Source organism: Scleropages formosus, chromosome 7 (assembly GCF_900964775.1).
Source record: "Scleropages formosus chromosome 7, fSclFor1.1, whole genome shotgun sequence".
Taxonomy (NCBI): Eukaryota; Metazoa; Chordata; class Actinopteri; order Osteoglossiformes; family Osteoglossidae; genus Scleropages; species Scleropages formosus.
Window position 1 is genome coordinate 7,454,992 of NC_041812.1, and position 143,010 is coordinate 7,598,001.

At 43.9% G+C, this 143,010-nt stretch overlaps 7 protein-coding genes across 11 annotated transcripts; 3 read left to right on the plus strand and 4 right to left on the minus strand.

Moving 5' to 3' along the window:
* Positions 1–1,522: 1,522 nt before the first annotated feature.
* Positions 1,523–24,179, minus strand: dnaaf11 (dynein axonemal assembly factor 11). The gene is made up of 12 exons (XM_029253456.1): positions 24,096–24,179; positions 23,716–23,883; positions 23,298–23,375; positions 22,951–23,123; positions 21,667–21,902; positions 20,713–20,895; positions 13,885–13,962; positions 11,864–11,929; positions 11,698–11,767; positions 9,119–9,214; positions 5,674–5,759; positions 1,523–2,020 (listed from the first exon to the last, which is right to left on the minus strand). Exons 1-12 carry the CDS (start codon positions 24,151–24,153, stop codon positions 1,831–1,833), a joined length of 1,482 nt encoding a protein of 493 aa, XP_029109289.1. The 5' UTR covers positions 24,154–24,179; the 3' UTR covers positions 1,523–1,830.
* Positions 24,180–24,895: 716 nt separating this feature from the next.
* LOC108937551 (uncharacterized) lies at positions 24,896–55,264 on the plus strand. Its single transcript, XM_029253523.1, has 23 exons — positions 24,896–25,469; positions 25,637–25,759; positions 26,691–27,677; positions 29,254–29,622; positions 29,709–29,821; positions 30,239–30,350; positions 30,890–31,973; positions 35,757–35,861; positions 37,401–37,493; positions 37,892–38,163; positions 38,927–39,021; positions 39,476–39,587; positions 39,785–40,932; positions 42,171–42,414; positions 43,238–43,323; positions 48,917–49,118; positions 49,345–49,487; positions 49,662–49,770; positions 50,365–51,318; positions 52,603–52,923; positions 53,342–53,421; positions 53,606–53,732; positions 54,231–55,264. The coding sequence occupies exons 1-23, from the start codon at positions 25,187–25,189 to the stop codon at positions 55,199–55,201; spliced, it is 8,133 nt and encodes a 2,710-aa protein (XP_029109356.1). The 5' UTR covers positions 24,896–25,186; the 3' UTR covers positions 55,202–55,264.
* LOC108937665 (zinc finger protein 771-like) lies at positions 34,794–37,431 on the minus strand. The gene is made up of 3 exons (XM_018757697.2): positions 37,111–37,431; positions 36,630–36,809; positions 34,794–36,113 (listed from the first exon to the last, which is right to left on the minus strand). Exons 1-3 carry the CDS (start codon positions 37,364–37,366, stop codon positions 35,059–35,061), a joined length of 1,491 nt encoding a protein of 496 aa, XP_018613213.1. The 5' UTR covers positions 37,367–37,431; the 3' UTR covers positions 34,794–35,058.
* On the plus strand, positions 42,038–45,367 carry LOC114910925 (zinc finger protein 484-like). The gene is made up of 4 exons (XM_029253454.1): positions 42,038–42,414; positions 43,238–43,323; positions 43,735–43,831; positions 43,964–45,367. The coding sequence occupies exons 1-4, from the start codon at positions 42,147–42,149 to the stop codon at positions 44,821–44,823; spliced, it is 1,311 nt and encodes a 436-aa protein (XP_029109287.1). The 5' UTR covers positions 42,038–42,146; the 3' UTR covers positions 44,824–45,367.
* Positions 49,277–51,677, plus strand: LOC114910926 (zinc finger protein 41-like). Its single transcript, XM_029253455.1, has 3 exons — positions 49,277–49,487; positions 49,662–49,770; positions 50,365–51,677. Exons 1-3 carry the CDS (start codon positions 49,437–49,439, stop codon positions 51,405–51,407), a joined length of 1,203 nt encoding a protein of 400 aa, XP_029109288.1. The 5' UTR covers positions 49,277–49,436; the 3' UTR covers positions 51,408–51,677.
* A 2,042-nt stretch (positions 55,265–57,306) lies between the features above and the next one.
* tmem71 (transmembrane protein 71) lies at positions 57,307–70,171 on the minus strand. 4 transcript variants are annotated; one of them, XM_018757702.2, is made up of 11 exons: positions 69,883–70,171; positions 64,377–64,470; positions 64,186–64,234; positions 63,377–63,589; positions 61,766–61,938; positions 61,466–61,627; positions 60,940–61,009; positions 60,349–60,401; positions 60,206–60,261; positions 60,082–60,121; positions 57,307–59,714 (listed from the first exon to the last, which is right to left on the minus strand). In XM_018757702.2, exons 2-10 carry the CDS (start codon positions 64,405–64,407, stop codon positions 60,098–60,100), a joined length of 831 nt encoding a protein of 276 aa, XP_018613218.1. In that variant the 5' UTR covers positions 64,408–64,470; positions 69,883–70,171; the 3' UTR covers positions 57,307–59,714; positions 60,082–60,097. The 4 variants fall into 4 exon arrangements, with proteins under 4 accessions (XP_018613218.1, XP_018613219.1, XP_018613217.1 ...); XM_018757703.2 differs by lacking the exon at positions 60,206–60,261; XM_018757701.2 differs by having other exon boundaries at positions 60,082–60,261.
* Positions 70,172–71,180: 1,009 nt separating this feature from the next.
* ift57 (intraflagellar transport 57 homolog (Chlamydomonas)) lies at positions 71,181–77,656 on the minus strand. Of its 2 annotated transcripts, XM_018757649.2 has the most exons (12): positions 77,397–77,656; positions 77,046–77,184; positions 76,416–76,590; positions 75,294–75,412; positions 74,551–74,641; positions 74,170–74,241; positions 73,911–74,033; positions 73,368–73,439; positions 72,467–72,598; positions 72,109–72,171; positions 71,739–71,805; positions 71,181–71,473 (listed from the first exon to the last, which is right to left on the minus strand). In XM_018757649.2, exons 2-12 carry the CDS (start codon positions 77,180–77,182, stop codon positions 71,295–71,297), a joined length of 1,230 nt encoding a protein of 409 aa, XP_018613165.1. In that variant the 5' UTR covers positions 77,183–77,184; positions 77,397–77,656; the 3' UTR covers positions 71,181–71,294. The 2 variants fall into 2 exon arrangements, with proteins under 2 accessions (XP_018613165.1, XP_018613167.1); XM_018757651.2 differs by having other exon boundaries at positions 77,046–77,656.
* Between the last annotated feature and the right edge of the window lie 65,354 nt (positions 77,657–143,010).

Below are 143,010 nucleotides of genomic sequence, written 5' to 3' on the forward strand. Positions count from 1 at the left end.
CGTCTCCGTCACGGGAAGCAGAGCGGAGCCCAGCGCCGGCGCCGCCGTGTGCCGTCCCATAACACGGATGATTTCAGCCTCCAAACAGCTTGCCTCTCGCACTGTTGCCAGACAAACAGCGAAAGTGTGTTTCGCCGCACACTTGGCGGGTGGATCCCAGCCGAGGTGACGGCACCGCCCGGCCCAGCATCCCGAGCATCACACGGGCGCAGCACCGTTTCAATTCGGTGCCAACGAACACTGCAGCGCACCTCCGACTGCAATTAAAACGCTGTTTCCGAAAGTAACATTAATGATTACAAAAGAGGAGGAATCAAGCTCTAATGAAGGAACCAGATCATCAGAGTGGCAATTTAACACCCCAAAAATGTGACATATCAAACTGTGCTCAGTGCTCATGCTGCATCCAGCCTGCATATACATACATGTATGAATACGTATGTATAAACATATATATAGTTAAACATATTTTTTTAGTTATAATTTATTATATATTTTTATATTATCATAAGAATTTCTATATATACAAATCCTAATGATAATGGTACAATTGGCAGTACTTTACGGCACAAGGTTACTCACTGATTAAGTTGCATACAATAATCGTTTGAAGATGTCACAATTTGGCCCTCGGAACACAACCGGTTTTTGCAACTGGGTTTAAACGCAAGTGGAAAAGAGAATGTGTAAAAATCGAGAAAATGTCCTTATCGAAGGGATTTAAACATGAACACCGCAAAAAAATGATACAATTCAGTAAAAAAAAAACCACTGAACATTTTCAAATAAACGAGTGTATTGACTTTTAAAGCAAATCTAAAAAGCCCCAGGAATTGTGCTGTTACCCACAAACAGTGGCGTTTCATAAGGGGCAGTGCGGTCCCTAGTGGCCGAGGCAAAGACTGCAGCCTAATTTGTCCACACCTGGGGGTTCAGTCTCTATTCTTAGCGCTCCTCTCCTACAAAACACACTTGAAACTGCAGGTACAAAATGAAACACTGAAAAAGAAAACAGGTGCCGTAACAGAAAACCCCACACCCTGGGTGGAAATGAAAAAACGAGTCTGTACACTAGAAAACCGGGCAAAATGCATGTTAAAATTGTGCAGGAGTTGATAGAATTCAGACAAGGGCCCATCTCGCGTGAAATAAAACACACAAGGAGAAGCGCGAGGGGGAGGACGAGTTGCTGAGGACCGTATTCCGTCACAGAAGGATGTTCTCTGGAGACGGCGCAAAGGCAGCAGATGGAAACAAGATGAGAAGACGACTGCATTTGGGAGCCATAATTTCGAAATATGAAAAGAAAGGAATGTTAAGAAATGAGAAGAAAGGAACCTGCCTTTCCTTCTACAGGCAAGGTAACGTTGCCAATTAAGTCCTCGGTCAGTTTAAATAGCACTGGGAAAGTTTCCTGACTTGTGTTTATTTGAATTAAGATCCAAACGAATAATATAGTTAAGCCTTAAGCAGTCAGTGTAGCAGTGCATCTGTGTACTGAAAATTATAATCACTCATTTACTTTAGCTGTAGAATTGTTTGTTTTTTAATCTCACCCATGGAAAAAAACACTGAGGGGCATCTATATTACTGAACTTGTGGGGGTAATGACAAACAAAGAGTTTGGAGTTACAAACAAACTGAGTTACAAACACCTGCGTTGTTAATTAAGGAGCCATAGTTTGTATTCAGTTCAGCTACTTTAACTTTTTTTTTTTTTTTTAAAAAAAATGACTGCATTTAACTATTCAGCTGACCTCTGCAAATGGGGACAGAGTGGGACACAAAAAGGACAGCGTGTCTCAGAATCACACAACAGTGTCCGTTTCATCATATCAAAGGCGGGACGTCAGGGTCGTCCTCAAACCCTTCACAGTCACAGATTCTGGCTGTTGCTGGGGTGAGAAGGGGCTTTAAAGGCCCCAGAGGGGTGGTCTTCTCTTGGGATACTATGTTGGTCACATCGACAGCGGAGCGCGCACTCGGGTCCACCTCCAGCTTCTCGACTCCTTTCGCCGGCCTGTGGAGTAAGCGGCCATGCATTTAATTCAATTTAATTTCATTACCTTGACATTGTAAGTCAGTCTGGAGGAAAGCATCAGCTAAATGAATAAATGTAAATGTAATTTTCATCTCATTTTAGCAGTACACTTAATTCGGTATACACCAGGGCCCTCTTCTCGTTCCTATGGCTATTCTGGAGGGGACATTAAACAGGCAACAAACTTCACAGAACTTATTATATATGAGTATTACAGCATATATATATACACATATATACACACATACATATAAAATCTAAACCAAATACAAATGCTTTTCTTCACTTTAGCAGAAATTTTAACGGATCACTTTGTTTCTTTTTTGTATTGTTTTCATTTATGCTACACCTGAAAGTCAAACTTAAATTTACAAAAATTTGCAAAGGGTAATTCTCCATCCTCGGATGGACTGTACACACAAATATGTACATCTTTTATAAAAAAAAAAATGCGTAATTATGTATAGTATGATAAATTATGTAGTGTGTTACAATATTATACTTACCCGGTATTGCTCCACAGTTTAAAACCGCAAATCCAGGCAAATAATTGTAAACTTGAAAAGGATGCCGTCAATATTTAACACAGACACTTTGTCAAGTAACACGGTTTCGCTTGACACTTTTGAGGAATTATGACCGGATGCGTGAAATCCTGCCGTTTCATTAACCTCCGGTGATCCCACTGCTCCACGTATCATAACTTAATTGTTCAGGATGTTTCCCGCCATGAAGCCGCTCGCGTTCTCCGCTCGGTCAATTAATGTCACCTAAATAGCTCTGCTTAATGAAGGCGATGAGCGGCCGCGCAGGGAGAAGAGGTGCGCTGGATAGCGACGGGTCGAGGTCACCAGCGGGCCATAAAAACTTTTAAATTATTCTCTGCTCTCCAGTAAAGCTTTTAAAGACCTGTCCCTCATATTCTATAGATGGTAAAAGTTCATTAAAATATGCTGCACTAGGAAATGAAATGAAATTAAGAACAGACTTGCAAAAAGAATTCCAGCAAAACAATGACGTGGAATTTAATCATTTTTTCCAGCATTATGGTTTTTAAAAAAAATGCTACTAAAAAACTGGAAATGTGATATGATGAGCTAAATTTGTCAGAGTGAAATATTTCACCAATGGCCTCTAGTCCAATGTAGGGTCACGGTGGTCTGGGTGTGTGTGGCAGGGTACACCCGGGACGGGACGCCAGTCCATCACAGGGCAATCACACACACTCATTCACTCACACTGAGGCCAATTTAGAGTCAAGCAGGCCACTTGAAACGCACTGTGGGAGGAAACCAGAGCACCTGGAGGAAACCCACGAAGTCCACACAAAGCGAGCTGGATTCAAACCCACAGCCAAACCCACAGCCCAGGAGGCCGGTGGCACTGGCGCTACCCACTGTGCCACCCTGGTGCTGCCCTTGAACTGAATCAGCCGGACGAAAACATAAAAAAAACTGGCTTCGATTTCCTCAAAGCTTTCATGTTTGCCAAATTAAAAACTAAAACGGTTAATGACACTAGCAAAGACAATAAACAATAGTCTTTTCAAGGCAGATTTACTGCGACGCCAGGTTTGCCCTACCAGGCCCAAAGGCTTAATCGCTCTCTTTACCGCAAGCCTGGCATTTCCGTGGCAGTCCCGTTTCGGAATAAATCTAAGGGCAAATTAATTAGGCGTGCCGTATCTGCGGCGGCCCGAAGCACCGCGAAGGCAACTGCAGAAACATCCAGTGACTATAACCTTTTCAGTGATACACGGCATTAAGGAACACATTCCTGGCCTTTTCACTGAAAGGTCGCGGTGCGCCGGTAGGGCGCAGTCAGCAGGACGCCCTGCAACCAAAGGCCTAATTTACTGCTGGGCCAGTAATTTACCTGTAATTATGTTTAATCTCATCCAGACGCCCCCAGCACCGGGTAAACAGCGGCTGTCTGGGCGAGGACTGGCGAGCAGAAGGAGCGCAGGGTAAAGTCACCGAAGTCATTTGAGCTCATTAGTGTGAATGAAATTAACCTTGTTTACACACCGCGACAGAGTGCAGCTCGACGCACGTTGTTCTTCTCGAGTTACCGAGACCGATTCCATCGTCCGCATCGTGACGGACGACCGCGCTGAACAGGTCTTATAAATCACAACGTCACATTGTGCGCTTTGTTTGGCTGCTTAAATGTTCTTCGTCACATTATTATTAACCTTCATTTATCTGAAACCTTTGTCCAAGGTGATTTACCAGGTTAGATGTTAAACTTCACAGTGATTTACCCATTTATATAGCAGAGTAATTTTTACTCTGTTAAGAGTAAGTACCTTGATCAAGGGTACCACAGTAGATGGTAGATTCAAAGTCGGTCCTTAACCACTACGCCCCCTGCTGGCTCATTTTATCACATGGGCAGCTGCAAATATCCCAAGTAAAGTCAAGTCTTCTTAAACTGTTTCGTCTTCTCGGGTCACTTAGATCGGGTACAAAAGTGAACAAACTGATTGAAAACCATTTGCCTCCATATGGAAAAGCAAAATTTGTCTTAATGTTCCCGTTGCTCCTGCTTTCTGTTTTGCCAAATTTGAAAAGACAGCGAAGTAGGACAGGCTATTTTGAGTCGATTAGCAGCGCTCCGCAGGATCGACGACATCCGTTATCGTGGACTAAGTTTAGCTCGGCCGCCACCTAGTAGAAAGGGGTAAAACCTGAATGTCAGCACACCACCCTGGGAGACTGATGAAGCTATTAGTCTCAGAGATCTAATAATGCGTCTCTTCTGCAAAAGTCAAAAGTAGAGCCTCGCACCTAATAACTCTTGCAGGAAAGCGAAAGCTATGAAATAATAATTCTGCTCTAATCCTCCTGTCCATTTATTAATGGGCTAACTGGTAGCACGGTGCTTACAGCTGCTGCTTTTGGACCCATCAGTTGCAGGTTCGAATCCCACCCCCAGCTATGGTACCCTTGAGCAAGGTACTTACCCTAAATTACTCCAGTAAAATTACCCAGCTGTATAAATGGGTAAATAACTATAGGTACCTTTACACTGTAACTTACTTTAGAGAAGTGTCAGCTAAATTAATACATACAGTATATGCAATACCTCCTGGTGTAAAACCTATAAGCGAGGTATTTACCCTAAACTTATACGGCATTTACCCTATAACTAAGTAGCTGAGCAATGTAGGTCGCTTTGGAGAAAAGCATCATGTAAACGAATAAATGTAAATGTAACACTCTAAAACGCTTTGGATGGCACCCCAGTGAAGGTGACCCATCCCAGAAGAAGGGTCTGAGACGACAATCTCGCTGTCATCATTACTCCCTATATCAATGTTCACCGGCGTTCAAGTTGAGAACCTTCCATTTGAATACGGCAACGGGATTAATCTGGAATTTCTATAAATGGAGGTGTTTTTTAACTGCAGACTAGAAAAGAAATCCATGACCCACACTCAGACGGCAAAAAGCAGACCCTCTACAGAAAACGAGTGACCAATAACTGGCGCCCGTGCAAAGAGACCGTTTGTGATGGTTGTTATTGAATCATCTATGATAAAAGCGAAATGGCAATTATGAAATCATGCGCTAGGGACATAAATGAGCCACTTGGGTATCTGTGGAATCTAAATGAAATAAGTCAATTACCTTGCCATCGGAGCGCCACTTTCACTGCCGCGGGACGCTTTACGATGACGGGGGGCAGCAGCTTTAGGTTTCACTTCACCTTGGGCCTGAAAGTCATTATTATCATGTTACAGGTTAGAAACAAACACCAACAATGTTGACTGTGAAGCCACTTTATTACACAGTTGAGATGCAAAAGTGATTTTCTTAGTGCAAAATTTTGATAGCAACATGCTTTAAATAGAGTAGCACGGCAGCGCAGCGAGTAGCGCTGCTGTCTCACAGTGCCTGGGTGGTGCGAGAGGATGTTGAGTTTGATCCCCGCTCAGTCTGTGTGGAGTTTGCATGTTGTGTGTGGGTTTCCTCTGGGTGCTCTGGTTTCCTCCCACAGTCCAAAGACATGCTGTTCAGGTTCCCCATAGTGTGTGAGTGACACAGAGAGTGTGTGTGTGTGTGTGTGTGTGTGTGTGTGTGTGTTCCACTGATGTACGGATGAGTGACCGCTTGTAAGTAGTGTATCTAGCAGTGTAAGTCACCACGGTGAATAAGGTGTGTGGGCTGATGATGCTACATAGAGTTCATTAGAAGTTGCTTTGGAGGAAAGTGTCTGCTAAATGAAGTAAATAACTGACACATTTTCCCCTGGAATTGTCTTCAAATATGAGCGAAAAAATAATAATTAAAAAAACAACCTGGGAAGCAGACAGTGCAGGTCACAGTGGAAATGAAGGCATTTCCAGAACACTAATTCGAACGCCTGTCCCACTGATCCGCCGCGCGCCGACACTTTATCGGCACGACCGAAACACAGGCAGGACGTGAACGCAAACTGTGTCGCAGAGAAGCCCCTTCGCGAGATGATGATTATGCCTTTATTTTTGCAGAACATGATTATTCATGAGCAGCTGCTTCCATTGTGTGACCGTTAATAATAAACTGCAGATCGGTTCCCCACCAACTGTGCATCACCCCTAAATCAAGTCACTGGATGTAAGGTCCACGGTGGTTGAACCGTGAGGGGAGTAAAGTCTCCCCCCCCCACCTTAGAATCGCCCCCTTTTTCTCTGTCTACCTCAGAAAAGGGTCTCAAACCAAGAAATCTCTCCTTTTAGGCCATGAAAATAAAATAATGTAATACTGATAAAAAACAACATGGGCCTGCAAACATGGTCAGTGTTTCATTCTTTCTTCTTACTTTATTTTTCAGAAATGCCTAGAATGTGTTACTGAACCTATATTTACTATAGCAGGTATGTAGGTAAAACCACACACACACACACACACACACACACACTGGCTGAAGCTGCTTGTCCCAGGCAGGGTCGCGGCAAGCCAGAGCCTAACCCGGCAACACAGGGTGTAAGGCTGGAGGGGGAGGGGACACATCCAGGATGAGACGCCAGTCTGCCGCAAGACACCCCAAGCGGAGCTCGAACCCAAGACCCACCAGAGAGTAGGACCCGGCCAAACCTGTTCCACCACCCCGCCCCCCGAGGTAAAACTATTATTACAGAATTTGAAATAATAGGTAACATGAGGTTGTTACAAATGGTGAACGGTTCTACCTGGACAGTAGCTAGAGAATTGGGTTGGGCTGGGATGGGTTGGGATGGGTTGGGTTGGGATGGTGGTGCAGCGGGTTTGACTGGGTCCAGCTCTCTGGTGGGTCTGGGGTTCAAGTCCTGCTTGGGGTGCCTTGCGATGGACTGGCGTCCCATCCTGGGTGTGTCCCCTCCCTCTCCAGCCCTATGCCCTGTGTTGCCGGGTTAGGCTCTGGTTCACTGTGACCCTGCTTAGGACAAGCAAATTCAGACAGTGTGTGTGTGTGTGTGTGTGTGTGTGTGTGTGTGTGTGTGTGTGTGTGTGGATGGATGAATGATAGGAGGTGCAGACTTGGCAAAATGGATATGACTAAACAAGATTTAATAAGAGAAAAACCAGCAGACCCCTTGCTTATTTACAACCTTGCGTGATGTCACCATGCAGTTGGGTCTTGCTGTTGCTCTAAATTATTGACCATATTCCCCTGAACTTGTTATGACCAAGATCTCAGCATTACCGCATTCGTCTCCATTAATCCCACGCGCACAAATCCTCACATGACCATTTCGGCCGTATCAGGCCTTCAATAAAACCCCAGGGACGAGTTCAATCAATAACATCACAGCCACGACGTAGCGGGACTGCGAGGCTGCGGAGCGTCTGAACGCGCGCAGCAACACGAGCGTTCGATCCCCAAAGCCGTGGCTGTACCGTAATCACTGCCTGGGGTCCTCAGATTAGGCTCACGTGTCCTCTCACCGAAATCACATCACAATATTCACTCGTCATATTCACATTTACATTTATTCATTTAGCAGACGCTTCTGTCCAAAGCGACGTACATCTCAGCAAAAGTACAACGTATCATTTGTACAGATTCCTGCCCTCGTGCAAGCGATTTCAGCAGAGGGTCTCCCCTGTACAGCAGGGTTCATCAGCATTGGCCCTGCTGTACCACGGTATGATGCTCCATTCATCCTGGCAAGGTGAAGACCACATGTTGTGGATCGCACAGTAACATATTGAAAAAATGGCTTTACGGGGAAATAAATGAAATACCTTGAACGATCCTCATGTTTTACATGTTTGAGCAAGCAGGCAGCACTACATGCGCACCCGCTGTGTTTAAATCCTGAGAAACAGCATCATTGGGAAGGAGAAGAACAACAGAGGAAAATGAAAATAAAAGTCATGTCATATTAAGGGCACTCTGTCGTTATCAAAAATGTCACGAGGCTTCAAAAATGGTCTTTACCAACAAGTGACATCTGCAGACATCTGGTCAATCCTGCGCACAGTTCCACAGCACCCCGGTGAAATCAGAAAGCAGACCCAGGAACCAGGGGGCGTAGTGGTTAGAGCTGCTCCCCTTTGTATCACAGGTCCCCTGTTCGAATCTCCCCACCTGCTGCTGGACCCTTGATCAAGGTACTTCCACTAAATTATACACACACATTGTCTGATCCGCTTGTTCTATCCATACAGGGTTGTGGGGAGCTGGAGCCTAACCTGGCAACACAGGGCATGGGGCTGGAGGGGGAGGGGACACACCCAGGATGGGATGCCAGTCCGTCGCAAGGCATCCCAAGCGGGACTTGAACCCCCGACCCACCGGAGAGCAGGACCCGGTCCAACCCGCTGTTTCACCACACACACAAACACACACAAAATTACCCAGCCTGTATAAACGTGTAAATAATTCTAAGTAACTTTGAAGAGAAGCATCAGCAAAATGAATAAATCCAAAACCGCTCTACCAAAAATTAACCCAGTAGCAATAAACAGCTGAACACTTTTAATTTGCTTTGGCCTGTCAGCTAGAGGAATAAATGCAAATGAACGCCGGAGGCCTCAGAGCTCTTTTACCAGACCTGTGCCGCAGTGACCCCGCAGGCGTTCGCGATCCAAGACCTTTCTCTCGTACCTTTGGCATGGTGAGCTGCAGGCGTCCGGTGGTCTGCGACCTCTTTGCCACGGAGCTGTCGGGAAGCACCTCAGTAGGAAGAACCAGCTGAAAAACCTACAGGAGAGATGACACGAGGAAGGACGCGCACGTGCCCTATCAAGCACCCCCTACCAGAACACGCGGGAAGAACAACCCAAAGACGAGACAAACTGCAGTCCAACAGTCATAAACCTTGATGGACCGCAGCACAGACAAGTCCTACTCTGTGCAAGACTTTCATGATTAATGCTGGGGCTCAAAAATGAGCTTGTATTAAAATGGAATGTCAGAGTGATCCGTCATCCAGGAGCAGCTACATTAATGTATAAATCCTGCTATTTAATCAGCGGGACATGGACATGAAACACTGATCCATAAATAACGTGACAATTGAGGCCCAGAAGACAAAACAGGCTGGATATATCTGTGCCAGACCAGCTGGGGTGCAAATTCTACATTTATTTTTAACTTGCGGGATGTTATACTTGAGGATAATAAATTTTCCAGTCGGTCCAGTTATGGGAAAACACGCAAAGCCTTGAAGATACTTATGCGCAGGACAGTGGATCTAATTAAATATAAAGGCCACCTCAATAGTTGCTTCAAAGATTTCAGAGAAACCTTTCCCTGGAATGGATGGAGTCGGTCCCACCCGTTCGCGAGGGACTTATTACTCGCATCAAAACCAAAATCAAAACCCGTCCGCTACGAATGCAACGTGCTTCTGAAATGATACTCGGAAGAAATGACCGGGCTCTTTGTTCCCTCGCTTACAGGAATAGCAGGTAAATCTGGGACTGCGGAAATGCGCAGGCGGAAAGCTGCAGGATGGAGGTGCAACGGCGTTCCGTGCAATTTGGTGTATTTTAAATACTGTATGACATATTTTTTTAAACATTTTATAATGCTGCGTTGCATACGCAGACTTCACTGCAGCAGTCACACATTGTTGTAGTGTGAAGCGTTCCTCTCCTAGAAGCACCGGCCAAAGCATTACCTTCCCCTGGGAAAGACGTGCATCTAGTTACCGTGCCTCCCGGTTGCCTATTTAAACACCGGTCACACCGAGAAGGAGCTGAGGAACGGAGGCGGGACTGATCCCGGTCACCTGACCGTGTTGCTTCTGTCTCTCTCCCGACCCCAGCAACATCACAAGGGCCCCCGGACACAATCCTCCCTTGCGTTTTCCCAATAAACCGCACACCTCAGTTCTACCAGCCAGTGTGTGAGCTGAACAAATGATCCTGTTTTAATGTTTCATGCCGATTCGAAGCTTTCACTTCTTATAGCGTAATTAATTTGACAGTCTCCCCAGACCCCTAATGGAAAATTATGGAAAATATAAATATTAGTATGAATAACTTACGCATGCTTCCCAAATCTCAATGGCGAAACGTTTTCACTTTTTTGTGCTACAAATGAGTTCAGTTTCATACCCAGACCTTACACGTTCAAGGCAGGGTCGGCTTCTGCTTCACCACCTGCAAGCACTACTCACGTAATTTAAAGTAATAAAAAGAACAACTGGCATTGGCACATTTTCTAAAATAGAATTCCATTTATATTTATGTTTACTAAAGAATCAAATACCTCTTTGATGAATATCATTGTAATATTTGTATAACGTATGTATAGCTATTGACTTATAATTCATAATTATATATCCAGTTTTGCCTCACAAGGGTCAAATACCTCTCTAAAGAATATTATTGTAATACTTGTACTACCAATGTAGCTGTTGTAATATAATTTATCATCATTAAAAAATCTAATAGCTCTTTAATGAATATAATTGTGGTTACCTGTGCAGCTATTTACATGTCCCCTGCTCTTAGAAAGATGTTGCCACACAGATGTAGAGGGAATGAGAAATTTACTGATCTGTAATGTATTCTGATACTAAATCTTTCACTCCTTGTTGTGTTGACAGGACCAACCAAACATAAAACCCCTGATGTCACCTACCAGGATAACAACTTGCAAAAATATCGCCGGCTTGCTGTAATAATTCAAAATGTAATTGCAGATCTGGGCTCTGTGCCCGAAAACTTCTTGGCCTTGAGCCCACGGTTTGTTGTCTCAACATTTAGATGGTGCTGCTGGAGATGTTACATGTAGTCTTCCAGCATTTCACAAGAGAATTTTTACTCTACGTTCCTACATTTCACTGCCGGCAAGACCCACACTGACATCTTAAAACTGATACCAATACAGCAACGTGCACAAAATATTAATGTGCAAAACAGAGAGAGAAAGGTTCTTTTCCCCCAAAACATCTCGAGAGCTGGATTGAGGAAACCATTCAAGAAACCCTTCAGTCGGAAAGTAAGAAATGCACAATGCTGTAACGTTTACTCTTACGTTGACGAATTTGCAGGAAGAAAATCAGCTCAAAATAAAATCGAGATAACTCAATAGACCTACCTTGTAAAGGAATGAGGAATTCATATATGCTACATATCGTATCTGAGGAGCGTGACTGATCGCGCCTTGTGGCGTTACCAAGGTTTGAAATACAGCGATGTGAAGTTAAAGAGCCATTTCTTAGGTTATATTACCTTCCCCTTGACCGTCACTCGAACATATGTTGGCTGGACGTCAACATCAAGCAGAGAGGTGTCCATGTGCCTGGAAGAGAGGACCCGCTGCTAACTGTCAGACTGGATTCATTCATCGTTTTGCCATGTACCAAGGAAATCCATGAACATATGATCAAGAGCGAACCTGTAAACTGCGAGCTCCAGGACAATAAGGTTATCTTCATCGTTTTCAGTCAAGGAGAAATCCAGCCTACGGACAGATCGAACACAGTCAGGACTGGAACCTCTACAAGACAGGTTACGTTTACATATTTAGTCGATGCTGTTCTCCAAAGCAACTTACAATTATTTACCCATTTATACAGCTGGGAAATTTTACTGGAGCTATTTAGGGTAAGTACCTTGCTCAAGGGTACTACAGCCAGAGGTGAGATTTGGACCTGCAATCTTTGGGTCCAAAGGTGGCAGCTCTAACCACTACGACATCAGCCATCCCTCAGCTGACTCCAAACTAAAGTCATTCATGCACACAGTAACGCAAAATATTTCTACTGTTTGTTCATATTGCTCATTCATATACCACGGATGTTTTTCTACAAAACTACAAAGCAGCTAATGATAAGGCACATTTTTTTCCCCCCACACTGAATAAACACAACTTCCATAATCCATTTCTATGATAGTGAATTAAACCAGTTACGCATGTCATATTTTAATAGTATTGAAATTGTCTTAATGACAATTCGCAACGCCAGTGCAGCATTACATGCAAACATGATTTTAAACAACATATTTTGCATACAAGTCGTTATTGTCGTTTCAATACCGTTTTTGGTTTCAGCGTGCCTCAGACATATTTGGAAAAAATATCCTGCTATTTACAGGATGACATATTTACAGCAAAAAACGCTCGCTACAGAATAACAACAGGGCAATATTAATTACACATTGCATAAACTGAAAGAACTTTATCCCAAAGTGTTTTGCTTTTGTAGCTTGTTGTTATAAATTTAGTAATAGTGATAGTTGTCCTCTATGTTCACACCATGGTCCAGGAAAAAAGCTATTTCACTCCTACGTATGCCGTAGACATATTGTGGGAATGACTATTAATAAATTTGACTTTGAAGAACGTTTGACATCCCAAGACTTGAGCTGTCAGATTTCTGAGCCACAACAAATAAGACACAGAAAGAAGGCCTACTTCAACGTAATGGGGGGTAAGAGGAGTCACTTGATTAAAAAGAAAAAAAAAGGAGGGAAAACGAGGCGCACTGGGGGAATCGCTCATTGCCCCCTTACACCGAATCTAAAGGGCAAAAATTTATTTCACATAAAGACCAACGAACCAACGTCAACAACCGCCTGTCCCGAGCAGGGTCGAGGCAAGCCGGAGCATAGGGTGCAAGGCCGAGGGGACACACCCTGGCCAGGACGTCAGGCCACTGGAAAGCGCCTCAAGCGGGGCTCGAACCCCGGACCCGTCACGTAGGGCACCGGCCAAACCTGCCGCAGCACCGTGCCACATAACGCTCGGTGATCCGAACAGGCCAATATGCTAATTCCTGTGTGCGTGTGTAGTTAAAACAGCCCCTTCCGCCTCATCCGATCCTGTAACACGGTGCAAGTCGACCGCGCTGAGGTCAAGGACCTCTATGCAACCATCCTTCACCGGCAGCGTTTCAAGCACCGGGAACCTGCCTCATATTCAGTCCAGCGGTACGTTAAACGGAGCGCGGGGAAAAGAAGCATCCAGAATCCAGCGAGGCACGGCATCGGTAAGTACAACGGCGTCACTCCTCGCTGCCGTGCCGCCCACAAAACGTGCCTCCAACTTGGCCAAGGGGAGCGGTTAGCCAGCTGTGAGGATTTCATTTGGCGACTGTGGCTTTCATTTCGATTAGAGACCTTCTGGTGCACCGCTCCTCGGCATCAACGTATCGGACCTCGTTTACTCCGCTGGAACGAACCAAACTCGGGACGCTGTGCTCTAACACATGACCGTCCTTCCAGGGAAAGTGATGCCAAACGACACGTAAAGTCTCTTTACAATAAAAGCCACCTGCGGCTTCTATTAGTAGTCCACAGCGCGCTGACCCGACTCGTAAGGGATAATCACTGATTTTTAACAAAACGCTTCATGTTGGTCATTGTTTCAGCCATCATGACATCCTCCCGCTCACTTTCCCCCTTTCCCCCACGTACTTGGGCTCGTTGACATTAAGGATCCTTCCCTCCTTCGAGACGAGAGTCTTCGCAGCTCTGGGCTTCTCGTCCTTCTCCCTGGAACAGAATCGCCGATTGATTTATGTAGAATATTTTCAATCCGAGCCATCTCAACGCAGAATGAAATTAAATAAATTATTCAATTAAAATAATTACACTTGGAAACGGCGCACATCTCACAGACATTTCTGCCTTTTTGTAAATATCAGAAACATTTTCCCTCCAAACATCATAACAGTTCTGTATTTAGACTATTCATATTTCGCCCCCTTTTAGGCAGTCAAGTTCATTTGCATCACCAGAGCACAAAAGAAAGGAAAACGCACAAATGCTCTCTCCGGTGCCGTAACACAAAAACAAATATATTAAGGGACGATGTTGCAATGAGGGGGGGGAAGTGGATCAAAGGAAAGCAGCACTTAGGCACGAAGCCATGCTCTTTAGGGCCCAGCTGGGAGACGGCCATTAAAGGTATTACTCCGGTAAATCACAGCGGGATTCTGAAGGTGCCGGGCCTCAACTGCAAATATTCCTTCGCTCATCAGCCTTTGCCCTTTTACAATTACGGATTCATCTCTTCTTTAACGCGGCCAGTCCCGAGCCCACCTGGGGTCGCCGCTCGTAAGGGGCTCGGCCCTGCCCTGCACTGCACCGCACTATAAATAGGTTCACCTTGAGACTTAGTCACATTTAAAATATATCACATGATCATCTACCTTGCTTCTTCATTTCCCATGATTCGACGGGTGTCAAGGAGGGTTCTCAGGGTTACGGCCCCCGGGGTTTGGCCTCGCGGTTCAGCCGGACGGTGAAAGGGAGGAACATCGACAGTTTTGGATCTCACTCACACACTCACACGCACGCTCAAGCTGCTTGTCCCGAGCGGGGTTGCGGCGAACCGGAGCCTAACCCGGCAGCGCAGGGCGGAAGGCCGGAGGGGAAGGGGACACCCCCAGGATGGGACGCCACTCTGTCGCAAGGCACCCCAAGCAGGGCTCGAACCTCAGACCCGCCACAGCGTAGGCACAGGCAAAAATCCTCGGCGCCACCGTGCCCCCGCCCCGCTACAGTTTTGGATAATAAACATAAATGGTAATATCCAGGCGGCTCACAGAGTCCTCGGGTACCATCAGAATGCTTCGCTGATACAATGCGGGAACCGCACAATACGGTAAGTGCAAAGGTTTATTTCCCGCGTCGGACTCAAGGTTAAAACTTTACCATATCTGGTAATGGCACAGATACAGCAGGACAGGACTGGACAGGACAGTATAGGACAGGACTTTCGTAATCCCTGCAAGGAAATTCATGCACACGGCAGCATGACACGTGACGCGTAACATGAAAGTATGTAGCGATACCCAACAAACCAAATAAATCACATAACAAACAACAAAACAGAGTGACAAATTACCATCACAGTAGACAATTAAGCAACTGAGCGAATGCAACAATGTAAGGAACTTAAGGCACTTCCCTGCTTCTCCGCGTTGACGGTCTAACAGGCCCTTCAGTGGCATTATGGAGCGGAGGCAAGAAAGTTTTTGAGAAGAAAACATGAAAGTGTGTGTGTGTATGTAGAAGCCAGCTTTTGATATATTGTATATAGAAAAAAGCATGCGTGTATCTATGTATATGCCTCATAAAATTATTTGTAATAAAAAACACAATAAAAGTAAACTACAATAATAAATAAAATTATTTAAAACATGAATATGAACATCGAGACACAAGGCTGGTAGCGTAGAGGTTAGAGCTGCTGGCTTTAGACCTAAAAGTTGCAGGTTTGATTCCCAGCTCCAACGGTGGTGTGCATGAGCAAGGTATTTACCTTAAATTACTGCAGCAAGACTACTTGGCTCTACAAATAAGAAAATAATCGTAAGTTGATGGGGAAGAAAAAAGCATCCCCTAAATGCAAGCATGTATAAACACACACTTGCAGTTTTTTTTGTTCCTCTATTATGAAATGACTTCATATTCATTTTTTTAAGAATTTTTTTCCTTTGAGCAGCAAAACGACTACAGTAATAGAGAAAATAATAACTGAAAGTGCAAAGCCAGAGCCACCCCAGGTGAGCAGACAAGGGCAATGGCAGCGCACAGGTACGAGTCTGGGCTCACTCAAACAGCACTGGACGCTCCTATTTGCACCCAAACAGCCTTTTCCGGAAGGCCAGCAGTGCACTGACCTCAGCATCCTCCGCTTTCTCCTGCTGCCTTGGAAAGAAACGGTGCCGCTGTGTCCTGGAAAAGCACTTTTCCTCAGAACAATTAAATTGTAAAAGAGAAGCACATATTAGTGTTTCTCTCTTTCCTCAGAGAAAGCAAGTATCACTGTCCCTGAGCTCAATTATATATTTTGCGGTGGCGTTGGGTTGGACCGGGTCCTGCTCTCCGGTGGGTCTGGGGTTCGAGTCCCGCTTGGGGTGCCTTGCGATAGACTGGCGTCCCATCCTGGGTGTGTCCCCTCCCCCTCCAGCCTTACGCCGTGTGTTGCCGGGTTAGGCTCCGGCTCCCCGCGACCCCGTATGGGACAAGCGGTTTCAGATGGTGTGTGTGTGTATATATTTTTTAATTACATATAAAATGCATCCTGACCTGTTTTGGAACAAAGCAAAAGTTTTCCCGGTGCCAACTGCCTTATAGCTAAGAATCTTAGAGGAAAACCCATCTATTCCTGGGAATCATCTCCCTACTGCTTACAATGAACTTAATGCATTTAGTTTTTGCTTGTTTGCATTTTCAAAAGCCTGTGGTATTATTTTTATCATTAATATTTATTTTACTGATGCTTCTGTCCAAGGCAATTTACAGTGTTAGGAATTTTTTTTGTATTTTAAGGTAATTAAAATTATTTACCCATTTACACGGCTAAGTAATTTTTACTGTATCAATTATCAAATCGAGGCAATTGCCTTCGTCAAGAGTACTGCAGCGGGAGCAGGTATTCGAACCTCGGTCCTTGTAATGGACAAACAGCGGTGCCCTGAGCAGGTCGGGGGGGCATGAGGGGTGTGGTTAAGGACGAGGGGGGCACTTGTAAGAAGGTGCACAAGCAGGTGGCTCAGGGTCATAACCCACAGAGGGTTAATGAGTTACCTGTCAGGTGGACAGACTCATTATTTAAAGGCACAGTCACGTTAATTAGAGATTTTTAAAAGTGACACGGCAAAGTGATACCAGTTCGACAGCTCAAGGTCTCCAGCCTTTGATTGTTTTAAGAAACAGATCATACATCAGTTGCAGCATCGCGCTGAAGTGGACCACACCCTTGCTGTAACCCGAGGAAGTGGACCGGGCACCTGGGACGTGCAAAGGTTGCCCGGAACTACCCGCTGGAGTGTCCGAAAGGTTGTCGGATCACGACTTTAAAAGCTCGAGCGCTGAAGCATCGGAACATTTTCAAAGAGGCAGTTAAAGGTCAGACAGAAAGACGCAGTTTGTGAGGGACGGATGTGTCACCGATACTGGGCTCAGAACTCTTTTCACAGGGTGCATATCTGCCGCGGGGTTGGTCCACAGCAACAAGAGCCTGTCCGGGACTCAGTGCTATGGTGCCAACTGGTGGTAACATGGTGACACTGAGCTCCTCGGTTGTCCAGGCGCCGATTCTCATCGATATTCACATCTAGAGAAGAACTTTTACTACTTACATTCATTCACATTTCAGCAGGACCTCTTAATTATACTTACATTCAAAATACCCTGTTAGGAAATTAATAATGCACATGAAGCCCAGGCTGCTATGAATTATTATTCCTTTATTCGTTTTACTTCTCTCCAGAGCAACTTACTACTGTTTTAGGGGATGCACGACTTAAATTTTTTGAAGTCGACAGTTATGCGATGAAAGTCGAGTCGACGAATCGCTGATGACGTCACGAACAGAAACACAGGAGAAGGGACATCGTAGCCGGGTTAAAAAAAAAAATGCTGTTTTTTTCATAGTTTGTTTTAAAAATGAAAAACAAATTATGAATGAACTATTTTTAAAAAACATTTTTTGCTCAAAATGTTAAATATTTTAAATATGCCTCATTTACAGTTTCTTGCTGTCTTGTTTTTTGACTTCGAGTTATTTCGTTTTGTGGTATTCTTGAAGAACCCGCATGGAAAGGAATTGAAACTGCGCATAATCCATCAGTGGCTTCATCGAACATGCTGCCTTCGCTCCGAGTTATTGATCATAAATTAATGTGGATTACTAGGTGCTTTTCAAAAGCAGCAAGAGAGCGTCCTCTTCTTACAATGCTGTGCTGCGCGTAAAATCTTCGGACACTCATTGTAGAAGAGCCCCACGCAGCATCACGTTGTACTAGATTGTCTGCGATCTCTGAATATTTTGCTCTAGTTTGTATCATATTATTTATCATTCGCACAAATGGCTCCAGAGTGGACATTTTTTCAGAAGAAAAGACCACCGATGTAGCTCTCCTTTACGTCCAGGTTAGGCTACTTGTTAGACGTTTGTTTATTTTTCAGCAGACACTTTTCCAATGAACTCTATGTAGCGTTATCAACCCCACACACCTTATTCACCATGGTGACTTACACTGTTAGATACACTACTTACAAGCGGTCACTCATCCGTACATCAGTGGAACACACACTCTCTCTCTGTCACTCACACACTATGGGGGAACCTGAACAGCATGTATTTGAACTGTGGGAGGAAACCAGAGCACCCAGAGGAAACCCACACAGATACGGAGAGAACATGTAAACTCCACACAGACTGAGCAGAGATCGAACCCACATCCTCTCACCCCACCCAGCCGCTATAAGACAGCAGGGCTACTCGCTGTGCCACCATGCTGTTATATCGGAAACATTGCGCATTTTAGGCCATTCATTATATTTGGTACTCTGAGAGTTTTGATTTCTACACGTTGATGAAAAAAGAGAATTAATAAACAAGCCCTTGTTTTCTTTTTGTGTGTGCTCAGAAACAATAAAAAGCCGTTTTTCTCATTTTTCCGCTCGCTCATTCATAAGATGTTTTTTGATTTTTAAAACGAAAAACGAATGAAGGCGTCGTAATCCGAATTTTGTTTTTCAATTCCGAATCAAAAAACGAATGAGCGCAACATACGCGGACCGATCAGATTTGGATCGTTCCTCTGCTAGTGTTAGCGGATGCCTTTTCTTTCAGATTTGTGCGCACTGCACTTGTACTTTTGTTGTACTTCAGGACGGACTTGCATATTTTGCAAGTGACGGTAACACAGGCTTCATCTTTAGTGAAGCATTTCCACACACTGCTGCTTTGCTACAGCAGTGTCCCATCAGGCTCCTCAAGTGTTGTCTTCTCGGAGGCGTCCATGTGGGCAGTGTCAGAGTCACGCGATCGGCGACTAGTCGACGTCGAGCTTAAAGTGCCATCGCAGAGCAGTAAAGTCGACAAATCGACTAGTCGACTACGCAACCCCTATACCGCTTACAATTACAGTGTTCATCATTTATACAGCAGGGTAATTTTACTGACTCGATTCAGGGTAAGTACCTTGATCAGGGGTCCCGCAGCAGGATGTGGCGTTCAAATTCGGGATTTCGAGTCTAGTTACACCCACGATGCCATCATATTGGAGTTGGGCGCCAATTTTTCTGTTTTTCACTTGATGCCAGTATTTTAGCATGAAAGTCCATCATAGGAAAGAACCAGTTCGCTCGTCTTCAAGACAAAGATCAAATCTCTTGCTGGGGACGAGGAGTGGAATTAAATCGTCACCTAAATCGCCCGATCGAAAAAGACGCCCGTTAAAAATGCATGAGACGTCAACCCAGAAAAGATCGTGCCCTCATTCCAGCAAGAAACGGACAGCGATCTGACATGAGGCTCCTATAAACCGATTACGCGCAAGGAACAAAAAAGTCAAATCTGATTATGTCGAATTTTGTAATTGGCATGAGGGGATAATCACATTCTGTCATCCATTTGGAACTGCGGCACGAAGTCGGTCGTCTAGAAATTGAATTCCAATAATTGTAATAAATTCTCGGTGGAATATGTTGGAAATTAATTGCTGAAACTTTGGGTTTTCAGTGATCTGCACCACGATTTAAGGACACGGAGTAAATATGGATTAGGAGAGCTCACAACTTGTGACCTCACCCTCCGTGATTCCGAAAGGGCATTGACCACACACACACTTTCTGAACCGCTTGTCCCATACGGGGTCGCGGGGAACCGGAGCCTAACCCGGCAACTCAGGGCATAAGGCCGGAGGGGGAGGGGACACACCCAGGATGGGACGCCAGTCCGTCGCAAGGCACCCCAAGTGGGACTCGAACCCCAGACCTACTGGAGAGCAGGACCCGGTCCAATCCAACTGCACCACCGTGCCCCCGGACATTGATCATTTACGCCAAATCATCTATAATAAAACAAAACTGCGGTCCGGTCCCCACAATGTCCTTACTACAAAAATTGCCTATTCCTAAATGTTTCGTGACTTTTTTCTGCCTTTAAAAAAAAAAATTCTCCACAGTTTCTAAATGGCCCATGAACTGCAAACACATCCATAAGCCTCTTCTGCCATGAAGACAAATTGCTTAAGGGCTAAAGCTGTACAGATAAATTGAGCACCAATTCATAATACTGGACATGGCGGGGGAACAAGTTGCTATAAAGAAAAGCTGCTCAACGAACGAGACGTATGAAACGCAAGGTCTGATCGGGGGGCCGCCTGCGATGTGTCAATGTCGCTCTGCACTTGGGCCCAGCAAAGCACCTTGATGTTGACACACAGCCTCATTCGCTCACGAAGAGTTATTCTCATGCACCGTGTCAGGACACAAGGGTACCTGTCTCTGTCTCTTAACCGCCGCTTCTCCTCCACGTAACGGTGGGCTTCAAGCCGAGACTCGGGGGTGAAGTCGCACGGCGTTTCCCAGAATTCCTTGTCCGGGTCATCTGTGCGCGGTCCCGTTCCCGTCTCCTCGGCGCCACCCTTCTCCTCGTTCTCCTTGTTTTCATCAGCACCTGGACTAGGATGAACACAAAGCCCAAGAAAAACACGTCTGAACGTTGAAACCGCTGAAGTTTTTGTTGATTTACGAAAAAAGACCACCACCTATTCATTTCTTTAGATGATGTTTTCCTCCCAAGTCACTAATAATGCCAAGGTTACAACTATTAACCCATTTACACAGCTGCGTCATTTTACTGGAGTGATTTCAGGGTCAGTACCTTGCTCAAGGGTACTAGAGCCAGAGGTGGGATCTGAACCTGCAACCTTTGGATCCAAAGGCAGTAACTCCAAGCACTACGCTACCAGCTGCCCCACATCCCTTTACAACTTGAACATATTATCTGACCAATATAAATTTTTAATTGACGCTAACAAAATGTTTCGATTAACATTTTATGTCGCCAACACGAGACCAGACGAACAGTTATCAAAAGACACTTTTTGGATGTTTCGCTACTGAACTTCTTAATCACGGATTGGAAATGACGGCCACCGCAATTCACCATAGTTTTACCTTTCCTTGATCCTATCACATTGCCTTACTGAAATTCCCTTTATAATATTAGACTTTGAAACGGGAAAGAAACTTCAGATTTTGCAGTATGTGTGAATCGCAGCCAAGCATCAGAAAACTTGTGCTGCCATCTTCAACAGAGAATAATTATTACACTAAACAAGAGGAACATAAACAACATGGCTGTGAATGAAAACAACATAAATATGCATGACCAGAGACACTCATTTTAATATGCTGTAAATATCTGCCGCCCCCTGCGATTCTGCCTACATTGTGTTCTCGATATCTGTGTAACAGCGGCCATCAAAGCCTGGCTCGTTTCCTTTCGCATCTGTTGTGCTCCTCTTCTGTCCCTGCTTCTCCAGACTCCTCTGGGCTTCCAGCTTCTGTCGTTCCCTCTTTTCCAGGTACTTCCTCTCCTGCTCTCGGATCTGCCTCCTCACAGCCTCCAGACTTTGCCCGGCTCGGATCCTTTCCGACCGCCCGATTTCCCGCCCGTCCAACCACTACTGGCCAATAATAAAAAAAAAAAGCACACGCACCCAAGACTTTATTAACCATTATTAACAATAACTTTAATTGTTCATACATATAAACATGAGCGCACCATCTTTGTGCATTTTCCAAGGGAAAGAATTACCAGTATCTAACTGTCACACATCCTGTCTGACTGGCACATGTACAGCTGGACTCAGTATTTTATACACAACTACTTGAGGAATGTGTGCAGGCAAAAACCTGTGGTATCATACAAAAAAGCCACGCTTTAATAATCATGCCTTTATATGTATCTGTGCTGTTTACCTTGAGCTTTCGAGAAATGAATTCGCTGAATAAAAACACACACTTTCTGAACCGCTTGTCCCATACGGGAGCGCGGGAGCTTAACCCAGCAACGCAGGGCGTAAGGCCGGAGGGGGAGGGGACACACCCAGGACGGGACGCCAGTCCATCGCAAGGCACCCCAAGCGGGACTCGAACTGCAGACCCACCGGAGAGCAGCACCCGGTCCAACCCACTGCGCCACCACGCCCCCGTCTGGATAAATACACTTAAATGTAAATGTATACAGCACCGGGGGTGCGGTGGCGCAGTGGGTTGGACCGCAGTCCTCCTCTCCGGTGGGTCTGGGGTTCGAGTCCCACTTGGGGTGCCTTGCGACGGACTGGCGTCCCGTCCTGGGTGTGTCCCCTCCCCCTCTGGCCTTACGCCCTGTGTTACCGGGTAGGCTCCGGTTCCCCGCGACCCCATCTGGGACAAGCGGTTCTGAAAATGTGTGTGTGTGTGTATACAGCACCTTATCTCTAGCAAAATCTCTCTCATTGGCCAACAGCAGTTTTTCACGCAAGAGAGCATAACTCCACACGACTTTCGTACTGAAATGAAACAGCTGGGTTTAATTTAGCAGTTAGTCTCCAAACTGGTATAGTCATTTCACCTCTGATAAACGGTGCCCAAAAAATATATTGGAAACTATTCGTTTACATTATTCAATAAGGAAAGATATATGCAAGTCATGTAAATTTTGTTTCTCATTTTAAATACCAGCAGTACCTTCAGTTGCGGCAAAGAGGTTATCACATATTCCCTGTAGCCTTCAAAGTCCGTGCAAGGGTTTCCCACCAGAAACAACTCCTTCAAGTGGATGTTGTGCTTCAGAGACTCCACACAGCTCAGCTGTCCAATGAAGTTCACTGTGAGATCCAGCTTCTGCAAGCTTTCACATCCTGGGAGACCATGAATGAATGAATGAATGGATGGATGAATGAATTAATGGATGAATGGATGGATGGATGGATGGACCATCAACCGAATATTTAATGGAGGAGAAATAGCAGCTAAAGACAAATAAATATAGGAAAATTACAGGTAAAATTACACAAAAATATCAAAAGGCCTACCTTCCAAATTTTCTATGACTTCAATGTTGTTTAAGGCAAGATTTAAATACTCCAGCTTCTTTAGCCTGTTCACATTTTCTTTGTTCAAATGGGAAGGGAAATAACTAAGTTAAAATGTAAATTCTGCATTGCACTTAAAGAAGATACGTCACATGCGAACCAGTGAGTTTGCATCTTAGTTCTAAAGTTATAGTGCCGAAAATCCAGTAATCTATCCAAACAACTTCTGTGACATTGATATTAATACAGGGGCATAACAGAATGTCAGATATTGGGCAACCAAAAAAAAAAAAGGGTGCAAAAATATTTGTTGCAGTTGTACACAAGTACAGGGGAACTTATTAGGCATCATTCGGCAATGGACGCATTAAGAATTAATAAAAAGTAGGAAAACTAGAGAAACATATGAAGGTGACACCGATTCTGGAGATGAGGTTGTTCTGGAGGTAAAGTATCTTCAGGTCTCTGCACCACTTGTCAATGTACTCGATTTTCTCAATGTCCTGCTGGTGGAGGGACACTTCTTCCAGGGAGAAGATCTCACAGTTGTTGTGCTCTGCACGGCGTCGTATAAGCTCCTCGGTGACTACAGACACAGAGAGACAGAAACACACGCATTACATGATCAGGAGCCCCTCTGCCCACCAACAACAGACTCAGTCAGTGAGCGAATACACCAGTTTTGTTGGTCCGAGACGCACGGACACCAGTGAATGTGCTGCAAAGTATAATATTATTCATTCACGTTTGGCCCCAATCACAAAACATAGAAGGTTAATGTTGTTTTCCAGCGCTTACTTCGCACCATGTTCCTCGGCGTTGCAAATGAAGAAGGAATGTTTGGAAGGGTTACCATGGCAACATGGTTTTTTTTTTTTTAAATTACGGTGTCCTGGAAAGACCAAAAAGAGTAAAGGAATGAAACGCCTTGTCTGGTTAACGCAATAAAGCCTTAAAATATAAATAATATGTTATAAATATTTATATTATATAGTCTGATATATTAAATTTCATAAGATATAATTATATTATTAAATATTATAATTTCGTTATAGTGTTTTACATTATAAGAAATATTTTATGAATATAAAACAGCCCATAAAAACTGATTAAAAAAGAAGAGGTAAATAAAAATCACGATGCAGTAGAAAGTCGTGACAGGCGGTGGCACAGCGAGCAGCGCTGCTATCTTCCAGCGCCTGGGTGAGAGAGGACGTGGGTTCGATCCCCACTCAGTCTGTGTGGAGTTTGCATGTTCTCCCTACGTCTGCTTGCGTTTCCTTCTAGAAACATGTTGTTCAGGTTTACTGTGTGACAGCGAGAGTGGACGGATAGGAGTTTATTGGAAATCACTTGAAAAGCGTCTGATAGATGAATATAAACTTCAAAATATCTCCAAGGGTTTTATACAATTAACACCGTACGGTAGTATTTTAGAAATCGCGTTTTTTGGACGGTGTCCTGGAAAGACCATAAAGGATATGCAGCTATGACAGATTGTAAAATCAACGCTGCAGAAAACAACAAGTTTAGGAAACGCGTTGTTTCGACAGTGTCCTGTTGCGACCAAAAAGTCTTCGACAACGCTTTCCGTACAATTAACGCCGCGGACGAATATAAGACTCGCGCTTTACCTACGGCGTCCTTTGACGGCCAAAAAGCCTAAACAAAGGCTGCTGTATAGCTCGCTCAGCTTCTGAACACCACAGAAGAAGAGTGCTCGTTTTGCCTCGTGTAGCAGGACTATGCCCATTTAAAGCCCCGTCTCGTGTTCGAGCGCGACAGTCGTGCCACTTGGTCGTTAACGAGGCCCGTCGTCCCGGCGATCCGCGAACCGACCGTCCGAAGCCCTTATTAATCCGGAATTTTGCGCGAACGAGAGCCAGACGATGCTGAACTGCGCGCTGCTGCACTCCCAGCTCGCCTCCGTCGTCGAGGTTCTGGCCAAGGCGGCTGTGGCCGAGATCTGCGAGCTGGTGGACAACGGCTACGCGGCGCTGCACATGGAGCTCTCGCAGAGCCAGAAGGAGAACCGGGCCCTGCGGAGGAAGCTGCAGGCGTACCGGCTCCGTCTGGCCCAGGCGTGCGGCGGGGAGGGACAGGGAGGGAGAGCCGGTGGCGGCGGCGAAAGAAGCTCGGCTGGTGGTGGTGGTGTCGAGAAAGCTGCGGGAAGTGGGTTGTTCCTCCTCCTTTTCAATTATCAATGATCGTCATGTGATGTGACTGGCCGGGTCTCTTTTTTTTTTTTTTTTTTTTTTTTTTTTTTTTTTAGAACTATGATGAGGTCCTGCTCAGTCCTCCTCGCTCATGTCATGATGATCCTGCGCTCTCTCTTTCAGAGGAGGCCCACGGCTTCGACAGCCCGCTCAACGTGAGCGACTGGGAGGATCCCGAGGTGCCCATCATCAAGGAGGAGAAACGCGACGAGCACGTGGGCGGACACGCGGACACCCCCGCTGAGAGTAAGTCGGAAGGGTAAGAGCTGCAACAAGGAGTCGCTCTTTACTGCAGTCGGCCTCGCGATGCTGAGCTCTGCATGTGAAGAAGTACAGAAGTACAGCTATAGAGCTGCTGCCTTTTGGACCCGAGGAGGATCGCAGGTTCGAATCCCACCGCTGGCTGTCCTAGTAGTAGTACTGCCCTTGAGCAGGATACTTACCCTCAATTGCTCCAGTAAAATTACCCGGGTAAATAAATGGTATAAACACCAGGACAGCTGGTGTTGACGTATAGGTTAGAGCTGCTGACTTTGGACCTGAGGGTCGCAGGTTCGAATTCCACCTCTAGCTGTAGGACCATTGAGAAAGGTACTTGCCCTAAATTACTCCAATAAAATGACTCAGCTGTATAAATGAGTAAATAACTGCAAGTAGCGAGTAGCGCTGCTGCGGTGAGAGAGGACGTGGTTTGATCCCCACTCAGTCTGTTTGGAGTTTGCATGTTCTCCCTGTGTCTGGGTGGGTTTCCTTCGGGTGCTCTGGTTTCCTCCCACACTCCAAAGACATGCTGTTCAGGTTCATCCTAGTGTGTGAGTGACACAGGGAGAGTGTGTTCCACTGATGTATGGATGAGTGAGTGACCCAGTGTAACTAGTGTATCTAGCAGTGTAAGTCACCGTGGTGAATAAGGTGTGTGGGCTGATAACACTACATAGAGTTCGTTAGTCGCTTTGGAGAAAAGCGTCAGATAAACAAGTGAAAGTAAATAGGACAAGTTTCTTCAATATCCAGACCCCCTATTTACTGGTGGATTTCTAGGAACTAATTAGATCGGGACCCCAGGCAGGGCAGCGGTGTGTTGAGTTGGTGGATGTAGGAGGTCTGGTTTTAAACGGTGCTAATTTTTAATGGGAGTCTTTGCTGAATAACTGCTCCTTGTAATCTTACTTTGTAGGACTTGTTGGGGCGGGAGGCTCTGGGGATGAGGACAAGGCTTCTGTTGAAACGCAGAATCCCCCTATAGAGGATACAGGGATGTCCAATGAGACGCACAAAGCCAAAACGTTGCACCTGGAGAGCTGTCACCCAGAAAGTCTCCTCAAGTCCGAGTCGGACTCCGACGTCGTAAGCCGAAAAGTGCAGCGCAAGGGATCCGATCGCAGGACTGCAAAGAGGGACGGCTTGAGCTACGATTATGTCATGAACGAAGGTGTTAATGACCTGGAGACTCTCTTTACGCACGGGAGCGCTGAAAGAGGGCTGGAGGAGCCCACTTGCTCCTACGCCACAGAAACCAGCTCGGAAAGGATGCCTGCTCACCCAGAGCTGCTTCTCGGACCCTTCTCGGAGGAAAGTGCTGGAAATAGTCTCTCTTCCCCTGGGAATTTTGAGGAGAAACCCGACGTGATAATGGTGGACTCGGAAACGGGCGAAGAACCGCTGCACACGATGTGGATCGAGGAGCAGGGCAATTACGCGAAAATGTGTCCGTCGCACGCGCAGGCGTCCGAGAGTCAGAACGCGGCGAACTACGACGTCCAGAACGCGTCGGGAAACTTGCTGGGCGAAGGAAGTTTCGCCGCCCCCGAAAGCGCCGACGCTTACCACAAACTGGACGCTCTAGGGCGCCGGTTCTCGGCAGAGAGACCGTTCGGCTGCATTCAGTGCGGAAAGATGTTTGCGCAGTCGGATCAGCTGAAAAAGCATCAGAACACACACTCGCAGCAGAAGCAGTTCAAATGCCCCAAGTGCGGCAAGTGCTTCGCCAATTCCAGTAACCTGAAACGCCACCAGACTGTGCACACGGGGGAACGGCCCTTTTGCTGCACGCAGTGCGGGAAACGCTTCTCTTTCATCGGAAACCTGAAAAGGCACCAGAGCGTCCACATCGGAAGGAAGCAACCCAGCTCTTCGGCTGGATCCTGGGAGGAGTTTAGGTTTTAGATGCATCGTGAAAGCACAAGCTTATATTCATTGAAATCATTGTACATTTATTTTCAGTCTTTCTTCACTGAGGCATGAGCAGTTATATATACTTATTACATTTATATATATATATATATATATTTTTTTTTTTTTTTTCTTTTTTCCCTCGCCAAGGAAGGGTGTTTTATTCAGTGAAGAAAGTCTTGAACATGTTGTTTTATCCATGTTCTCTCAATTTTTGAAAATTTTATGATGGGCAGAATTTGTAAAGCAGTGTCTACCATCGTCTGCTCGGACTTCATTGCTGGTGTGACTTGTGCGTTGTATCGAACGGAATTAGAATATGCAACTATTGAACCGTGTACTGTACTTCGTTATGTTACCTTTTCAAACTAAAGTGTTTTGTTTGAGAAAATTGGGTTGTCCAAATAAACTACAAACAATTGAAAGGTTTGCTTCATGAGGCCTTAACTTAAAATTTGAATTTAATAAAATTTGTTTTTATTCATTTATCTGATAAATAAAAACAGAAAACTGAACGCCTTCATTTTTGTACCTTTTTTTCCCCCCAACAGTTTTTTTTTTTTTTTTTAAAAAAAAAAAAAAAAAAAAACCCATGTAACCACCTGCTGCAGTAATTCTGGCGTTAAACTTGAGCCATGAGAAATTGCACTATGCACATAAGCAGCACTGCAATGGTGGGCACTGATGTTTTTAAACAAATGAAATTGAACAGGGTGGTGTCACAACACAGGTGCTCCACCAAGGAAATGCAACACAAGGGCAAAATCGTACAGCGTTTTACAGGGTTGTACTGCAGTGTGGTACAGTAAATGTAAAGTTGTAAACAATTATACAATTCAAACAGTAATTTTTATAGTGACAGTAAAGATAGCTGAGTCAAACACCTCTGTGGAGCAAATGTGTTTGTACAGCTTGAGTGATGGAGCACCTGTTGTACCATGAAACAAGGTATTTAACTGAGAACGGCAACAATGATGAAAGTCAGTCCATCGGACTGCACAAACGTCAGCCGATGTGTTTGTAAGCAATGGAAGTATTCCGACACCCAGAAGAACAAGTAGGTTTAAAAATAACCAAACATCCAATAATTAAATTTTAGATGTGTAGTCGGTCATGTAGAGGTTTAGACTTGTTTCAAATCTCAAGGTTCCTGGTTTTTGAATTCTGCTCCTGCTGATGATAGGCGTTTGAGAGCAAGGCAATTACTTTGGATCAATACAGTAAAATACCATTGAGTGTAAATAAGTTTGACGTTGTAAAGCTGATTATCACATTGATATGATGATGTAAACCGCCTTCGCAAGAGGAATATGATTTTTCCTTTGATCACGACTACCGTACTGCGTATTAAAATCTTGTTTTCCTGAAATCGCGTGGAGGTTATATTCCAGCAGTTACGGTAAATTTTTCCTCACCCGGATTCCGGAAGTGACGCATCTATTGGGCTCTCGCTTGACGGATCCGCTAGGGAAGGGAGGTAGTCTGAGCAGCAGGACTCGGAATCTTTGTCTTGTTTTTGGCATTTCGCACTTAAGTGGCGTTTTCTGTTAACGGCATGTTTTAAAGAGACAAAAACTACCCTCACGCGTCCCCCCCCCCCCCCCCCACCACCATGTCGAGTCCCGCGTCGTTTCACTCACAGCTTACCTCCATCATGGAGGTGTTCACGAAGGCGGCCGTGGCCGAGATCTGCAAGCTGGTGGACGACGGCTACGCAGTGCTGAGGCTGGAAGTGACTCGAAGCCAGAAGGAGAACGAAGCTTTGAAGAGGAAGCTGATGAACTCGATCCTGGACGTGGGCTCTTCTACTTCTTCGGGGAAAGGTGTGAGAAGAGCAGCACATCATCATGATGGTCATGGTGGTGGTCGTCCTGCTGCTGCTGCTGCTGCTGGAGCTCAGTCCTGCGGTGGGACAAGACAGACAGAGTTGGAGAAAGGTGACATGTTCATGTGCACCGTTAATCTGGATGGTAATAATAAAAATCATGTGGACTTCTAACCTTGAGCATGACTTGACTTCCAGCTCCAGAGGCGATGGTCTTTAACAAGAAGACGGTGGACCTCCATCAGAGAGGTGAACTTGCAGCTTTGGATAAGATGGGTACTGGCAAGCAGTGTGCTCCTGATCGAAGTACAGTGAGTCCATCTATGATCTGTAATAATAATAATAAAAATATGTGATAAATAGTGATACTGTCATTATTGAGGAGGATCAGTGTCCCTGTGAGAATCACTGTGACTGCTCAATACTGAGGGTGACACCATGACCCTGCGTTGGACAAATGCTTATTAATAATGAATGGATACTGGGTACAGAGATGCTGTTGTTGAGGGAAAAACTAAAGTTTAACGTGTTGGTTGATGATTGCTCTCATTTTGAGGTAACTTACATCTTTGACACTGCTGTGTCAGAGAAACGGAAAGGGAAAAAGTAAACCCTGAGGAGAAAAGCAAGTCTGCCATGTCACATGTGTTTACTGAGATGCTTTGCTATTCCAAGCTCTGATCAGAGACTTGTAATATGCTTGGAGAACAATTATTTCATTGTTAAAGTGCACAGAAGCAGTGGTGGAACAGATCGAATCCATAATCATCAAAGAGGAGGGATTTGAAGAGGGTGTGGAAAAACATGCACCAAAGAGCGGACCAAGGATACACACTGGGCGTAAGTACAATTGGAAAGAACTGACACCTCTTAGTACAAGGTGTGTGAGTGACAGTGTGTCCCACTGCTGTATGGATGGGTGACCCAGTGTAAGTAGCGTATCTAGCAGTGTAAGTCACCTTGGTGAATAAAGTGTGTGGGCTGATAACACTACATAGAGTTCATTGGAGAAAAGCGCCTGCTAAATAAATAAATGTAAACGTCTTAGCGGAGTGGGTTTTAAGTTTTGGCCCGCTTCTGGTCAGACACAGGTTTCCAGCTTGATGGTGCAGGACCACGGTTCCTCTAATGCCGTCAAGATTTCAACGTCTTGTAGATGAGACTTGCCATAGAGTAATATTATTATACTGGTCACATTGTACCTTGGAGCACATGACCTAACATAGCTGTTCTGTAGTTAGTTGGATCTGTGCACATAGGATTTTTCTAGTTTTATAACAGTACTTTTGGGTGCAGAATCTTATGTACTTTGATTCACTGCAAAATAAAAACTGAAGGCAGTGTTATTGCAGTAATGTTGTTTGTAAAATTCTCCCTAGGAGTTGTGGCATCCAAGGCAAATGAGGGAGAAAGTCTCTCCATTGTGGATGCAGAAACCGCACCTGTGCAAGACCCAGAGGGAGTCCTCGAGCAACAGAGGCTAAGCCGCAGCTCTTGGACCAGCAGTGAACTGTACTCCACCTTCAAGGCGGATCAGGAGACTCAGACTTCTGTTCAAAAGCAGAATCTTCCAGGAGGTGGACTTGGTTCGGTTCATCTGAACAATCTAGGCTATGATTACGTTGTCTATGATGGACCCTGTCAGCTGGAGACTTTTTTCACACAAGCGAGCATGGCACCCAAGAGCACAGATGCTGCTTGCTTTTACTCCAAAGCAACTGATGCTGAAAGGATGCCTGTTAACTCAGAGCTGCTGTTTGGACCTTTTGCAGAGAAAAGTTTAGGGAACAGTCCATCGTCCCCAGGGTCGCAGGATGAGAAACCAGATGTCATAATGGTAGATTTGGTAGACAACGATGTACAACCATGCTCTCCATGGAGCCCGACGACCCTGGCAGGGACTGTTCAAGAGCACCAAAGATATCAAAAAGAATATGGAGAAAAAGAAACAGTTGAGCAAGGCAGTTACAGTGAAAGCATACTGAAGCCCTTAGATGCCCCAGGTATGAGTGGATGTTCTCCAGGTGAGGAAGAGCATCTCTTCTTGGCAAAGAGCATGTCTACCTACCATAAAGCTCATGCAAGAGAGAAACGATTTACTTGTCCACGTTGTAGAAAGAGCTTCACCTGCCTGAAAAATCTCGAAACGCATCAAAGGGTGCACACGGGAGAAAGACCCTTCAGCTGCACGCAATGTGGAAAGAGGTTTTCGCAGTCAGCTCACCTGAAGAAACACCTTAGTGTTCATACGGGAGAGAAGCCGTTCAGCTGTGCAAAGTGTGGGAAATGCTTTGCGGACTCGAGTAACCTTAAACGACACCAAAATGTGCATACGGGAGAGAGACCTTACCGCTGTGCTCAGTGTGGGAAAAGGTTCTCCTTAATTGGCAATCTGAAGAGACACCAAAGCATTCACCTTGGCAAAAAACATGTAATAGGCCAACAGGCAAGGACTCTGCTTTAAAAGTGACACCTCACCCAGAAAAAATTCAAGATTCACAGGACAAGATGTTACACCCCATTACTGACATGTTTGACTTATTTTGAGGGGAAATAATTTTGCATTTTGAATAAAGGAATTGGTTAGTTGTTATAGGAATCTGCACTATATCCCCAAAACCAAAAAGTAAAGAGTGAGAAGTTAACAAACCAATTTGCTATATCTGTGTAGAGGTTTGGAAATTAATTCCAAGGTATACAAATATTGATGCTGAGAAGAGACTCATGGGTCTTTTTTTTTCCTTTTTTTTTTTTTTTTTTAAAGACAAAATGTACATCTGAATTTGGTGTATACTATATCCTTGTGAGACTTTGCCATTTCATTGTCGACTGTAGAGAATGCATGTTTTAGTGTGTATCCCAATCTGTACAGGTTACACTTGTGTCTTAATGCACATAGTGCTTTTAAATAATGCCATGTTTTGGAGTGGGGTTTGGACAACATTTTTCTGGGTCTCATCAGGATATACTTTTATGTACAGACTTGTAACAGTTTTCACAGTATAGAACTTTGTAACTGGTGGTGGATTTATGAGTGACTAGCATTCCTGTGTTGCTCACACAGCAAAATACACCCAACAGGCTGCCTCCAAACTTGTTACCGTGTCTTAAATACTTGTATAAATTCCAAACATAAAAAATGTTAAATTGAAATGACTTGAGACTGCAACGAGAGCTGATGTTTGAGTGAAAATATTTAATTCAACTAATAGTGTTTAAGACTTTAATGCTACAAGGTTATCTAACTGTGCTCAGATTTAATGTGATGGGGCTACTGCAGTGTTTGAAATGACCTGATTTTGCTTTAGAATTGTAATATATTGTTCAATATGCAGTCATAACTTCTCATTGCATTGACACACCTGCTGCTGTGTTTCCATACTGTTCAGTATAGTGTAGCACTAGAATAATCTTTTGAACAGACATCAGAAGTTTATGTGTAATTCTGGGTAGTAAATGTCACATGACAAAACATTTTGACTACAAAATTTTTGATCCGGGGTGTTGACTCTGCTTTTACGAGGTATAAACAGCTTTAATGGCAGCAGTTTTGAAACATGTTTCTTAAATGCCCCTTGTCAGAAGCAAGGGTTTTAATTTTATATACTTATATTTGGAGTCTTATGTTTATATATTTAGCCAAAGGAGAGAATTACAATGATTTACCCATGTACACAGCTGGATATTTTTTTCCTAGTAGAACAACTTGGAGCACGTACTTAGCTGAAGGGTACTTCAGCAGGTGGTAGGATTCAAACTTGCAACCTCTAGTAGTTTAGCACAGGTGGTCCCCGACTTACGATGGGGTTACGTTCCGCGAAACCAATCATAAGTCTCAAATACACCTAATCTACTGAACATCATGGCCTAGCATACATGCAATGGCCATTACGGGCTTGCCGCCTTCATGTTGGGCAATTATGTTCAGTTTATCGTCAAGAGTAATTGCCCTCTTCTTCCCACCAGTAGCAGGAGACACAGATAGACGTTTCTGCGACATTGTGAATGCACGAAAGACAACCACGTGGCAGACTGGGAGATGTGGATCACTTCCCAGCATCGCGAAAGAGTATTGCACAACATACCGCCTTCCTGGGAAAAAAAATCTAAATTCAAAATACGGTTTCTACCGCATGTCTATTGCTAGCTCACCACCATTAAGTCAAGGAGCATCTGTATATTAAAAGCACATTTAAATTTCTGGATCCAGAGTTTTAAGCTTTCCAGTTTTCTTAACATTGGGGACCAAAAAGATGATCAGCAGGTTCTTTGGGACATTGTTCTGGTAGATGGGTGGAACTTGGAGGCGGAGAAAATAATTTCCGTAATGAACGCTATGATTAATTTGCACACAGTCAACTATAATTTTCACATCCCTTATTTTTAGTTACTAGGACAGTGGAGTAAACTTTGACGAAAAAATCTACTTTATTATTCGTCCCACTCTGGTGATAGTAAACAGCCATACTGCCAGAGAGACAACTGAATTTTTCACCTCAAGTGGGACTTGCTGAGATGATCAGAAACTAGGGAAACTTTTATATCCAACCATCATCAACAACTGCTTATCCCGAGCAGGGTTACGGCGAGTCGTAGCCTTACATGGCAGCGCAGTGTCAAAGGAGGAGGGGCCATACCCAGGACAGGATGCCAGTCCACTGCAAGGCACCCTAAGCAGGGCTTGAACCCCAGATCTGCCACACAGCAGGCACTGGCTAAACCCACTATGCCATCACACCCCACTACAAACTCTTAAAAAAAAAATATATATTTTTTTTTTTTTTTTTTGTACATAAACATAATTTTCATATTCTACATAATATTCTCCCACACAAGCTAGAGAAATGTTTCACAGCGCTTTAACGGTTTTTGGGACCATTTCCAAACAATCATGTTATGATGATCTTACACGTACTGAGTTTCCAGTGAGTCCTGATAGTTTCAATGCTTTTGGGAAATAGACCATATATTCCTGTTATTATTACCATGCATACATATTAAAAACCCTTTCATTAAGACAGTATATTGTTTGTAATAAAATACCAAAAATACTCTATTTTGTATAAAAAACCAACTATCAAAAACATTTATATAGATTACAAGTTATAATATTGTATTTCACATTATTGTTCTTATAATTAACCTTTATTTAGCTGACACCTGTGTCCAAAGAGACTTGCAATGTAATCAACTTTACAATTGTTTACCCATGTATATGACTGGGTATTTTTACTAGAGCAATTCAGGGTAAGTACCTTGATCAAGGGTGCTACAGCAGGGTTTGGGATTTAAAGCAGGGACCTTCAGATTACAAGACAAGCCCTAAGCACTACATCACCTGCTGGCCCTCGCCTATAGAAAGAACACTGATATTTTAGATGTTAAAAGACATTCTTATTCATACAAGTTTACAAGGTGTCGTCTGGTGGAAATGCGTGGGTACTTATCCACTGAACAGGCAACGCAGTAAATACCAGGTAAATGAAGTACCACGAGGGCTACTTTGAGAAGCTGACGGGCTTTTCTTCCAGGTGCACAAAGGAAACTCCTAGTCCAAGCAGGTGCAGGGCTTCTTCCCGATGTGAGTGTTCTGGTGTCTCTTCATGTTGCTCGAATCGGAGAAGCGCTTCCCGCACTGCGTGCAGCTGAACGGCTTCTCTCCCGTGTGAACCCTCTGGTGCGTCACAAGGCAACCCGACTGGCTGAAGCCCCGGCCGCACAGCGTGCAGATGAAGGGCTTGTTTCCGGTGTGAGTGTTCTGGTGTCTCTTAACGTTGCTGGAATCGGAGAAGCGCTTCCCACACTGGTTGCAGCTGAAGGGCTTCTCCCCGGTGTGAATCCTCCGATGCGTTTTCAGATGGTTCGGACAGCTAAAACTTTTTCCGCAGTACGTGCAGATGAAGCGCTTCTCTTTCACGCCAGCTTTACAACTGCTTTTACGGGTTTTTGGGGAGAGACGACTTTCTGCAGCTGCAGCAGCGCCACATTCCATAATATCTATGACATCTATGGTCCGCGGCTCTGCTGTCGTTTTCCTTTGGCTCTCGTACGTGCTTCCCAACACCAATTCGCCTTTGCTTACGCGGCCTCTGCGATGTCTCTGCTGTGCATGCACGCTTCCTATTATAGCGTCTTTCTTCCACGCCGAGCAGATCTCAACCTCAACTTCGAGTGGCATGGATGTCATCATTAGACCAGCTGGCTTCACGCTGAAAAACCCTAAACTGCTCCCAACGCTTCTGGCAGCAGTCGGACGTGCCGGGTGCTCCGAACAAACCGGGAGGCCATGCAAGTCAGCTCCCGCAGCCACTTCAACCACCTCTTGAGTATGAAAGGCCTCTGCCAGGCTGGGTCTCTCATACAAAACATAGTCATAGTCCACATTTCTCAACTTCTCTTCGCTGCGTTCCGACCCCATGCGCGGGGGTCTGTGGTTTACCATCTCAGTCGGCGGTTCCACCTTGACCAGAAGGTTTGCTCCAGCTTCTTCCCAAATATTGGTCCTCATCTGCCCAGAGATTTCAGCTGTTTCTTCTGGAGATGTAGTCCTTGAGTCAGCAGCAGGAGCTCTTCCAGCATCATCACCAACCAGCCCGGTAACTTCTGCAGGAATGTTGAACAATAACGTGTTCATCATTCATTCATCAAAAACCGCTTGTCCAAGTTCAGAGTTGCAGTGATGCAGAGCATCTCCTAAAAGCAGAGTGTGTGTGGTAGGGTGCAACTTGGACACGATGCCAGTCCATCACGGTGCCATCACACACACAAAGGGCAATTTACAGTCACCAATTCATCTGAAACACATGTCTTTGAACTATGGGAGGAAAAGGGAGCACCCACAGAAACGCACACAAACGCAGGGGAGAACATGCAAACCCCACACAGGAGCTCTCCACTCAAACACATGTCTGAAACCACAGCCCGGGAACTGCGAGGCAACGAGGACACCTGCCGTGCTACCGAACCCCACCAACATACAGTATCTATTCGCTATTTAATAGCCGTCGGCCGCGTACATGAAGACGCTTTAAAAGAAGTGACGCGCTATTGTTCCGAACAGCGTTTTGAAGACCGCTGCAGTCCGGGGCCGTGGCCTCCGCTCGCTTTCCCCATTCGTACCCGGAGCGTTCGGAACGTCGGCACGGCCCAGGTCCGCCTCCAGGCGCTCCTCCTTGATGAACTGCGTGTCGGAGCCCCGCTCCTCGTCTCCGGGCTGCTCCGCGCACTTTGGATGCGTCCAGGTGCCGCTCCGCGCTGGACTCTCAGGGGGTCGCCGAGGGAGGGACAAGCGGTCACCCTCTGCACAAAAAACACAATTCAGAAGGGAAAGGAGGGTGATGACAGGTTCCAATCAGCATCCCAGCTGTGCCCCAGATGTTTCCATCTGCATTTACTCATTAGCTGACACTGTTCTCCAAGGCGACGTTCATGATCTACCTACACTTATTTACTCATTTTATACACCTGGGTGATTTTACCAGGACATTTTGGGGTAGGTACCTGCTCAGGAGTGCTACAGCTGGAGGTGGGAATCGAACCTGCAACCTTGTTGTTTGGGTCCAACCCCCCCCCAACCCCTAATCTGGGCGGATCATCTCACCCCCTGCTGCGGCTCGAGGGTCTTCGAGGCACGCGGGAGGGCCCTCGCGCCCGCCGTCTCGCGCTACCCCCACCATCTCCATCATGACTCGCAGCCTCTTCTTCAGCATCTGGTTCTCCTGCTGGCTCCGAGACACCTCCAGCCGCAGGAGCGCGTAGCCGTCCTCCACGAGCCTGCAAATGTCCGCAACTGCTGCTTTGGCCAACACGTCCATGATGGAGGCGAGCTGAGCAGGAAAGTCCCCACAGGCGGTCATTTTACAGCTCGGCACCTCACACGCCGTCTTCCAGGATCCGCGTCAACACTGGCGAGCTGCGCGCAGCCCCCATTGGCACACTTCCGGACCACTGTGGAAGTGGGACCCACGTGACATTGAAAGTACCGTAAGTATTCAAAACTCACGCGAAAAGTGGTGATGGACTGAGCTACGTTTTCAGACAATCTTATTGGTTATGTGGCTTTCGTGTTAATTAAACAACCCAGAACACTTAGAATGGAAGAATGGAAAACCGACCGAGGTGCTATTATGATAACAGCTCTACTGTAATATTTAAACTGTACTGAAAGGTGCACACGCAGAGTACGCAAATTTGTTAACAGACATGTGCGCTTTGTTTTCCGTACTTACGGCCGCAGCCACCCTTTTCCGGAAGTGTTTTCCTCAGCTGTCTGACAGGCGGGAGTAACGCTACCTGACTGTGTGCGCCAGTGTTTACTTTTACATGTCAGGCGGCTCTTTAACGCTGTATTACATATCGTAAACTAAAAGCTGTTTTCGTAGGGTCTGGCGCGCTAAAACAATGAGCAGCTGTGGCGCCTTTCGCTCTCAGCTGCTCTCTGTCATGGACGTGCTGGTCCAGGCGGCGGTGTCTGAAATCTGCAAGCTTGTGGACGACGGATACGCGCTTCTGCGTTTGGAAGTGTCCCAAAGCCAGGAGGAGAACGAGCTACTGAGGCGAAAGCTACACTTAATGGAGCTCATGATGGCGCAGGGATCATGTGCGGAGGCTGACGCTCTTCTAGTTGGTGCTGGACAGCAGGTAACGCCGGGAGGTGAGCCGAAGCCGGACATGATTATGATTAATAAAATAAAATAAAACAAAGTCTGCGTAGTTTGCGTCAATGGTCCCTTTTCCTTGAGCTCCTAGTTTCATTTCCAAGTTCAAGTTTATTGTATTACAAGTACGATGTACATGTATTATGAAAATCATCCATCCATCCATCCATCTCGTGGGGGTGGATAGGCTTTCGGTTCGAGGACCGCATTTCTTCTACAACTTGCTTAACACCCCCTGGTTCTCCCTCCCAACTCTGGGAAACACGGTCACCCCATCATTTTCCCCCTAAGTGCCCCCAGCGGTTACACACGCTCACTTCACATTATCCCCCATAATGCAGCTTATTTACACAAAACATCTTCCCCTCTAAATACCAGTAATGTGGGTCGTTAGAATACGCCGTCTTGCGGCATTATTATTAACTCTTAATTTATCTGAAACTAGTGTTGGATCATCAACTTTTCGCTGATTTACTCATTCATACCTCAGTATATGTTCTTACTGTATCTGTTCAGGCTAAGTATCTTGACCAAGGGTGCTACAGCAGTACCGCGTTTTGAAGCAAGGCCCTTTGGATTGCAAGGTGACAGCACTAACATTACGCCACGTGCTGCCTCAAATACGACAAGTGTTATTTGTCTAAACTGTATAATGTGTTGTCTTAACTGTGTAATCGATGATCTGTGTTTGTGAACCCCCCCCCCACACACACACAAAGCTGTCAGATGATGATTTTAGTTGTTCTTATTACCTTTCAGAAAATATCCAGTTCCCAGTAACTTCTGTGCCACTAGATGGTCATCTGAGTCTGGTGGAAGATGGAGGTGCAAACGCTGTGGAAAAGGTAGACACTGTGAGTTCATTTGCAATAAGGTCAGTTAGGATTAGGACACTGTGTTGACTACTTGTTATAAATAAAATAGCTATAGGATACTTAATATTAATCTTCAGCCTCTGAGACATGTGTACAGTATTACTGCTGTTGTGTTTAATAGGTCATTGGTTTTGTCCTTTTTAACAATTTGTTTTTGTTCTGAAGTTTTGCTGGTCTAGTATTGTTACCTAGTACACTATTACATCTGTACAGCAACACTGGTATAAGAAGCACATTTTTTTCTCACCAGGCACCTTTAATAATTTTTGCTGAAAAAGACAGTGTGGTAGAATTAATAGTTTTAGAACAGCATCAACAGAGAAATAGATGGCTTTGTAAATGGTGTGACTGTTGTGATGCTTGCAAGATTTACTGGTTTATGGCTGAAAAAGTGGTGTTCTTTCCCTGTAATCAGACCTTTTCTCTGTCCTAGTCTGCAAACCAAGGTGGCAATTTTGAGTTCCACTTTATCAAACAAGAAAATGAAATAGAAGAGGACTTGGAGCACAGTGATTGTCAAGAAATGCTGAAGATTACAGGAGAAAGTGAGGAACAACAGTTCTTTGATTATGTTAACCATCAAGCTTTAACCTTAATAGGTTTGGGTTTAAACAAATTGAGATAATACTAATTATTTCCTTTTAACATGGTGCTTATAAAAATGTTAAATGTTTAATATAACAACCTTTTCTTATTTACATATATAATTACATATACTGGCTTGAACTTTTACCCACACAAGCTTCCGAGTTGCCTGCAGAAGACGGTACAACATGTACACCTGCAGAAGGCAAAGCCTGCACAAAGGCCACACCTGACCAGGAGAGGACAGGACACAGTGTTTGGGAGGACCGTGGACTGGACAGCACTCTCAAGGCAGAACCAGAGAATGAGACTCTAAACCAGAGGTTCCAGTGTGAAGAATCTGAGGAGAGAGCAGCAGAACCAAGCAGTCTGGGCTGTGAGTTTATATGCGAGGATTCCAGTCACCTCAACGCTCTCCTTACCCAGCAAAGTACAGAAAACAAAAGTGAGGAAGGAGCTTGCCGTTGTGCATCAGAACCCACTTTGAAGAAACCGCCAGTTTCATCCGACCTACAGTCAGTTGCTGAAGAATGGAAGGTATCTGAAGGCTGCGTATCCTCTCCAGCATCCCTAGCTATGAAATCAGCAGCTTTAATGATGGATCCCGAACCATTTAAAGTGGAGGTGGACTTAAATTTTGAATGGGACTATTCGGCCATATCAAGGACAATTCACACACAACATGAACATTACAAAGAGCAAAGGCAGGGGGAGTCATCGAACCCTAACACGTACACCCCACCTTCCCAGATTGTAAGAGACTTCCCCCTCTCTAAATCCAGCGCTCCCAGCACAAATAAATGGGATCTGTACAATAGCAGTTTAGCCACAACAGCTAAGATGAACCACGAGGGGTGCACAAAAGGGGATGGTCTCATTTGTTTGTGTTCTGGGAAGAGTTTCACTTGCCAAAATGTTTTTGAAGCACATCAGAGAACACATACAGGAGAGAAACCATTCAGCTGCTCACACTGTGACAAGAGGTTTGCTCAGTTAAGTAATCTTGTAACACACAAGAGAGTGCACACAGGAGAGAAACCGTACTGTTGCTCACACTGCGGAAAGCAGTTTGCCCAATCGCGTTACCTTGTCACCCACCAGAGAGTCCACACAGGAGAGAAACCCTTCAAGTGCATGCAGTGTGGAAAGAAGTTTGCACAGTCGAGTAATCTCATAAGGCATCAAAGCGTTCATACGGGGAGAAAGCCCTTCCGGTGTTCGCAGTGTGGGAAGTGCTTCACAACTTCAAGTCACCGTAAACGACACGAAAGTGTTCACTATGGACGGAGACTGTTCACCTCACCGGTGCAGTGAGATGTCCTTTATACTCTTATTTACCTGCATGCATCAACAAGTGGAAAAAAACAAAACAATGGCTGTATATTTTTGTAAATGTTTCATCGAATGTAGTCCAACTGAAAAGAACTTTCCATTAAAATTATTTTACTGTTTTGTACTGACATTAAAGTTGCTATATTTTAACCCTGCAGACAGATGGGAAAAGTTACCACATTAGATCAGTAGGAATATTTTTGTAGCGTTTTATGCAGAAGCAGTGCAATTGAAAGAAAAATTACAATTTTGTACAGTCTGAGCCTTACTTATCTCTCCAAATTGTACAAACGGAACCTTTTTATCAAACGTGAGAACAAAGTTTTGAAGTTACATGCAAATGAGTTACAGTTTGATTAACCATTGGTCAATACCTAGTTGTTAACATTGCATTTATGTAGCTGGTACATGTTATGGTCCTAAATGGAATCGAAATGAAGACATTTAGAAATGTAAATATTAAAACCTGTGAAAACTGGATTAAAATGCGTGTCAAAAGCTGCCCTTTCACAATATTAATCTTGGATCATCTTCAAAGTTTCTACTAATTTTGAGAAGTGATGTCTTCAGCCAGTTAGGCCAACTCGCAGTGTACCGCAGTCGAGGTAAAATACCTGATCAGCAAATAAAAGCATACAGCCATCACCCACCGAAGAGTGAAATTCTTACATGCAGTGTGTTGTTATACATTTCATAACGGAAAACTGAGAATGAGTCTTTATCTCACACCTTTGTCCAGGCCAGCACCTTACACTTTTTTTTTACATTACAAATGTAGCAAGTTACAAAAACTGCAGTCAGGTAATGACAACCCAGGATGAAATACTATACTGTATCAGAGTCTCATAGAAATTAACACTTTAAATGAAAGCGGGACGTTCTGTCGCCCATACGTCTGTTACTAATAAAGTAAAGTTATATATTCACTTGACTTGTACCGTATTGGCGAATAGTATTTTCGAATCCCGCCGCTCCAATGCGGAAAATTTCTTACGCGTTTATTTTGTATTCTTTACGGTAACTCGTGACGTATACAAGAGCATCCCGGAAGTGCTCTCTAATTTGGCTCTCAAAGCAAAACACCAGAATAAACTCGTTTTGCGTTAGTCTTATGCAATAGGTTTGTCATCGATTTCGTGACTTTCTCTTGACATACGCACCAATAAGCGTGTTTTCGCAACTTCATCATGTCGAACTGCATCGGTTTTCAGACACAAATAACCTCGATCATGGAGATTGTGACGAAAACGGCCGTGGCAGAGATCTGCAAGCTGGTGGAGGAGGGATACGCGGTGCTGCGCTTGGAAATTTCCCGAAGCCAGAGAGAAATCGAGTTACTCAGAGAGAAACTGTCGATACAGACGGTGGAGAGCGCCGTCCTGAGAGAGAGTCCCGCGGATGGTCCCTCAGGGCTCAGTCCCTGGTCCAGTGATGATCTGCACCCGGGAGCAGCGGGTAATCAGAGCATCAGTCAGTCAGTGCTGAGTAACAAGGAAGGAATTATCCACCTTTATTGCCCTATTTATTATTTTACACAACCCTTAAGTTGAGTTAGGGAACTAGTTTTGGTCTCGCACCTCCGGAGACATGATGATACCACCTTGTGAAATAAGGGGCCAACAGGTGGCGTAGTGGTTATAGTTGCCACTGTGCAGCGTAAATGACCAAGGGACGGGTGAAATCCCCGCACTCCCGCTCTAGCAGTAGCACAGCGGCACGGCGGTACAGCGAGTAGCGCTGCTGTCTCTCACAGCGCCTGGGTGGTGCGAGAGAACGACGTGGGTTCGATCCCTGCTCTGTCTGTGTGGAGTTCGCATGCGCTCCCCATGTCTGCGTGGGATTCCTCTGGGTGCTCTGGTTTCCTCCCACAGTCCAAAGAAATGCTCGTCAGGTTCCCCCATAGTGTGTGAGTGACACAGAGAGTGTGTTCCACTGATGTATGGATGAGTGACCCGGTGTAAGTAGTGTATCTAGCAGTGAATAAGGTGTGTGGGCTGATAACGCTACATAGAGTTCATTAGAAGTGGTTTTGGAGAAAAGTGTCTGCTAAATAAATAAAAGTAAATGTAAATATAGTAGTACCCTTGATCAAGATAGGAACACTGAATTGCTCCAGTAGACATTAACCAGCTGTGTAAATAGGTAAATCATTGTAAAGAATGTAACATTGCTAGTCGCAGAGGAGAAAAGGGTCAGCAAATGCATAAATACCGTTGATCATATTGATAATAGGACGTGTGATGAACTTCAATGTTTCACAAACTTTTTGTTAACTCAGCGGTTTTTGAGAAGCACTGGGTGGCACCTTGGAGAGAGGAAGAGCTCCCGGATGGGGTTAGGGATGTCGAGCAAGACAAGGTGCAGGTTAGAAGAACATCGCAATAATTCTGCTTATAATGATAAAATAATGGTTGGGTTACAGTTACCTTTGAGTAACATGCAATCTCCCTGATTTCTGTCTTTTAAGAGGATCTAACAAATGTCAACAAAGTGCTACAGTCACCATATTTTTTCCTTTATTTCTCACTTTGTTTAGCAATCTTTACAAACGATTTTGTATGTATTGCATGTATTTTTCCTGTATATTATTTATACTATTTCAAAGCCATTTCCAGTAAGATTCCTGTTAATTTTTCTTTTGGTCAAGACTTTTAATGGTTAATTAATAATAATTAATTATAATAATTAATATATAATAATTTAATCATAACGAATTATATAATAATAATAATAATATTAATAATACAGTATTATTAATCACGGTTTTTCTTAAAGTCCACAGTGGCTGACAGAAAGTCCGAGCTCGTGATTATCAAAGAAGAGGATTTGGATATCAGGGATTCAAAAGGAGAGCTGGAGGCCTTTGAAGAGAGTAAGTGAAGGGTGTGAAAATATGTATATTTTTACATTCTCTCCCAGTGTCCTTTGTCTAGACCATTTGAGAGGGAAGTTATATTACTGTCATGAGCAATTTCTCAGCGGCGATGCTGTCTGGTGTTTTTAGGAATTGCAGAGCTTGAGATGGCAGATGGCAGAAATGGTGAAAGTTGTCTCACCGGAGACACGCAGATGGGACCGGCGATAAAAGGAAAAGAGGACACTGAGCAGCACTGCAGCACGCACGGTGTTTGGGAGGACAGCAGACTGGACACTGCTCTCGAAGCAGTGGTGGAAAAGGAGACGGAAGAAATGGAAAATCCAAGATGTCATCTTACCAAACTGAAAGAGAGTAAAGGAGAAGCAGACTATCGGGAATCGGACTGTACCACATTTCCCAAGTCTGTTCAGATACACATTTACAGCAGTAATAGTGCTGCAACAGAAAATGAAAACCCACCTACCTGTCACAAATCAGGAGATTACACTGAAAATATTCCAGTTACCTCTAAGCCACATATTAACAGTAATCTTCCGCCCGAAAGATCTATTAAGAAGCCAGTTGTCACGAGAGAAAAGCATTTGAACTGCTTGTACTGTGGGAAGAGTTTCGGTTCATCCCGCAATCTCGAAGTGCACAACAGAATTCATACAGGAGAGAAACCATTTAGCTGCACTCATTGCGGGAAGCACTTTGCGCAGTTAGGCCATCTTATAACGCATCAGCGAGTTCACACGGGAGAGAAGCCGTTTAAATGTACCGTGTGCGGAAAGCAGTTTGCACAGTCGAATAACCTCGTAAGGCATAAAAGCGTTCACTCAGGGAAAAAGCCCTTCAGGTGCCCACAGTGCGGGAAGAGCTTCAAAACCTCGACGCACTGCAGAAGACACGAAATTATTCACTGTGGGCCGACACCCGAATCCGTTTGCCTCAGTAGCGCTGTAAATTTGTACCCCGATGTGCCAACAAGAAAAGAAAATAGTTAGTTGGGAACTTGCGTAAATGTGTGTCTAATGTAGCCTTACTGTTAACTGAACAGAGGAGATACCGCTGCATTTTTCATGCATAGTATTCAAATCTGAGTTATCATCTGTCTGCACTGCTGAAAAGGGTGAGAATTATGGAAAACTAACCGTACTTTGTTTGCAGATATATTTCTGTGGTCAAGGGGTGCATAAGTAATCCTGTCTTTGAAAGAAAATGTGCATATTATTAATTTGTACTGAGCAAACTCCTTTGTCTAACGTGACTCACAAAGCTTTACTCCTAAGCTACTTATTGGTGTCTTCCTGTCCACACAACAGAGCAATTTAACACACACACAGTCTACGGGTAATTCACTCGAAATGCATAACTTTGGACTGCGATAGGAAACCAGAGCACCTGATGAAACCCCCTCCCCAACACAGAGAGAACCAGATTCCCACCTACATCTGATCCCAGTGCCCAGGACTGTGAGGCACCAGCACTACCCACTGTGCCACTTATTAATGGCAGTTAACACTGTTGGATTAACATCTTGTATCATTAAAGAGGAAAACTTGTACAATTTATGCAAATGGCTTTGACTGATTTACTAAAAATGTAATTTAATGTTAAAGGCTGGGGCAATGCACTTTTATGTTTTCTGTAACTTGCTGCTTTTCATTTAATGATCCTTCATTTAAGCTTTTTAGTGAACTTGGGAATTAATTAACCAGCTGAACCACAATCCATGAAACTGGCACCAAGTTCAAATTACAAGTGAGGCTTCATTCATTCAGAGGGGTGTGGTGGGTTTGGTTGGGTCCTAGTCCTGCTTAGAGTGCTTTTTGATGGACTTGCATCTTATTCTGGCTGTGTCCCCTCCCCCTCCAGCCTTGTGCCCCGTGCTGCTGGGTTAGGCTCCCGTTTGCCATGACCCCCACTGGGATGAGCAGCTTCAGACAGTGTGTGCTTCATTCATTTATTGTATTTTAAGTAGTTCAAAGAGACAGAAAATACTATTTAAGAAGGCAGAGGTGGTGATAAAGAACAGAATAGCACCAGGTACATACAAAAAAAAAAAGTGTTTATCCTTTTTTACTGAGAAAAGCTTAGCTGTTATGCCAAATTTTTGAAAATATGTAGTGCACATTATGTATGCAGAATAAAAAAACAATCAGTTGAAAATTTAGTTTCCCCACATCACAGGAGAAGTGGAAATTCAACATGTTTTTAATGTCAGTTCTAGAAATAGTATTTACAGGCACCAGAGTACAGAAACAATTGCAATGTTCTTCAGATACAATGCTGTAGAATAGCCCTTATATTGACTTAAACTCATTTTATTAACAGGATCCCTGAGGCAGACCATTTTTCTAGCAGACATTCACTACACAAAAGTTGGAAAAAAAACTGCCTTTTCACTTCACAAGAAACGCAAGCTTTTAGTAGAACTGAAAAGGAAACGTCATCAGTCAACACAAATTCATTCCACATTCTAGCAAATGCAACTACTCACACAAATCCCTCACTCTTCACATGGGCTTCCTATAGTCCATTCTTCAGTGCAGACCCTTCCATTGGACGGTTGGCCTCACCTGGTGCTCATTGCCTCTTTAATGAGCCATCCCCAGGCTGCCACACTGACATTTGCCAACAGGTCATCAAAACCCTCAAACACAGTGAGCGTAAAATAAATGCAGTGTTTCAAAACATAGGAAATCATTAGAAAAACTAAACATTCTGACAGGTGAAGTGTGGTAATGAACTAACATGACACCAACAGAATTAAGTCAGAAGAATAAAATCTTCAATCAGTGCACATACTATCTCTCTCTCTCTCTCTCTCTCTCTCTCTCTCTCTCTCTCTCTCTCTCTCTCTCTCTCTCCAGCTGTTTCCAACACAGCAACAAAAATCACTCAACCTAATTCCTTCATTTACAATATAATGTACAACTTTAGTGTGTCTATGTAATATATATCCCATCTCTAACAAAATAAGAACAATGCTTAATTAATACATTAATCACAAAAGTTATTTTTCCCCATTTTAGCCCTCCCCTGCAATTATTTTAACAATCCAACAGTCTCTTCTTGATGTTATAAAAGACTTTGTTACCCATAGTTTGTTTAACCTTGTTGGCTCCAGGTAAGTGAACTGAAACAGTCTGTTGGCTGAGTTGGCTGGTGCCCTTATGAATATGAGTTATGGAAGCAGCTATTAGCCATATTCATTTTAGTTTTACTTTATTACAATGAAGGGTGTATTTATTTACTCTTCACTAAGAGTTTTTGTAGCAGTTAAGACCTGCAGATAGATGTGGTTGTTCTTTGCAATAAAATGTATAGTAAAAATTTCTGTATACTAGGTATCATACTGGCCCATGAGTATTTTAAATATTTGATAGTCTAATTATGGATGAGTGACCCAATGTAAGTAGTGTAATTCACCTTGGTGAATAAGGTGTGTGGGGTGGTAACACTACATAGTATCCATTGTAAATTGCTTTGGTGGAAAGTGTCCACTAAATAAATAACTGTAACTGAATCAAGGGGAAAAAAAGTATCAAGAAAGTTGCTCAGCTGAAATTGACTTCTATGTCTTATGAGTGGCTACAAAATGCCTGCTGCCTTTATTAACATTTTTGTGCAATTGAAGAGAAAATGTTTTTACCCCCCCCTCATCGGTTATGTTCTCCCAAGTTCCCTTTTGCCATGTTTTAGTTAAGCAAGTAATAAATCTCTGAGTCCAACCGGTCTACTGACCCCTTGTGTTTGAAACTCCCAAACAGGTAAGTTTTTATTAATATGGACCCTAACTAGGGAGGGCTTTTCTCCCCCCCCCCGCTGCATGATTCCAGACCATATTCAACTAATTGACCAAACACAAATGTTAGCCCTTCTAATACAAATGAATTGCTGTAGTATTTTTACCGTAATTTTGTTTTTTTTTTTTTTTTTTCTTCCCCTGCCGAAACCACAGGATGATTCCAGTTTTTAATCGATTATCATGTTTTGCGGTCTCAAATCTTTAGGTACAGGTTCCGCGTACAGCTGTACTGTAACCGTAGACCTTTGCTGGTCCTTTGAATCAATTTTTGTTTATTATCAGATTGAACGAGGTGTTTTAATGAGGAATTTTAAAACTGTCAAATGTTGTACTTAAGCTGAAATGCACTGTGAACTCATTGTAAATAAATGCATAAACCAGTGCCACTGAGCCTGTTGTGGTTTAAACATTGATTTAAAGATCTATTGCATCTAAAGCTTCATTAGACAGCCAGGGATCATCACATGTGGTTGTTGTTTGGTAGTTAATGAGTGGAAAAGGTGGGGGAAGGGTTTCCTTAAGGAATCAACTGGTAAACTATCCAAAGCTGTAGTTTTTCCTTCAGAAAAAAGTACCAGTTCAACATATTTACAGTGACACTCAATGTACACTTATTTAGCAGACAATTTTCTCCAAAGGGACTTCCAATGAACTCTGTGTAGTGTTATCAGCCCCCACACCTTATTCACCAAGGTGACTTACACTGCTAGATACACTACTTATACTGGGTCACTCATCCATATATCAGCGGAACACACTATGGGTGAACCTGAACAGCATATCTTTGGACGGCGGGAGGAAACCGGAGCAAACCCACTCACGTGGGCTTGAACCCATGTCCTGCATCACCCAGGCGCTGTGAGACAGCAGCGCTACTCAATTACTTCTGATAGAGTTAATAAGTAAGCTACCCAGAGCTTTATCTTTAACAGTAGCAACAGCCTGTTAAGTATATTTATGGCATCAATTAGCAGTTCGAAAGAAAAACTATTCAGAGGGAGCACTGAGTTGCAGTGATTTCAGAGCGAAGCCAATCATTTAGCATATTTACGGTAATTTCAGATACTTCCTATGGAACCCGGAAGTAAACTATCCGGTTCGATGTGGTTTGTTTTGCATCATAGTGGCAGCTAGGATTTGGTTATAGAAAGTATACATCAACAGCTTGTTCAACTGTGCAGAAACTGCCCACTTCCGAAAAATCGATATTACAAAAGTTAAACCCAAAGGTGCATGACTGTGTGCTAAAAGCAGCAATGTCCAACAGTGTTTCTTTTCACGCGCAGTTAGTCTCTATAATGGAGGCGCTCGCCAAGGCGGCGGTGGCAGAAATCTGCGAGCTCGTGGAGGACGGGTACGCCGTTCTGCACCTGGAAATCTCCCGGAGTCAGAAAGAGAACGAGTCGTTGAGGAAGAGGCTGCGGCTGATGGAGCTGCGCGCGGGGGAGAGGAGCGCGCGAGGTGGTGGCGCGGCGCGCGGGCGCCCCGGTGAGGGCTCTCGCCGGCTCGCGACACACGGGACCCGTCGGTGCGGAGGGCTGCAGCAGATGAGGAATGCAGCCTCGCCGCTTTGTGTGTGTGTGTGTGTGTGTGTGTGTGTGTGTGTGTGTGTGTGTGTGTGTGTGTGTGTGTGTGTGTGTGTGTGTTTTAATGTTCTTAATCCTCTGCAGCAACGTGTAGTTTTACCTCAGTTGCGTGTTGTTGTGCAACGCAGATCATGAGAAAGTGCGGGAAAAGCCAGCGGTCGCCGCCGGCACGTGCACGTGCACGTGGACGGACGTCGATCATGCATCCAGTGCCGCAGGGATGGTGGTGGAAGATGCCCCTCGCGACTCTGCCTCTGGGAAGGCAGCGAAGGTCAGTCGTCTGGCCAGCAGACACGGGCGCCCTAGGGGTCCGAGGAGTGATTTATGGTTGTTGTCTGCTCTCACAGCCCTCCTGTGAATTCGATCGTGGCATTTCTCCCTTCTGTACGACTTGGAAACTTCCACAGCATCATAACAAAGTCATCGCTTTACCCCCTCTGGGCAGGGCTGCGAGCAGGAAGGAAAGCCCGAGGTGATCATTGTTAAAGAGGAGCGGCTGGAGGAGCAGTGTGAGGACAGTGACCTGGAAGAAAGCATTCAGACCCCTGTGGAGAGTAAGTGAAGGGTGGAGGAACCGTGGGGATACAATGTGAAGATCGGTGGAGTATGGTGAAGAACAGACACACACGCACACACTGCCTGAAACCGCTTGTCCTGAGCGGGGTCGCGGTGAGCCGGAGGCTGGTGGGGGATGGGACTCCAGTCCATGGCAAGGCACCCCAAGCAGGACTTGAACCCCAGACCCACCGTAGAGCAGGATGCTGCCAAACCCGCCGTGCCACCGCCCCCCCCTGCAGCAATGGATCTACAGATTTGTTGCTTCTGTTGACAGGTTATTCATACCAATAAAAGGTCTTTGGATGCATTTCTAGGGTTTCTAGGAAGTTGTCCAAGCCTCACCTTTAGACATGTGCTATCATGTAAACGCATAAAATATCCTCTATAATGTGCGTTAGAACTCAGCATTGCAGCATTTGCAGTTTGGGAGGCATACTTTTAAATGTTATGTCCTCTAGAATAGACAAACATGAATGTGTGAGTCTCAGGAAAATGTACAGTGTACTACAATCTTGTAGTAACATGACTAATTATAAATTACAGAAATTACAGAAAGTTAATGTTAACGTTTGTTCTGTCCCTCGCCGTAGGAGTTCCAGAGCTGAGCCCCGACAATGATCATGGAAGCGCTCCAGCAGTGGATGCGCAGATCACCCGTACGGAGGACATCAAACATTTAAGTGAGCAAAAGAGATCGAGACCCAGTGACTGGGAGGACAGTGGACTGGATGCTGTGTTCAAGACGGATCCAGAAAGTGCGCTCCAACATAGAGTATCGCGTAGTCCAGGAGCACTGAACAGATTGGGCTATGAATACGTCATACAGAGGCCCAGTCAGCTGCAGGCGTTATTTGAACAAGGCAGCAGCGACACGGACGCTGAGGGTCCAGCATGCTCATATTCTAAAGAAACGAGTTCAGACCTAAGAGCTCACGCAGAGCTGGAGAATGCGGGTGCAGCTACTGCAAAATGTGACCCTGGCGGTCTTTCCTCTTTTGAATCCCCTGAGAAACCGCAGATGATCATGAAAGATATGATCGTGTCTGTGCCCGTTATAGAAGGAGCTGACGTGCACTCTCCTTGGAGTAACAATACCATTTTGGGCTGCATTTATACACAACAGAGACATTATAAGGAGTTTGAAGAAAGACAGGGATCCCCTGCCGATGTTTTAGCCAACTTGCGCCTCCCGCTTCCTCAGGTGACGCAGAAAGAGTCGCACTCGGAAATAAATAATTTCCTGCCACACTGCGGGGTTAAGAATCAACGATCAAGAGAGAAACGGTTCATTTGCGGGTACTGCGGGAAGTGTTTCACGTGTCCAAAGTACCTCCAGACGCACCAGAGGGTTCACACGGGAGAGAAACCGTACAGCTGCTCTCAGTGCGGGAAGCGCTTCGCTCAGTCGGGGTACCTCAAGAAGCACCAGAACGTTCACACGGGAGCCAAGCCGTTTGGCTGCAAGCAGTGTGGGAAACGCTTTGCTGACTCCAGCAACCTCATCCGACACAGGAGCGTTCACACGGGAGAGAGACCTTTCGTCTGTACTCACTGCGGGGAACGGTTCGCAGGAAAACACAACCTGAAAATACACCAGCAGAGAAACCATCCCGCTCTTTGGACTGGCAGATGATATGTTTACATGTTAGAACCGACGCCGGTTAATGTATTGTTAACATATGTTTTAGTACTTACAGCATCAAGGTTTTATTTCCTGAGGGTAGAATTGTGTGCTGTGACCACTTATGTTCTCACTGGTTCATATTGTACTGTTTTGTGGGACCTGAAGGTTAGAAATCCACTCGAGCAGAGGTTCTGACATGGTCCGTGGATGGGCTTCAGAGGGTCTGTGAAGTACAGGCTTGCTTTGAAAATAACACTAACTAAATAAAATGAAAATATTACTAAGCAATTACTATTTATGGAGTAATTGTGCAGATGTGGTTTGTTTTTTGTGCAATAAATGAAGTGCAATATTTTTTTCTGAATTTATCAACAAACTTTTTTTTTTTTTTTTTTGCTTTCATTGAATTATTAAAATGATTTATGGTGTACAAATGGTGAAGAATCTCTGGTGTAAAGTAGCTAATAGTAGTAGATAACTCTCTGGCCTTAGTAGCTTTATGGTAAAAAGAATATATTTAGGGAAAGAAGATATTTAATCTAGGTCACAAATACAAACATTAATATTTACATTCCACTAAAGCTGTGATGTTTCATGTAGAACTTTTTTTTTTTTTAAAATACTGGAAGTTTTTTTTTTTTTCTTGTGGAACACAACACAGTACAAGTTGAAAATTAAAGATACTCAATGTATACAATTATTCAGGTAAAAATTTATGCAGTTTGATTATACTTGTATGCAGCAAAATTAAATTCGAAAGGTAATATAATACTGCACATGATACAATTACAGGTGTCACTTAACTGATAAATAAAAGTAAAAAAAAAAACTGCTTGCCCTATAACTGTTTTTTCAAAGGGTGGGTAGAACATTCATTAAAAAATTTTGTTAGGTATGCAAACGATCAGCCTGAGTATCACAATAAAATACTAAGGCCTTTTAAAGAAATACTAAAACGATGCAATTGTAATACAGCTTTACTGTCAGCGCTCTGTTTATTTTAAGGGGAAACGCCGTTTTTTTTCACTCGCCAATAGGAGGCGGGATCAGCGCGCACCGTGTAAACGTCATACCGGAAGTAGTAATGTTCAAGCTAACGTTAGCTTCATTGTCAGTCCGTAGCGGTAGTGTTGCGGTTGGACGAGTTTCGCGCTGTAATAATAATAACAACAACAGTAGAATAGCTAATAATACCTGGTAGCAGTAACCGACACGACAGGTGAGGGAGGAATCATCGTCATGTCCAGCTGTTTGTCGTTCAACACCCAGCTCGCCTCCATCATGGAGGTTCTGGCCAACGCGGCTGTGGCCGAGATCTGCAAGCTCGTGGAGGAGGGCTACGCCGTGCTGCGCCTCGAGATCTCCCGCAGCCGCGAGGAGAACGACGCGCTGCGGAGGAGGCTCGAGGCCGCGGAGGCGCGTGAGCGGAGCGCGGCCCGGCGGGGAGCGCGCGGACCGGCAGCGGGCGAACTTCTTGTTGCTGGAAGCGGCCGCACGGAGGCGCCCTGCCGCGGGGACAGCGCCGGTCGGTGCAGCGCTCTTCTTCTTCTATTCTTCTTGTTGTTGTTGTTGTTGGGGGCCCGCGGTGCTGTGCCACACACACTCTTCTACTCGGCAGCGTAATTTTACTGTGGTAATTCAGAGTACGTACACTCTGGACCAAACTGAATGCTGCAGTGGTCTTTGAACACACCCCCCCCCGGCTTACTGCTTATGTTTATTTGAGTGAATCCTCAGTCCTGGATGATGACGTACTATCTATATAATAATATTAGTCAGTTTACAGTGATTTACACATTCATACAGTATGGTGTTCTTACTCACTTGATACAATTGCGGATCATGCTACGGTTTTACTGGCAGGGGATTCGAACCAGGAGCCCTCAGATTATGAGGCAGTGCGTCTAACCACTACGCCCCCTGCTGTGTTGTTTATTGTCCAGAGGAGAGGACGTTTGGCAGCGACGTGGATGTCGGTCAGTGGAGGGATGGCGATGGGGCACCTGCCAAGAACGATGATCGGGTGAGTTCCGGGACGACGAGGGCGCTTCGCGTTACGTCCTGGTCGCGTCCACGCTGAAAATCTCCGGTGGGGAAATAATATTTTTCAGCGTCTTCGTTGTGGACCTTAACAAGCTGGTGCTGCGTGCGTTTTCCAGCGGATCAATCGCAGCGATGTTCATATTCACGTATTTTCAATTCCCCAGACGCAGACTCCGAACTTGAAAAGGGAAAAGCCAGAATCGGCGTGTGTGAAAGAGGAGCGGCGCGAAGATGACCTGGAAAGTGGAGACCCCGAGGGAGAGCTCAGGATCACAAGGGACAGTAAGTGCGGTAGGTGACAGCCCCTCCCACAAACAATTAATAAATAAAATCCTAGATGGATGAGCTTTTGCAAGGGAGCCCAAAGAATTCTGAATGCTGTCGAAATCAAAAAACGTTTGTGTTCGGTTCTCTCCGGCGACATCTGAGATTTCTTTCTCGTTTGAACGGGTTTTGAGTTAAATTTTTGTAGGAAAGACTGTGGCTCATCCTCTTTAATGACTGCTATAGGTCATGATCCTGTTTACTGTATTGCTAATGTGTTAATACAGTATATACAGTGACAATACTATACAATATATGAATGGTCTGCAGCCGTACAGTATATGATAATGATAAATCCTGTAAGGAGTCGGACATGTTATCCGACAGATACGCCATCCGGCTTGGTCTCGGGAACGAATGATTTTCAGATAAATAGCATTTCTAGCTATATGCACAGACGGCCTTTTGGTGTGTTTTTCTAACTCAGGAATTAACTGCATGTACATCGGCTCCATCTGCTTACAGGATTGGTTGAGCCATGTGCTGACAGCAAAGATGACGATCCCGATTTAGAAATCAAAGCCACGTCAACGAGAGGCAGAGAACTGTCTAAGAACAGGACCAGAAATGCTGTCTGGGAGGCAGATAACCTGGGCGCCGTCCCCAAGGATGAGCCCGAGAGCGATGGTGCGGAGCAGTGGACGGGAACGAGGCGCAGCGCAGGAGCTCTGAACAGTCTTGGTTATGAATATCTCATGTATGACAGAATCAATCTGGACACCTTTTCTTCTCACGGTATCGCAGAGGAGCAGACAGACAATTCGGCTCGTGGTTTTGCTGCAGATTCGGAGAACCTGCCTGAGGTTCCAGCGCCTTCTGATGGGAACAGAGAGGGGTTTTCCTCTTGGGATAAAGCGCCCATGTTTGGAGCGGTTCGCCCGCAACGCAGCTGTTACGGCGACGAGGAGCCGCAGGGTCAGTTCCCGCTAGAAAAAATCCAGATGTTTCCCTCAAACCCCGAGGCGGCTGCAGGAGAGGACAGCGCGTCAGAATCTTGTCCCCCTCATGTCAATGGCTGGACCTCCTGTGATGACGAGTTTGTCAGATCAAAGACGGTTAAAAGCCACCGCAGAACTGGTACGAGAGGAAAGTTGTTCATCTGCACGTACTGTGGCAAAGGTCTCGCCTGCCTGAAAAATCTGAAAACTCACCAGAGGGTACACACGGGAGAGAAACCGTTCAGCTGTGCCCAGTGCGGCAAGCGCTTCGCCGATTCGAGCAATTTCAAACGCCATCAGAGCGTCCACACGGGCGAGAGGAGGTACTCCTGCACGTACTGCGGGAAACGCTTCGGTCAGTCCGGCTCCCTGAAGGTCCATCTGCGGGTCCACACCGGGCACAAGCAGTTCATTTGCTCGCAGTGTGGAAAGAGTTTCATTTCGTCAAGTCACCTTAAGAGACATCTCAGCGTTCACGTTGGGGCCGCGGTTCTCTAGACTGACTTCGGGTATTTTAGAGTTACGCTCTGTTGTCCAACAGTAGAAAGGAGGCATTGCGTTGCGTTGCCACTGCAACAAAAGTACGCCGCTGCCCTTCGTCGCTGTCGAAAGCAGAATTGGGATCAGTACTCGTCATTCCAGTGAGAGGCTGGATGGAAAGGGTTCATTAAATAAAAAAATCATTTTTTTTTTTTATATTCTGTTTTATAATTCAAAAAGGCTTAAGAGTGTCTTGAGATTTCACACGTTTTCAGGAGGAATTGTTAAACATTGATGTGCTGTTTCAGTGTTCGACGTTTGCTTCTGGGCAGATGTGCTAATATACAGGTGTGTGTGTGTGTGTGTGTGTGTGTGTGTGTGTGTGTGTGTGTGTACTGTATATAATGTATCACTAAAAGACTCCAGTGGAGCCTATGACATTTTCAGTGTCATCACATGTTCTCTGCTACAACTTCTCACCCAGAGTTGTGAATTTCCCAGGAATGTAAGAACAGGGCGTGTTGCCTGTCTCAGTTCTTTCTGACGGTGGTCCGTAGGTCGATCCGATCTGCTAATATCGCAGCGTTTCTATCTGTACGTCAGAAATTCTCTGGCATGTGTTTTCATCCTTCGTAGCTGCTTTGTTAAATATTAAAATCATTCTTTCACAAGGTAAAGGGAAGCAGATGGTCTTGTACTTTAACCACATCAGGCTTCTGATGAAAATATTTTTAGTGCAAAGCCCAGTACTTGGCTGAAGATGTTTGAGTTAAACATGTAAGGTACGTAACTGACATTTCAAACCTGAAAAAGTGGTAGCGTGCGTTTTCAGAATGCTTCTCTCAGGTCTTGCAGATTAAAAAGATTTCAGCTGCTTCCCCGGTTAGAAATAAAAACCATAGTAACAACTGTAATGCACTGAAGCAGTGATACTAATAACTAGGTACTTTTTATTACAGTAAGTAGGTATCACCCCCACGGTCAGTTTGGAGCTTGTCTTCTGATTATCACTTTCTATTGTTGTTTTAATTAAATCTTTTTAAATTACTTTTTCTTATACACATGGTATGGGACTCACCGTGAGCAGTACTGTACCAGATACAGGGGTATCGGCACCATGCTGTTTTAGTTTAAGTGGAAATATTAAAATGGGTTTTTATATACATCAATATTTTCTGTCCATTTATGATGCTAAACACAAACTGGTACAGGAAACATTTAAATCAAATAAGTGGTGTGTGTGTGTGTGTGTGTGTGTGTGTGTGTGATGCTTTCTGCTAAATCTTCACTGAATAGCTACTCTGCTTTTTGTAACTTTGTGGGTTTGAATCCAGCCCAGTCTGTGTGGAGTTTGTGTGTTCTCCCCGTGTTTGCGTGGGTTTCCTCCCACAGTCTGAATTGGTGACTAAATTGTCCTTTGTGTGTGTGTGTGTGTGTGTGTGTGTGTGTGTGTGTGTGTGTGTGTGTGTGTGTGTGTGATTGTCTTGTGATGAACAGGAGTCCAGAGTGTACCCTGCCTCACTCTTTCTAGGCTATACTTCAGACCACCGTGACCCTGTGCTGGACAAGCAGTTTCTGCTGATGAATGGGTTGATGGATTTCCAAAATATGTTCTCGTCTTCCCTGACATTACTCTCCTCTTCAGGCTAGCATGCAGCTACGGCACAGACTTTGCATGAGTTTATCTTAGCTGCTTTCAGCAATAGGAGAGCTGAAAATGGATCACGGCAAGACACTCGGGAAATGAAACAAGGTCCATGTACTCATAGAGTAAGTGCTCCCCTATTACTGTACATGAGCAGGAAGAAGGCATGAAATGCCCATCCTGGAGAAATGCTGGCAGACTGTAAACTGTGTACTGAAAGACCCCCTGGCTAACACCCGTTTCTTCACGTTAGTTCTTCAGGTAAACAAATACACAGATTACACCACCACCCCAAAGGTGCGTTAAAAATACATTTATTTAAAGAAATGCAACATTCACATTTGTGCCATTTACATATTAAAAATGCATCAACCGACCTACGGTATGAAAAAATATTCTTCAGATTTGAAAATGAAGAATTTGATTGAGTCAATTTTATTGTATCAAATATTAGAATTAATTTCTTGACAAAATATTTTCCAGTTAGAATCTACATTTTCCACTTCATTTTCAAGGCAGAGTTTCTTTAAATCACGGACAGAAAATGCACAATGTAAATGTCTGTACTATTGAAATTAACATAAAAAGCACATGCAATACATTGTGACTAACATGATACGGAACTCCAGTGATGTGATATTATACTGCTATAAATGTGCAATACAGAAACTGCTGTACGTCTGCAGTCCTGTACTGAAGGGCCACTGTGTGTGTGTGTGTGTGTGTGTGTGTGTCCATTGTACCTGAACACACAAGTGCTTCACTGAACTCATCATTTCTCTAACCAAACTCATTTATCAGTATTTCAAAGGTCTCTCCAGGTCAGGATTTGTCATCATGAAATGTGTACAGTTCTGATTTCAAATATAATGATATAAAAACCAGCATTACAGCATTTTTTTTTGCCAAAGTAAAAAAGTTCTATGTATGTTATATATATATATAAAAAAACTTTAATGATGCCTAAAATGTATAAAAATGTAGTCTCAGTAGCAACAATGCCAATAATAGAAGGTACATTCTGATTTTCTTCGGTGTGATTTGAAAAGTTTTGAATTCAAACAAAAAAGTCAACTTCTCTCCCTTTTACTGCGGTACCTTTACTGTATGACCACAACACGGCAAAATAAATCTGTGCTGCAAGAATCACCAAACCTGGTCCTGGAAAGCACCCGTTCTGCTGGCTTTATAAAACAAACAGGTTATGACGGCGGGAGATGTTACCAGAACACGCTCCAGGTGTCGAAGGTTACATACCTATAACTTCACGTTATGTTACTTATCACGTGTACGTACAGTAAACGTGGTCCACGTTGACTTCAACGAGCGGTACCTGGTAAAATGTCATGAAATGATCATAATTCCCCAATTCCAAATGGAAAGGGTTAGGAGAGAAGGGGTTCGAGGACCAAGGTTTGCGTTCACAACACATTCAGTACTTCGGCTTATTTATGCGGGTAATTTGCATATCGAACAAACCAACAGCAAACAGCTTGGAAAAACGCACGTCGTACCAGAGTAAGGTTAAATGTAACATTTAAAAGAAGCGGTGAGGCTGTGCAAAGTCAACAGCGTTACTTTGTATTCGAGACAGAATTAGCCACACGCTTATTGAAATTGTATTAAACTGAAAAAAAAAATGAATTAATCACATTAGTAGCTTATAAAGAGTAGCAGTAATCATTCTCTACTTTGGTATCGTTATATTTTCTAAAAGCTTGGCAACATGGGAGGCCCAGACATGTTTGTTTCAATCACTAAATACAGCAAATGGCCTTTACTATTATTACCGTTATTAATATTACATAAATAGTTCCTTCTAACTCCTTTAAGGTGCCTGTGTGCCTTGTGCGCGTTCTGTTAGGAACGCACACCTTCTGCTTTTAGGTTAATAACAACCGTAAAATTGTCTGCGGCGAGTAAAGAAATTCTTGCGAGCGCTCAGTGCCAATAAAACGATCGTGTCCCGAAAGCACTGATTTACTCCAAAGTTTGTTCATTGCATAATTGAGGCCGTAAGTCACATTCAGAGCAATCAGGTCCCGTTAATAATATGCGAACCTTGTATTACGCTGTATTATGTACACTTGTATTTACACTCATATACAGTGTGTATATATATATATATAATTTTTCATCGTATTTTGGTCCCTAGTGACAGTCGAATTGGAGAGCTGCTTGTCCTTATAGACTCTGCACTTCGTTTCGTCGACAGGCACAACGGCTCACGTGGCAAACAGTTCCTACACGTAACGACAATAAAGAAGGCACCCGCCTGCAGCTATTTTTTGGTTTTTCCGACATGAAGACAATGGCACGTTCATCATTTTTAAATGATTTTTGGAAGCCCTGACACCAGTTAGTGCTCACAGAGCTTGTGCAGCTGTTTGACCAAAATTAATTGGTTGAAATACATGTATAAATGTTAAAATAGCGGACTTTTCGGTCGACTGGCCCTGTGTCTTTCAACTTATGTTTCTAAAAAATATCACAGTAAACTGGACCATGTTGGAGAGCCCAAAACAGCCAAGGTATTCTACCGACTAAGTGAACTTTTTCCAAATATTTCCATTTTATTTGTTTAGCTAAATAATTATGTCTAATACTTCTTACAAATATCAGCTGAGTATTTTAACTGCTACGGTTTCTTTTGGTTTTCAAGATACTATAAAACATAAAAAGATGAATAAAAGTGTTAAGAAACACACGGTTGTGCTCCGTTCATAGCAGAAGCTACACTGTGAGACCAGACAAGTCCAGCCACACACTCCATTGACGCACTGAAAGAGCGAAGAGCTGACAAACGTTTTTTCAATTTCACGTCCCATCTTCTTCGTTCTCGTTTTACGCTCGTCTCTCCTGCGAGCAGCAATCCAGCCTCCGGTCCTAATCGGCCAGTAAATGAAAAATAAATAAATAAAGAGTCATTAATAAGTGCCTGTGTGTGTGTGTGTGTTGCTACCTTGCAATGGACTGGCATCCTGTCCAGGGTGTAACCCCCTCTGCCTTGGGCCAAATGACTCCAGGATAGGCTCCGGTTCACCGTGACCCTGCTCAGGACGAGGGGTTACTAAAATTGGATGTATGGATGGATGGACGGACAGATGGACGGATGGACAGATGGATGGATGGACGGACGGACGGAGTTAATAATGATGCAATGACCTGTTTATGTAATTGTGGTTCAGGTGGGTTGAACTTTATAGGAATGACCTTTATATTTTGCTTTTATAGAAAGAAAATAAAATATTACCCTTTCTCTCTCCTCTCTACTCATTTCTTGACCTGATAACCTATAAGAGAGACATCAGAGTAAACGGCAGCAGTAAACGGCTGATCGCTTGGCGGCGTTCCGAGAAGAGGAGAAACGGTCCCACCTCGGTTTTGGCTCGGCGCCGCTGAGCCTTGCTCCCGAATTCGGACTTTGCGAGGACTGCGAAAAGAAGGCGCGGCGATACGCTCAAAGCAGCGTTACGGCTAACGTTCCGGAATATTCCTGGAGGCCGGTCTCAGCACTTACCGAAAGACACCAAAAGCAGGACGGACGCCGCAGCAACGCCTCCCAGGAGCCACCTGGGAAATAGAAACATCATCAGGTCATTCGAGGTCAATTACACACAGGAAGCGACGAATGGTTCTCGTTACGGTCGTCTGAGATACTTAACAAAAACATGCCATTATATGTCTATTATGTAAATGGGTAGCTGGTAGTAGAGTAGTTACAGCTGCTGCCTTTGGACCCAAAGGTCGCAGGTTTGATTCCCTTCTCTGGCTGTAGGACCTTTAAGCAAAGTACTTACTCAAAAATCACTTCAATAAAATTACCCACCTGTCTAGATGGGTAAGTAATGTAAATACATTAACATTTTAAGTTGCTTTGGAAAAAAAAAGCATCAGCTAAATAAATGGAAATCTGTTAAAACAATGTTTTCATACATAATTGTATTAATACATTAAGGTTATTAATACAGCTGTCAGATTCTATTACATGTTAGAGGCTGTTTGAAAAACATATTAAAGCTGCATAATGTATTAATTTATGGATTTATTATGCCATGAAAATATATGGAAACATTATTGCCAAACAACACTTTAAAAAGAGACAAGATACCTCGAGAACACGCCTATGAAGAGGCAAACGGCAAGGAAAATGAGGACGAATCCTTTCACAACGGCGCGATCTGGAAAACAGGGAGACAAAATCCATCAATAGTTCATTAATTTAGGAAAAACTTGTCTGAAATGACTTAATATGATTAATACAACTATCAAACCCAGCATCAAATGCTGACAAATATAACAATAATTAACATAGATGTGAAACCCAGCATCAAATATTAATACAATGATGATTAATATATGTATTAAACAGTGTAAAATGTTACTAGAATGATGATTTATACATGTATCAAGCCCAGCATTAAATTCAGATTAATTTAATGATGATTAATACATGTGTTAAACCATATTTGAAATGCTGATTAAAACGATAATGATTAATACAAGTTTCAGACCCAGTGAAACAGAGACTGCTGTATGGGTTCGTGCCGAATAAGAGTTGATGAGTCTAGGTATGATGATCGGCCCCCTCATATTGTGCCGCGGACCCCGGTATCGAGGCCCTTCCCGCGTTTTACCTGCCGGCTTTGGCTTCCGGTGGCAGCAGCTCCGGAACTCGAAGGCGGAGGGCGGCGGGACGTCCAGGAAGCCCTCCGGGTTCTGACCGAGCCGATCCTGGGCTTCGTCCGGCGCCGAGAGCAGCTCCTCCTTGCCCAGAGGAGGCGAGTCCACGCCGTGGTCTGTTCGGGTGAGTCCGAGTTACGGCGAGTAACGTCGCAGCAAACCGCCCGGTCGAGAACAACGTCACGCTCCTATTTTGCACACGTATTTCTAGTAGAAAAGGTGGGGTACAGCTACCCCCCCCACCGCCAACTTGCCATAAACGAAGCTGTATCCGCCGCCGAGCTCGGTGGGTCTCTCCTCTAGCCAGGAGGACTCGGCCAGGGGCGAGCCGTAGACGCCCCCGAACACTCTCTCCTCCAGCCAGGACTGGCTCATCCCGAACAGGCTGGCCAGCGACCTGCGGGGCCTTCGCCGACGCCGGAATATTCTGTACAGGGGAGGGGAAGAGAGACAAGCGCCTCATGCCGCTGCACGATATCTGAGAGAGGAGTGGACTGCTTCCAAGCAACAGGAAGCAATCGCCGATGCCTACGCGCGCACATCCATTCGTCCAAATCAGGGTCACGGTGGTCCAGAGTCTATCCTGGAAGCATAGGGCACGAGGCAGGGATACTAGTCCGTCGCGGGGAAGTCACACACTCGTTCACTCGCACGCACGCTACGGGCAGCGCAGAGTCGCTGATCCATCCGAAATACATCTTCGGAGTGTGGGAGGAAACCAGAGCACCCAGAGGAAAGACATTCAGACTCCACGCAGATTTGAGGCCACGAGGCACCAGCGCTACCCGCTGTGCCGCCGTTGCTGTAGCCATCCACATACATCTGAACTTGAGAATAACCCGAGCAGGACCATTTTAACTAGCTCCTCAGCTGTCGTCACAAAGCCATCTTTGTTCTCAGAGGGTTCGACGCCCCCGGAAACCGATGCCGACGATCACTGCTGGTGCCCCACTAACTACGCTGCCAACTGACTCCGCGACAGGGAATGCATAGGGCCCGGCTGCGTCTGGTCACCCGGCGTCGGGCGCTTGTCACTGTGGGCTGGACTTTTCCTCAGAGGACAAGAGGACGTGCGGAAGCACAGTCCCGCCAAGCAAGCGGGTGTCGAGAACCCAGAGGGAGCAACCGGCAGCGCGTCCAGACGCTGGGAGGGAGGGCGGGACAGGAGGAGCGAGTCTGTCGAAATCCAGAGCAAATGGCTCTGTGTCCCTTTTACTGTGATTTTCCTCAGAATTCACCCTGCACCAGATCTGAGACTTTTACCATTGTGGATGTTTCATTATTGTGAAGTAAGAAAATTATTATTACTATTGTTATTAGTTTACATTCAAAAGAATCCTCAAGTAAAGCACTGTTACTTAATAATGCTACAATATGGCTCAAACAAAAGCTCTTACGAAAAAAGCGAAAAATTGTAAGATAAAAAGTGACTCAGGGACAGTTACTGATTCACTTTTAATGTTCCGAATGTTCATAGTTTAAATCCAGATTTAGCTCATGAGAAAAATAAATCTGTACCTTTGCCATACATTAAATGTGCTCCGCTATTATTACATGTTGTCAGCCGGACTAAATGAATTACAGCAAAACGAGTAAAATACCACAGTATAGTAAGTATTATTATTAACCATTTATTTAACTGGCACATTTGTCCAAAGGACTTGAGCGCTAAACGAGTTACAGCGATTTGCCCGTTCATACAGCAGGGTCATTTTTACTCTTCATCACTTCACGGCGGAGCGTCTCCGTGAAGGGCACCACGGCAGGGGCGGGGATTCGAACCCGGGCCCACGGACCGCAACCGTAAGGCAACGGCTCTCGCGCTCGAACGGACGCTCCGCGCGGCCGACCTGCCCGAGCCTCACCGGACCGGGTTCTCCTTGTAGGACACGTTGGTCTTGGACGGGGTGAGGGAGACGTTGCCGTCGCCGTCGCACGCGTAGCTGTCCTCCGTCAGCACGTAGTAGCCGTTGGAGAGGAGGCGCGGGCTGCGGCGGCACGAGCACAGGGACCCCGTCAGGGGGTTCAGGGAGTAGCACTGGTAGGTGAGCTCCGGGGACAGCGGGGAGAGGCCCAGGCTGCGAGAACCGCAGACACACGTCACGGCACACGTCCGACTCTTGCTAGGGTAAAGAAGATGTTAAGAAGAAATAAAGAAAAAAAAAAATCATCTGATCTGCACGATAACTCATGTGGACAATGGACCTTTGGTACTATGGTACTGAACCCTTACTTTACTCTAAATTGCTCCAGTAAAAATTACTCAGCTGTATGAATGGGTAAATAATTACAAAGTAGCTTGACAGTTTAAGTCCTTTTGGAGAAAAGTGTCAGTTAAGGGGGGGAAGTAGTGGTGCAGTGGGCTTGACTGGGTCCTGCTCTCCGGTGGGTCTGGGGTTCGAGTCCCGCTTGGGGTGCCCTGCAATGGACTGGCGTCCCGTCCTGGGTGTGTCCCCTCCCCCTCCAGCTCTACAGCCTGCGATGCCGGGTTAGGCTCCGGCTCCCTGCGACCCTGCTTGGGATAAGCGGCTTCAGACAGTGTGTGTGAGATAAATGGAAGATGAAGTAACTCCACAGACTGATATTGCTCCCTATATTTCATTCATCTGTAATTCCATTAAATAAGACTGTGGAAACACCCTGCTCGGTGTATGAGACAGGTAAAATACCTCACCTGTGACACGACTGCTCAGCCAGCGAATGTCCCTCTTTTATAGGAGAGCCTGTAAAATGACAAGAACAATACCCGTGACCTTGACTCACCCTTGACCCGCGACCCGGACAAGGAAACCGGAAAAGGCGCGCGACACGTTAAACGCTCCACTAAACGTTAACGTACGACACGGTCGCCGATCACCCACGCACTTGTGACTGCTCCAGAAAACAGCAGCGCCATGGCGGAGGGAGGGCCGCCCGGCGCCTTCTGGGGGAGTTGGGACGTCACCGCCGGACCCTCCTGCTACATGACACAATTGAGATAGAAACCTCTTAAAGTCAAGAGAAATAAAACATCAGCAAATTGTTGTCGTCGGTATCACAACTGCGGGAGAGGAAATCGTACCTGATTATAATATACATATATATGATATTCAGTTGTGTTTCGTTTCCAAGGAGACCCAGATGAGCAGAGGATATTTCATAATACGTGTATTTAAAGACACGGTGCTGCTTAAAAGTATGTGAACCCTACGGGGATGGTCATTATTCTTGTATAGAATATTAAAATAAATCTAACTGTTAAATCTTAAAATAAACATAGACAACGAATAAATTACTATGATTTACACCCCCGATTCTATTTACCTACTTGGTTTAACCAATGCAACTCGGGCTTCGCTTATTTTTACACCTGCGCTACATGATTTCCTCTAAAGCAACACGTGGAATTGATCTTCACACACTATTAAGTTACAAGGGAAACAGTGATTCTCATTAAATGCTCATTTCGTGGTAAAACCAAGGGACACGAGGGGGTTCACGTACTTTAAAGAACCCCTGCATATATTATGCATATTTTGCTGTGTCCAGAAATGGAGTAGACAATTATTAATAACCAGATTTCTGAGTCCCGAGGCTCCAGCAATGTGGTTGTCACCCCTCCCACAAAATTATTTTTGCACTTTATAATCATAAGTGCTCTATTTAGAGTCGCTTGAGGTGGACGTTAAAATAGATGCGGAATTCCGTCCTGCATTACGCCACTTGCGAGTGGTAAAGAAGGACTTCTGAACATGTGATTCAAATTTTCCATCATTCATTTATTATAAAAATGTAATGAATTGTGTGCCTTTAATTTTAAATTATTAGTTGTATTATTCTTAACCTTTATCTGACACTTCTGTCTAAAGTGACGTACAATGCTAGATGATCAACTTTGCAATGATTTACCCATTTATAGAATATGGTATTTTAGTGTATAAACAGCAGGTAAGTACCTTGATCAAGGGTACTAGAGCAGGAGGGGGATTCAAATTAGGGATCTTCAGACAGGCTTAACCGCTACGCCACCTGCTGGCTTCCCAAAACTGAAGACATCTTTGGGTCCACTTGAGCAATATGGTACACGCTGTACTAGTATTTCTAATTTTTTATACATTTAATAATCATATGATAACAATTTCAGCATTTCTATGCATTGCCTAAGAAAATTTTTTCAGCTTCTTTTTACACATTTCAGGATGAAAGTGAACAGGAGCTGCAAACCCCACCATCTGTCCCTGTTTTTCCCATGAGGTGAAAAATGCTAATCCTACCAAAGGCCACTGCAGTTTGTGAAAAGTAATGTTGTTTCTGTTAAAATACAGATGTTCTTTATGCCTCAGTAGAGATCTAGTTCAACGGACTAAGTGCCCATCATCCCCCCCCCCGGGGTTCCGAGCTCAAAAGGACGACGCTCAGCCCGTCGGTCCAGATCTCTACTGACCCATGAAATCTCAGCGCTCCTTTCAAAAACACGGTAACTTGAGAGCAGCTGTTGAAAAATGCAGGGATGAGGTCACTCTTCCTGTTAACTGGTCCTGGGCTGGAGGACTCGACACTCTCTCACACACACACACACACACACACACACACACACACACACACTCTGCTTGAAAGATAATCACACTTTAAAGTCCAGCTTCTCAGCAAGAGAGCTAAAAGTGGGCCAGTAAAAATGAATATTAAAAATGAAAAATGTTCTGAAGTATACAGTATGTAACTGTTCAGTCTCAGTACATTTGACCATTAAAAGACAGAATAAGAAAGAAAAACAAACCGGAAAAAGTTAAAAAAAAAAAAAAAAAACATTGTGTGAAGCAGACAAAACTGGTCAAAAACAAAATGATATTAAAAATTATTTTTAAATAAATGTATTTTTTTTTAAGAAACAATATTTCTCAGTGAGAGACAGAATTGATAAGGACATTGAAGACCTATCATATAGAATATTTTTAACAAAGCCAAAATGCAACAGCCAGCTGATCTCAACAGCAGAGTACTTATGGGTACTGGTACTGGTAGTTACTGACACTGGTAATGGTGTAGGGGCTCAGCTTCTCTGAACACACTGTACTGTGCAAAAGTCTTAGGCACTTAAACATTTCACAAAAATATTTATTTTCGACAGTTATTTAATGCCTTCTGCATTAGTGTCAATGGGAAAGAGCATATTTTAGATTTCAAAGTGTTCCTTTTGCAAAAAGTTACAGTATTACAGTATGGGTTTTCTATTTCATTAAGGAAAGAAAGTACACACACACACACACACACACACACACACACACACACACACACACACACTGAAACCGCTCATCCCAAGCAGGGTCATTGCAAACCTAACCCGGCAACAGAGGGTGCAAGGCTGGGGGGGGGGACACCCAGGACGGGACGCCAGTCCATCACAAGGCACCCCAAGTGAGACTCGAACCCCAGACCCACCGGAGAGCGAGACCCGGCCAAGCCGACCACAACCCCGCTCGGGACAAGCGGTTGTTGACGACGGATGGTTACTAAGCTTTGTAGGAAGTTAATTAATTAATTAAGAGCATTATTTTTTGAAAGCATTTTCACTTTACATCTTTTTCCCCAAGTGCCTAAAACTTTTTCAAAGTACTGTAGAAGAAAAGCAAGAACCGGTCTTGAGTTGGACTTTCCGAAAAGTCACTAATCGGACTCCCTAGATGATCTCCTCGAGAGCTCCCCTTTGGTCCAAATATACTTTTCCTAATTATTGCTGCCAGAAACAGTCCTAATCCAGATTAGAGAACAATCTCACAAATATCATAAGTGACCCGTAAAGGATCAGATGAGCCAACAGGGTCCTTTGTGATGACGACGACCGCCATGGGACCGCCTTACTCCGCGGTCACGTGATCGGGATTCTGTTTATTTTCAAAGAGCGCAGAGAGGATGTCGGATCCCAACCCATAGCATCTGCAGACACTTCCTGAGGACAAGAGGATTCTGCTGCTTCTTTGGGCCCTTTGCTCTAAAGCTGAATGTGTTACGACTTATTCTATAGTCATAGCCAATGAAAAGCAATAAAATCTTTAGCAATGAAAATAACAGCAAGTGGAATAACGGTTACTGCTGCTGCTTCTTCACCTAGAGGTTGCAGGTTTGAATCCCCCATCCTGATTTAGTACCTTTTATCCTGGTTCTGGGCTGAATGGCTACAGTGAAAATGACTCATCTATATAAATGGATACAAAGTGGATAAAATAGATACAAACAAACTTACAGACTGTAAACATGTAAGCTGCTAGAACACTGGTTAGAGCTGCTGCTTTTGGAGCCAAAGGTTGCAGGTTTGAACCTCACCTCACCTCCAGCTGTGGTACCCTTGAGCAAGGTATTTACCCTAAATTTCTCCAGTGGAGAAAAAAAGAAAATACCCAGCTGTATAAATAGGTACATAATTGTAAGAACCTTAACAGATGTTTTGGAAAAAAACATCAACTAAATTAATAAATAAAAACAGCTTAACAGTATTAAATCACTCAACAAAAATGTTAGGGAAATGAGTACACGCAATAATCCAAACTAAACTTCTTATGATCCATAACTGAAAGCAAGTGTATGATGTGTGTGCATTATATGCACATCTGGCAGATTTATTATAATGAAATATACAGTACAGTGTGAGTACACTGCTGGAAAAGTATCTCTTTTTTTTCCCCCATTTTTAAAATAATTTTCATAAGAAAATGAGCTGATGTCTCTCTGCAGCTCTTCCGCAGCAGATCCCAAAGACGTTGGACACCTGCGCGTTGCTTTGCTTTCATTCTCCTGTCCAGTTTGAGCCTTACAGGTGATGTCCAGGTTACCCAGGTGACAGGCGTACATCGTTTCCCTGGTCCCGCATCATAAGTTTCTATGAGTTACCTGTGATTATATTACTATTAAAGTAAGAAAGCAAAGTGGAAGGTAGAAAGTGATAGAGCACATGATATTACACCTTATATTGCATTATTATATTAAAATTAAAAAAAAATTGCACATGATATTGGATGGTTATATTGCTAGTAAGGGAGGCGCGGTGGCGCAGTGGGTTGGACCGGGTCCTGCTCTTCTGTGGGTCTGCGGTTCGAGTCCCGCTTGGGGTGCTTTGCGACGGACTGGCGTCCCGTCCTGGGTGTGTCCCCTCTCCCTCTGGCCTTACGCCCTGTGTTACCGGGTAGGCTCCGGTTCCCCGTGACCCCGTACGGGACAAGCGGTTCTGAAAATGTGTGTGTGTGTGTGTATTCTAAATAACGCATTAGAAACCTGTCAGCTGGAGTCTGATTAGACGATTGCATCTTGTATTTGTTTTTCGACAGTCAGCGAGAGGAGGAACGGAGAGCTGTGATGACACCAGGGCTGCTATGTATGAACAGCAAGTAGCACAGGGCACCACGTCCGAGTAACGAAAGCGCTTCTGGAAAAGTCCATTATATACATGAAATATATTGCTGCGGCATTAATATGATTGAATGTGCTGTAACATCAATGACAACAAGGAAAGTAAACAACGCAGAGAATCAGAATGTTGATACAATTCCAGTTAATTATATTTGTCACACAGCAGCAAGGAAAGTCCCCATCTTTCCAAAGAGGACTAGAGCACCGACCCCTCGGATCAGCGCAGGGTGGATGCTCTGATCACAGGACCTACAGCTGGAGTGGGTTCGAAGCAGGGAGCTGTGGATTACAGGGTGACGCCCCTAACCGCTACGCCACCTGCTGGTTCATTTCTTAGGTTTATATGACAAACATTGTCATGTCGCATCGCATGTCATGTCATGCTCATGTTATGTCCACGTGTTCCAGGTGTCCACGTGTGTGTACACGCCCCCCCTCCCCACACACGGTGGGCTCCTGTTGTCCACGAGCGCGGCTGATGCAACATCACTGGTCACATTGTAACAAGCAGAGCTGCTGCAATTCCGTAATTAACTTAGTCTTGGTGCTGAACTCACCGCTGCGTGTTTCGCACAAAAGAAATAAGAATAAATTATTATAAGCATGATAAAAAAAACAAAAGGGAATAGGAGGCTTATTCTTTTAAACAGAAACATTCACCTAACACTTTTCTTCAAATCACCCAGCTAGATAATTTTAGTAATTCCGAGTAAGTACCTTCTATCTTACGACGGAGGAGGTGGGACTCAGACCGTAACGTTTAACTCTAACCTGCAGCAGCGTAAACGCTACGCTACCAGCAGCTGTGCCAGACACGAGAAAATACATATGGATTACGCATAAGCAAATAATTTTACTGCGTCATTTGTTTCTTACAGTAGTAGAATTGATGATGCAGATAAATCAGTGGAACCGGGTGGTAAAGAAAAGAGCGGAAACAAAAGAGGCCCCAAGGACTCAAGGAGCGGTGCCGAGCGCGCGCTGTACTTACTGCGAAATCGCTCGTGACGATCGTTATACCGAGAAAGGAGGTAAACGCCGCGATTGAAGTGCGGGTCCGCGAGCCAATCGATCACCCCAGCAGAACCTTCTCAGCAGCTTTGATGGGAAGGCGTGTGTTTGGTCTTCATACAGGACGAACAGCTGTCCGCGGAGAGCGTCCGAGGGGTCCTAGTGCCCTTGGATACAGGCGAGACCCACAGGAGTACAGGACGGAAAGCTGTAACTCAGAGGAAAGGGTCCGACTGGTCCTAGTGCCCTTGGATGCAGGCGAGATCAGGAGTGCGTTTACCGTTTGTACAGGACGGATAGCTGTTCGAGGAAAAGATCCGAGGGGTCCTAGTGCCCTTGGATAGAGGCGAGACCAACCACACACACTTCTGATCTGTGTTGGGACAAACGCTCATAAATATCCCTGTAGTTTCTAGCATGATGGTAAGGCTGGAAGGACTGATCATTTTGAGCATCTTCCTCCACCTTTAGACAAGTGATACTAAAAATAACTCGGGTGACATGCTTGATGTGGGCCAAGACTGACGTTGGTCTTTTGAATCCGGCGTTATTTTTCATTGTCTCAGCTCCTCTAGAAATTAAGTCTATTGAAATAAAACTTATGTTACCATCGAAGTTACAATTAATATTTGGATTAAAGGATTTCAATTAAAATAATATTTCGTCTTTCTGAAAATGTAACTACGACGCAGTTCTTGGCATCGCTGTACTGGCGGCCCGACGAACGGGGTCCCACAGCGCCCCCTGCTGAGCAGCCTCGAGAAAAACACTACTTGGGTGAATTAGTGTTTCCCTGAAATATGATTTTGTGCTGTACTTTTTCTGATGTCATCAAGATCCTAAATATGCTAATACGCTCCGAAACATTAAATGTCGAGACTAATACTTCAAAATTGTATGAAATGTTCTGTCAAAGTAAAATTTTTACTTAACTCTCCTCTTGAACTGTTTAATAATGTTTATGAAAGGCAATTAAATTTCTGGGTTTTATAGATGAACTTAGAATATTTGCCTTAAGTAAATTTCATGTCTAAAAAATATTTGAATGACACTGAAAAAGCTGTGTATTAACCACAATATTTCTATCATCACATTTGCAATAGCACCCATATTGATACCTTCATTTTAATCCATAATTTTCCTACTGTGTAATGTAAAAACAGTATTTTTGCCAACACTGTAGTGCAGAAATTTATTAGAAAATGCACACACTACTTTTGCTTTAGATTTTTAAAAAATACAAAATGGTAACTATTAAATAATTATAATAAATAGGACTACTGCCAAAACATACAAAAGAGATTAAACATATAGGACAGAGGAGTACAGCGACATCATGACTTTAACCAGACTGCACGTCCTGGTGCCACGTGTGGGGCCTGGCACGTGAAGTCAGTATCCCCCAATGGCAGGCTCGGGAATGTTGGTGGCGTGCATGTCCCTCGTCATGTTGGACTTCTCCTTTAGCTTCGCCTGCAGCAGGGTGTGTTCCACCACGCCGATGCGGATGTCCATCTGAACAATCTCCTGCTTCAGTTTCGTCAGGCTTTGCTTGATCTTCACCACTGGTGCTGTGAAGCAATGAAGAAAACAAGATATGTTCCAGATACTGAAGTGAAGAAGGAAATAAATATTTGTGGATGTAGAAGGTGCAAGCATATTTTATTTGAATTTTCCAACTGTAAATTTCCAATGTAAATTCTGTGATGTGGCTAAATGAAAGATGCCCTAAAATTAAGATTATTTACAAAATAGACAAGGTTTCAACCAAGAAAGCTGGGTAGCACTGTACATGAAAAGGTCAAGGGTGAAACTTATTCCTTCATGCTGCCTTACCTCCATCCGACATCCTGCTTCCCTTTTCCTCCATCTCCTGCTTTACTTTCTCCAGCTCCTCAGTGATCTAGAAAAAGAGGAGCAATTAAATCCACAGACCAAATTCATGAAATATGGAGATGTGATAAAGTGTTTAAAGTGATATAATGTTCGTAAAGCAGTTTAAATGAAAGAAAAACAAACTATTTTTATTTGCTTTCAACAATATTAGTCTTCAGCCTTCATTAATAAAAAGTCTTCAATGAGAACAGCCATGTAAACATCTCGAAAACAAAGTATGGAGAAAATGCCATCGAAGCCTTTTCCCGAGGTCTTACACTGCACTGGCGTTATCTGGGTGTCAGTGTGATACTGAGAACGCAGCGCCCACCTCAGACAAAATTCTGGTCCTCTCTGTCACTCCGCCGCTGCCTTGTTGATAGTGCTCCTTAGCCTACGGTGGCACACAAAGCACCGACAAATAAATAAACTGTGGAAAACAAAGCTAAAAGAAACTGAAGTTAAATAAAGAGATCAATCTGACATCTGTGCAAATTTACATATACAGCTGTTTCTAAAGTGTCCCTTAATGATTTTCTCAATTATTACATATCCTATACACCAAGACAACAACTCATAAATGAACAATTTATGTAGCCACTTGCCGCTGCAGCAGTGTTGTCTACACTGATATTCTTGCTCTGTGAACCGGCCCCTTCCCAGCATTCCCTTTCCTCGGAGTGGGTTACCTCACTGAGCTTTGACTGAGCGCTGCGGTACTCCTGGACCAGGTGCTCCAGCTGATTATTGATGTACTTCTCCCGACTGCCCACTTTCTCCAGGGTCCTGTTGATCTCTTCCTGGAGCTTGTCGAGGAGGCCCTGGATCGAGGTCACCAGTCAACACACAGTCAGTGTGGAGCTTTAAGCACACAGTGCATCTTCACATCGCAGGAAAAAAGCCATTGGTAAACAAGAAGTCACAGTGGTCCGGGGTCTATCCTGGAAGTGTACCGTGTGATGCAGGTACAACCTGCATGGGACTTTACACACACGCACACACACAGAGTCTGAAACCGCTTGTCCTGAGCGGGGGTGCGGTGACCCAGCAACACAGGGCGCAAGGCCGGAGGGGGAGGGGACACACCCAGAACAGGATGCCAGTCCATCACAGGGCACCCCAAGCAGAACTTGAACCCCAGACCCACCAGAGAGTGGGTACAGGCCAAACCCACCACATCACCACGCTGTCAAACCCAAGTTGACAGCTGGTAGCATAATGATTTGAGTTACTGCCTTTGAACCCAAAGGTTGCAGGTTCAATCTCCAGCTATAGTATCCTTGAGCAAGGTACTTACCCTAAGTTGCTCCAGTAAAATCACCCAGCTGTGTAAATTATTGTACTCTTGTAACTGTAACATTGCAAATTGCTTTGGAGAAAGATGTCGGCTAATAATAAGTGGAAGTCTGAACACAGTGCAGATGCTATGAGACGCCACCTACTGCTATATTTTTGCAACTGCAATAATATTTGCACAAAACACAAACAATGAATAAAGATCTAAAATGCAGATGAGAGGCTTACTGTAAGATAGAAGATAATAAAATTTGTAATTGTGTAGCAAATGATGGCGCATTTAGGGTCTGGTACCTTGGCTTCCTTCAGAGACGACTCGATGCCGTCTTTGTGCTGGTGCATTTGGTCCACATGGATCCTCCAGTCCTGGAAAAATGCAGAGCGGGACTCTTCAAAAGTTTTGGGGAAATATTCTAGAAATCCTCTCTGTATTTTTAACATTTTTGGCAAAACCCTATTTATAAGGACAGGATATATTTTTAAAATATTTCATGGATGGATACAACTAGCACCCTGCCTTGTGCCAAATGCTTCTGGGATAGGATTCAGATCACCGCCACCCTACAGCAAACTAGCAGGCCCCGATAATGGATGGACGGAGTTATGCATACAACTAATAATTCTACTCAAAACAGTGGGAGGATAAACACGGGCGGGAGGATAAGCACGGGCTTTGCTCAGGCTATGAAGAGTCGCAGGACTTCCGTAACCAATATTTATTAAACAGCTCAGAACAAATATACAATTTCGGAAACAGACAGCACTTCTGTACACGTCAGTCGTAAAGCAGGAACTGCACCTTTCCTCGTTATTTGTGCAAGGAAGCTCAGTGCTCACCTTGTTGTCTGATCTCACTGTCACCTTGAGCTGCGGAAGTACTCTCTCCACCTCCAGGTTCCATTCAGCTGCATCTACGTTGGACTCCAAAATGTCATCCGGCTTTGAAGAAGTGTCCGTCTCCTGTAAAAGAAAGACGTGCGGAGACTCCCATTCTGCTCACAATTCCGAGGAGCTCCTTGTCAGAAAACAATGAATGTCCAGGACGCAGGAGCCGAGTCCACTGTCTATACAACTCAAATAATAAAACCAAACTCACGTTCTGATTGGTCCTTGCCTTCAACGCTTCAAGATCAATGAGATGTTCCTCTTCATTGTCATCAGGTTCCTCCTATAACGAAAATTCACATTAACTAAAGATGTTCTGTGCCTTTCAAATATTTGTGCATTGCAATAAAGAAAAGGAATTTATAATTTAATCAATGTATACAACAGGGTGTATTATTATACTGTTTTTATTGTAGTTTCTTTATTGTAGCATCCTCCTCGGCATCCTACCTCTCCAATGAGAGGAGCCAACAACAGCTTTCAGGATGCAAATTCTATGTCCTCAGTTACTATATTTAGGAATAACACAGATAACCCTACAAAGATTGAGAATGCCAGTTATATTGAGGACCGTATTCTGTATAAAACCTACAATCATGCCTTCCTCCACTTTGCTCAGTGTGAGTTCAGCATCGTCCTCCACAAGGGACTCCTCCTCCATCTCCTCTGTGGGGTAGTTGGGTCTAAGCAAAGAAAAGAAAGTGAAAATATATTAATCGTAAGACTTAGTGGTGTTCTTTTGTTTCCTTTTTGTATTTTTTATTAGTTTTCCATTTTCCCCTCAGACAGGCTGAAATGGCTTTTTAAGTAAAGGAGCCAGATGGTAGCATGGTAATTAGAGCTGCTTTCTTCTGACGCAAAGGTTGCAGGTTTGAGCCTCACCTCCAGCTACAATTCCCTAGAGCAAGACATTTACCCTAAAATTGTTCTAGTTTTTTTTTTTTTTTTTTAATAAAAAAACCCATCCATCTGTATAAATAGGTATATAATTCTGTTTCTTAACATCAAGTTGCTTTGGAGAAAAGTGTCAGCGATATGAATTAATGTAAAGCTAAATGCCACTGCACATATTAGCATCCATCAATCATTTACAACCGCTGGTCCCGAGCAGGGTTGTGGTCAGCCACAGCCTCACCCGGCAACACAGGGCACAAGGCTGAAGGGAACACACCCAGCACAGGATGCCTGTCGCAAGGCACCCCAAGCAAGGCTTGAACCCCAGACCTGCCACACAGCAGGCATCGGCTGAACCCAACACGCCATCAAACCCACCCGTACATATTGCAGCAGATACAATTATTATTATTTTTTTAAAAACAAAATTCAGAAACTCACTTCTTCCATGTAAATCCTCTCTTCTTCAAGGCCTCTTCAGCGAGACGGTCCAGCACATAGCACACGTGTTCCCCTGATCCAGTTTTCAGTTTGGAGGGAGGGAAGTCAACTTGTCCTCCCTGAAATCATCACAAAATCTCTTCCTTCATATTTCCTTTAGAGACAAATTTATTCAGAGCAACAAGACATTTTATTAACTGTTCCACACATCTCAAAGTCATTTAAAGACATCTGAAATTACCACACAATTCAATTAATGATGCTTCAACATTTGTGCAGTACAAGTTGCAGTGGGTGGCACAGGAATGAGAGCTATTTGGACCCAAAGGCTGCAGGTTCCAGCCTTACCTCCAACTGTAGTACCCTTGAGCAAGATACTTATCCTAAATTGCTTCAATAAAAATTACACAGCTGTATAAATGGGTAAATAGTCAGTACCTTAACATTGTATGTCACTTTGAAGAAAAGCATCACCTAAATTAATAAATGTAAATGTAACCAGAGGACCTGGATTCAAACCCCTGCTCCTGGCTCTTCATCAAGGTACTTATCCTGACCCGATATGGCAAAAAATTTTCAGCTTAATAAATGGGTAAATAATTATATGTAACTCAACACTATAAGCTGTTTTGGAGAAAAGAATCTGCTGAATTAATAATCAATATTAATATGTCCTTGTATGAAGAGTGGTAATAACTGCATGTTAAAATAACTGCATAGAAACAAAGGCCCATGTTAATAAGTCCCATGGAAGCAGTTGGTAGAGTAGTGGTTAGAGCTGCTGCTTTTAGACTCAAAGGTTGCAGGTTTGAACTTCACCTCCAGCTGGAGAACCTTTGAGTAAGGTACTTACCCTAAATTGCTCCAGTAAAATTACCCAGCTGTATAAATGGTTAAATAATTGTAACCTTAACACTGTAAGCTGCTTTGAAGAAAAGTGTCAGCTAAATGAATAAATGTAAATGGGTAAATAATTCTAAATAGACAAACACTGTAAGTTGCTTTGGAGGACAGCACCAGGTAAATCAATAAATATATGAACTGTAAATGTTCATTCCATAGTATGAAGTTGGCATTTATTATTAATACGAGTGACTTCATCTGTGGACCCCAGGTGCTAACCAGGGTGCGAAGCTCTGCCAGGATCCTGGACACGGTGGCGTTGGGATCATCGTACTCTTGCGGCTGCTCAAAGGGTCGACCTGCCTCGTTGATGAGCCACCAAGCCAAGATGCTGAAGGTGTAAAACTGCTCGCCCGGGTTCGAGGGCATGTAGGGGCTGGATGCAAAGTAATGCCTGGGGACACAGAGAAACAGCGGGTTTTGAACGAATGAACGAACAAACAAACAAACTTATTTGACTCCTGTGTCCAACACAATTTACAGTGTTACATATACAGCTGGTAGTGTAGTGGTAGAGCTGCTGCCTTTGGACCTAAAGGTTGCAGGTTTGATTCCCACCTCCAGCTGTAGTACCCTTGAGCAAGGTACTTACCCTAAATCACTCTGGTAAAAATAACCCAGCTGCATAAAAGGGTAGGTAATAGTAAAGTAGCTTAACCTGATAAGTTGCTTTGGAGAAAAGTGTCAGCTAAACAAAGTAATGTAACCATACATTGATTTACCAATTTGTAGCAGGAAGGTATTTTTGGTGTATTAGTAGGCAGGTTCTACAGCTGGAGTGTGGATTTCAAGCAGGAACTTTCAGACCGGAAGGGTTCGAACCACTATGCCCCGCCCCCACCCACACACCTGGACAAGGCCTTCATGTTGTGTTTCTCCAGCACTTCACTCTCATAGTCCAACAGTTTGAGTTTATCCAGCAAATCCTCCATGAGCACAAACATGTGATAAAGGGCCCCGGGGCCGCGCTCCTCCTCCTCCATCATGTCTAAGTGTGAAGAACAAGAAGAAAGAGGAGCCCCTGCAGCTGTGTCACTAACTACTACTACTACTAGTAGTACTAGCACTGCAAACTACTATTATCTAGCATTACCCACTAGCTATTACCACTTACTAAGCTATAAATATACCAGTACTATCTAGCGAACTACCTATTACCAATACTACCTACCTACCACCTATTTTACCAGTACTACCTACCTATTAGCTACTAGCTTAGCCTAAGTCCGACTGCCTGAGGCGAACACACAGCTGCAGTGCACGTGTCACGTGACGTGCGGAACCGCGGAGGGCTCCTGCTGCGCCCTGAGCTCGCGCCAAACTAAGCGTCAAAAACGCGGCACAAGGCGCCGCCACGCTCTACAGCGGAGCACATCTCTCCTAGGAAAGTCCGCGTCTGAACGCAGCCGCATATCACGCACACCGAACAGAGTCTTGCGTCTGCTCCGGGAGAAACCCACTCCCGGAAGTGTCCCAGGCGGTCTATGTGTACTCCGGAAATGGCGTTTGCCATGGCAACCGCGTCACGTGCCCGGAGAGCGCCTGCTCGCGGAGACGAAAGCTGCCCCTCCCTCCCTTTCCACGAACGGGTTGCCATGGGAAACAGAGGGAAACGGTGTGTACGGCCAAACGCCGTAATGACCTCGCTGACAAAACGGACTAATGAAACAGTATCTGGTTGGATTTGATCATATCTGTGAAACCGAACACGTCGAACACCGACTGGCACATTTTGCTGGCATTTCGTGCCTGATGTTGTTTGTGCCGCCGCCGCTCCACCGCAAGGGGGCAGCAGAGCTCAACACGTGGCGACCGCTGCGCTGCCGCCGAATCGCCGAGCGGGGAAAGAGGAGTCGGAGCTGCAGGAGCGGCGCGGGCTTTTCGTACGAAACGGGCCATTAAAATCTTAACAAGTGCAGCTAAAGCCCACAATAAGCCACCTAACACGTCTAAACATTCTGTGTTAAATATAAAATGAGGGATTTCAGCTGTTACAGGAGTAGGCAGATGTAGCTGACAGTAGCAGTTGAGGTTGAGACCTCATCCCGAAGGTTTCTTGTTTTCCTCTCCCTGCCTCCACTAAGCAAGATCCTATCCTTGAATAGCTCCAGTGAAATGCACAGCTTTAAAACTGTGTTTATTTGCATTAAAGCAACATAATAGGAGACACAGCACCACTGCAGCACGTGCGTCGTGTGTGTGTATGTGCTTTTTTTACATAGGAAAGTAACTGAATAGAAAATGACTTCCAATGTTCAAAAGGGTGTTTATATTTGTGGATAAAATCTCAAAATTAAAATAAGTTTTTTTTTTTCTTTCTAAAATGACCGTGCTGGGTGTTTCGGGCACACTGTCGCACAGCTCCATTCTAGGGCCGAGACTCGGAAGAGCCGTAGGCCGTTTCACCCCGGTCCGCTAGTGATTCCTTCATTGTTTCTCTGACAAAAACTTGAAAATAACTGCACAAGCAGACCAAATAAACCGGATGTGAAATAGCGTTGCATCAATACCTTAAAGCGGCTCCTTCAGGGCAGCGTCACGCAACACGGGAAGTGGCTGGGTTGCTTGCTGTGGCCACAAGTCGATATCTTTAGGGTCTTTCATTGTGCCCCCGCGGTGCTGCTATCGAAGGAGGAAGAATGGACGAATGGACCATCCAACAGAAGATGATTTTCTGCGTTCGCGCGCATTTACGTGCATTTAGTTTAGCTCGATGAAAATACAGTACATAAAAATATAATGACCACATATTTCATATGTGCCACCAGCACATATGATGTACGCACCTAAATTCCCATCATGTTTGCAAATCTTGCTGAATGGCAGTTTGCTTCAGGGTATGTTCATTAAATATTAACATACCTTAAGAGTTCAATATGCATTTTTGCCTTCTGGTAGGAAATCTGGGATTGGCCCTCAACTGGCTTTTTTTTTCATTTTTAGTGCCAATTTAGATTTATTGACCGGGAGCCAAACAGTGCGATAGCAGCACTTGGAATACAATAAATCAGGCTTGTGCTCACAGAGGAAATGGTATTGGTAGTGGCTGTCTATTTAAATCAACGGAACATTCGCCACTAATAACAGTCAGTCAGGGCCCGACAGTCACATTAAAGCCTGGCCCGCCGATGAATGTCACGGGTTAAGAAATACTGCGCAGAGCTGCTCCTTGCATCGAGCGCGAGACGCGAGAGGCAGGACGGCCCCCTTGGGCAGAGTGCAGCCGGTCAAAGAGCTCTAGTCCAGTTTATCTGTGGTCGTATAACTGTTTGTTCTGTTAGATCCACGCTCCGTGAGCCGTGAGCCGCTCCTTGATCCGCCCGCTGCAGCTCGCGTGGTCCTGTTACCGCAGCCGATGCCTTCGTACAACAGGCGTCCTCATGGCGCAGATGCATTTTTGCTGACACACATGCTGCACGCAACAGGCTTTAATTCTAACTTTGTAAAATTCACACAAAATCCCTCCTCTGTCATTTCATTCCTTTTATTTATTTATGTGTTTCCTTGTGTCGGTACCTGAAAGCTGATGCCATCACACACCTTGGTGCACCGGAGATGTCGTTTCTCACTGTGCCGCATTTCTTAAAAAATAAGAAACCCAGCTGCACCAGCGATTTGACAGCATTTCAGTTCTGGACACTATGCAGCGCAGAAGGGGGTCGAGGCCGAATCTTGGAAGAGGTGGTGCTTGGAAGGCTGGCAGCATATATATAATAAGGAACCGCAGGGTATAACACGTTTCATATGTATTCATGTCAATGTAAACATTGTTTTCTCAATGAAATGCTGAAGAGAGCTGAAGGTTGTACTTGGATGTGGTTAAGGCATTGGTATAAAGGTCAAATGGACATGTGTCCATGCGGGTTCGAACCCCACTTGCATCCGTTGATAATGAATGTTTAGCTCCGTTGCTATTCTGCATCCTCTGTTGTATCACTCACATGTTCTTGTCTTGCAACAACAATAATTTAATTATGGGTTTTATGATTATTATCTTGTAGCCTTATAACACCCACACATGCACATTTCCTGAAGCTGCTTGATCCAAGAAACGCAGGACACAAGGCTGGAGGGGGAGGGGACACACCCGGGATGGGACACCAGTCCATCGCAAGACACTCCAAGCAGGACTTAAATCCCAGACTCACCAGAGAGCAGGACTTGGTTAAACCCACTGTGCCACCACACCCCTAGTAGCCTTATAAGCACTTTTCTATTTTACAACCCTAATACTGTAAGTTGTCTTGGACTAAGGTATGAACTAAATAATACACACATGTTGACTGAAACCGCTTGTCCCAGGCGGGATCACAGCAAGCCGGAGCCTAACCCAGCAACACAGGGTGCAAGGTGACACACCCAGGATGGGATGCCAGTCCATTGCAAGGCACCCCAAGCGGGACTCAAACCCCAGACCCACCAGAGAGCAGGCACAGACCAAACCCGCTGGGCCACCGCACTCCCCAGCTAAATAATAATAATAATAATAATAATAATAATAATAATAGGGTACGTAAATCAGGCATATTTTTTTATTACAGAAATTATTTCAATAATATCCCCTTGCTTACCATGCAATGCTCCAACATTTCACATCACATGGAAACCTACTTCATATGAGATGTGGTGCTGGCAGAAGTACTTGGAATTTAAGGTTTTTAATGAAAAATATGACCAGTAATTTTGGTATGCGTTTTTCATCAAAGTATAAAGCCCACAGGTCATTTATCTGAGAAGACTGTCACTCACTCGTGAGGCGGCAGCTGGCAGCGGTCAGCAGGGTTTTCTGAAATCAAAGACTCCCTTAAAACGAAGCAGTGCACGTTCTTCTCCCGACCGCTTCTAGAACTTTTCTTTCTTCCATTTTCTCCCAGGGGGCAGTCAGAGCGGCTCGGAATCAGGACGTGGTTAAATCACAGAGTGCGAGAAGGTCAGGGGTCAGTGATCACTGCTCCCGTGTCCTGGAGACAACGTTATGATGCAGACAGACTTCTGGCGTATGGGAAAGATACGGTCATGGCTTGTGAAGCGTGAGGTGCCGTGAGATTTTGCAAAGGCCTCCGTTCGATGTTCATGAGCGAGACCGAAAAGACAGAGAAGACCGAGAACGTGGAGGGGCTAGCAGAAGATGCCCTTGTACTTCCTTTGAGTTTCCTTCTCCTTCCATGCATTCATACTGCAAAAGGTGAAATCTAAGCTCACCAAGCGGCACTGCAGTATATAAGAAAGGTCTATCTGGGTTCACGTACAACCAGCAGGCCGTGACAGGGGTCAGACTTCAGTGAAGATCATACATTTATGGAGACACGGAGGTCTTCTGGGGCAAATCCCAGAGCAGGTCTCCATCTCCTCTCGCTCACGCCGAGATGCCGCCCAGCCTTCTCCTGGCTCTTCCAGAAAGCCACAAACAGCTCATGCGAGTGCAGCTTCATACACACAGCATAATGTAGTAGTTGTGTAATAACCGGAGAGGTTTCATTAAAGGTCTACTAAAACAGAGCGGTTTCACAGCAATAAAGAGAATTTTAAACAACCCCAGTGTCACCCTCCTGAACTGGTGGCACGGAGAAGCACTTAGCATTGTACCGGCTTGGAAATAATAGGCTGTCCATCATATTAACTGCCTTTAATGATTTTTATCCTCCGTCCAAAGATCCACTTTATGTTCTTTCTTACCGGTTGAACTGTGGTGCAGAGTGGCTGTTAGAGGAGAACAGATTCGGATATGATTCATAAAAACATTCAGGCTGCTTTGGCTGGCAGTGATTTGAGCTTAAGGAGTATAGATTTCAGCCTTCATGATGTGCTCAATAAATTAACTAATAATAAACAAATACTGCTGAATATGAGTAGAACGGCTACTGCATCTGTCTCTGACACCATCTGCACATTCATTCATTCATTCATTCATTGTTAGGAAATGCTTGCCCAGTGCAGGGTCATGGTGGTTCGGAGCCTGTCCCAGAAGCACAGGGTGTGAGACAGGGTACCATGTTCAAAGGATGCAATACTCTTCATATTTTACTGTTAAATTAACGAGTCAGTTTTCCAAGGATCAGAATTATCAAACATGGAAAAAGACTTTAAAAGCAACAACATCATACATGTCTAATGTAACAAGTATTTCAGAAAATGCATCAGTGCCATATTTTCTTATGAGCAGTAAAATAGTACACATATTTTTGTTTCTCGCAAGAGGCACAGTGAAATGATTTTTGCCATTTTTTTAAATACACACCCAGGAGTATTCAAGTGTGTATGAACTGCACGTTTGGGTGCAGGCAGTCTTAAGTGTTGCAAGGCAAAAGAGTTCAGATAAATTAAAAATGTCACGTATTTTTAGACCAGGTTGAGCGCATGAACACATACCCACTGCCAGAATACAAAGATATAAAAACATGAAATATAAAAACTGAATACCACTGTAGAGATATAAAGGATACCAGTACAAGGAAAAACCAATATGAAGATATAAAATATAAAAACTGAAATGTTACTTTTTCTTGTGAATGTGTTTGTCACAAACAATTGCAGTGCATATGTTTTGCAGATGAGCTAAGGCTCAAAACTGAGATTTGACACTGAAAATAAAGAATTGGTGACAGAGCGAGCTCTGTGTTTCTTTCTTACATTTACATCATATTTATTGACTTATGTGATGCTCTTCTGAAAAGAAACTGACAGCATTAAGCTACTTGAGTCATTTTTCTCACCATGGTCAAGGGTACTACAGCAGGAGCAAGGCTTCAAACCCAGGAGTTGGGATGCAGGTGTAGAGGCAGAAACTCTAACCATTACATTTATTCATCAAGTTGACACTTTTCTTCAAGCACCTTACAGCAATTTACCCATTTCTACAGCTGGGTAATTTTACCAAAATGATTTTTGGGGAAGCACCTTGGTGAAGGGTACTACAGAACAAGGTGAGACTCAAACCTGCAATCTTTGGGTGTAAAGGCAGCTGTTCTATCCACTATACTATCTACTGCCAAACTGTACTTGTTCACTCCAATGCAGTCCAGTATTAACGGTCTTGTGACGTTAGCGCTGACCCTCACGCTCTGGTCTTCTCTGATCAACCACCCTTGGTCCAACTGATTTGCACATACTCCACATGTGGTATAAACAGAGCATTGGAATCATCTCAAAATACACTTGGATCCAATGACAAGCTCTTGTATGACCAACAAGACATCTGACCAAGGATACCCAAGACTTGCTTTGGCCTCGTTGCAGATCGGACTCAACGTTTTCGGATGGGACGGGAAATAAGAGCGATGACCCCAAACCGACCTCGGCGTTTTAAGCCTCCCAGGTGGTTCTGAGCGCTGACCTCACGGAGGTGTTTATGGGAGACTTGGTCCAGGGCCATACCTGTGAAAGCAGAACAGCCGGAGAGAGCAGCGAAGAGACCGGGAGGAGCGTCGGACCCCCGTTTCGACAATACGAGAGGGAGCAGGAGTTTCTCGAAAGGCACTGCATCTCCCAAGGAGATATCTGGATTAACAATGCGATTATTTTAAAAGGCCATGGAGTGCGTTATTGACAGACTTTTCAATACGTGCCCGGAATCTGCAGCAAAATGGAAAACCGTTCACAATAAGTGGTTGCAAATTGCTTACATAAATCATTTTTAAGCACGATTATAACATGCAATATTGATGAAATTTCAGGAACATGTGTTGACTGACAACTAGCATTGATTTATTCCACTGTGCATACAAATTGCGAGAAACGCGGCGCTCCGATGCCAAAAGTCGGAGCGGTGCATCGGCTCACTTCTCTAGTAAACCTCGGTAAAGTTACAGCGAAACGCTGGCATGTACAAAAGTCTAAAATATGCCTTTTAACAGTTTCACACACAAAAAAACACAACATACCAACAAAGGAATAGTGTTTAACTGCAATAATGCCAGAAGAGGTTCCTTTCTACTACCCATCCATCCAGACGTCCGTTTCCCCGAACTGTTTGTTTCTTACAGCTTTGACTTTTTTACCCTGCAGCTTAAGCGAGCTCTTTAACTCACCATTGATTTGACCATTGATTCCACACACTAACTAAGGAAAGACACACGAGTTAATGATGGGCCGTGAACGCGTCCCTCTGTTTGCACAATGCGGCCGATCAATAGATCCCTCCCCGGCCTTCCTGGAACGGAGGCGCTCTGCGAACTCCTTTTCGGTTCCGTTTACCAACTTCCTAATGCGTCCCGCCTTTGTGATGTCTTTGCGACGTCTGCAAGTTCTTCTGGGGACAAATATGCGGTACGCTGATATTTTTTACATTGACATTTGGTTATTGTTGCTCCACCGGACAGCAGCTGGCGTCCTTGTTGAAGTCTTTACGTTGTCAATGAAGGACTCGGGTTCGAATAAGTAGCTTTGAGCAAACTACTGCTAGATATACTGTAGTGGTATAGAGGTTAAAGGTGTCACCTGAAGGTGTCAATGTGAAGGTGTCAATCTGAAGGTTGCAGGTTTAAATGTCACCTATTGCTGTTGTGCCCTTGATCCTAAATTGCCCTGCTAAGAATTACCCAGCTGTACAAATGAGTAAAACACTGTAAGCTGTTTTGGAAGAATGCATCGGCGAAATGAATAAATAATTTAAACTTCTGAGATGCTGGTTCTGTTTTCTGGTTGTTTGTTGGTCTTGTTTTGAATCCACACGGGCCTCGAGAGCCATGAATGGGGATGATCCAGACCTAGAGCACCAGCACAGCTCTGAATGGAGACCAATTTCCATAATCCTCTGGATTTCAGGGTGGCCTCCAGGTGGGTCGAAAATGCGAATTCCTGCTGCCAGGGGCTCAAGTGTCTCTCTTCAGAGATGCCCCTCGATCCCCGCCCCCAGAGAGCTGATTCAGAGAGCCTGTCTGGACCTCCTTGACCCGCGGCTGGTGTGTGTTATGGACTGCCAAGCTCTGCTCACTAACACCACCATCGATCGCTCAGCAAGGACCCCCTCCCCCACCCCAGCGGGCTGGCATACATACATCGAGCTTACTGCCGGGGGGGGGCGGGTGCGAGGCTGCCTCCTCTTCTCCTTCCACCTCTCAGGGTGCTTGCACGATTTCATTAGATGCCACCTTCTTTGCCGAAAAATGCCGTGCGGAGCGAACGGCAGGAGCTGGGACACTTTGCTCTGAGGAACAGCCTCTGTTGGGAAGGAGACGTATACCGAAAATGATTAAAGCCCATTTCAGGCCAGGGCTGCGGGGAGGATTTTTGAATCGCAGGGGGTAGGGTGGGGGGGTGCATTTCATTTGAGCCCGTCAATAAGGCTTTTGATAGGGCCAGGGGTGAAATCATAGTGTGGGGGCTGGGGTTGTCCACACTGGACTGGAGCGCAGAGCTCCGGAGACGAGGCGCGATGAGATGTTCGGTAGGTGTCAAATAGCGTTCCCAAGGACGGGCTTAAAGAAGGGAACCTCGGTTATCATTACACCAGCGGGTGGTGTAGCAGTTAGAGCTGCTGCCTTTGGACTTGGACGTTAAGATTTCAGATTCCCCCTCCTGCTGTCGTACCATTGACCGAGGTACTTACCCTGAATGAGCAAGTAAAAAAGACCCACCTATGTAAATGGGTAAATCAAGCCACTTAACACTGGAAGTTACTTTGGAGAAAAATACCACACACACACTTTCAGAACCACTTGTCCCATACAGGGTCGCAGAGCCTACCCGGTAATACAGGGCATAAGGCCGGAAGGGGAGGGGACACACCCAGGACAGGACACCAGTCTGTCACAAGGCACCCCAAGCGGGACTCGAACCCCAGACCCACCGGAGAGCAGGACTGTGGTCCAACCCACTGCGCCACCGCACCCCCTATATAGAAAAATACCAGATTAATTGAAACATTCCTTTTAGCACGTAATGCAACCGTTACATTTATCTGGCACTTTTCTCCGAAAAAACTCACACACACACACAGAAACCGTTTATCCCAAGCAGGGTCATGGCAAGCCGGAGCCTAACCCAGCAACACAGGGCATAAGGCTGGAGGGGAAGGAGACACACCCAGGATGGGATGCCAGTCCATCGCAAGGCACCCCAAGCAGGACTCGAACCTCAGACCCACCAGAAAGCAGCACCTGGCCAAACCCGCTGCACCACCGCACCCCCTCTAAAGCAACTTACAAGGTTAATCTACGTACGGTCACTTCCTTTATACAGCTGGGTAATTTTTACAGGAGCAATTTTAGGATAAGGGCCTCTGGGTATTACAACCAGAGGTGAGATTCAAACCCGGAACCTTTGCGTCCAAAGGCAGTAGGTTTAATCACGATGCGTCCATTTGCATGTAAGGTTGATGCCATCAAGCTGAGGTCGAGTTGAAGCAACCAGTGTTGTGGTTTCCATGGTAAGGGAGAGTGATTTACCACTGCTTTTTCTGGCACATCCTTGGACAACACACAAAATCTGCACACCTTGAGCTGAGTTCGAACCTACACCCACATGTGCGGCTAAGGCACCATCTCCATCAAGGTACTTACCCTGAAGTGTTACAGTAAAAATTACCCTGCCCTGTAAATGAGTAAATCACTGCGAGTTTGGAGGGAGAAACGCGCCAAATAAAACCATGTAAAATACAACAGTCGTACCTGCGGAGTTTCTTCCTCCACTTCAAAATGACTAACATCCCCTACATATTACATGGGCACAGCACGATCTCAAACACTGTTTACAAACACAAAGTATAGAATGCAGCGCGGAAGTTTCCGGGCTATCTAGTGGTCTCATCTGTTTTCCCTCTTAGATAGACTCAGCACTCGACGGCTGACCATGAAAATGAGCCGAGAGCCAAATCCGACTTCAAAGCTCGCGTCGCGAAGACCATAAATGTTAATCATTTCGCAGGGTCCCCCGAGATAAACAGACAAGTGGAGGCATGGGGGAGGGGGGATGCAGAACCAAGAGGGATGCCTTGGAACCTGCGTCGCTTTGTTCCTCGTGCCCTGGAAACATCTGAAGGTGGAAATTTGCGTCGGAGGGGGCCGAAGAGCCTCTCTCTCGCTAAGGACGGGAGACTCAAACGGAAGCCAGCGTACGTCGGTCTGGGTTCGAGGGAAGGGCGAGACGCTCGCTATTATTTCAGCCCCATTTCCAGGAGCACGGTCCGACTGTAAATTAGCAGCTTTTTGCATCCTTTCTAAGCCAAAATGATTTTCTGCTTTCGCCAGCTGTGGCCTGTGGAGTTGGAGGTCATAGGTTCGAATCCCACCTCTGCGACAGTACCGCTGAGTTGCTCCGGCAAAAATGACCCAGCTGTATCAATGGCTGTAGGTAGCTTAACACTGAAAGTCACTGAGATGAGGGAATAAACGCAAATCTGCTTATTGACTATCGATGATTCCTCACTCTTTCTAGTTCTTTCCCTCGGTCAAATAATGCTCGACGCAAAACTGCAGAGCACAGTTAAAGTCATTTTCCCAGGTTTCCAGTTTAAGTCCCATTTCTTACTCGACCTGAACTGCTCCAGTAAATGGTTAAGCATTAAAGTGTATAATTTTTTCTGATATTGTTCAAGAATGTGACAATTATTCTGACATATTTAGCAAGAAAATGTATTTTTTTCCGTACTTAAATGTGCTTCACTCAAGGGTCTAACTTTGTTCCTTTCAAAAAGTTAACATTTGACCTGCATTGTAGTTATGACTAATTCTGGATGGTTTAGTCATCTTTGGAAAACCTAGGTGTTACACGAACACTCTTGTGAAATACTGTAACCATTTGTCCTTGTGCTGTTTATACCTGCATCTGTGTGTTTTTGCATTTTCTCAATATATTGATCAGGCCTTTATGATATTGCAGCCCAATTCTGCTGTGTTCTATTCTGCTGTTTATTGAAAAAATGTATTTTGGATTAAATCATCAGCTTAGTGATGAAACACGAAAGGGAAATGCACGTTTTGTTTGGCTTAAAATTGTTTAAGTAAAAAAAAAAGAACAATTGCTTATTTCGTCAATTTCGAACTAAACATCAATATTTCATTCAGAAGGTTACCAAGAAATGTTTCGGCCCGTGACAAAGCCACAGAAATTATATTAAAAACGACACCTGCAATCGAGAAGTTGTCCAAGCTCCCCTCTCTGCGTTCACCAATTTGAAGGATTGATTAAATATGAAGAATCACATTTGACAGCCGTCAGCCTCTCCCCTCTTTAGCCTGTGTATCTGTGTACTGTAAGTGACAGCTTTAACACAAGCACCGCACCTTCTCCTCAGCTGACAGCAATGGAAACACCCGAAAATGCCACAATTAGAAATCAATTTTCATTTTCATTATTATTTTTTTCTTTTACATTTTATTGCGATGCGAAAGCCAGCAGGTGGTGTAATAATTAGAGCTCTTGCATTGCAATTGAGAGACCCAGGCTTAAATCCCATCTCCTCCTGCAGTACAGTTGAGCGAGGTATCCTGAGCTGGTGCAGTAAAAATTACCCAGCTGAAAAAAATGGGTAAATCATTGTGAGCAGCTTAGTGTACAAAAGTTATAGTGTAAGTCACATCAGCTAAATGGATAAATAAGTAATAATATCATTTTGTGGTGCAATTTGTGTTTCCTCAAATTTTCGTTTATTCTTTATTTTTTTTCTTTATTTGTAGACTCCTTAAACTAGACCATTTTACCTGTGTCTTTATGGATGTGCCAGAACAAAATTCTATTTGAGGAACCTAATTATGTTTGCGCACTTATTTCAAAGCTAATAAGCCAAGGAGACTTTGACTGATATGTAGATGGACCAAAATAATGAAACGCATGATCCAGCTAAACTGGTCAGAAAAAATAAGCTCATCTCCAGTCTCTCTTTTTTCATCTCAGTGTCATGTCCCAAAGGTTTCATGTTGCTCCTTAAAGGAATACATTTCTGTGCATAAATAGGCAGAGAGTTTAGGATATATGAGAAATACTTTGGTCATCATCAGAATTCTTCCAGTAGAAAGTATGACGTTCTTCTTAGGTCATACCTATGTTTGATACGGACATGTACGCGTTTGGCAGAGGCTTTTCTCCAAAGTGTATTTCACATAAGAAAGGGCTTGAGATAAAATAAGTCTGATATCACCATTTTGCTGGCACTCATTACCAAGAAAGCTGACTGTAGAATTAAAAGTCAGCTAGGAAATGCTAAGATGATCGTGACAGATGGTGCGATGTAAGTTTATACAAATTTATGTAGTTGTTTGGGAGATCAGGACCACAATGCATCTGGAAAAGATGGGTTTTGACACCCTTCCTGAATGTTGCTAGGGATTCAGCACTTCTGAGGGACAGAGGGAGTTGGTTCCACCACTCTGAAACTACAATGGAGAACATAAGGACTTCTGGACCTCTACTGACTGGGACCACCAAGCAGCCAGATGTGAAAGAAACCAACAGTCTTGATCAAGTAAAGACACCTCAGATGAAGAAAGTATTCGAAATTCCCATCTAGATCCATTCTTCTTCGCTGTGTTATTGCTTAGTTATTATCTAAATCCTTCTGTAGGATAACAAGGTGTGAAAATCGTACAACGTGAGCCATGTTTCATGGTCACACACTCTTGTACACAAGTGCACATTTCCAAAAAAGTCTCATGATGATACACCAATAACGCAGTCCTACGGAATTATGCATAACTGCATTTGAAAAGCGGACAAATTATAATAGGTCCAGAAATCTGTGAAAATACAGAATGAGCCGCTCTAAATTTTGCATTAACTCTTAATGTTGGAATGAAACATCAGAGTCATCATGATAATATGATGATTGCTTAATAAGTGCATCAGAAGCAGTGGGTCTTTTGGCGACTATTGCGACAAAGAAAATTATTTTTATAGGCTCCAGCCTGCATTGCATCATGGGAACATCATGGACCGTATGCACGATGGTATTAATACAACTGGTGTCAATTGTATCTGGGTGACAGAGCAACAGATGGCAGTCCCTTTGTGCAATTACATTTACATTTAAATAAAAAAATAATTGAAACAACACTGCTTCTGTTGACGGGATGGTACATTTGTGCTGGTCAGCTGTTTGAAAGAATGTAGATTTCATTTGTGGCCCGGCAGGCACTTTTACTCTGCTAATGTATTTATTTGCTTACCAAGCGTTTCAGTTTATCTGCTTTTGTTTCCTCTGCTTTCTTCTCATTTCTTATCTGGGTCCGAGGGCAGATTATTTGACCGTAATGCATTTCAACACATTTAAAAAAATGCGAGGGGGTGAAAAAAAAACATCACATTCATAGATTGCATTAGATGTCTGGGCAGAGTAATTCTCTGGACTGTGCCGAACCCCTTAATTGAAACTTACCGAAAATTTGGTGGAAACTGTCGCACAGCCGTGTAATTAAAAATACACGCGTACTTTGTCATTGTCATCGTGAATGCTGTTTAATTGATATTTCAGCCTTTAAATAACTACATTCATTGAAGCAGCAGCGTAGGTCCAAAATGATATTTTTTGCTATTTATTTTACATCATTTCCTTTGGTAAAATTCTGTTCCCATAATTAATTATCCAGCTTAATTAGCTGGAATGCCATCTTTTCTTAATTTATCAGGATGGAAAAAGCACTGAAAGAAGCGGCTGAATTTATTCTATCTAACGCTAAGTGAAGTTGTATGTTTTGTTGTTGCCTTTTGTTTTTGTATCATGAACTGATTATTTTATTAAAATTTCTTTGCTGCGCTACCGTAAAGTGTTATCTGTTCATACAGCTGGATCTTTTACTGCGCACCAAATACCCTGCTCGAAGGTAATAGAGTAGGGTACTTCTGGAACTTAAACCAGCAACCCTCAGGGTTAAAAATCAGTGTTTCGCACCGAATCTATTTTTCGCCGAAGACACATTGTGCTCATCATGTTTGTTAAATGATGAAATATGAAAACATTTTAGAAAGTGCTTCACAGATCAGAGCTCGTCAGGATGATAATGAAGTGGTTCGTTATAGATCCAGCAAAAAGTTGTTAATGTTTCTGACTGAGATGAAATACATCGCTTAGCTCACGCACATCCAGACAGGTGCGATGAGGGAGCCGTGTCGTCCGTTCGCCGCTCAAAATATGCGCGCTCATAATTAATATCCCACGGCCTCGTGTTCACCGAGAAGCTGACACATTTCATACAGCGCATGAATTCAGCAGGAAACTAGTAAACACAATATGCAAATGAACATGCAAAGCGGGCCTCGGCGCACAGCAGCCGGGAGACTCATTTGACTGCGAAGTGCTTATGCAGATGTGCTGCTGTGTCTACAAAGGAAAAGAAAGCGGAGCATGTCAGCTCTGACGCCTCCAAGCAGAATCCTTAATCGCTGCGAGCCACTCGCAACCGGCCCGGAGTCGTCTCCAGGAAAGACGCGAGTCCCTCGCTCTAATCCACCGCACCACGGCTCAATTTGTGGGAGGATGAGGTCCGGGGGTTTGAGGGAGGTTCCAGCTCCAGCGAGACGGACGGTACCGTCGCTCTCTTGCCTCGGGTAACCCCGATGGCCGACCTGCGTTACACCACACCGCTGTGATGCGTCCTGCAGTCTTGAAGCACACAGAAACACACGGTCTCTGCAGAGGAGACTGTCACCGCTGCACGACAGTTTGGGGTGAACCGATTGCGGCTGCTGCGGCGGAAGTTCAGATAATTCTCTTTGTAATTCTCTGTGCATCTGCTGGAGCTGACTGTGTAAAAGGGGGCAAGTCATGGTTTATTTTTATTTATAATCTGGAGCAAGTCAGGGACAGGTGAAGGTACGGGGAAGAGATCTGCTCTGCGTGTCTGTATGAGGCATAGGCCACCTTCACCCACCTCTGAATTCCACCCGATTTGACAAAAATGAGTGAATAAAATGCTGCATGCAGAGAGCTGGCTAGTGAGGCTGATGACTTTTTACAGCCGGTGATACCTGTTGACTACAGGGAGGACAGCATGTGCACTTGACTAAACCCTGTAAAGATATTTACATTTATTCATTTATTCATTTTCGCCAAAGCGACTTATAGTGTAAAGCTACTTACAATTATTTACCCATTTATACAGGTGGGTAAATCATCTCCAGAGCAATTTTAGGGTAAATGCCTCGCTGAGAGATTCTACAGCATGATGTGTGATTCGAACCCGGTGTCAAAGACAGCGATAGAGGGAGATGACCAAGAAGGTGGATGGCATGTGCATTTAACTGTTCTGATTGGCTGTGCTCTATGAATACAGGTTGCTATTAAGGTGAATACCTTGTTTAGCTTTCTCTACCAGCTGGTTATGTCCAACAGACAGAGCTGACCATTTCACTGTCAATTTCCTATACAGAGGACTCACATGGGGGACGGCATGTCCAGCTGGATACACCAATGACCTTATATAGGTTCCAAGGCATCCCTCTTGGTTCTCTTTTCTAGGGGACCATAGGAAATGCTGACTATTTTGATAGACAGCACCTTGTGCTGCATGTACCTTTTGGCTATACCCTACATGGAGATGCTGAGCGTTAAGGTGGATGGCATGTTCATCTGGTCAAAGGTATCGAAAGGCTCGTGACCTATTTGTTTCACCTTTCTTTCTGAATTACATCAATGAAGTCTCTGATCACACAGTTAATTAGATCCCCAGTGTTTTTGCTACTGCTCTGGTGGTTTGACTTTGGTTAGCAGCAGAATCAGGTCTATAATTTCATATTTTATAGCCGAAACTCAGGTGGAGAAAGAAAAATCACATCAGAAATAAAACTGAACGTCACAGCTTGGTGGCTTTCTAGTGCTGGAACATGTGCCGAAGAAGCGTGCTTTGTCGAAGCAAGAAGTGCTGTGGAAATGTGAAGACACCCCTGTGAGAACTGAAGGACAGAGAATGTTCATGGCACTCATCGAGGAGCACGGGCATAAAGTCTGTGGCCTAATGATGGAGCAGCGGAGAAATGTTACACATCCGTCAGTGTCAAACAGCGGGACGAGCACATAACGACATTTCCCCCCGCTCTGACCTTGGACGGCGACTGTGGTGCTCGGGCGAGTGATGGTGCGCCCACGCCACTCCTGCTCTTCTCGCTTCAAGCAAAGGTGATGCTTGCTTGAAAAATCTCCAGCGGCTCAGCTTTTGAAACAAAGGAAGACACATCATCAGAATTGGTGGTTTTTGGTTTCGGATGCTGAGGTCTGTGTTTGTCTGTGACGTGACGTTTGATGATGAAACTTTGGGTTTCGGCCAGCGCTGCTTTAGGGACCGAACTTGACCTGCAGATCGACACAAGCACACACTCGTAGGATGAGTGTTGTGACCGTTGAAACCCTACCGATATGCCAGTGGTAATTGAACCTTGGTGGAGAAGAGAGATGAGTGTGCCGGTGTGCTGTGACTCCAGAGAAATATCCTGATTGCATCAGTTATGCATTAACAGCTGATTTCGGCCGCATGGAAAGTTTGAAACTCAAGATTGGTTCGGCACACTGCCAACGCATAGAACATGGAAACTTCTCATCTATAGAGGAGACAAACCTGTTAAATGATAAATCTGTTCTACATTACATATTAAATGAGGCCTAAAACATGAAAAGGCAGCCGTAAGAGTCATTATATACACATATTCACTGGCTGTGATTATCTACAAGGGTCAGAGGTCATTGCATTCTTATGTTCCTTTACATTTAGCTGATGTTTTCCTCCAAAGGAACCTACAACTATTTATAGTTATCGGGATTTTTTTTGTACAGCAATTTAGAGTAAGTAACTTGCTCAAGGGTACTACAGCCAGAGTTGGGATCCAAACCTGTACTCTTTGGGTGCAAAGGAAGCAGCACTAACGACTAGGCTACCAGCTACTTGATGTATGTGACTAATGAGCTCCATAAAACCTTCAAAAAGTGTTGTGTTGACATTACGCTCCTTAACTCGCACAATGAGTTCCAACAACATATTGGAAACTAAAACTGACCTACTTCAGTGCAGCTGCATTTCACCTTTCGGCGGCTGTGAATGGGAAATCAGTTCACCGGCTTTGTGAGGTCGGTGAGAAATAAGCGAGATGATGCAGCGTTCGGCCGGTGTGTTCCACTCGTCGGGTGCGCGCTGCTCGAGCAGGAGACGACGGCTGCGCTTTCCTTGTTGCGTCGCGCTTCGAACACACGTGTGCCGTATTACGCATTACGGCACGGCCTTTGGAAGCGGCAGCCAGGCAACTTCTGAGCTTTTCCGAAATAAACGCGTCGGATGACAAGAATGATAACCACGCGAGTAATACGTTTCATGCTCATGTCTTTCTTTTTTCTCAACATATAAGTGTTGAATATGAGCATGGCAGTAGAGGTACACTTCCAGAACTGATGGAAGGAAGGATTTCATCAGTACTTGATGATAAAAAATGAAACACAGAAAGTGAAATATTATTATATTACGAGCTCTTGTGAAATATCCAGGGGTCTAAATAAGTAACAAAATTGTAAGGTGTTGTACATATAAAACAAGAGCAAAATAACAACATTTTAAAAACAAAAACAAGAATGAGCAATAGGAAACAGTAACTTAAAATCATTGGATTCCTTCCGGTATAGTTTTATGAAATATTATATATCTTCCTCATTTGCCCCCGCACCCCCCAATCTAGAGATGATGCTCCATACTTTTCCAAAAAACTGAGAAAAATATTTGACTTGGCAATTTTTAAATTCAACAAAAGAGACTGTAAACAGACCGTGAAATGCTGTCTGCGTTTCTGTCAGCTCATCCGAAAAAAAAAAAAACAACCTTCCATTAAAGGCCCACGTGTCAATTCAAATCAACCCCCCGCAGGGCCAGAGGTTGCTCGACCGCTGGCCTTGGATCACATCGTGCCGCGGATCTATTTCTTCTCAGGAATGGATTTGCCGTGCTAACAAATTGCTCGATGGCTTTAGAACAATGTGAGTCCCTCAGACGTGACTGTGATGAGAGGTGACAGCTAGGAGCGCTGGGATTCCTCCTCGAGTTATGCGGTGAGTTGAGATGCCTTGTGATGGGCAAAGACGGTTTTGAGGAATGAGCTCTGCTGTTTAGAAAGGGCGGCAAGCACGGTGTCCTGTACCATAACCCTTAGGTATCAGCTGTAGGGGAGGGACTGGTCTTCTTGGCAGAACCTGCCACTCAAAGGCATCACTTAGACACCCAGCAGTCTACCATGGTTTACGGGGACAGCTGGTAGCATAGTGATTAGCGTTACTACCTTCAGACCCAAAGGTTCCAGGTTTGAATCCCACCTCCAGCAGTAGTACCCTTGAGCAACGTACTTCCAGTGAATTCCTCCAGTAATGTTACCCAGCTGTAGAACTGGACAAGTAATTGTAGGTAGACTAAGATTGTAAGTTACCTTGGAGAAAAGTGTCAGATAAATATACAAGGCTGCATTTTTTTGACATCTGGGTTGTTTGCTGCTGCACCCCGTGGTGACTGAAAACATTCCCATTGGTACAGAAGAAAACATGATTTTTAAGTCTCATATTTGTCGGTTTGGCGCATATCAGGTCTGACGTCCACAGTGGCCGGCGGCAACCAAACAAACACGGGGGCCTGCGGTCCTAATGCTGCCAATGCATCCGCAGCCAGACAATTAGCTTTTCCCAGAGATCACTCCTTTGTTCACGTTCCAGCCTGACTCCACATGTGCCAGTGCCGTATCCACACTGGGAATGCCATACTAATTACCAGTTACAAGTGTGTTAATGCCCAACACTAACCAAAGCCTGGTGGCTATAATAAAAAACTTAAAAAAAAAAAAAAACCGAATAATTCCTCTGGTCGTTAATTTTGGTGCCCTATGTGAAATAAATCATGATTTTAAAGCGTGAATTGATTAATGCCCTCGCAAGCCCATTAAAAGAAAGTTTGAGATATTTAGTGCTATTTTTCCTGTATTTTACAGACCACTGATGACAATATGGGCAAAAATGCAGACGAAATTCTCCAGAAAAGAAGACAAAACACACACACACACACACACATTTTCAGAACCGCTTGTCCCATACGGGGTCACGGGGAACCGGAGCCTAACCCGGCAACTCAGGGCGTAAGGCTGGATGGGGAGGGGACACACCCAGGACGGGACGCCAGTCCGTCGCAAGGAACCCCAAGCGGGACTCGAACCCCAGACCCACCGGAGAGCAGGACTGTGGTCCAACCCGCTGCGCCACCGCACCCCCTCAGAAGACAAAACAAGTTACAGAAAAAAAAAGGCAAATTTTAATTTTGTTCCAAATTAAAGAGACATCATTCCAAAGTCCTGCTCGAAATTTTTATGAAAACTAAAGAAAAATAATGTTCATACTAAAAGCATCACTTAAAAATGAGATGTACAAAGTCCTCATACATTTTTTGTAGAATGATTCTATTACTTCAGCGAACACATCACCGATTTCAGTCGGGTTCCCGCTGCTGGTTGATGCCATTTATTATGATTTACTGTGGGATTCCAGAACAGCGGGAACACGGTCTTGGTAAATATGCGCCGAAGACCCAAAGAAATACGTTACCTTAGAGATGGTACAAATAGTCCAGCTAAATCCTAACCCTCGAGTGCTTTAGAGTCACAGCCGACAGAATGTTTACAGAGACACCTGCAAGGTACACTCAATCCCTTATATAACAGGGTCCCATACAAAAGAAATTATTAACGCAACAGGTATTTTATTCTGGACAACAATATCACTGCATGTGTTGGGCATTCCGGGAGAGAAAGACACACTTGGTATCTCAAACCCGGTTCATTTTTAGTCCCTCAGATTTGGAAATCTGCTCATTTTCTGGCCAACTATAGTGTATTAACTGCTACATTAGTGCCAGCTAGCATAAATAAAGTGTTAATTTGCTATTTTAATAAAATGAAAATGATCCAGAGCAGGGCATTCTTTGGCCATGCTACACAGTTCCTCAAATAGAACATTATTGTGTGTTTTGTGCCATTTCCTTCCGGATTAGTAACATTCTCATCTAATCTCATGGACAGTGATCTTGTGAGGTTTATTTCTTCATATCATAAACACAAATGTTGAAAAGAACACAAAAAGGCACAGATAAAGGATGTTGTGGATACAAATTTCCATTTACTTTGGTATTTCAATGAATTTTGAGGTGACGTGTTTTTTTTGTATGGGAACAATTTTTTTGTAAGAAAAAAGCAGTTGTCATTTGACTGCCTTATTGTACGAATTAGCCGAACAGCATCTTTTTAGGGAAGGAATCAACCCCATTATGTGAGGAAAGGAGTATAAACACTCAGGGGTTACAACTGACACTAGGGGTGACATTCCAGGCCCTCTGGCCTCCACTTGACTGATTTGCAGGTCATCCCCAAAATTCAGTGTCCTTGACCTCCATGTCCAAATGGTAACTTCTTGGCGACAGCTCCTTTCGACCCAGCATGTGGGAATACAAAGCATCCCTGTCCGGATTGTCAGAAAACCACCTTTGCTTGTCACTGATTACAAGAGCGGAAAGGCATTCTCCGGCAGTATTGACGTCCAAAGGCACAGGAGCTGGAAGGAGAAGGACAGAAAAAGAAACCGATTTCTGGGAACATTTTCTACCCCCCTGCAAAAGAACCAGGGCGCCGCACTGCAGAGTTTCCAGAAAATTACTTTTAAACTATCCATGGATGTTAGATGTCCCAGAACACCCACACTGATATGACTGACATATTGCAGAGAGAAAGAAAATAATTAAGAGTCTGAAAGTGGAATGCAAGAATGGCAAGACAGCCAGAGCTCATAACCCAGGGAGGGTTGACAGTCTCACTGTGGAAGCACAGATTGCCACACCTCGGCAGAGTTCTGGGCTGTAAGTGTTTTGCCTGAGGGAATCTGCACTGGGAATCTGATGCACCCCCACCGTGCTGAATAAGCCCCGTCAGGTGGCCGAGCATACAAAACCAAATCCCGGCTCACTGTGCTGAATGGTCACCATCATCTTCTCCTGCCTTGAGCTCTCGTGCTGTGATGCATCCGTCAGGACCGCTGGAACAGAAAGGAGGCGGAGACTTAAAGAGCCAAACATCTTCTCAGCATCCCCGTCCAAGTCTTGGAGACAACCGAATGCAACATCATGAAATGTCCATTACCTTATTCATGTCCAAGTGAATGTATGTTTCGAGTGTATTATTTTGCTATTCACCATCTAAAGTGAAGAGAGAGTTTGTGTATTTTATGGTCACCTTGGGCACACTTTTCAAGTTCCAGTCAACCTCTACTGCATGTTAAAGGGCAGAATCGGTCACATTGGCAGGACAGGGACCAAGAACAGCAGGTTTTCCACACCGAAACAATTTTTATTGTCAAAAACAAAATGCAGTAAATCGGGGTTATGGGTCCTTAAAGTCAGAACACAGTAGCGAAACATTAAATCTGCCAAAATCATTGAATAGAAAATTTACATCATTATGCAAGAAACACTCACCAAACTACGGGAATCCATCCTATTCCCTGTCTACTCTTTACCCAAGTCTCTCTTGCCATCTCTCAGGCCAGCTACTTATTATATCCTTGTTGACTGGTCCTCAATGTCCTGCAGCCAGTCATCATTTATCTTGGTAGGTACAGGAAGTAGAGAGCTGTCCATGGTCCTTACCATCTCCTGCTGGGCTTCATGACCCACAATCTCACACATGTATAGTGCGAAGCTCATAAGTGAAAGGGGGGAAAATGACCTACGAAACATGGCCTGGTGTTTTTCTTTAGTCAAAATTTGACCATATAAAGTCTGATGTTAACTTATGTGGATATGATAATATGGCCCCTATTTTAGAGTGAATGAGGATTATGGTATACAGATCTACACATCGCTCTGCACAAGTTGGCATCCCTAGGTCTGTTATTACCAGTAATTTGCTGTCTTTGCAGAAGCTCCTGCTGCATGATCAAAGATCAAATTTAAAGTTTGTGACAACATTTGCCTTAAACTAGAATTTTTTTAATGAGGCATTTGGTCAGGACGGCTCAGCAGGAATTCACCTGAAAAGTCTGCCCAGCTCTTCACATGCGCAACGTTTTCCTGAGATGTAGGACACTTGAGGGATGCTTTGCTTTCACTGTTCTGTCCATCTCATCCATTCCAAGTTTTGCCCAGGTTTCACACATGTACTTTGAGTTTTTTCTGGTACTGTATGTCCTGGATCCTACAAGAAAACAATTGAGTTAAAGAAAACACGAAATGTCATTCCAGGAAAACTCAGCAAAAGACAAGAATTGAGTGAAGAAGACAGGCTTGATGGACAGGCAGAAACATTGTTTAAGATTTCCTATCTTAAGAGAGTGGAAGAACAGGAGAAGAAGTCAATGAGATCATTAAAAAAGGTAAGTATGTATCATTGATTAATGTACCTCTTAACAACAGACTTCAGAATTAAGTCAATATTTCACTGTAAAACAGGTTAATAAGTTAATTCGCTTTTTCCAGATTTGATGGTTGACAACGTTAATGTTAAGGTGGAGAAGTTGGGCCAAGGTGTGTTTTTAAATCTTTAAATCAAGTTTTACTTGCTCGGGGCGATGTGTGACCTACTTCTTAAGTAGGATGATTATGTAAATAAAGGTGTCTCAGTCAAATTATGTCTAACAAGCAGTCGGCTGTATCGCTAAAATGTACTGCTGACTGAGTGTCATTTTGTTCTGGTTTCATGGCAGGAAAAAAATTCTTTAGGACTGGAAGTAATTTATAACTCAAAAGACAACTACAGAATCCCACTGTCGGCAAAAATCCTGAGCTATTTTATTAGATAAATTAATTGCTGGGACCCGTCAAAAATTTCTCTATTAAACGCTATTTTTAGCTCATTCCTTTTCCTACATCTTTTTACGTGAAGCTTTGATATGCAGCTGCACCTTGGGATTAAAGGATAAATAGGATTTCTGTATTATATGAGTATCTTGAAAACACCTACAAGCTGTCCATTAATGTCTTAAATATGAATATTGATCTGGCGGTTCTGCCTCCCACTTGCAGTGACTGCATCCACTTTAAGTGTCATTGCATATTTCATAAAGTTATTTTATGACAATTTTCAGTAACGGAGCAATAAAAACTCTTTATGTTTTATGCAGCTCGCACTCTAGATGTTTCGAAAGAATATCTGGCCGTAGTTGAGAGTTATGCAGTGTTGTAAAGTGAAGACTATAATTTACGGCAGAGTGTAACTTTCCCCTCTGCAGGACCCAATTAACTTTGCTCCTCTCTAAACTCTTCCTGGAGTGCCTGTAGATCAGGGAGGCTATTACCCTTTGCACGGGCAGATTAAATATATCTGGGAGAGAGGGCAGAGAGAAGGATTTGCGGGTTGGGATTTTCTGCATGGCTGAAAATGCTGTGCCTACAAGGGCGACACGGAAATGGAGACGACATGCGGGGGGACACAATATCCGCTCTTCACAGCTGTCCAGTTCCTTCAACCACACCAACCTTAGGGTCTCCTGGTTTCCAACTGCTTTTTATTAATTGCAGCTTCATTCTGTGATACTGAGTTTGATAGTCTTCTAGCGCTTTGACCACGCTAGCATGCATAGTGCACAATTAAATCAACTGTCAGTGTAGAACTGGGCCTTTCACTGAGTAGACAACTTAAAAAGACCTTGATTGACATTTCAATGGCAGAGGGACCAAGCGGGGACCGGACTAAATGTCCACGTGTTTATACTCTCACTGTCATGGTTTAAAAATGTTGTCACTCTTGGGCTAAGTCATGTAAGTGAACTGCCAGAACGGACATATACACTAACACTGGGCTTCCACTCTAAGACATAGCTTATTTATTGGTGGAAATGCAACTGTGGTGTCTTGCTTGTGATTGTTGCACTTTCCAAGTAGTTGCAGGTTGTCATGGTGTAGTGTTGGTGCCTCACAGTGCCTGGGCTTTACGTTGGGACATGGGCTTGAATTTGGTTTAGTCTGTGTGATGTCTGCAGGTTCTTTCCGTGTTGGTGCTTGTTTCTTCGCATAGTCCAAAGACGTGTGTTTCCTGGGGTGGGTGACCTACCTCACACCCTATCGGTAGTGAGTCTGCTACAGGCTCAACATTCACATTTATCCAACACTATATTCTAAAGCTACTTACAATTATTCACAGAGCTGGCTAATTTTACTGGAGCAATTCAGGGTAAGTACCTTATTCAAGGGTATTAGAGGAAGAGATGGGAATCAAACCTGCAACCTTTGGGTCCACAGACAGCAGATTTAACCATTATATTACCAACTGTCCCTACATCACTCTAACCCTTCACTGGAGAAACAGTTATTAATAGTGGATGGGTAGTAATTCCAGAAATCTCATTATTACTATGAAAATAATATAATAATATAAGCTTCAAAATCAAAGGGCAGGACCACAATCAATTCACACTTTTTCTTTGGGAAATGCGGCAAACAGACATATAAGCAGAGACCAGTGGTGCAAGAATCTTCTAATATCCATAAATGTAGCATACAAATGCAGATTTTTTACCATCATAAAATACATTGTACTGACTTTGGAACTTATACCTGTTTCAGAGGAATCATGGGAGCTGAAGAGACTATACCCTGCATCCAAGGGAGATGGAGAGTCCCAGCTCCTGCATCCTGTGATTTCTCGTGAAAGAGCACATTAGACCTCTTGTGTTATTGAAAATTGTCGTCTCTCACTTAGAGGTTTCACCGGAGGGAAAGGCGACATCGCAAATTTATGACCGTTTTTCCCTCACTAAACTTCACCGTGTTCGAAATAAATAACAATCAGAGAAAGTAATGTCGGGCTCGGAACGACATTACGCTTTATTGGCTGCAACACCGCTGGGAGAAAAATTAATAAATAACATAAATAAATAAATAAAATGTGATGAGATGAAACTTGCAGTTAAATTACAAAATGTACCTTTTTATACAGTGAATGAGGCCCACAAAGGAAATGAGAAATATCAGCTTTAACATGGCGACTGGCGGAAATAAATCAGTTTAACATCAAGTAATGAAGCAATAAAAAGGCAGTTTAATATGTAATAATACCAAGCAGTTCGCGATATCTCATGTGAGGGACGCCGATGGGATTGTACTGTTCTAAACTGCTAACATTACAGTTTTTTGTGTTGGTTTCCAACTGTCAACCTCTCGAGTTTTTCTGAGGAAAAAAATAACTTCAGAGGAGTGTGATGTTAAGGCTGGTGCAGGGCAAATAGAGGCTAATATGGGACGGAGGAGGGTTCTTGCGGGGAGAGCAGGGACTGCCGTCCAGGAAACGGGACTGGTGCAAGGAAAACAGGCCCTAGTACATCATAAACTCTATTGCAGTGACAATGGATGCTATATACTGTTATTACATTTACATTTATTCGTTTAGCAGATGCTTTTCTCCAAATCAACATACTCCTCAGCAAAAATACAATTTGTGCGTTACGTTAGGAGAAAGAGACATAGCTGCAGACATGTGATTCTTAAGTAAACCTAGTTTGTTACTTTCCACTTGATGCACCGATGTTCATCAATCGAGTAGGTGCATAAAACACAGGAGAGATGAATCCTGATAACCTCCTACAGCTTTTTTTTTTTTTTTTTAAGTAATAAGGTACACAAACAAACATTCACATACAATGCTGGAGTAGCAGCTGTGTAAAGGCTTATCTGGGGATGACCATAAAGTTACGGTGCATGAACATTCACCATACGTGAACTGGAGAGATCACGGGCGAAGTGAGTCCGGAAAAGGTGAGTTTTAAGACCCTTCTTGAATGTAGACAGAGTTTCAGCAGTTCTGAGTGAGAGGGAGGTCGTTCCGCCACAAGGGAGCCAGAACCGAGAACCTCCCGCTTTACTTTTCATGCGCGGGGACCAACAAGCGAGCAGAAGTAGACGAGCAAAGGGGTCTGGCTGGGGTATAGCGGTTGATCAAGTCTTGTAAATAGCTTGGAGCAGTATATTGATGCATATTGATGCAAATACTGATGCATTTGTAGACAATAACCAGGGTCTTAAATTTGATCCGGGCAGCTATAGGAAGCCAGTGCAGAGAAACGAGTAGAGGAGATACATGCGAACGCTTTGGCAAATCAATTAAATTATTAAATGCTGTTGTGTGAGCGTAGACTCTTGGCACCTATACAGACTGCTTCTAGAAAGTTCTCTCTTCTGTTTGTGTCCTTAGTGTCACTGTTATTCAGTCCATCCATCTGATTGCTGGTTGTCTTTTTTTTTTTTTAGTTTCTCCAATCATTTCCATCTGTTAAACACAATCCAATCTTTGCTTGGCATGTCCAAAATATATATTTAATCTCGTCATTTGTGCTTCTGGTAAAAACACTATATACCGTATGTGGTCACCAAAAATAGCATTGACCCAATGACTCTTAAAACAGGAAGTGGCACAGGAAGTGGTGCAGGAAGTGCAGGAACTGGCACAGGATCATGCATTTTTGTCCATATGGATGAGTCACATGAGAAAAATGAATTAAGATGAGCAGCAGGTACCTTTGAGGGTGTGACAGCATCCCTGTGCCACCACCCAAGGATCCTAAATACCTTTCCCAACCATTCTGTCCATTCCGGCTTCGTGTTCGGCCAAGCCTGCTCTCCTGCTGATCAAATGCACTGGCGCACTGCAGTACCTTCAGCGACAACCTTTGCTTAGCGTTCCAAGCTGGAGATGAGTGCTCAGAGGAGGAGCTTCTTGAACGCGCTCCAAAGCCAATAAGCGCAGCTGCGCCTGGGGGTGGGGTGGTGGCTATGGAGCCAAACCAAAAGTACTCTTCCTCTCACCAGCTGAGACATCCCTCGGGGGTCACATTTCAACACTGCAGACCCCCAAGACACCTTTGTGCTGTCTGCAGCTTGTCTCCATACAAACACGTCAACAAAACTTTAAGCTATGAGCTGTGCATTATTTAGGCATAAGCACCTACAAGGAGCACAAAGACAGATACATGCCCCAGTTTACAGTGTTTGTAGGTATCTAGATACAGTACATTGATTTCTGTCACAGCACCTGCCCTTGTTTGTCAGCTTTACCTGAAATGACTGAAGTTATTTCTACATTATTTATGTACTTAGAAAACACTTTTATCAGTAGCAATTGGCATAGTTTACATTGTCACCCATTTATACAGGCAGATGTTTTCAAATGCAGTTCAGGTTAAGGATTCTGCAATTCAGCAGTTCCTTTTCTGGGACTTGCACCTGGTGTCTAGGACTTGGCCTCTTCTCAGAAATATATAGTGCATGGTTTTTCTCTGTATTTTACGGCTAAATCCCTTAAGGCTTCTCTCAGGAGACGAAAATGCGACAAGCTTCAAAGTTCCTCATAGACTCACCTTATCTCTGTGATCCAACTGTTACTCTCTCACATCATAGTGATACGAGAGACCTGCACAGGTCTCCAGACGTTCACGTCCATATCCACTTTGACAGTCCACTGGCCTCCTGGGACATTGTGGTTAGAGGGAAGACAGCTGTTAATAGGTCCTTCCAGGTTGAACTGCACAATCATAGACCCACAAAGTTAACTTTGGGACAGGATGGCTGTGAAATTAATTCATTGAGTTAACTTGGTGTGGGGTGCGGTGGCGCAGTGGGTTGGACTGCAGTCCTACTCTCCGGTGGGTCTGGGGTTCGAGTCCCGCTTGGGGTGCCTTGTGACAGACTGGCGTCCCGTCCTGGGTGTGTCCCCTTCCCCCTCTGGCCTTACGCCCTGTGTTGCCGGGTAGGCTCCGGTTCCCCGTGACCCCGTAAGGGACAAGCGGTTCTGAAAATGTGTGTGTGTGTGTGTGTGTGTGTGTGAGTTAACTTGGTTGGAAATGTGGTGATTGTGACAGCTTCAGGAACTTGAGCACACTGTCCATATATATAGACTGTATCTTCTCTGTCTGCCACGATGTTCAGCAGAGATGTTTGAATATACAAGTGCTGCTTAGGAAGCATGGCCATCAGAGCTTGGATACCACCACTAAAATCCTGATGACTTATTATATTCATGCATGTTTTTTAATGAAATAATGATGAATACTCTGCTATTACCTGCATCTGACTGTCCTTCTGTGCTCAACATATTGGACATGGTGGGTGGGGTACAGGGGGCAGCTCAGGATTGTCCAAGTGTGGCGCTGAGCTTCTGTTTAGGACTCAGTTTCCTTTTTCACTGCAGTTGTTCCATTTAAAAATGATACATCCAGGATCCCAGAGATATATTGGCATTTTCGCGGAAGGTCTGTGAGAAATGTTAATACAGCCCATTGAATTGTTCATGAAGAAAGGCACTCTTTAACCCTAACCCCAAGACTAAGTCTAAACCTGAGCCTAACCCTAACCCTAACCAAGCCATATGAAGACCTGTTCGGTAATGGGATAAATGACTGTGTACCTGGCATCCCCTTCCTCTCTCTCCCCCTCAGTCCCCCAACATCACACGTATTTGGCCTTTGGTACATGGTTCATAAATATGGACATCAAAAGATAGATAACATGTAATTTCTAGATGTCAAACTTTTTTGCACTGAAGGCACATTAATTAAACAGTTACTCATTTTCCTTGATTAAAAATGTCATTAAGACATTACACCTGTCATTCTTTATAAACCATATCAGAAAAAAATTATATCGATCCCTAGCAGTGTGTTCTGTTTTCCCTGCTGCCCGTTTCTCATATTATGGGGCACAAGTCACGTTAGGAAAATCCGAGAAACAAGTGATTTTTCATTCATGGATGTTTGGAAACATTTCTAGCTGAGACCAAAGATGTTCTGCCTTGAAAACTTTCTGCTGAACAACTGTCGAATACATCAGCTTTTGAGATGCTGAGAAAGAGAGGTGTCAGGTTCAATACAGAAGAATACGTCTTCAGCGCCACAGAGAGGTGGGCACTGCAAGATGAGAAACAAGTGTCACAGAATAGACTGGTGCAAAAATAGGTTGCAATAGACTTTTTTTTACAAAAAAATACATTGCACTGTTCTGTACAGTACCGTTGTTTTTGGAACAGAATATTACATGCTGTATACACTGTATATAGCAAGATGGAACCGTGGCATATGGGGAGAGGCAGATCTGTAAGGGCAACGCTCTAGTGTTCTCCCCAGGCCACATCTTCTGCATAATGAAGCCCAGCTGCTGGCTTTTAGGGGAACCATCAAAGCTTAGGCATCAGGCAAATGGTTTGAAGACTTGGAGAGACATTTTGGATAGTGATAAAACACTAGAATAAATGGGAAATTATCCCTTTTTTGTGAATTTATTTTTTATTAATTAATTTACCCAGATAGATATCTTTTTTATTATTGTAACCCATGATATTCAGTTCTTCCCTTTTTATTTTTTGTTTTTCATTTTTTATTTAACTGAATGTGCATATTGATGTGATACTGCAGTACTGTACAAAGTTCCAGAATCTTCAGGACAAAGTACCCCAGTAAATGGTTACTTTCTATAAAAACATTAAACGTTCATTGATGGCTTTTGATTTGGGAACTCATGGATATGAGGTGTATCTCAGGGTGCATTAAAAGGCAAGAACAGAGACAAGCGGCGATGTACGTCCATATATCTCTTTAAAGTGTTCTGCGTTGCAGCTGCTGATAGGAAAACAGCTGGAGGAAAAAAATGCTGAAAATAAAATATCTTTAGTTTTTTTTGATCCTCGTCACTGAATCTCCAAAGAACAAAGAATTGTCTGAAAAAAGATAAATTCCAACAGAGACAGTTTGCTTGACATAGCCTTTATTTTCTGGTTTATGATCTGCTTCAAAGGGTCCACGTAGCCTCTTTCTATTTGAGTTTTTCCTAAATAAAAGTCTTATTTTGCTGAAAAGCCTGCTGCCCTGACCCTGACCCTCTGTGCTGCCCATGTGCTGACTTCCACTCTACAACTGGTCACACAATGTATACTGACATTGATAATAAACAGCAAACTTTGTAACAGTGCTTCTTTGTGTGTATGGGCTGGGTAATGACAACTGCAAGCCCGTGTGTAAGCGGTGGCATCAAGTGTTTAGGCAGGAAAGTCAAAATCGATGGAAGTGACTCAACACGTCCAGGGGCTAGCACTGCTAATGAGGTTGAGGCGGGGCGGGCCTGCTGGGGTGGCGATGGGGATGGGGGCGGGGGAGGGCATGGCATAATGAGATTTCAGTTCACGCCTCATCAAAGCAGCAATGGGCATGCTGTAGTATGACAGCCCTGCTGGTGTATTCCAGAGCGGCGTGTCCCCGGAAACGCTCCTAGTATTGGGAACCATTTTCCAGAACCCAAGAGAGGTGCTCCGATGCAAATAATTGCCATCCCCACCTCTGAGTATCTGATTACGTATTTTTTTTTCTCTAAGGTTGGACACCTTGTATGTTGATTTGTATTCCTCTGGACCGAAGTGGGTGGCAATGCAGTGACAGTAATCGCAATCTGATTGCTTAGCTGAAGGGGCAAAATATCTGTCATAATCCATTAACCGTCGCAGAGATGCTAACCACTGAAGACCAACGCCATTTAACGGTGCTGTAATCCAGGTTCTTACTGAAATTTTGGGCTATTTTGCACCAAAACCTTGTTTTAATTATTATGCAATACGAATTACACATCTGTAATAATGCAAATGTACAAAAGTGTTCATACCATGACAAGGACACAATGACTTTCACACTGTTTTGTACCCAGGACACACACACACACACAAACACACACATTGGCTGAAGCTGCCTGTCCCAAGCAGGAGTTGCAGAGAGCCAGAGCCCAGCTTGGCAACATAGGGCATGGGGCTGGAGGGGACACACCCGGGACGGGACGCCTGTCCGTCACAAGGCATCCCAAGCAGGACTCGAACCCCAGACCCACCGGAGAGCAAGACCCGTCCAAACCTGCTGCACCACTGCACCCCCCCTGCCCAGGGTGTAGTGTCATTTTATTTAAAGCAATGTTAGGTAATGGCCACGAATCAATGTACCTTCCCCACTGTGGCCAATTAAAATGTCAGTTCACGCTGGGTTACAATTTGCAGAGAGATGAGAGCACTAAGATTCTACTGCGGGCTGAACTTTCGCATTTGGATTGTACAGCGCAAAGCGAACGCATCGGATGAGCTGATACGTGAGCTCCTCGGGAGTCTGTCTATTCCACCGTGATGAACCTGCAACATGAGCCAAGCGTGGAATTCAAGAACACTGACTGAGAATGGCTGGGAAATCTGGCTCGATCATATCTGGCTCTTACACTACGGGTTGGAACAGATTCATGAAAAGATATAAAAATAAATTTACAAAAATACAACATATTGCGGTGGCTAATGCAACACTTTTCTCACTGAATATAGAGATCGTAGAAGTGCTGTGCTACATCGTGAGCTTTGAAATTCCTACAAGGGCACATCTGGGGAATGTGGCACGCAGTGGCCATCACTGCCTCTCCCTCTCTTGGATTCACGTATATTTGCCTATTTATCAATTTCTCAACTAATTTATTTTTCCATATATTTATATGTTACTTTAAATGAATAAAAGTAAATGTGCTTTAAGTGCACATGCATGTACCTACATGTGAGCTGTATGTGTGTATGTATCCTGTACATTGTGTGCCACTACAACCAAAGTGAATTTCTTTATGGGATAAATAACATTTTGTTTGTTTGTTTGTTTGTCTGTCTCTCACTGACAGACCAAACTAGGAGGACTCTGCCTCGAGTGGTCAAAGGTCAAGTAGGTAAACTCTGTATAGTGTTCTCCCGAAAGGCTGGAAAGTCGATTCGGATAGAGTGCCCCACCCCCCACTTTTTTTCTAGACCGTTCCAAATCCATGTAATGACGAGAAAAATAAATTTGAAGACTTTGCAACTATATTGGGAGAGCGAGCTCAGTAGCCTGCTGGCAGAAAAGATCTGTTTGAATTGTCTGAAAAGAGCACACCTCCTCATTCGTTTGCTGAGGAAGAACAAGAAGAGGGAAGTTCACCAAAGGGTTATTTTAGCAGAAGTACATCTGGTACCTTATTTATCTGGTATCTCACTTACCTGCCACTATATTTCTTCATTGTCTACCTGCATCCATTACAGCTGAGCAGTGGATTATACATGTTCAGTGCTCTTAGTGGCTGTTGACCATCAATCTCATTATTCTCACAGAAGGAGAAAGGAGATTAAAAAACACAAGAATATATAAAATGAGCATTAATATTAGTTAAGCAAAGCTTTTTTTGCCTTTTTCAGCAGAGAACCTGATTTTGAACCCATACGTTCCTAATTTGTGGAAAAGATGGAAGGCAGTGTCAAAAAAAAAAAAGAAAAAAAAAAACAGAAGATCATCAGAGGATATAAGCAGCCCCAGAGCAAATCAAATCCACCTCCACAGTTGTCAAACTGCTCTGCCCAGCAACATCCTCATCTTTTAGTTGCCAAATACTCTCTGATAACAAACACTTTATGTAATTATGCAAAAGAAAGACAAGAAAATCCGCATTGGTTATTCTTAATCCGAAATTTAAAATATGATTCGTAATAAAACCTGAATATGCTGGCATTCATATAAATATTGTCTTTAGCACTGAAAATTACCGTCATTCATTAATTCAGATAATTGCTAATTATAGATCAACTAGGCCTACATAATGTGTTCTAAATGTAATAATGGTATGGTGTTTCTGTCATAATTACCGGATTATTTCAGCATTTGTGCTGATCGATGCAGTAAGCACTAGCTGAGTGAATAAACAATGTTATTAAAAAATAATACATCCCTCGTCAGCTAACAAAATAATCAAGCTTCTTAACTGGAACACCTTGTTATCATCCATCAAAAGGCCACTGTTGAGCATGTGGGGGAAAATATTTAATTTCTTTTCTTATGAAATTTCCTCAAACCCTCTCATTGGATCACATCTAAATTGCTCCTCACATTTGGCTTGTTAAGAATATTTTCATAGCGTTTTTCATTGCACATTATTCATAGTTATTTACAGGAAAAGTCAAGAAGACCTTAATTTTCAGGTGTGCATATTAAACAGGCCTAAACTGGCATGAAAAGTTCAAATTTATAAATATAACGCTTTTTCAGCTTCGGATGATGCACGACACTTACTTTCAGGTGTATTTGAATTATTTAGTTAGCGGACACTTTTCTTGACTTTATAAGGTTTGTTCAAGGAGCTACTTAGCAAAATTTACCCATTTAAACAGCTGGGCAATTTTTACTGGATCACTTCAGAGTAAGTATCTTGATGAAGGGTACTAGGGCAGTAATAGGGATTGGAACCCAGGTCCTTTGGTTACAAAAGGGTCTAGAACAAGAGGTGGTCTTTCCAGTTCACTGCAATGTCTAACTGTTACGCCAGCTGCTGCACCCTCTGTTCACTCACAATTTCTTGAGACAGAGCTGCACATGCTTCTGCATATCATATATCTCGTTGATGCAAAGCACTCATGCCATTCTACACTGAGGACACACTTGATCTGGCTTACATTTACAGTTACAGTTATATTTACAGCGACGTACAGCGATTATTACTAATATTTAGCTGACACTTTTTCCCCAAGGCTGCTTACAACGCTAGATACACTACACTAAACTCGCTAGAGTTGTTCGCGGAACAGCGCTACACAATCATACACAGGGACAATAACGGCAATTCAGAATCACCAGTTCTCGTGAAGCACATGTCAGTGTGATGGGGGGATCAGAGGGGGTGTGGCTCTGGCCACATCCAATCAAAATGCAGCGCTGGCTCCTGGCTGCAGCTGATTGGCCGGGCTGCTCGAGCTCCGACCAATCCAACAGGGAAGACTGCTTTCCAGTGACCTATAATGGCCTGGGTAGAACACTAGCTTCCTGAAACAACAGAAAGTGACAGAGCCGATTAAACCCACTCGGGTGTTGCTTTTGGGTAAAATAGTGCTATTCACTAGAGTGATTGGAAGTCAGCTATACCCATTGTCAGATGACAGGAGCAAGGGGGGGGGAGGGGGGCAGCTGTCAGAGCAGCACTGATGGATTTCATCCTGATTGTTCAGCTGTGACATGTCATTTATTCTACAAACAATGTAGACAGCCTCATGGCCAAAATGAGGTTTAAAGGGTTTAAAGGTTGAATAATCAGAACCGGGAGCATCGCATCAATGGCTGCAAAGCAGTACGCCTTTCGAATGGAAACTTGGATGCAACGGAGCAGTATTAAACATAGTATCCCTACATTAGTAACATTCAAGTAAAGCACGCTGTAATTTTGAAAACAAATCAGAAAGCGGACCTTCTTGTTATGAAAGGTTACTACTCCAGTCTTAAGATAAACTGATCTTATTACACTGGCTTGACTGGTTATCGATCACACTAATAAGTTATTGCATTTCGATAGCTCGGCCTGTCCGGGAAGGGACTTAGAACTGCTACACAGCAGCAGCAAAGCTGGAAGACACAGGGTGCCATTAAAGTCGATGATCCAGTTTATTGGTTTTGACCAGATGCCAAAGTAAAACATGCTTTAATTAAAAAAATAAGCATGTCCATTCAAGGTAATGTCAAAGTACCAAGGGACCAGTGCTGGAAGTCATTGCTAGCAGCTGGCTACCAGCAGGATGTGCTTAGGTGCTGTCAGTAGCGAGATTCACATTTGTTCTCTTAGTAGAGTGCAGAGGATGTGCCAAGGGTACCTCGATCGAGTGTGGAGGAGAGAATAGCTCAGCAGCCAGCTGGTAATGAGCTTGAACAGGCGTGGCCACCCACCCCAGGCCTACTTCCATCAACGTGCCTGGGTTTCGTACTTGGCAGGTTGGCCGCGCAGCCTAGCGGTCCCTTTGTATCCTTCGGAATTAGAGGCCTCTTAAAAGCCTCCGCAGCCAGATAATGTAATAAAATCTCAAAGCATTCTTTGCAAAGTTTTGCCAGAAAGCTCGAGGAGACATTCATGCATTCATGCATCAGCCCTTTACAGGATTATGGATTTGGTGCATTTTGAAAGGCGGTATACTTCATAGGTCGGGAAGAATGGCTGTGGCAAGTGACGGAGAAGGAGGTCCCTGCTGGAAAGGGATCTTGCTGGTGCCAGGCATCAGAACCCTAAACCCTGTGTGTCTGTTGCAATCTGGTCAATTACTCTTACTCTAATCATGCAGAATTAAGTCCAGTTCTGGGAATTTCTAGGAATTAGGTGGTGGATTGCTTTCAGATGGTCAAAAAACAAAAGGCGCTAATCCAAAGAAGTCTGATGAGGGTCTCATTTGGACTTCTGAGAGCAATCCCTGGAATAATAAGAAAGGGACTACTGACAAAAAGTAGTTACATAACCAACACCAAAAGTTTTTTAATCCCCGAGAGGGCCTTTTTCTGACACCTTTTTATAGCTCCTTTTTATTTTGGGTAACTGGATGCAGAATTGGATTAAATTGGATTACTGGATGCAGCATTCGGTCTCTGTCTACAGATAAGTTTTGATGAACTGCACTTAGGAGGTAAAGGACAGGGTATCTGAAGGGATGACCGATGAAGAGGGGTGAGGAGATGATTGAGGTGCGACTTACATAACATCAATGACTAGTTTTGTGTTGCCTTGCTAATTCCCGGATGGTCGATTGCTGGGAATAAGCCCAACAGTTTCTCTTTTGGTTCCTTTCACGTTTTCAGCTTCTGAAACTTCCTCCCCACCAGTCTGTCCTCGTCTCACATTTTTATTTTTTTCGCAGTCATTTGTTATTTCTCCATCATAGCTTTCCTCCATGGCCTCACGTAGCCATGATTCCGTTTAACATGCTAACTTGCTTGTTAGTTGTTTCTCTGACAACAGGGGGAAAAAAGGAGTCACGCAGAACAACAATGACTGTAGACAATTCCATAAAGTGTCCCCTGCAGAGAAGCTATCAAGCAGGCAGCCAGTGTGGAGCAGATAAAGGAGGAGCGGGGAGGAACGATGCTGGAAATTGATGAGAAACCAACTACTCCATGAGTAGCTCTCTCCACAAGCATTGATTCATTGACCCCCAAAGGCCAACCGAGCTTGTCCTACCATGGTGGCGGAGCCTGAAAATAACCGCTCGGATGTCCCGGGCGAGTTTGTTTACCACGCATTTATTTATTTATTTAGCAGCAAGGATGGTAATGTGCAATGAAAGTGCTCTTTATTCTTCCTTGAGTGTTCTCAGCATGGATGCTGTCAACTCGGAGATAAAAGACTCATTGTTTAAACGGCTGTGATGAGTGCGCTTGCTGGGTATCCTTTCAAATAGCCCAGAAATGCATTTTTTGTCATCCTATTAGTTGCGGCAGCGATATCTGGCATTTTTAATACACAAAGATCTTATTCTTCGGAATGATGTACGGTACGGATGTACAGTTGCGCTTGCGGAGAACAAGAAAGGGATAAGAAAGAATCTTGCGATGCATTTAATTTAATTTTTTTTTTTTTTTTGCACACAGTGTGAAATGTATAACAGGATAGGCATGAATGAGCGTGACTGAAGGGACACTGAGATAGCAGTGCAGCTGGAAAACTTCCAGTATCAATGGGCTCCACCTGTTCAAGCTTTGAGAGTCTATTTGGATGGTCTCCCTGCTTGCTGTAGTGAGTCCGTTTTTGCAAAGTGGATGTTATTGAGTTTTGAAGAGGGGAGACTCTGATGATGCTCTCTTTGGTGTGTGGTGTTTGACCTCAGACTGCTTCATTGTGATAAATGTAAGTGGTTCCCAGGGATGAGGGAAGACCCTCCGGCAGAGTCAGCTGGAACATGAGAAGGAGTTTCGGATCTTGGGAGAGATGGGAGCGAATCGCGGTAAACGGAAACTTCCTGGCCCAGAATCAGTCCTAACCCAGTCTTTGACGTCTTGAGGCTGCTGGGAACGATCCGCCGCTTCGTTTCTTGCCTTCCACCCTTGACTCCCGCTTTTGCCCTCTCTTCTTGGAGGTTGCGGTGAAACTTGCAGAAGGCAGCGCGCTTCGCCTCAGGGTTACAACATGAAATGTGCAGCTCCTCTCTCGGGAAGCACACAGTGGTCTGTGTTGGCCTGTTAGCTGAACACACATTCTGTACCCATGTCAGGACTCGTTTATTATTTTAACTCATGTTCTAGGAACTGAAAAAAACTGTCTGAGCTGAGGATTGTCGTAACAGCGCAACAGCAACCGGTACCCTCCAACCCCATCGCTCCTCTCAGATGCTGCTCTTCTCCCACTGCTACAGTTATTACAGCCACAACAATTATAATTACACAATTATATTTAGAAGTAATGACATCAATCTGATTTTAATAACAGAAATGCACCTTTTTTTACCTTTTTACTAATCTGTTTTACTAGCGGGGGTGCGGTGGCGCAGTGGGTTGGACCACAGTCCTGCTCTCCAGTGGGTCTGGGGTTCAAGTCCTGCTTGGGGTGCCTTGCGACGGACTGGCGTCCCGTCCTGGGTGTGTCCCCTCCCCCTCCAGCCTTACGCCCTGTGTTGCCGGGTAGGCTCCGGTTCCCCGTGACCCCGTATGGGACAAGCGGTTCTGAAAATGTGTGTGTGTGTGTGTGTGTGTTTTACTAGCCTACTTCATCTGTGTTGTTTAATAAAAACATGCGGCATATAAATTATATAAAACCTAATATAAAAATTGATTTTCCTGTTGATATGAATAATATATTAATTTTGATGACTCTTCCTTCCAAAGTGACTTAATTCAGTAGAATTATTTACTCATCTGTGAGGGGGGCGCATGGTGGCACAGTGGGTTGGACCAGGTCCTGCTCTCCAGTGGGTCTGGGGTTCAAGTCCTGCTTGGGGTGCCTTGCAATGGACTGGTGTCCTGTCCTGGGTGTGTCCCCTCCCCCTCCAGCCTTATGCTCTGTGTTGCCAGGTTAGGCTCCGGTCCCCTGCGACCCTGTATGGGACAAGTGGTTCAGAAAGTGTGTGTGTGTGTATTTACTCATCTATACAGCTCAGTAAATTTTAGTGCATCAGTTCAGGGTTAACACCCTGCATGAGGGTCCAACAGCAGGAGCAGGGATTTGAACCCATGTCCTTAAAGTGCAAGGCAACAACTTGAACCACAGGGCCACGTACTGCTTTTAAACTGGTACGATTGTCTTAAGCAACAGTATAGTACGGGACAGTTTTCTTATTTTATGACGCAATGCATAACGGAGAAGGACTCTCACTATCTGAGATCTCTCTTCGAAGCAGAATTTCTCCTCATTGCTTTCCTCGTGACACCACTTCTGCTGCAAACAACCACATACATTTTACTCAGTGACACAATCCAAGATATCGGAAGTTTCTCGGAATCCATCACACTTGAATCGGGGCCCTTTTTTCTTTGTTTTGTTTTGTAATATCAATATGAATTATCGACTGTGTATCACCCTTCAGAATCCTATGCATCAAAAGCAGGCAGAGACATCAAACTCCCGCACATTATTACAGCAAACAAACATCACTTCCAGGCCTTGGGTGACTTTTGAAATGGATTTATGTATTTATTCATTCTCTCCTGTATGTATCTGGCATACTGCTGTGTCCTGCGTTTTCTAGCCTCATCTCCAGAACTAACACCAGAGCTTTCGCAAGATCTGCTTGGGGCTGCTGCTCGAGGAGGGGAGCGGCGCATCCGCTCCATATCAAATTATACTTCCGCACGCTGGGGGGGGTTGCAGCTGGGTCAACAGCAACTGACTCCTCGTGCTTCACTTTCCAGGCAAGTGTGTGTTCCATGGTTGACAGAAAAGTCCACAGACACGTTCCTTTAACTGGAAGCGTTGAAGTCAATTCGGACCACCATGTAAGGGAATTTGTCTGTACTGCGCATCTTCTTGTTCACTTTCAAAGCTACTTGTAATATTCTTCCCGCTTCATTGAACATTTGTATTTATTTTGCCAATGACCATATGGTTATTTACAATCTGTTTCTACTGATAATGGACAATGTGCCTTTTTTCTTTACAATGATGTATCTTCTTCTCATATTTACCCATCTGAGGTTGGCTTTCATAGCTGATTAGGCCTCATCCACATAACATGCTGAATTTTGCGGACTGTGGCATCCAAGCATCTTCCCCCCTTTATTCAGATCCATCAGCTTCGGTCTTGTTCGTGACTTTAGATACAGAACTGCAAGTTTGCATTTACAGCTATAAAGATTTTCACCGTCCCCAAGGGGACATTTATCATAGCATTATGGACAAAACCACAGGACACTAGAGCCATATAAACCGGGAAATCAAGCTGTCATCTAGACATGCATCAAATGATATCAGAATAATGAATATGTAAAGATGACATTGGCAAAGTTCTGCCCATCTGTTTTGTCCACCATGTTTCACTTGGCCACTGAGAGGGTATAATATAACCCAGAGACATGTCAACTTGCATTTCTGCGACAGCAGCAAAGAATGGGGCTGTTTTGTTCCTTTCGCTTTCTATTTATGAAATCTGAATGCCACATGCCAAACTCTTGCTAAGATGTTGTCGGAAGGTGATCATTCATGCCTGACATGATGGAAATCAGAGAGATGCTTTACTGTTGGTCAGCATTACCGATTCCCTCCATGGAGTTTTCACTATTACTTATGTATCTGCTTACACGATGCTTTTACACTAATGTACATAGCTCTCCACTTTAACCTTGAACTACTGATGCAAAGTGGTACATTACTGTAGCAGAAATCACTATGCTAAACGCTTTGATGGGGAATTTTACGGCACAGCTTCACAGACAGGTTGAACCTGGCGCCTGAGTTCCTCTCCAGTGACTCCACTCGCTCTCTTGTGTGGAGGCCCTGATGATGATCCTCTTACCCTGGTAACATTTAAGGTGTCTGGTCTTCTTACTGAGTGCTTCACCTGGCAAAAGTGAAGGTGTCATGGTCCCCAGGTTCAAGCAGGGTGCAGAGTGCTGCATACTGGAGGTCACGGTGCTTTCCAGAGCTGATGGATGGTAAGGTGTTGGTTCCATCTGGCTTGGTTGGGAGCTGCCATTTTTAGCAGCTCTATGCAAATGTTTTTCTGAAGACTGATTTTTTCTGGTCCGTGTTTCTCTTTTTAATCCCATGGTTGCTTTTTAGTTTGAGTCATGGGGAGAGAAGGGCAATCATACTTAACAACAAATCTGGCTGGAAGGGAAAGGTTGTGACCAACTTGAGTTTCCTCACTACTGTATTCTGCTACGTGGCAGATGCTGAATGCAGGTCCTTTTTATTTTTAGGAACATTAAAGGAAAATCAGCAGTTTTACCGTATTACCAAGGACAAAGTGAAAAAGACAGTACATATATATATATTTACTGTCTTCTATAGTGTTCCTTACCATGTACCAATTTAGCGTAGTGCAGTATTCCAATAGTGTCTCATATATATCATGAGTAACAATAAGATTGTTTGACAAGACAAAGTTGCTCATAACATTCATAATACAAATGAGAAATGAAAGACACAATATAAATAGAGCTTATATAAAGTACCTCCCAGACGCTTGATTGCAGCCTGAGAACTGAGCCGGGTCTGACCAGGAAGATGGAGTGTGAAATTAATATTCATAAGCATTGCTGACATTTATCTAAATACAAGCAGAATCCAGGACAGTAACTGTTTGTGAGGAATGAAACAGTCAGGATCTGTCTTTAATGGATTCAAAGGGAATCAAAAGCGCTCGAGATTCAGTTAGCGCAGCGTTTTGAAGCCTCTGTTTAAAAAAGGCGGGGAGCGCACACCTAATGAAGCATAAATTAATAGGTCAGTGGATGAAAGCTCTGATGCCACACTTTTCTGCTCCATTAAACTGTATGCCGTGCAACAGACACAACCTGGTTATCAAAATTACAGTCAGGCTCCGAACACATTCATCTGAAACTCCCAACAGATATTACATTTTTGCACACTGCTCGTTTAATGTCTTTGTTAAGGAGATTGCAGCCGCCCCGTGTGCACGCGCCACCCCGAGCTGGGACAGGGGGAAGGGGTCTTAGCGTAAGCAGCTATGTGTGCGCTGGAGAAGAAGTGAATGATTTATACTTGTCCCAGTGCGGTGGAAATGTTTCAACAGTAATCCAATCCCTGCCTGATCCGGACTCATGACTCACCCAGGGCATATCTTCTGAAACTCCAGTTAAAGGTCAAAGGTCAACACGCCCACCATCACTCCCCCAATAGAGGGGACTCTTTCAAATGTTTTCTGCAGGTTACAGTGGGTGGAAACTCATGCTTTTTCATTGACTCTTTATCTCTCTATTATTATTACTGTCATCATCAACAACAACAACAACAACAATAATAATAATAATAATAATAATAATGTCATTTTAGATTACACTGGTCTCCAAAGCAATTTGAATTAAGGTGCCTGCAGTGATTTACGAATTTATACTGTTTAATTTTTTTTTTTTACTTTTGCAAATCAGGGTAAGTACCTTGCTGAAGGGTATTACAGCAGGAGGCTGGATGTGAAACTGGCTCCTTTGATTAAAAAGTGACAGCGCTACCTAGTAGGCTACCTATGAATGATATGTCATAATTTGCCTACATCTGAAGAAATGTGAATGCAGCACTTTGTAGAATCTTACACTGGAACTCACATAGACTCACCGACATGAAGACTGGACTAATTCCCGTTTTTGTGTTCGTTGTGATGATGACACATAAAACTTGATTGTTTGTCATCACGTCTTGTCCTGGGGAAATCTCCAATTCTGATTTAAGAGGACTTCATTTCTGCAGTCGTGAGTCACAGTTCACTTGGGTATACGGCGTCTGAGCGCCTCATTATGCTGAGCAGCGCAGTAATAATTTGGAATTGTTCTGTAGTCTAACAGAGGCTTCTCAGGCACAGCTTATATGAGCAGCAGACAACAGCACATGAAACGAAAGCGAAGAAAAAGGAGCATTAAACGCCTTTATTTTGCAGCATGAGTGAAATGCAGCCCACCTGTCACCAACTACTGTCAAGCTTTTATATTAAGATCAGCCGGTTTGTTTTCTCTGCATGACATTTCCCGGAGTCTGCGTGAGGCTCGCCCCCTCGGGACCCCCCCGGTCGGGAAACGAAACATCACTAATCAGACATAAAGGAAAGACTCTTTTTGGCACCGTTGGGAGGTGGGAGATACCAATGGCTGAGATGCAAAACAATGTTCATTTCTGCACTTTTGTTTCCGGTGCCCTCCTTAATTCCATGAATGCACTGCGTGGACAGAAACTCACAACATCCCAGCAAACAACCTCCTGTGGCCATCAGGTTGCCTTCTGAGTGTGATGCGCAAGGAATGGCTGCAGATTTGTGGTTGGCGGTAGGAAAAATACCCATGGTGCAAAGCGAGGGGTGGAAATGAGGACACTCCTCATTTGATTCATTTTGCATGCATGAGGAATGCATATCAGCACCGTGACAGTGAACAAACAGCCAAGGTTGTTGTGCTGCGATGTGATGAGGTCAAACTGAGATCCTGACAGTTTAACGTGCCATTCTACTCTCTTGGTATCATCACTGTCCACAACCTTCATGGGGAGACTTAGCTTCAAGGGAAAAGGAAAACAGTCTTGTAACTTGAAAAAAGTGAATTTTTGACAGCTGATTCTCAGTTAGAGACTTTACTCCAGACTGGTGGGTTTGATAAAATAAATTACATTTTTTCCCTACACACATTAGTATTCAAAGGATTATGCATTTAGATTCATTCATTTGGCAGAGGCTTTTCTCCACAGCAACGCACAACTGAGAATAAACAAAGTGCATCAAAAACAGACAAAGAGCTTTAGATACAGATACAGGATTATCAGAGAACGACTCGTTTTGTTTCATAACACCATTTTATCGGCACACATCATTCAAGTAGCTCTTCAGTGAAATGAGAGTTAACCAATACAGATGATAGATTTTAACATATTTTTAGACAGATGACCATTTTTGTGGCCATGAACAACTTTAAAGTTTAAGTATATTGCTTTAGGCTTCAGGCCTTTTTGAATCTGAACCTGCAACGTTTCATATCCTCAGAGACAATAATGATGTATCATTTGGTTCTAATGGAAGCTGATTCATTCCCTCAGAAACACAAAACTAATGGTCAGATTTTCTTTTCATATCTATGGATAAACACATACAGTTGAAATCTATCATTGCTGAACGCTCTTCTGGTTGCCAAGCTCTGCAGCCGGAGGCAGGAGTCGTTCCCCCAGCTCAGTGTCCTACAGTTTTCCCTCCACGCCATCTCCGTTTTCACACTCTACCCATCTCTATTTACTGTCACCCACTGCGAGTGCTGCAGTCCTCACCAGGGTGGGCGTTGGGAGGAAAGTAGCTGACGGGGGTCTCCCCCCCCACCACGAATGGGTAGCCAGCGGGAAAGACCGCGATGCAGAGGCATGACCTAACACCTCTTCCATTTGACTCTGGTATGTCATTTTTTTAAAGCCGCCCCCTCAGTGAGTCATCTGGGTTCTGCCAGGAAATAAACCCATAGAGAAGTATGTAAAGATGCACTACTCTCTCCCACCTGTCACCCAGCTAGTCACTTACACATGCAATTATTAATTTATTCATCTAGCAGGATATCTTCTCCAAAGGGAATTAGAATGTTATTCCATTTACACCTTTAACCACTCATACAGCTTGATAATTTTCATTATATCAGCTGAGGCTAAGTATCTTGATCTAGGGTACTAGAGGTGGAGGTGGAGGTGGCAACTTCGACCATCATGCTACCTACTGCCCTAGGTATTACAGAAATGAGCATCTGGCACTCCAATGGCTTCCATCACATGGCATGCTGCTGCAACCCAAAGCAATTGGTCTAGCGGGTGAAGAGGAAGATGATTCACATGGGTGGAACAAATAATTGGCTGCAGGCTTCGGTAATAACAGACCACAGCACTGCGAGTATTGCTAAAGAGCAGCAATCACAATTTTTGTGACTAATGGTAAATCCCATCTTTAACCTGACTGACCTGGGTTGCGTTTCGATTAAAAGCCATGGAATGATAGGACAACGACACAATTTCCAATCCATGATGAATTCATTTCAAGCACCAAAATTCAACCAAAGCACAATATATTTTCCTAAAGTGAAAATGGGACTGGGATTCCTTGGTAAATATTGATGAAAGCATTAACAGTGAGCACATGCGGACATTCTCACTTTCTCCATGTGCTAGATGCTACCGTAACTGAGACCTGCTCCATTTCTTTGACTTGTATTCTTTGACACGCTTTGGTTCAGTTCGACAAAACTGGATTACTGACTTTTAGATTAATGACAAGAAGCCCAGGCCAGCATGAGGGCTCTAATACAGAGATGACCTTGCGTATTGGAATAATGACTCCGAGCTGACCGAGAGGGGGGCGGAGGGGCGCCTTGGAGGTTTCTGTGTAATTATCTACTTCTGATTGTAGGACGGAGAAGAGCTATTGAGAAAAGACCCTCATTACAGATAAGCAGGGATAGGCTGGAGATTACATCTGCATCTAGCCTGAGACCTGTGCGGTCAAAGGAACCAGCTGGCAACCCAATCTCTGGCTCCCCTCATCTTCACTGGGCATCGCAGCAAGAGGACGTTTATCAGCCAACTAAATATTACCATGGGGATCAACTGAGACATCTTCTGTTTGTTCTTCTTGTAAAAATTGCACTAGCAAATGTGCCCATATCACTAACTTAGGCAATGATATGGCTTTTGTCTTTTTTCCTATTGATTACAAACAGAAGAGAACTGGGTCACAGCAGCGCAGAGGCCGAAACAGTACACTGAGAAAATGAAAATGCCTTCAGATGCATAATACATTAAAAGGGCAAAAGGCTACAGTATTAAGCAGGGCTGGTCATGTCTCATTATCCTCGAAGTTCCAAGAGGTTGAACAAATCTTCCGGAACTCATTAGAATTATCATGCAATTGAAATGTTAACTTTTATAGTGGAAGAAAGTCAGACACTTGAGTCTTACAAACCACATATTTGTAAAAGGAGCTTCTGGAGTGTACCAAATCAGTTCTTTTCCAAATGTGTAAGAGTAAGGAACTTATGTTTCATAACAATCGAAAACAGAGTTCGGGTGTTGTTTTACACGAATATAAAGAATTAACATTATTGCAGTAAACTTGTTTCCTATCACAGTTCTGGAATAAATGCATCAAAGTGCCCAGAGTGACCTTAAATTGTGTTTTTCTTGTAAAAATTAAATACTGTATGTTGTTCTGCTCTCTGTTGTACCAGCTGTAGCGCATATTGGAGACTCATTCATATATCATCGCAACAACCAGTGCTTCTTAAGGAGCTTCACACAGGGATGCTCAAGGCTTCACACTGGCCTGTCTTGGCCATCTATTTCAAAGACACTGCTTCCTGATGCCACCAAATGCCTGTGATCAATCAGAGCAATAATCCACACACTGTAAAATATACATGCTGGGCCAGAATATTGAAATTTGATGGAGAGGAGAATAATTGACCAGACAGCTAATTCATATGACCACATGAGGCCCAATTTGGAGACTATTCCACTTCTGCCACAGTCTGTTATACTGCAGTTGACAGTTTCCCAGTTTCCTCTGTCTTTAGCATACAAAAATGTGAGCAAACCTAGTTTCCCGGAAATTTCTATGGATTCGGGGTAATACGTTTATATCTCAGGCCACAGGACTGTAGATTATAAATAGTATCCTGGTCAGAAATTAAATGGGGGGAAGAGGAGCACAGATATACTCTGGTTACTGGAATCGACGTCGCTTTGATTCCTTAGATTAAAGCACGAACGAGATCTGACTGATCTCAATATTTCGGATTCGGGTCGAACTGTTCATTTCCCTGGGCCCAGTTTTTGCATCCCTGTCCATTATCTCAGATCAAACCAAAGTGGTGCATTGCACTGGTTGTTTCTGGCTGGCAGAGGTTGTTGGAGTTCACTGAAACTCCAACCCCACCACCTCCTTTGCACCTCTACCTTCTTCTATTGACCCTTGGGTCTTGCCTCTGCTATAAACCTACACACACACCCTTTCATGGATAATTTCCATTTGACATGTCTCTGGGATTCTTCATATTGCTTATTCAGCCTTGTTTCCAGTTCCAAAATGACTTTTCAGTCAGAACACAGGAGCTATTATATCTCCTCCTTCCTTCACCGTTGTGCCTGGTGATATTTTGCTCCTTCAGAGGGTAAGATTGCTAAATAATGAATCAAAATATTTTTATTCAAAACGATGAAAACTGTAGTCCTTTTGAAATCAGAACTGTGCCGCTAATATTATTTTTTTAAACTTTAAACTGCTGGCATTAATTCCCCAAGGAGCAGCATGTTTCCCCTTTGAACAAAAAGCATTAAGGCATTTAAAGATCTGCAAGCTTCGTTTTAACGCTCAGGTGGGCAGAACAAATGGCTGAGATTCTCTGTTTTCAGTTTAGCAGAGGAGGCAAATAGACTCTCAGTGATACTCACTCACCAGTGTTTTCAAATATGGTTAAAACAGTGCATTATCCTTGATTGGAAAGTCCTTCACATTTCATTACATAAACAGACACCAAATGGCTGTAACAGACATACTGATTACAGGCAATGAAAAGACAGTTAAAAAGAAGGAAACTTTCATTAGAAAGTGGGGTTAATAATTACATGTGCGATATCTCCTGCAAGTATGACATCAGAATGTAATATTAAATTGGAAACCTTTCATTTTTCCAGCAGTCATCCTTGATGTTGGCAGAGAAAAAGGCAAACATACTAGACAATCTAACTAAATGTATTACTGTTATGTTTTATTATTATTACTATGATTAATAAGAATTTAGTAATTAGTAATCAGTAATCAGTAATAGATTACTTTATCCAAAGATATGCTCTGACAGAAAGTAAGTTTTATAACTAGAAAAAGTCACAGGCTGGTAGTTTTCAGTACGAGTTAGAGTTATTGTTATGGAGTTATTGTAAAAGGCAGTAACTGTGTCATTTATTGGCAGAGATGGATTCTGTTCACTTCCAATATGTGTGCATACCTTACGGTCTACCCTCATGCACCATACCTTCAGCTCAACACCTGTCCTGCAAGTTGTTCTCCTTCTTTGGGTTTTTCACAGGCTCAAAGTCAACATTTTTGGGAAGTTTGGGAACAAGGACTCCATATCTCACCGTGCTGGCCAACTATGAGTGGATACAAGTAGCTTGCTGTCTCTAGAAGAAAAGGCTTGTGGCCACACAGAGCTATGAAAACAAATGCACGATGGCACAGCGAGTAGCACTGCTGTCTCACGGTGCCTGGATGGTGCAAGAGGACATGGGTTTGATCTCCACTCAGTCTGTGTGGAGTTTGCATGTCCTCCTCGTGTCTGCGTGGGTTTCCTCCCACAGTCAAAAGACATGCTGTTCAGGTTCACCCATAATGTGTGTGAGTGACACAGAGAGTGACCCATTGCAAATAGTGTATCTAGCAGTGTAAGTCACCTTGGTGAATAAGGTGTGTGGACTGATAACACTGCATGGAGTTCATTGGAAGTTGCTTTGGAGAAAAGCATCTGCTAAATAAATAAATGCAATGTAAATGTCTAAACCTTTTTTAGACTCTTTTTTCTCTGTAGCAATACGGTATATGTAAATTAGAAAAAAAAAACAATTTTCATCTCTGAATTGACTTTGTTGTGTTTCACCATCAATTTTTCACTCATCCACAGTGGATTCATACTAAAGCCAGATTTTGCAACAACAGAAAACTTTTAATTCAAAGCTAAGTGTAGTCTTCTTTTCTGAATACCTACAGAAGATGCTGGAGAATATTTTTAAAAAAAATTTATTTGTGTGGATGTGCTGCATGTCCGTGTGCTTGTCTTTCTACTGGGGTGACAGGGGCACTCGCTGTTATGAATGTAGTATCATTAGTTACACTTATTTTGCATGTGTGTGTGTGTGTGAGAGGCAGAGAGGATATGTGGACTGTAGTGGGAGGAGCTGTCATTCAAACCTAAAATATGATACATTGGAATAATAAATTTAAAAATATACAGGCACTCCAAATGAGACATGCTGCATGATGTGATTAGAAAACCCTTTTGGGAGATTATTATATACATAATGTTTTCTCTGTGTCTTGAATAAAAGTTTTTCTTATTACTAACTGTACATGAGTCCTAATGAAGTCTTTTGAATAATTTCATATATCTGCAGGTATTATTTATGGATCTTGCTACAGATCTGCCTTTGAATGCAAAACAAACATCTTGAGCTGAAGCAGAACATTGGGTTGAAATGCAATTCCTCATTCATAGCCAGACTCGTCAATGCCATTAATATAAACAATAAACAGCACACATATACATATATATACCGGGGGGCTGTAAATTTTTCTTCCAGTTTTTGAGAAACTAATTAATTGCAGCCTCTGTAACTGTAGCCTGAAGCTGCATGAATTATTCAGCATAGTGCAATAGTTGGGCTAACATCTGAGCATTCCTAAACTGAGTCAGATATGTGTACATATTTCATTTCATATTTTTAAATACCCTTAAAATTGGTGCTTTGAATAACAGACCATCCAATTTTTCATAATTCAGTGAAAGTGGAAACCTACCTTTTACAGACAAGGATACATGCATAGGTGGATCACTCACACTACTATGAATTAAGAAATGTTATATCCAGCAGAATAATATTAAGGTTACATTGAAACATGGCACCTGGCATTCTTCAAAATTAAAATATTCAAAAATACTCATAAGATATACATAGAAGTCTTGACACTGAAATTTTTAAAAAAATTGTAATGCTCTTGCTATCAAAATGAAATACACATTTAATAAAATAGCAATAAAATTTACTGAAGCTGAATTACTAAGTTGACCATGAGCATGACTGTTCATTAATATAGCAACTGGGAAAAAAAATATGCATGTTATTATGCACTTTTTTTGTATGCGGAAAAATATAAGTGCAAAACTGAGGTTGCCTTGTGACTTGACTGATCTTAAAAATAAACTGAAATTTCAAACAGCAGCCTTCACATAAAACCTTAGCACTCTGAAGTACCATAAAAAACTATGTGTCCTAAAAAGCAACAACCTCCCCCAGCCAAAATGTCTTGGTAGTCATTTATTTGGTGAAAGGCTAAAAACCCGTCCCCTCGGATCCTACCTGGGAGGCCGCGGTGCTGGCTGTTATTTAGCTGCTTTGACAAATCCTTGGGCTCTCATGCTTGTTCCTTTCCATGTCAATCTTTATCGTGTCACCCATGGTTCAATAAGATTAAATGACTATCGTGCTCTGGTCAACATACTGTCGGTTCTTTTTTGCAAACCATCACAATTTGATATACTGAGAGTGCCTTTCAAAGCAGTGCTGTTCATATTGGGTTTATTTCTCTTTGTTTTTTGCTTCTGTTTAGCTGATCTGCTTGTCAACTCTGTATTTCCTTAAAAATACCTGTCACCTTATTCATTATTTCATGTTGTCTGATTTTTTTTTCCCAGTGAGATACATAGGATTTATTTTTAGACATTAAGCTATATTTCTAGTTTATATTACATCCATTGTCAGTAGCTACTTGTCCAGTGCAGGGTCCCAGTGGTAAGTAACCTATCCTATGAGCAGAGGGCACAACCTAGACAGGACAAAAGTCAACTGCAGGGCACTTATTCAATCACATGCACGCACACACACACACACACAAAGGGCAATTTGATGTCAGCAATGAAATGAAAGCAGAGAACCTGGGGAAACAACAAAAACAGAGAGAACGAACACCCAAACCCCACTTAACAGATCTAAATTCGAACCCACATTCACACCCACAGCCCAGAAGCTGTGACGCACCACTGCTACCTGCTGCTCTACTGTGCCACCCTATAGTGTGTATTACATACTGCATATTACATTCCCAATGCACAGTTAGAACGGAATAGCAAATACTGCCTTATAGGGGTTTATTTGTATAGGAATGGCAGACGGCAGTTTCCAGGATTCACCGTCACTGAAACTCATTTAGATCCAATAAAGCTGATAATGGAGCCTGAAAAACACATCAGCAGGGGAAGACATGTGTCTCCTAAGCCTCTGATGTTGCTACTATACTGCAGTCAAGAGATCCAAAGAACACAGTTTGTATATTAAGCAATAAAACTGTGTTAACCGAGCCCTGGATTATAAATGATGTCTCACCTCGTGCTCGTGCTACATGAATCACAGAAAACTGTACGAGTTGTCGTAAATAAATACTGTGTGCTGTGATCTCAGTATTCATCTCTGCAGGATCTCCCCCAACTGGGACAGACACATGATGCGCTGTGAATAATGGCTGCATGCATGGCTAGAGCTTTGGTGCAAAGCAAAGTCACGGGAAACAAATCCGCAGCGCTTACCGCCACTAAAGGTGAGATTTTCTTCTGCGGTCCAGATGCAACGTATAAAAAAGTTAAGGCTATCACATTCAGTGTCCCATCATAATAAGATAATAAATCCAGGTCCTTCAAATGCAAGACGCTGACTCAAAACACTACGCCACCTGCTGGCCCGTGATGAATTAATCTGCCCCATTAATCTTGCAGCTGATTAATGGGGAAGATTAATTCATCACGGTGGCCCAACTCGCCGCTGTGTGGCGTGGGTAGTGGGGGGCTGGGCAGTGACTGGGGAGTGCTGGGAATTTGACTGCTTCATTGGGGACTCTCACCACTAACCAGCATGAGACGCTGACTCAAAGTAGACGTGATCTGGCAGCTTTTGGTATTTCGCACCACGAAAGTGGCAGACCCCCTCGGGTGAGCGGTGCAATCTGAGTCCTTGCGGCTCAGCATGGGAGGGGGGAGACCGTGCATTTCGAATGACTTCTACCGACTTCACGCCGTCTGAACACGACGTGTGCGGGATGTCACAAATGAAGTGCGACGCCAGTCCAGATGTATGACAAACAACGTAGTTACAGGTGAAGAAAAACAGGCGCATTCGAGATTATCATCTCCACCTGATTAAGTGATGAGAGTCAGGTGCGGTCATGGTTCCCCCCCACCACAAAAAAAATAAAACCAAGAACTAAACACAGCAAACAGGAAATAAATAATTAATAAATAATTCCTTTTACATATAATGACCTCAATAAAATCATAATAAGAAACCAAATAATACGTCGGAAAAAGAGCAAAGCTATTGCAGTATATGATACAACGGGATATGAAAGGAGCTCCTGAGCCCGAAACAGACATTGAAATAAACACAACACTGTGAGCTTCATCTGGAGACACGGGAAAGCCGAGCTGGGTTCTGCTACAGGATCCCATAACAGGTCGCTGGTGCGATAAAACAACTTGACAGCATCACCTGAAAGGTGTTGTAACAAGCGAGACGCACAGTGTCATGCTGGTTTCACGCCAAGACAGACATGTGGAGTGGGGGCGTCATGTTGACATTCTTCTGCATGGTACAAACATGTGCACGTTTAATTCCTTTGTAGCCCTGGGCCCAAAGATGATGCAAATAGACTGAAATGCATGCAGCGGCAGAATGGTGCATCAAAGGACGGCAGGTAGCGGAACAGTGGAAGACTCTGGCATGTAACCTGAAGGTGGTTGGTCTAAATCCCAGAAGGGGTGTGGAGGTTATAAACACGCACATCATATTTATCCTAAATTAGCTGCATACATAGGGGTAAAACACTCTTTATGAATAAGAGCGTCAGCAAAAAATAAAAGGTAAAAATAAAGAATTCGCACGCTGACTCCTTGTGTTATCTGTTGAGTGTTGAATTTTCAAAGATAGCAACAATTTTCCTGCTCACAATTACAGTTTCTTCAGCCGTCTTCTGTGTAAAATTTCATTTTGCACCAGATTGAACGCGATCCGCGTTTTCGAGTCAGGCCCATAAGTGTCAGTAAAATCAATCCAACTATCCATCCAGAAGAGGAGTGTGGAACCGCCTTGATTCAACTCACTTCCACAGTGTTTACAGTGCTCGCGAATGCTAGAGACCAGTAGCAAAATGAGTAAAGTTAGATACATTTATGGGTCGAATTGGTCAAACATCGGTACAGATCTGGAAGTCAAGGGAACAATGAATTTTCATTTTAACTGATTTCACTTTTAATTTTAATACAGCTTCAAGCTTGTTTTTTTAAGTCTTACAGTTTTTTTTTTTTTTTCACATATCACTATGTTGAAGACTTCTAATAGAATGTAACAAGCAAACCAGTCAAGGGATGTCTGTATTATACTTTTAATGATTCTAAACAGATTTCTGGTCCAAATTACATTCATAAACGGAGGAGCCAGCACATCGTACACTTTTTAGGCAAAGTCTACGATAGCATAACATTTGTTTGCATGAGGGTGGAAGCAGAAGAGGCAACGTGGGAGTGACAGTGTGCTCCTGGAAGAGAGCTGGGTTGAAAGAGCAAGTCGGCTGGGGCGGTCAGCACAGCGGACTCCAGCCGCGCACCGTGAGCCAGAATTACCCAGCAGCCTCTCCCGACGTGGACGGCAAGAACAGAACGACAGTGAGCAAACCCGCACCGGCTCAAGGCTACAACTCATTGGGTTTGCAGCATTTCGGGGCGGCATGCAGGGAACGGAGCTGGGCTTCAGATAATGAGTGCTCTCGGCCGGAACAGCGAGGAAGTATATCGTTTCTGTTTATAAATAGTTATTGACTGAGCAATCGATCTGAAACTTGACATGCAGTGCACTTTAACTTCGTAATGCTAATCTCAACTGTAAGGTCTCCGTATGACAACGAAGGCTCGGCAAGTAATTGAGGCTCCTGTCCCTGAAGGCGGACGTGGAGAAAAATCTGGCACAAATAATGAGCTGTTTCGAATGGGTGTGGGTATCTTATTTAATTAAAACGCAGCGATGAGCTTCTGTCAGCTTGAGTAAAAGCCCCGTTCCATGTCTGCTCGCCACGTCTCCTGCTGAACGTACTTGTAAATCTCTCGCGGGAGGTGAAGCTGAACGTCGAAGGGCCAACTGGATTGCGCTGGGTCAGCAGCTGCAGGGAGAGAGCGGAGGAAGCCAAGCAGCAAAGCAATCCCATTCTGGAAGGGCTGGAGATGTTTCATTTCCCATTCCTCTTAAGCCCTCAATCACTTTGTCGGATCAATTACTATGGTAATTTATTGTAGAGGGAAACCACCGAAGTTCCCTCACTTGATTTCAAAACCACACGAGTGGTCGCTGTGAACTGGATTCAACTGGATGGCAACTCCATCAAACCATCCATCCATCCATTACGTGTGATCATGTGTTGTCTTGAGAGACCTTGATGAGGACGAGGAGTCTTGGCCTAGAGTTGCCCATCTTTGATCTACATGGATTCATCTCTGATATTGCAAACCACCAAGTTTCAATCCTGGAGAAACATTTGCTTCTTGTTGGACTTCCAAAGAGTTCAGGCAGCGAGTTTTCAGTGTCTGATGTCCTTGAAGACTGAAGAGTGCAGGGCTGCTCTGTGGCCCTTCTCATCCCAGTACTGGAGCTCTCCTGCATCAGCAGACCTCTCCAAAACATCCTCCTCTGCCCCTCCGCAGTGTTAAGAGTCCTCTTCTGGAAAAGCCGTGAGCCTCAAGGTGCTCATCCTATGTAAAACAGGCTGTAAATAGAAATCATACATTAGCAAACACCGTTTCCCAGGACTGGCATTTTATTTGATGGCTTTAATAGAAAGTATGCATGTAGCAATTTGCATTAATCTGCCAGGTGGGCAGGGGAACTTCAACATAATTTCTCACACTGTCTAAATAAGCTTGATTATACCAAGGCCGTAAAAAACCTTTCAAGTCAAGCGTCTTTCAAATCAGCTGAAACTTTTATGTGAAACGTTCGCTTTAGAAGTAAACGGGATGCTGGGATGGAGCTAATGGTCATCTTGGACAATAGCCAGCACTTTAGTGACTGGCACCTAAAGTTGTTCAGAAGCAGCGAAAGCTTTGCTTTGATTTCGTGATTTTTGGCAGAATAATTGCAAGACTGCGTCATGACACCTTGAAGGTCGATGTTGAACCAGCGCAGAAATGGATCATGAAACAGAGGCTGTAACGTGTGGGAGTCCGGAGGGGTCTCTGGAGGAGTGAGATCTATAGTGAGATGTGGATTCACCCCATATTCCCAATGTCCTCCCTAACAAAAGTTTGCCGTCTGCATGTAAACCCCATTAGGTCTGAACAAGGTGGTGTTGCTGCACAGCGTCTGCCATAAATCACCTCTCTCCTTGGCTCCTTCTCTGATGCTGGATTGCTTTCCTCTCTCTTGTCCCCCCAGCATCCAGCCCCGGTTCTCCCGGGACGTGTCAAAGTCGTCGTCCTGCACGTCACTGATTAATTCACACTGCCGGCAGGGAGAAGGTAGAGTATAAGAGGGATGTGTGTTTATAGAAATGTGTCAACGTAACTCTGGAACCTGGGCTGCTAGCTTGCCGGTTGAGAGAGGAAAGGGAGTGGGGTGTATGTGTGTGTGTCTGTGTGTGTGTGGGGGGAGGGTCAGGAGAACTTACGTAAATGAGGCTGATTGGAATGAACCACGCAGTTGAGCCCCTTGGCATCATTGCTGATGAAATTTCAAGAGCATCCAGGAATGGAAAGCGCTTCACAATATCTGTCAGCTTCAAAAAAAATCAAAAGTTGGGGGAAAAAAGTAATATATATTATTATTAGATTGGTTAGATTATTATTAGAAAAAGAAATATATATATTTTTTGGAAAAAGGGGGTGCGGTGGCGCAGTGGGTTGGACCACAGTCCTGCTGTCCGGTGGGTCTGGGGTTCGAGTCCCGCTTGGGGTGCCTTGCGACGGACTGGCGTCCCGTCCTGGGTGTGTCCCCTCCCCCTCCGGCCTTACGCCCTGTGTTGCCGGGTAGGCTCCGGTTCCCCGTGACCCCGTATGGGACAAGCGGCTCTGAAGATGTGTGTGTGTGTGTGTGTGTGTGTGTGTATATTTTTTGGCTGGAATACTATATATTATCTGTATATATATGCAGTATATATAATATATATATATATATATTTATATGCTGGGATAGCGTACAAGTACATCTGTGCAGAATTCGGACTGGAAGCCCCCAAGCCCAAATGTGAGACACCACCAAAGGTGGTTGACAACAGCAGAGCTAAAGTCCTGTGGGACTTCAAGTTCCAGACTGACAAGCAGTTGCTGGCCAACAAACCAGACGTAGTGGTGGTTGACAAGGAGGAGAAAAGGGCAACTGTGATAGATGTAGCAATCCCAAGTGATGGCAATATGAGAAAGAAGAAGCATGAGAAGATCAAGAAGTACCAAAGGCTGAAAGAAGAATGAATATATAGAGAGAGGGATGCAGAGGGTCCAGGAGGCTGGGGGCAGTGGAGAGCACAGCAGGTGTTCTGGAGGGACAGCCTGATGGTGGTAATGTGTCTACTGCCGCCATACTCGAACCGCACGTTGTGCTTAGAGGGAAAGGTGAAAAAGTCCAAATCCGAGATACGCCCCATACGCTGAAGGAAATGTCCAACCGGGGAAGCGAACCGCTGGATTCCAAAAGCTCTCCTATAAACAAGTCAATCTCCATCAGTGGCTCAGGGGAGGCATCTGGCACAGCTCATTGTTGCAGGAGGCACTCAATAGCGGAGCAACAACAGGGCACAATTAGTCAGACACGGCGCTGACGTCCTAATAAGGACTCGCTCGATAAGAGCTCCCTTCGCCTTGAATTATGTGTTGGGATCACGTCTTAATCAGGACCTCAGCAGGATGCTGATCTTTATTATGCGATTGAGCCAGGGGCACTTATTTCATAACTCTTTATGATTTAGCGCCGAGGTGCATTTTTAGTAATGAAGCCGAACATGTATAGGGAGTGCCGCAGCGTAAAGTGTTTCTGTTTTATTTCACACTCCCCACAAATCCTGTCTGAACAAGCAGAGAGGAGAAACATGCAACAAAAACAATGAGAGCTGGCAGTGCAAAATCGGAGCTGTAATAGACTTAGACCACCCACTCAGATTCCGCTCTTGCCGTTTACTTTTCAACTGACGCCTTAAGCGGCCGGATGAGCCGGTAGCTCGGCGATTAAGAGCACGGACCAGCTAAGTGTAGGTTTTTAACGCGGGTCCCAGGAGGGATTCTGCGGTTGTACCGATGAGAAAGGTATTTAAAAAAAGAGAACGGTATTTGAAAAAGGAAGGGTGGCACAGCGGGTAGTGCTGGTGCCTCACAGCTCCTGGGCTGTGGGTTGGAAACCAGTTCTGTCTGTATGGAGTTTGCATGTCCTCCCTTTGTCCTAGTGAGTTCCTGCAAAAACTCAAAGGCATTTTTCAATAACACATCCAGCAAAACTGTCAGCTGATTTGGATGAAACGACCAAACTAAACAACAACAACTGTAATAATAACCAAGTCAAATTAATAAACTGCTCGGGCTGATAATGAAAGGTTTTGACTGCCCACTTCTGAAATCATCCAAAGAAAGAATGTTTTAACCGACAATAAGAAACCTCAATAAAAGTACCTTCACATGACTGCAAAGCTAAAATCAATACGGTGGTCCCCGATTTACGATGGTTCGACTTACGATTTTTTTTTGACTTTACGATGGTGAGCTTGCAATAGACATTCAGTAGAAACCATACTTCGAATTTTAAATTTTGATGCTTTTCTCATGCAAGCGACGCGCGGTGTGAAACTCTCTTGCGATGCTGGGCAGCAACAGCAATCCGCATCTCCCAGTCCGTCACGCAGAGTGTGTATTAGGTGTATTAAATGCAGTTTCGACTTCCGATGGATTTCGCGGAACGTAACCCCATCGTAAATCGTGGACCACCCGTATAAGATGCTGCACGTAAATTTTTCTTGTTTGCCTTCGTTCTTTGAGTCAGAATTTTATCTAAAACACGCAGTATGTCAGAAACTTCGCTCAGGGACCACAGTCTGCAGTGAAAACAAGAATCAAAGACTGAAAACTACGTGCTTCTAAAGAACAGTTTGAGAGTTATAAATGAATATTACATATCACACCAGCTCTGTTTAGTGAAGAAATCAAATTTACAAAAACAATAATTATAATTAAGAGGTAGAGTGTCAAACTTTATTTTTAGCACGTCTTGAAGGGAGGATGTACTGGGAAATTAATAAGTGAACTGTTACTGTTGCATTAATGATGTGTACTTTTAATTACCAACAAGCCGCTCTTGTATCAAGGGCCCGTTTCTGCTTCTCGTACTCCATCTTTGGAGACGATGCTCAACAGCTCCTGGATGGCCAAGTATAGACTGGGGGCTTCTGGTCCAGGTCCAAGAAGAGCGTTTCATTTAACAAAAGAAATAATTAACACTGCGTTTAATAATAAAAAGATGTTGCGCGGATTACAAACAGGTCAGCCCCTCTGGAACCTGCGGTGTGTTCCAGTGTTCCCATAGAATATTTTTGCATATTATTTTGATTAAATTAACTAACTACACCAGACTACTGCAATCGATTCAGAGTGTTGCTGCCATTTCAGCCCTGCAGGTTGCAGCAGTAAGAATAAAAGCTGGCTGGGATCACAAGGTGACGCAGCAGTCAGAGCCATTGCCTTGCAGCTGAAAGACCCACATTTGAACCCACACTCCTACTGTAATACCCTTCAACAAAGTATTTACCCTGAACCAATACATTTACCATTATTCATTTACAAGATGCTTTTCTACAAAAGTGACACAACTGAGGCTACAGTAAAAATTGCCCTGCTGTATTAATGGGTAAGAAGCTTAGGATACATTGTATAAGACTCACAGGTTGGAATTATTTGGACAGCTGCTAGAGTAATGGTTAGACCTGCTTCCTTTGGATCCAAAGGTCACAGATTCAAATCTTACAGGTGGCACAGTGATTAGTGCTGCGGTCTCACAGCACCTGGGTTGTGCAAGAGGAGGTGGGTTTGATCCCTGCTCAGTCTGCGTGGGTTTCCTCTGGGTGCTCTGGTTTCCTCCCACAGTCCAAAGACATGCTGTTCAGGTTCCCCCGTAGTGTGTGTGCTCCACTGATGTATGGATGAGTGACCCAGTGTAAGTAGTGTATCTAGCAGTGTAAGTCACCACGCTGAATAAGGTGTGTGGGTTTATTAACATTGCATAGAGTTCGTTAGAAGTCCCTTTGGACAAAAGTGTCTGACAAATGAATAAATGTAAAGAATTAGCTAAATGAACAAACAAATACGAACATGTGCAACTGCTAAAAAAATATTCTAGGTTCTTATTTCTCAGCTTTTTAAAATATTGTGATTTTTTTCAACTAAATTTTATAAGTTCCCTGGGGTGTAGCCTTATTTATTTAAATGTCTCTATATTCATCTTAATCTTGCTTTATAAGGCAAGACTGGGGGCGGCTCACCTTTTGAATATGCTGACAAACATGGGCACAGCAGGTCAGCGTGCGCGTCGTAAAGGTTTGCCACTCTCGACACAGCTCATGTATTAAGTTTCCTCAAGCAGATGTAGGGCGCATTCCCTTCAGTATAATGGCCACCCCACCCCATTGCACATTCCCTCCTTCTTGGCAGCATTGTGAGTTTGCACTATTAAAATAACATACTGCATAATTGACATGAAAAAATGATATGATTTGATTAAAATGAAAACTTCTTTTAAAACTGCTTCTGATCGCGAATATGAAAACACATGTTTTCCGTTGTTTACAGTCTCGTGTCATCTAACTGTCATCAATTAGTGTTAATTATGGCCCCGCCCCCTGATGCCATCTCTGAGGGGAGTCTGCCCCACATGTGCAAACAGAAAAGTCCTTCCAAGGTAATCTGACCTTGCAGCAAAGGCTCTGCTTTCACAGCTCTGCTGACTGTACCCACATCTATTTTTACACCCCGACTGCTTCCTCTGCGCCTCCGTCATAGACACCTTCGGGCCCCTCCCAGGGGAACGAGGAACGTTGAACTGGCAGGCATTTTCACACCAAAAGGCAACAGATCACAAAAAAAATTGCATGTTATGAATGTCGGTGTTACAAGAAAACAAATAAACTTAAAAAAAAAAAAAAAAAAAAAAAAAGATCCTTGATGGCTCTTGGCAGAGGAGATGTTTTTTTGTCTCCATACTGACAGTCAAGGTCTGTGTTTGCTATGGTGTGTCGCTAAGCTTCATCGCTTCTTCATCGCTTCCTTGAAAAGATTCCCCTAACCCTTGGGTGTTACTTGCAATTTTACATACTTCTATAGGAGAAACGTTTATATAATGTAATGTATACAGCGGGGTGACAGGGTGGCACAGCAAGTAGCTCTTGTGCCGTGATGTTCAAGTAGGCTTCCTTCGGGTGCTCCGGGTTCTTCCCAGACTCCAAAGACATGTGTTTCAACTTAATTGATCACTCTAGACTGTATTTAATGTGTGTATCTGTGAGTGCATGACTGGGATTGTCCTCTAGACTGGTGTCCCATCCAAGGTGTACTCTGCTCCATGCCCTGTACTTCTGGGATAGACTCTGGACCCTGCATGGGAAAAATGTAACTGATGAGGGTTGCATGTGTCTGATATAGAAAAAAACCTCCTTTAGTCTCCTTATTTTGACCTTCACAACGGCTCCAGCCCCACCATCCACCATTCTCCACTTGACCATTTCCCCCTCAGCCAACTATTCTCCTTTCAAAGCCCCTCGCAGCACCCCAAGGAAAGGTACGACCTTGGGTCCCGTCAATCGCATTGCACCAGCAAGTTCCTCAAGCAATTCTCCTTTCTTGTTGTATAACAAATCTGAACATTATAAAGGGGTCTTAATGCAGCAGATGTGCGTTCTTCCCCCCGGCATGCCCCGCCCCACTCTCCGCCATCACCCCCACATCCACCACCCCCTGGATGCCACTGCCTCCCCCAGCATGAATAAAAGATGAACATTGCCTTTGTGTCACCGTGCTGTTTGTACAGTGTTTATTTTCATTGACACGCTCTCGTTTTCAGCCCGGTGCTTTTTATGGAGATACTTAATACCTCTCCGTTTGTCTTAATTATTCACACAAATTTCCGACCGCACTCTTAACCAGGGGGATCTTGCGCTCCTCAAATCCACAGGGGATCATTGGCAATTTGCAGATTTGTTCACTTGGGTAAATGCAGAAGACGTGGAACACCCAACAATAGCACCTCTGATAGGTTAAAGCTGATTTCTCGTATACAAATGCTTGTCTTTGTACACGAAGACAGGCGAACACTTCTGGACAGATTGAACCCTCAAAAAGTAAAGAGACACAGACAGATGATTAGTGCTGCAAGTACTCAGCAACGTACAATTGACAGTTACAATTTCAGCACAATTCTGTCTTTTATATTCGTTGAAGCGGCACTGGAGACTTGAGTGATGACAAACAGCACAATGTTGACACGATAATTTGCACATTTTGTACCCCGGCACTCGAAAATGTAAATAAACCATTGATATTGTAAGAAAAGAAATGGAATTGTGAAGCCAATGGTATACTCTCTATCTTCGCTTCTATCTGTATCACCTACTTCCGTAGTGTTTGACACGCCATAGCGCTCACACTCTCCCTTTTATTTCACTTCGCATTTCAGTCTCGACAATAAGTGAAACACAGCAAATCGAATTGTATCCTTTATCCGTTTTCTTTCCATTGTGGTCCGAGTGTGAGGAAATCTCAACTTTGTTTCACGGTTTTTGTTGTAGATGTTTTTTCCTAGGCCTTTGAAATTTAAGATAAGGACTCTGGAGGCAGAACAAGAGCAGGGAGATAATTAAATCTGAGGGTGGATTTTTATTACCTCATTAAAACTGGGCGACCTTTCTTGACATCCCATTCAAGATTAATTCTGTCTCCCCTATTTGCATGTCTGTCTCTCGGTTAATTTTGGTGTAACGATGGCATCCGGGTGGCTTAAGCCATTATTGACATTGTTCTTTTCAGCCTGTCCATAGTTAGTTTAAGGAATTTTATGGACGGATAATTTCTGTTTGCATCCTGTCAAAATGTAGGCACATAGGCTGACATTAATGTCATATTAAATGGCGCTTAACATTGCATTAAGTGTTCTGTAGGGAACTTTTCAAATAAGGGTGTCTATCACCTTTGCCTCAAATTTGTATGACATAATTGCTTCTGAAAGAGTGTACACAATGGAATATAGCTCCAGGTGTGAAGGTTCTACAGGACCAGTCGAAAGTGGACCTGGACAATACTTGTGTGGGACAAACTGTGCAGAAGAGTGAAAGCAAAGCGACACACAGGCACCCAGCATCTCTGGGAACTGCTGCAGAAGAGTTGGGAACATATGGTGCCTCATTTCCTGGTCAAACTAAATGCCTTGTGCACACAAACTAGTTTCCAGCAAGTGGACTCAAACTTTTGCATGATACTGTAACATGACCAGGCACAGTTTAATAAGACTTTAACAACTCTGTATTGCATAACTCTGAAACCAAAACCCCAGATCTCAGTGACGAGCTGGGTATCACATTAAAGGAGCACAACATGATCTCAGTTTAAATGAAGGATGATTCTCTGAAACTTATTTCATCCTTGCGTGTTGATTGGGGAAAATGTGTGTGTTGATCATTTTGGGCTTAATGTCCAAACAGCCATAGGGCACCTGATCCGCCTGCGTCATCAAACTCGTGTTTTGGGTTCCGGATCGGTGAACGCGTTGCTTAACTGAAGGATCCACAACACCGTTTTGCATTACCCAGCCTACACACCACCTGCCCTCTCTCATCAGGCTCCTCAAAGAGCTGGATTCTGGCCTGGTCATGCCTGCTTAAAATATCAAAAAGGGGCTGTGGACAATTATCACAGGACTGGAAGACATCTCTCTGTCCAGCTAGAGTACCCTCTCAAACCACAGGGCGAACACATAAATAAAACACACTGCGCATAAAGTAAGGGCATAACATGTTCCCATGGTACCATTAGAGGCCGAAACATGCCTTGGAGAGGATAGAACCCAGTACACGCAACGCAGTGTCTTCCCAGGAGAACACAAAAGGCCAACCTTTCTGTTAAGCCAACTGTAAATGAAACAAGGGAAAACCATCTCTTTCCCACAATGCACTTGGAAACGGGAGACAACCCCATGTTAATGCATAAGCAAGGAGAAACGATAAAACCCTTCTATATTCAGAATGATACATTCCTAATCATGCATTCCCTTTTTGTCACAATATCTGTTCTGATGATCATCAAAATAACAGTTGTGTTTTTGTGGTCATATGTCTTTTATTATTATGATAACTCAGTGGCTGACTGTGAACCATCCAGGGAGCAACCAATTTACGCTAAGAGCTGGCGTGACTAGAAAACATCTCAATTTCATCAGTCTATAAGTACCAGATGGTGGTCTCAGTGATATAGACAGTGACCTTGGAAAAACCAAATATGACGCACTAAAGATGGAGTGCTGTACTCTCCAATTTGCAGTGCTCATCAGCAGTCCCACTGCATTCTACATCCAGGTCAGAATCTGGGATTCTACCAGTTTGACCCGATTCCATTTGGTCCTGCACTGAGCCACCATAATACAAATAAAATGATTGTCCTGTGTCCAGTGGCAGCTTTAGGATATGAGTTATCACCATTGAATACAAAGGGCATCTGATTTCTGACTTCCAGCTGTTTATTATATCATTGATCACTGTAAGTAGCGGGTGCGGTGGCGCAGTGGGTTGGACTGGGTCCTGCTCTCCTGTGGGTCTGGGGTTCAAGTCCTGCTTGGGGTGCCTTGTGATGGACTGGCATCCCGCCCTGGGTGTGTCCCCTCCAGCCTTACGCCCTGTGTTGCTGGGTTAGGCTCCAGCTCCCCGTGACCCCCATATGGGACAACTGGTTCAGACAGTGTGTGTGTGTGTGTGTGTGTGTGTGTGTGTGTGTGATCACTGTAAAATGGATGTGCCAAAGTAGGCTCAGCAGCAACCATATACTTACATTTATTTATTTAGCTGATGCTTTTCGCCAACGGGACTTACAATGTTAAGAAACTTAATTGTTTACCCATTTATACAGCTGGGCAAATTTAGGGTACATACATTGCTCAAGGGAACTACAGCTGGAGGTGGGAGCCAAACCTGCAACCTTTGGGTACTGAGGTAACAGCACTAACCACTGCACTACAAGCTGTCCACTATACTATCATGTTGATCTAGACTCTGTGACCAGGGGGTCGCAAAGGTACAACCACAGCAGAACAGATAATGAAGAGGTCCTGGACGTCCCATGTCCCTAATATATGACAGAAAAGGCTGGACAGCCTCCACAAGATCATGACGCTGAACCCTTCATGGCACCTGCACTGATGAGTCTACAAGTGAGGACAAAAGGTATGAACAAGATATGAACACAAACAGCACTGGGCCAAAGAGACAGGTGTGAATATGATTCCACAAATGCTCCGGTGAACACAATGAGATTAAATGCAAATGCCCTCAACAGTAATTGCAGAAAAAAGATGCTATCTTCATATTGATAGCAGCCTGCAATGCTTTTGTGGCAGCACACGCTCGGAAGAAAACAATTCAATCAATACCTGTCAACCGAATGTCAAGTTTGACGGCATGTAGTTTTGTCTATTTGCTGGACTGGAAGAGAGGAAAATTACAAGTGATTTTATGTTTGCCGTGTACAATCTCAAAGAACTTCAAAGAAATAAGTAAACTGTGGTTTTTGTCATTATTTTGGTTCCCTCCTTTCAGTTTAAAGGAGCATGCCTGAGATCCAGAGCAGATCCTAGGTGGAAGGGTACTCTGCGTTGGGTTTCAGGGCACTCGGTCGTGGAAATTTACAGCCTTGAATTTAGCATGTCTTTGGATCGTGAAAGGACATTGTGTAGCTGGAACAAAAGCATTGGTTAGACTCACCCTACCTGCCAAGTCACCAAGCCTCTTGAACGTGAACCCAAAGGCTGCAACAATCAAAAGATAGAGAGGCAATATTAAAACAGCATGGGATATGTCAACCTCCAGCAAGTGAAATGACCTGCTGGCTTGAATTGGTGTGAAATACTTAACAACGATCTGTCAATGAAAATGAGTGATATACTGCTATTGATTCTCTCAGGATGAAGAGATGGGGCTTAGCAGGGCTGTCCAGGGCCCTTCACCGCCTCAAATTTCTCTGAGAGAGGCCGTTGCTAGGCAACCTGAGAGCAAGGTGGACAGGGATTTGCTAGAATGACCAGAAGGTCACTGGTCCAAATCAAAGGTGCTACTCTACAGCAAAGCCCTTAAGGATTGTGCCGAGCCCCTATTGTTTAAATTAGACCCAAAATGCATTGATAGTTCACCTAATCCGTGAGGAGCTTTTAGGAAAATATAAGCTACTAATTGATCTAAATGGAAATCATTGAACAGATATCTTAATTCTTATAACAGAGTATTTACACTACTTTTACTGTAGTTTTTAGGTGTAGCTATCAGAATAATCGTTACTGTTATGGTCACTATCATCAAAGTGACCGTCATCTTAGCTGTACTCCATCTTTCACAAGAAATACATTTTCTGTGACATGTAAAAACACTGAAACATAGTGGAGGGAGTCCATACCTCAGTGAAAAGCTGGGCCTTGGGGAAAGTAGGGGAAGAAGTGGTCTAGAGAAACAATAAAGGCTGAACTAAAACTGAGCAGTTACTGTTAGGAGCGACTGAAGAGGGCTGCTACCGGTGCCATGACAGGAACACTGCCTTGTGAGTTAGCTCTGGCTATTAGTGAGTTCCTGGAACTCTCCGGAAGAGCTAATGACCCACCGTTCGGGGGACAGTTGGCTCAGATTTCCTGTCCACTTGGTATTGCTCGTTCGTAAAGAGTCCAAACCACAGTGGACCGGAATAGGGGTCCTAAGCATAAAAAATGCAAGTATCATTCATATTTGTAGCTTCCAAATGCCTCATTTTGGATCAGTCCTCCACTGGCTATTCTGAATTACTTATTCACACAAAAAAGCAGGAAAAGAATTAAACTTTGAAAGGCCACAGACTTCAGAATTGCCCGTTAGTGTCATCCCCACTGCAACTATTTCTACTGCAATGTGGCCTGACTTGATACATCATCAGATCAAGCCAATATCGATGAGAAATCCATACGGGGCCTGATTTAATTTTTGATTAAATATTACCTGGGGCACTGTTCCAAAACGGTGTTGAGAAAGACAAGAATGATGACGGCAGAACCAACATACTCAATATTTCTTTCGCTGTTCCCGAAAGCGTTTGATTAAAAACTAGTGACTGATATTTGGTGAAGAACAAACCACAGACTGTGTAATTTATGAGGAGTTTGGATGTGCCCACCTTCCCTCATTTGTCAGCGCTGTGTGCCACTTACGTTTCATTAAGCTCACCCTTTCTGCCACTTTTTCATTTATTCATTCATTCGTCCTGAGTAACTGCTTGTCCAAGGCAGCTGAGTTTTAATGAGTTCATGCTGGTGCCACAGTGAATCACACTGATTTTGATGATTCATTTTAAATCTTAGAGTTAACATGAAGAAGGAAGTTCTCATTTCTGCATCATACAGGCTGCATTCTAGGCGGTAACAGCATGCTATAACTCACGGTAATTTGTCGCACACACATCCAGAGATAATGGCAAAAGAAAACGGCTAATTGCGGCGTTGCACATTTCTGTGCGTGAGTGCGATTGTCGCCCTTGTGTGGAATATATCGATGTTTCTGTCGTGTCGAATGACAGCAATCTGAATTCTGCAGGTGTCTGAGGAAACCGTGGTCCCAGATGACTCACAGGCGTCTCGTATCTGATTGTGTATGTTTGTGTATTCTCTCACTGTGCACGCCTGTGTATTCCGTGGGGACGAAGAACAAAATCTGCACGAACACACACATTTCTCTTTAAATTTATGCTCATCTAACATGGCAGGGGTGGGCTGTCTTGCTTGCTGTTTTGCTTTGGTTGGCATTATTTATTTGCTTTTGTCGGCAGAGATTTTAATATCAGGTTTCACACCGGCCCCAAAAAATGGTCCAAAATAGCACTGGTTCTCATAGCCTAGGGACATCGTGGAAGGAGAGC

What these genes read in the sequence shown, in the direction of transcription:
- dnaaf11 (XM_029253456.1), bottom strand. Translation starts at nt 24,153, where the DNA reads ATGGTAACCCTTCCAAACATTCCTTCTTCATTTGCAACGCCGAGGAAC. An exon ending in GCCGAGGAACATGGTGCGAA is followed by an intron (nt 23,884 to 24,095) that starts GTAAGCGCTGGA and finishes CTGTGTCTGTAG; the next exon opens with TCACCGAGGAGCTTATACGA. An exon ending in CGGTTAAGAGACAGAGACAG is followed by an intron (nt 13,963 to 20,712) that starts GTACCCTTGTGT and finishes ATTCTGTTCCAG; the next exon opens with GGAGAAGGACGAGAAGCCCA.
- LOC108937551 (XM_029253523.1), top strand. Translation starts at nt 25,187, where the DNA reads ATGCTGAACTGCGCGCTGCTGCACTCCCAGCTCGCCTCCGTCGTCGAG. An exon ending in CAGGCAAGGACTCTGCTTTA is followed by an intron (nt 31,974 to 35,756) that starts AAAGTGACACCT and finishes CGCTTCTGGCAG; the next exon opens with CAGTCGGACGTGCCGGGTGC. An exon ending in CTGCCAAGAACGATGATCGG is followed by an intron (nt 53,422 to 53,605) that starts GTGAGTTCCGGG and finishes TCAATTCCCCAG; the next exon opens with ACGCAGACTCCGAACTTGAA.
- LOC108937665 (XM_018757697.2), bottom strand. Translation starts at nt 37,366, where the DNA reads ATGACCGCCTGTGGGGACTTTCCTGCTCAGCTCGCCTCCATCATGGAC. An exon ending in CCCTCGAGCCGCAGCAGGGG is followed by an intron (nt 36,810 to 37,110) that starts GTGAGATGATCC and finishes TTTTTTGTGCAG; the next exon opens with AGGGTGACCGCTTGTCCCTC. An exon ending in CGACGTTCCGAACGCTCCGG is followed by an intron (nt 36,114 to 36,629) that starts GTACGAATGGGG and finishes ACATTCCTGCAG; the next exon opens with AAGTTACCGGGCTGGTTGGT.
- LOC114910925 (XM_029253454.1), top strand. Translation starts at nt 42,147, where the DNA reads ATGTCGAACTGCATCGGTTTTCAGACACAAATAACCTCGATCATGGAG. An exon ending in TCGAGCAAGACAAGGTGCAG is followed by an intron (nt 43,324 to 43,734) that starts GTTAGAAGAACA and finishes TTTTTCTTAAAG; the next exon opens with TCCACAGTGGCTGACAGAAA. An exon ending in GCTGGAGGCCTTTGAAGAGA is followed by an intron (nt 43,832 to 43,963) that starts GTAAGTGAAGGG and finishes TGGTGTTTTTAG; the next exon opens with GAATTGCAGAGCTTGAGATG.
- LOC114910926 (XM_029253455.1), top strand. Translation starts at nt 49,437, where the DNA reads ATGGTGGTGGAAGATGCCCCTCGCGACTCTGCCTCTGGGAAGGCAGCG. An exon ending in CCTCTGGGAAGGCAGCGAAG is followed by an intron (nt 49,488 to 49,661) that starts GTCAGTCGTCTG and finishes CCCTCTGGGCAG; the next exon opens with GGCTGCGAGCAGGAAGGAAA. An exon ending in CATTCAGACCCCTGTGGAGA is followed by an intron (nt 49,771 to 50,364) that starts GTAAGTGAAGGG and finishes CCCTCGCCGTAG; the next exon opens with GAGTTCCAGAGCTGAGCCCC.
- tmem71 (XM_018757701.2), bottom strand. Translation starts at nt 64,407, where the DNA reads ATGGCGCTGCTGTTTTCTGGAGCAGTCACAA. An exon ending in TACAAGGAGAACCCGGTCCG is followed by an intron (nt 61,939 to 63,376) that starts GTGAGGCTCGGG and finishes TCCCCTGTACAG; the next exon opens with AATATTCCGGCGTCGGCGAA. An exon ending in CCTGCTTTTGGTGTCTTTCG is followed by an intron (nt 60,262 to 60,348) that starts GTAAGTGCTGAG and finishes TTCTTTTCGCAG; the next exon opens with TCCTCGCAAAGTCCGAATTC.
- ift57 (XM_018757649.2), bottom strand. Translation starts at nt 77,182, where the DNA reads ATGATGGAGGAGGAGGAGCGCGGCCCCGGGGCCCTTTATCACATGTTT. An exon ending in CGTCTCTGAAGGAAGCCAAG is followed by an intron (nt 72,599 to 73,367) that starts GTACCAGACCCT and finishes ACCTCGATCCAG; the next exon opens with GGCCTCCTCGACAAGCTCCA. An exon ending in AAGCAGGATGTCGGATGGAG is followed by an intron (nt 71,474 to 71,738) that starts GTAAGGCAGCAT and finishes ATTGCTTCACAG; the next exon opens with CACCAGTGGTGAAGATCAAG.